At 41.1% G+C, this 127,298-nt stretch overlaps 3 protein-coding genes across 15 annotated transcripts in view; 1 reads left to right on the forward strand and 2 right to left on the reverse strand.

The window, feature by feature from the left end:
• The window catches only part of IL31RA (interleukin 31 receptor A), a 55,143-nt gene extending 50,864 nt beyond the window's left edge, over nucleotides 1-4,279 (reverse strand). For 7 of the 10 annotated variants that reach the window (XM_042453767.1, XM_042453764.1, XM_042453766.1 and 4 more), the window contains exon 1: nucleotides 4,133-4,279. In XM_042453767.1, coding sequence (XP_042309701.1) covers nucleotides 4,133-4,266 — 134 coding nt within the window. In that variant the 5' untranslated portion in view covers nucleotides 4,267-4,279. Of the gene's footprint in view, nucleotides 1-161; nucleotides 168-1,229; nucleotides 1,586-4,132 lie in introns of those variants that run through there. The other 3 variants (XM_042453769.1, XM_042453768.1, XM_042453770.1) reach the window with 2 other exon arrangements.
• Nucleotides 4,280-26,928: 22,649 nt separating this feature from the next.
• Nucleotides 26,929-90,685, reverse strand: DDX4 (DEAD-box helicase 4). 4 transcript variants are annotated; one of them, XM_042454857.1, is made up of 21 exons: nucleotides 90,587-90,685; nucleotides 82,952-83,092; nucleotides 79,039-79,093; nucleotides 74,178-74,252; nucleotides 73,125-73,175; nucleotides 69,034-69,087; nucleotides 63,662-63,736; nucleotides 63,298-63,378; nucleotides 62,969-63,001; nucleotides 62,580-62,627; nucleotides 62,423-62,467; nucleotides 62,115-62,257; nucleotides 55,426-55,578; nucleotides 54,608-54,762; nucleotides 43,491-43,620; nucleotides 42,393-42,559; nucleotides 39,821-39,966; nucleotides 39,060-39,159; nucleotides 29,562-29,832; nucleotides 29,364-29,471; nucleotides 26,929-27,338 (listed from the first exon to the last, which is right to left on the reverse strand). In XM_042454857.1, the coding sequence occupies exons 2-21, from the start codon at nucleotides 83,075-83,077 to the stop codon at nucleotides 27,276-27,278; spliced, it is 2,079 nt and encodes a 692-aa protein (XP_042310791.1). In that variant the 5' UTR covers nucleotides 83,078-83,092; nucleotides 90,587-90,685; the 3' UTR covers nucleotides 26,929-27,275. The 4 variants fall into 4 exon arrangements, with proteins under 4 accessions (XP_042310791.1, XP_042310790.1, XP_042310793.1 ...); XM_042454856.1 differs by lacking the exon at nucleotides 90,587-90,685 and adding an exon at nucleotides 83,252-83,431; XM_042454859.1 differs by lacking the exon at nucleotides 82,952-83,092 and having other exon boundaries at nucleotides 90,587-90,675.
• A 5,397-nt stretch (nucleotides 90,686-96,082) lies between these two features.
• The window catches only part of SLC38A9 (solute carrier family 38 member 9), a 57,248-nt gene continuing 26,032 nt past the window's right edge, over nucleotides 96,083-127,298 (forward strand). The window contains 10 exon segments of the mRNA XM_042451994.1: nucleotides 96,083-96,232; nucleotides 100,802-100,936; nucleotides 106,581-106,713; nucleotides 108,126-108,247; nucleotides 108,402-108,465; nucleotides 108,577-108,670; nucleotides 110,223-110,393; nucleotides 115,854-115,913; nucleotides 122,802-122,996; nucleotides 126,858-126,965. Of these exon segments, the coding sequence (XP_042307928.1) occupies nucleotides 100,833-100,936; nucleotides 106,581-106,713; nucleotides 108,126-108,247; nucleotides 108,402-108,465; nucleotides 108,577-108,670; nucleotides 110,223-110,393; nucleotides 115,854-115,913; nucleotides 122,802-122,996; nucleotides 126,858-126,965 (1,051 nt within the window). The 5' untranslated portion in view covers nucleotides 96,083-96,232; nucleotides 100,802-100,832.

The following is a 127,298-nucleotide window of genomic DNA, read 5'->3' on the forward strand; positions in this document are numbered from 1 at the left end:
CAAAGTATCATAAACTTTCAGCTATAACTTAAAAACCTACAAGTACATAATCTTATAGTTGTTGTTGTTGTGCCTTTAAGTCGTTTCCAATTTATGGTGACCCTAAGGTGAACCTATTGTGGGGTTTCCTTGGCAAGACTTGTTCAGAGGTTTGCCATTACCTTCCCCTGAGGATGAGAGCATGTGACTTGCCCAAGGTCCCCCAGTGGGTTTTCATGGCCAAGCCAGGACTCAAACTCTGGTCTTTCGAATCGTAGTCCAACACTCAAACCACCATGGTATATTGACTGCTCATAGGTCCAAAGCACACTGCTGACATAATCCAGTTTGAGACCGCTTTAACTGCCCTGGCTCAGTGCTAGGGAATCCTGGGAATTGTAGTTTATAGTGACACTAGAGCTCTCTGACAGAACAGGCTAAATGTCTCACTATCACTGAGCCAGAGCAGTTAAAGTAGTCTCAAACTGGATTATTTCTGCAGTGTGTTTTGGACCATAATCTTATATACAAGATTCACATTCATTCTGTAGAATAATTTAACTACTTTCTGCATTTAGTTCACTACTAAATTTAACACTGATTCTCTGAACCTGTAATTCAGTGCTCACTCACCTAAAAAAACCCTAATACCATCCAGAATCAAAGTCAATTCCAGCACAGAAATCAACAGCCACAGTAGTGTGTAACTACTAAAGGACAATTCTCATGAGCAGGCAGACATGGGAATAGGCTGCTATGAGATCCCTAGGGAAAACTGGGGAAATCACAAATTGCCACTTCTAACTCTTTTGCTGTCCTGATATTGTCACTCCTATTTCCAGGGGAGAGAGTTTGCAGATTTATTGGAGACTTCAGGTGATAGACACAGTGGTTTGATCATTTTGCACTCATCATGACAGTCTCCACAGCTAAATTTCTAAGCAGAGTCCAAAAATACAAGCAGTTGTCTTGAACAATTTCATTTTCACTTCCATTAGGAGCAGCTCTTTTGCAAAGCTAACAGTTCTTGTTTGCTCAGTCAAGACCAAACTACCCCACAAAATAGTGAATTACAGTAAGGAGAGCTTGTGACAATCCAAGTTATTTCCTTGTCAGGAAAAGGGCAACTACTCTGAGGACTAAAGATGAATTTAGCTGTGAAGATTGACAGAGAATGGCAGATTAAATTGTAATACACCACTGGATAAAAGTGCACACGTCAATCAGATGAAAACCAATTTAAGCCTCACCTGTCAAAAATGTCCTTAAATGCTTCTTAAATCCTTAATTTCCAGACACAGATATGCAGATGGCACCATTTATGCCAGACACAATAAAGAAATATTGAAAGCTTCTTGAACTGCAGCATTTTCAGAAGAAATCCCAGGAAACTGAGGTCCAATAAAGGATTGGGAGGGGGAATCTGAAATGAATATTCATCTTCTTCTATAAGGCTTCCCCAACCCTCAGAAAATGTCCAAATTTGAGAAGCTTCTCCCAAGGTGACTTGGACATCCGTTAACACCATTTAAAGGGATCTTGTAGCACCTTTGAGGCTGGCTGTGTGGAAAACGTTGTACAGTGGACCCTTGTTATACGTTGGGGTTTGGTTCCAAAATCCCCCGTGTATAACAAAATCCGTGTATGCTCAAGTCCCATTAAATATAATGACAGAGCAAAATGGTGTCCCTTAGAAAAAATGGAAAATCAAGGTTTGACATTTGAAATTTATACTTTTTGGACCATTTTCAAACTGTGTATGCTTGAATCCGTGTATAAAAAATCCGTGTACAAGAAGGGCCGACTGTAGCATACACTTTTGCAGCCTTGGTCTACTACATCCTTAGAGGCTTGTTCATCTGAGGATGTAGCAGACTGAGTCTGCATCCACATTGCAGAAATAAATCCAGTTTGACACCACTTTAACTATGGAATTCAATGCTGTGCAATTCTGGAAACTGTAGTTTGTTGTGGCACCAGACCTCTCTGACAGAGAAGGCTAGATGTTTCACAAAACGATAAATCCCATAATTCCATAGCATTGAGCCATGGCAGTTAAAGCAGTGTCAGCCTGGATTAATTCTGCAGTGTGGATGCAGCCCAGGTCTACAAAAGCTTATGCTCCAACTTCTTTGCTCGGTTAAATCCAAAACACACTGCAGAAATAATCCAGCTTGAGACCACTTTAACTGCCTTGGCTCAATGCTAGGGAATCCTGGGAAATGTAGTTTTGAGGTCAGGTGCCACAATAAACTACAGCTCCTAGGATTTCCTAGGACTGAGCCAGGGCAGTTAAAGCAGTCTCAAACTGGATTATTTCTGCAGTGTGTTTTGTACCTTAGTCTCAAAGGTGCTACAAGAGTCCTTTGCATACTGACTTTCCAGACTGCCATGGGTCCAAAACACACTGAGAAATAATCTAGTTTGAGATGCCCCTTTAACTGCCCTGGCTCAGTGCTAGGGAATCCTGGGAATTGTAGTTGATTGTGGCACCAGAGCTCTCTGAGGGAAAAGGGTACAGTACATGTCTCATAAAACTACAGTTCCCAGAATTCCCTAGCACTGAGCTATAGCACTTAAAGCAGTCTCAGACTGGATTATTTCTGCAGTGGGTTTAGACCTAAAATGGTACTATTAAAAACAGAGAAAAGTGTTACGTTGAAAGAGAATTAAAATATTAGGAATTAAATTAGGAATTCCACACAAATCAAAGAATGGGAGAGGAGTAAAATGGCTGTTATCAAAACCAGGGCTGGGAGGAGTGGTGATTTTGGGGGTTACTCCTTGTCCTACTCTGGAGTAAGGTATTTTTTCTTAATGTTACTCCTACTCCTGTCAACCTTTTACTCCTTACTCCTACTCCCCAGCCTTGATTAATACAGGGCTGAGGAATAGTGATGATTTTGGGGCTACTCCTTGTCCTACTCCAGAATAAGATTTTTTCCCTTAATGTTACTCCTGCTCCTGTAAAAACCTCTTACTCCTTTACTCTTTACTCCTACTCCCCAGCCCTGATCAAAACAAAAAACAGGTATTGTTATTATATTATTATTATTATTACATTGACAGCTATAAAAGGTATAATTTAACACGAGCAGTTAGCAAGGCTCTATATTGGAGAGCATCTATTAGAGAACCCCAGGAACCCATATATATAGTCCCACGGACTTAAACTGTTTGGTTATATATATATATATATATATATATATATATATATATATATATATAAAACCAAACAGTTTAAGTTATAATAATATATAATAAGTTTAATACAAACAGTTTAAGTCCGTGGGAGTGGCTGAGTTGAACAGGAAACAAGGCAGAAGGGAAATAGTCCAAACCCTCAATTAATCACTTTCCATGGAAATTGAGCAAGAAGTTGCAAGGAGGGGAGGAGAAGGGGAAGAAAGCGAGGCCGAGGGTTTTCGGCTGAAGCAACAGGCAGGAGATCAGCCAGAACGGTTCTGTGCAGCTTCTGAGCCAGAAAAGCATCTGGTTCCTCTGAGGATGGAAGGAAGGAAGGAAGGAAGGAAGGGCGGAGGGCTGTCTGTGGGGGAAGCCGAGAGGGAGAGGGGAATAGGCAGCCAGCCACCAGACCCACAAGCCCCTCTCTCTCTTTCTCGGCCTCCTCTGAACAAGCCTGGCCAAGAAGAGCCCAGGGCAGGGCCGCCGCCCTTCAGAGTCCTCCTTCCATCCTTTCCCCGCCAGCAGCAGGAGCCCCAAAGCGCCCTCCATCCCGACCGAGCCTGGCATTCCCAGCCCTGCCTCCAGCCTTCACCGGGCCATGCCTAGCCCCTGGGAGGGAGGGAGGGAGAGAGGACTGGCCTTGGACGCTCCTGTCCTGAGGCTGAGAGAGCGCGGCTCCCGCTGGCCTGGGCTGACAGGGGCGGCCTCCCTAGGGCTTGGAACAAGGCACCCGACAAGGAGGAGGAGGAGGAGGAGGAGGCGCCCGAAAGGCCCTGCCTGCCGCCAGGGAGCCCTTGGGACGGAAGCGTCCTCCATCCTCCCTCCTGGCGCTGCCGCCAGAGCTCTCTCTGACACAGGCTCAATGCCTCACAAAAACTAGTTCCCAGGATTCCAGGGCAGTTTAAAGCGGTCTCAGAGCGCATTATTCCCGCAGTGTGTTTGGCACCAAGCTCCCCGCCGCTCTTACCTCGGAAGGCGAGGAGGCTCCCACCGCTGAGGGAGGCGGGCCTGGCCCTTTCTAGCCCCGGAGGCCTCCTCCTCCTCCTCCTCGGCCCTTCTTCTTCCCGTCCCCAGAGGCCAAGGCAGCCTCTTCCCGCTCATTCCGCCTCCCTCTCCTCCGTCACACTCTCCAGAGAAGCCAAGAACAGGGACATGGCCACGGAGGGCCTTCTTGGGCCACCCTCTGAGGAGACTTAATCCCAAGGGAAGCCTCATCGTAGCTTCGCCTGAGGCTGGCTGCCATAAGCCCTTCTTTCCCACCCAAGGAGACTCCAGAGGAGCCATAAGTGTCAAGCCCAGGGTCTCCTTGCCCCAGGGCCCCCTCTGGGGTAAATGCAAAGAAACCACCCCCATGATAGTAGGCCTGAAGCCCTCCTCCTCCTCCTCCTTTCCCCCACACTTGGAGTTTATGAGACTGGGGCCAATTTCGGCATCAGAGAGAGATTAAAGCATCCCACAAATGAAGTGGAAATGGCAAGTAATTGTGCAAATGATTATCACATTCAGTTGCACAAAGAAAGTGATATTGGAAATGCAGTCACTGGGTCAAAAGCAGGGCCTTGTTCTTGCCTTCACCTCCTTCCACAGTCATTAGGGTGGTCCTCCTAGGAGGTAACTTGCTAAGAAAATCCTCATGGTAGGTTTGCCTGAGGGTTGCCCACCAATCCATTCATACCAATAACTAAAAAACTTATAATTTATTAATTAGTATATCAATACAATTAAAAGCGTTTGTTCACCCTGCTTTGTGAGAAGTGTTCCAGCTTAGTTTGATGGCAGAGTAACGCAGACCACACCTACCAATCTATACTCTACAGCCAAGCCCTCAGCCAATTCAATCTGCTCAGACTCACTGAGTAATTCAAGCCTCTTGCAGTTAAACCGCCCAGAAACAGATGCCCAAACTTACAAAGCACACACTAGCATGGATGCTAATACAACCAGCCCTCCATATTCATTGGATTATGCATCCACAGATTCAAGCTAACATGTTTGAACATATTCACATACCACATGAAATCCAAAAGCACACCTTTAATTTTGCCATTTTTACATAAGGGATTTTTATTAAGGCTGGTGAACAAGAGAACATGAACAGCACTGGTGACTACAGACTACTGAGGTTTATCATCTTTGAATCATGGGAGTTCCTGAGCATGTCCAGAGTTGCTTCTTGCATTCCTTTGAAAATCAGAACCAAGAAGCTTTGACCAGCCCAGGAGAAAAGCCAGGGCATAAATGCAAGAAATAATGGGAAGTACCCATAGGCTCTCCTTTGACCATGGGGCTGGAGACCATGATGGCCGCTGAGCACAACAATGGCTGATTTCCATAGCCCTGAGGTCATAATAGTGGGCTGCATGAGCTGTAGCTTCTGGAGCCTTGGGCATTGGCCTTTGGCGCTGTACAGTTGAGCCATGGCTGACTTTGGTTGTTTGGTTTGGTTTTTGGCGTTTCTTTGGCTGATCTTCACTGGAGGAGCTCCTGGAGTCTATCTGTTTTTCCGTTCCTGGGGTGTGCACCTGGGACCTTTTTTATTGGGCACCCTGGCTGTGTTGTCCATCCTTTTATTTGGTTTCTTTGTGGTGTACGTGAGAGTCGCGTGAAGAAGTATGCCCGCCAGCGCCGCTACAGGTATCTGGTACACTGCCAAGTGAGGCAGGTGAGTAATGGCTGGCTTTGGAGACTGGAAGAGCCCCCTTGGGAAATGTGCACTAAAAGTAGTCGTTTTCTTTCCCCGTCCTTTGCAGCAGGATTTCATTGTATTCTTCGTGCTGTTTCCCATTTGGTTTGGAATCTGTATTGTGCCCCAATTCCTCCCCCTGCTTATTGTGACTCCAGGGCTTGATTAATAAAATCAAGGGACATCTAAATTGAATAAATAAATATGAGACATATGTGGTCTGGTTGACTTTGGGCGTTATTGCCTCTGCTGTTTGAGGTATATAAATGTTTCAAAATATTTCGGTTGTTTAGGGATTTTAAAGGCTGGTGCAACAAGAGAACAGAACAGCACTGGTGATATTTTGGTGGGGGAGAGAATGGAAGGAAATGGGGAAGAAATGGGGGAGAGACAGAACCTCCCCATCCTTTCAGAGCTTCTTTGCTGTTTGCTTTGCTTTGTGACATATAATGAAATCAGAAATTTAATTCTTTGGATTCAGATTATTAATTTGTGAGTGCCTTAATGGGAAATCCCAACCCCCTGATTTTCCTTTAACTGGAGGATTGGTGAATCTTTTTAAAGAAGCCCAAAGCTTGCCAAACTTCTGTTTGCCCCTCCACCCATCAAACTTTTACACTATTATTGATTGTCTTCAGTTGTATACATCCCAAATTGTGATATACCATCTGTAAAATATCTGGCCAATTGTTGATGCAGTACAGAGTGATCATAAATGCTCAGGTATATAACGATATTCACATGTTGGGAGTGGGACAGAATATAATACGATGCACAACGTGCAAATCATGATGCTTGTCCTAACTTTTCAAAGGGCAGCATAAGGTATATGGTCTTTTCAGATCTTTACCATGGTCATTATACTACAGTGTGAAAGTAATAAATTTGCTTACTAAACTCAGTTTCCTTAAGTTCACACCTTCTCTGAGAAGATTCTTTTTGTCAGAGTAGTGAGAAACTCTTGTAATTAATATTTTGCATGCCATGAAGCCATTGCCTTTGCTCATACCTCTGTAATGTCTGGAATTTGTGAATGCCATTCAATCTCAGCTGTTTCAATTTCTAGTCTTTCTTTGTAATTCATTGTCCCATGTATGTTCAGGAAAGTTGAAATGTTCTGCAACTGTTTTTTGATAAACCACTTTATAATGTCAGATTAGTGACACCTTTGTCTTCTTGTGTAAGACTGTCCGTTTGTCTAGTGTAGTGTAGAAGGGCCTTGCTGGCATATGCCACTGGAGGAAGAACAATGTACCTCCAATGTTTAGGTGATACTATTAGTCCCTGTTGTATATTCGATCCAGAGTAGATGTGAGGTCAGAGTTGGCATTTGGGTTTGTACCGCATCTTGTCCCTGTACAGCGAGCCTTGGTATCGCTGGATTTGGTTCCAGGACATCCCATGGATGCCAAATCTGTTAAGTTGCTCAAGTGCCATTATATTACAATAATGTAGCACAAATGCCATCTCTTATGTAAATGGCAAAAAAAGTGTTGCTTTTTGGATTTCATGTGTGTTGTGAATATTTTCAAAACATGTTAGCTTGATCTGTGGATGCATAATCCATGAATATGGAGGGCTGGTTGTATTAGCATGCTATGCGTTTGCTGTGTAAGGTTTGGCATCTGTTTCTGGGCTGTTTAACTGGCAAGAGGCTTGAATTACTCAGTGATTCTTTCCCTTGTGAGTCTGAGCAGATTGAATTGCGCTGAGGGTTGGCTGTAGACAGTAGATTTGGTAGTGCGTTCTGCGTTACTCTGCCATCAAACTAGCCTGGAACACTTCTCACAAAAGCAGGGTGAACACTGCTTTTAATTGTTTGATGTCTATTATTTTTAAGTTTTGTATGATGGAATTTTTTAACTGCTATCTTGTAAGTCACTTTGCTTACTAGGGAAAATAAAGGTTGTGTGTTGTGTGTATCCAATCAGAAGTGTTTGCCAACAAGCCTCGACAATATTCCCCCCATGTTTTACCAGAATCCCCCCACTATCACCCAGATGATTCGTCAAACTCCTGGAAAGCCCCATAATTGTGGATCTTTTGCAAATAAACATAATTGATAAAAAAATAATTGTAACTTATTTCAACTCTCAAAAATTAGCATTGACACAACCAAAGTATTTCATCCTTCTGATACTTTTAAGATATATTCTTTTTGGCCATGAAGTGGTCCAGAAGCTTTGTGCCAATATAAACATGTCCACACTGCCAGAATTAACATCCAATTGACACTCCTTTAAACTGCCCTGGCTCAGTGCTATGAATCCCGGGATTCAGTTTTGTGAGACATTTAACCTCTCTGTCAGCAACTCTGGTGCCACACCAAACTACAGTTCCCAGGATTTCATAGCACTGGGCCCATGGCAGTTAAGCAGTGTCCAACCGGCTTCATTTTGGCATTGCAGATACTGACAAAGTGCACCAAACTGCATGATTTCTTACAATGCGATGCACTCTTAGGCTGCATCCACACTGCAGAATAATCCGTTGACACCACTTTAACAGCCATGGCTCCATTGCTATGGAATCCTGGGATTTCTAGTTTCTTGGGTACCCGAGCTCCCTGACCAGAAGGCTAAATGCCTCACAAAAACAATTCCCAGAACACTTTAATCTGTGGCCACACAAACTAACAAAATAATTTGGCCCCTTCAACTTTCAACTTATTTCTTTTTGCACACAATTTTGCAGGCACTCTTCAAAGTGCCTTACAGCTACATATCCCATTGATCCCATACCATGGAGCCATGACAGTTTAAAAAACGGTATGAAACTGGTTGTCTCTGGAGTGAAGATGCAGCCTGAATTGGGTCGAAGACACTTGCAGAAAATAATCCAAGACCGCTTTAGCTGCCCTGGCTCAGTGCCAGGAACCCTGGGAATTGTAGCTTTGTGAGACATTGAACCTTTCTCTATCAGAAAGCGCTCTGGTGCCAAAACAAACTACAATTCTCAAACTGGATTATTTCTGCGTGTGTTTTGACTTTATTTATTAAAATGGTCAAGGTCCAATCCATATTGCAGACATAATCCATTTTGAGATTGCTTTAACCGCCTGGTGTAGTGCTAGGATTCTGGAATAGTAGTTTTTGTGGGCCAGAGCTTTGGTGCCACAATAAGCTACAATTCCCATGCTTCTTTGGAAGTATTGCTTAAGCCTAGGAAAGCTCTGCTTCCAACTTCTTTCTTGCAGTGGTCTCCAAGGGTCTACAAGAGTCTCTTATTGTTGTGTTGTTGTTATTCCCCGTGTTATGTGTTATCCCCATGGTTTTATTTCTGAAAACACTTTAGCATGTAGTAATATTACTCTGAAATTAATGAAAAAAGTGTCCACAATACCAAAGTGGTTGTACGACAAACATTTACATTTATACAAAATCTTTATCCACCAATATGTTAAGTTTATAATCAGCTGTCTATAAAGAACCAGAACTAAAGTGGTTAAAAGAAATATAATATCATTTTTTTCTAACCATGTAACTTGTTTTTATATGTAAAATTTTGCACAAACCTAAAACTTTTATCTTTAAAGAAAATGGCACTTAGCAGCTTCCTTCCCACATTTTTTGCTTTTAAAACATTGTTCTATGAAAACTATTTCAATCTTCTCAATTAAAAACCAATCAGGCTGCAGTGGCTTTCCTAGAGCCTGCTACCAAGCCGTTATATCATAACAGGCATCGTCTACTCAGCTCATCCGTTTTTAAGAGGATATTGTTTTTAACAACAATGATTCAGAAATGCTTCAAATATAAAATAAATCAACTGAGTTCTTCCATTTCTTCTATATATAATTCATTCTATTTTAACTAATATATCATATCATATATATTTAAATATATATAGTAAATCTACCTGAAATACTGGTTTGGATCCAAGAACTGTGGTGCAAACAACTATTAGTACTGTTTTTCAACTCCTTCTGCAATCACTTAATACCTTTTACCACAAAATGCCACCTTCTGACCCACCCTCAAAATGGAGTTGGAATTAACTGATAATTTTCTCACGTAGCTTTTCATTATTCCTAGACTGTGGTTACTGGACAGTATTGTAGAATAAAATCACATCTGCTTGAAACCACCCTCCTGCTGAATCATATTCTTCACAGCCGCTTTGTATGTCAATATTGTTCCAAAAAGTTGGTCTGGCTGGGGAAACCATATCTTCAGCCTTGGTTCATAACAACAAGCTATCCCTAATTAAGGAAAGAAAGAAGCACCAGACCAAGATTAATACTAATTTATGGAGAAATATATTCATTAGATTTAAGAAAGAGACTGGGAAGAATGCTTCAACACAATTATTTCACAATACATTGAGAAATATAAAAAGCATGTCAATTGGCATTGACAATTTATTATAGTTGGTTCAATGATTAAACCTAGAAACATTTCATATAAATCCTAATAATTTCATTTTGAAGTTGTATACCCAAAAATACACGATCATTGTTCCTTCATTCACTGTAATATACAGTTACTGTCATTGCAGTAAATTTTAAAAGTCCCTCAAGGCTTACACAGATCACTGTATGCTATTGTTAATAAGGCCCATTCCGCATGGGCATATAGTACGTCCCCAGGACGTACTAGGGTTAGGAAGGGGCATCACTTCCTGACTGCCCCAACCCTAGTATAGACTGGGTCCCATACAAAATGGCGGCGCCCTTCCACATGGGCACCCGCCATTGACGTAGCGACGCATAGCACCCGCACATTGCACGGTGCATGACGTCGCGAGTGCACCATTGGCGTCTCTCTGCATCATAAAGCCCTGTGAAAAGAAGCGCCATTTGGGGGCTTCTTTTGCTCTGCGGGGGCCGCGCAGTTTGCCACTGCCAGCTTCCCTCGTGGAGCAACTGCAGACTGCCATTTTTAGCGGTCTGTAACGGACCTATGCCATTAAAATACTGCAGAGGCAGAATAAAGATTTTCCAAAAACCCCATTCAGCCTCAGATCAAATAAAACAGATTGAAACACATTAACGCAAGATCAAGGCTATGTCCACAAGGTCCAAATAATACATCCCTTACCTGTCCTCATGGTGAAAAGTCCAGATGACGCAGGACCCAATCTCCAATTCTGGTGCAAAATGCTCGTCCAACAGACTGTTCATACTATTTACTTCCATACATACTGGCCATCTATGGATGATGCCATTTCATCACTAAATCCACCTTCTGCCACGCTTCACGCAGATTTTAAAACTCACCTTTTTTTCTGGATCGTCCAAACAATCCAGAGCCCTCTAGGGCAATTTCAGTGCTGGTGCTGTGCAAGATGGAAAACGTGGTGCCTAGCCATGCAAACTGATGCCATGTTTTCAGCCTCAAGGTGGCACAATGGGACACACAGGTTGCTGCCCTCTGAGTGCCGGCTTCTCCAGCCCCCCCCCGCCTCTTTCAGACCGATAGCTGTCTCCGGAGAGACTGCTATGGGTCTGAAATGGCATGGGGGTGGAGGAGTGGTGGACAAACCTCTGAAGGGTGACCCCCCCCCCGGCTCTGTCTGTCACTCCCATGTTCTGTCTTTCAGTTTCAAATTTCTGGTCAATGACTCTGTCCTTTCCATCTTCTTTTTTCTCTTGGGTAGTTGATTCGTAGACTACGCACATATGCCCAGGGGCCCCGCCCCATTGTGATCCAAGGCCCCATCTATATCGAAGTCCAGCTGGTCAATGCACAGAGAATGCCGCAACAACCCAATCGTATGCCCCAACAACAGCACCAGCAGTGTCCCCAGAGGAACATCAACGTAACAGAGTCACGTCGACGACGCAATAACCGTGAAGGGGAAAACTGCATTGCTGATAAGGGCATGGGGACTCTCCCACTACGGCGGAGTGCACGCATTATGGCCCAGAATGAAGCTAAGGAAAGAGCAGCACGTCTTCAGGCACCGCGCAGAAGTGCTAGAATTCAAGCCAAGAAAGTGGCTGAACAGCAGAAAGCCCAGCAGCTACAACGAAACACAAGAAACCGAGCCTATTGAAATCAATATGTTGCTGTAGTGTCAACCAGACAATGAGAAAATAGACTGATTGAATGATATAGTTAGGATTAATTTCTTTGACGTTTTTATGGAATTTGTAGCACAGTTAGGATAGGTTGCGTGTTTTTTGCAATCTTCCCCTTTGAATTCGTGGGAAATCCATTCTGGGAACCTCCCTCCATCCTCACACTCCTTTCTATTTCTGCTCCCCTCCCATCATTCCTCTTTCTTTTGCACACGCACACCGCCCTTTGCCCTGGGAGCTAGAAGGGGTCTTCCCCACAGTCCAGGGGCACTGGGCTAGAGGGCAGAGACTGCCAGGGGATTCAATCCTCTCCCTGCTGGCAAGCCATCATGGCAACCCCCCTTTCCACCAGATGCAACCTGCATCCCTCCCCCTTGGCCAGTGGCTGCCTCCCTGCTTCCCCGCTCTCTCCTTTGCAATGGGGCTGGAGCAGGCGAGGTTTTTCCAAGGCAATCTGCTTTTGGCAGGCCAGGGAGGAAGAGTAGGAGAAGGGAGGGGACTAGAAGCACTTTAAAAAGGAAAGGGAAACAAAAGCGGGTTACAGATCGCCCGTTTGGGGCGGCCTGCACCCGCCCCTTTCCCCGCCGGATTGGGGCCTCTGTGGCCAGAGCGACAGCCGCTGAGGCCCTGATCTGCCGCTTTCCAGGCCGCTTCCCTGCAGCCTGGAAAGGGGTGTCCTTGGGGCCACTTGGCTCCTTTTTCCTCTGCGCCGCTGGCGCAGCCGTCTGAAAGCTATGCCAGTGACGCAAACTCCAGAAGGAGCTCCGTTTCGGAGCTCCTTCTTACGCCGCGTAAAGGGCGCTCTAAGTGCCCTCATGCGGCACAAGGACGCCTCATTTGGAGGCGGCGCGTTCGTGACGTCGTAATGGCGGTGCCATGTACATAGGGCGCCGCCATTTTGTACAGACTCGGTCCGTATTAGGGTGAGGGGCATCCGGAAGGGACGCCCCTTCCTGACCCTAATATGCACCGAGGCAACCCTACCACGCACTATTGGCGTGTCTGTAATGCACCAAATTCAGGCAAAGTGGAGAGGAAAGGGTATTGTTTTTTAATTGTTAGGAGAGGGAGGTAGAAGGATGGGGTGGGAGGAGTGATGGTGGCTGTTCTCTCTCTCAGCCCCACTGCCTTGAAAGAGTCTGTGGCCATGGGGCCGAGAGACAGAGTGGGGGGGGGGGTTGCCTTGGAAAAAAATCACATGATCCAGCCCCCCCGTGGAAGCGGGAGAGGAGGAAGAAGAGGGCGGCCACTGGCCAAGGGGGGGGGGGGGTGCAGGTTGCATCTGGTGGAAAAGAGGGTTGCCATGATGGCTTGCCAGCAGGGAGAGGATTGTATCCCTTGGCAGTCTCTGCCCCCCTAGCTCATTGCCCCTGGACAGTGGGGAAGGCCCCTTCTAGCCCCCTGGGCAAAGCTATGCAGTGTGTCTTGTGTACGCACAAAAGAAGGAGGGAAGGAGGGAAGGGAGGAGGAATGGAAATAGCAGGGGGGTTGGCGTGAGAGCTGCTAAACCCGCAAATAATCAAAACTTCGAGTTCCAAAACCGCGAATTCAGAGGGGACTACTGTAAAGCATCTATAAATAAAACATTGATGTTGAAATGGAATCCTGCTTCCAGTTTGTAAGTCTCTTTGTTTGGGTTTCATGGAGGATCTGGTTATCACTGAACGATAGTCTTTATTAATGGCTTGGATGATAGTATTTGGGGCATAGTTATCAAATTTGCAGATGACATCAAATTAGGAAGAATAGCTAATACCCCAGAAGACAGGAAGACAAGATGCTATATGTGGCAATTACCCCTCCCATTCAAAATACAAAATCAATGTTGGCAGACATGAGCTCATTCATCCTTGCCAACCATATGTTACACCCAGTAATACATACAGATCAAGACAGGTGTTGCTTAGCATAAGCACAGTAAAATGGAATCTGACTAGAAACATTTGTTGACAAATACACAGAACTTGTCATTCACACCTCTTCAATATGTATTTGCATTTTTAAAAGCATGGTAAAATACCAGCCATGCAGTTCTGTTCTGCACCATGAAGTCAGAAATGTGTTCCACATGTCAGAGCAAAACATGTTTAGTAGAATAGTGGTTCTTGAAAGCAGGCTACTGAAATATAGAGTATTTTTTAAATCACATGTGGATATAATATTTCTTAATTCAATTAGGGGGTCTTACTAACAAGAGTATTTGGGATTCATTGGGTTTAGAAACCAGCTTTCCCACGCTGAGCTTCATGGTACACATGCTGTTGAGCTGTGCCAAACTGGCTAGTCCCTTGCTTAACAGCAGAAAACAAATATCTGATGAATTATTTTGTAAGCATTTGTTTAGTTTCCACAAGAATTGTTTCCAGGAAAATGAGATGGTTATTGAAGTTGTATTTTAGAACTGTTTTAGCACTGCTTTCCTCCTAGACCCCTTGGAACTTTACTACATTGTCAATGCACTTCTGAGTATCTCAAGTGTCTGAAGCTGCTATGACAGAGAGAACTAACCTGGCCTGTTATCCATACATGACCCTGAAATTTAGAATTGACTCCTATAATACCTTGTAAATTCATGTTTCAAAACATAAGTGAGCAAACTGTTGATCACAGCTGGTTAATAGAAGCCTACTATGTCAGTACTGAAGAAACCTAACTGGCTTTACTCTAATCTAAAACACAATTTGCTGGTGCTTATCTTTTAGCATCCTATATAGCTTAGGAACCAGATACTGAAAGAAATGCCTGATTCAATGCAAGCATCCCCCTACATTGAGGTACTCTCCAGGGGCTCTGGCCCAGCTGGTCTTCCTCTCTAAAATTGAATGCATGGGAATCACAGAGAGGCTGCTCACTGGTAATATCCTGTTTGAAGATCTTGGCAAAATTAACTTTTTAGTCAAGTAGGCTGTGGGGCTCTGAGAGATGCAGTCCAAAAAGTAACTTTCTCAGGCTCTGCATATTTATTCAGTTTGCTTGGCAAAGGAAATCTGTCTAGCTTGTTCTTTCCAAGCAAGGCAAAGTAATATTTATTCTCCAAGGCTTTTAAATACAGGTCTGTCTTTCTTTTTAACGTGTTATATTTTGAAGATTTTTAACTTGTTTTTCTAAACTGATCTGGAAGCTCCAATGAACAGTATGTAAACCTTTTCTTTAAAAAATCCAAATGTAACATGAAGACCAGCATGACAATGCACATACAGAAAGTAATTTTTAGAGCTTGGAAAGGTACTTTCCAAGTGTCCATGCTGACTGGAGGATTTTGTGAGTTGTAGTCTAGCCAGTGACATTTCTGAGTTGTGAAATTACAGTACTTCCAATACAGAAACATCTTCTATTTAGGTATTCTGTAACTTGTGCAGTGGCTACAAACAAGTGTAGTTGACCAAGCAGTACAGAAAACTATTTGTAGCATTGCTACAAAAGGTACTTTTTCAAAAAAAAAAACTTGTCATTTCCAATTTACAGATGAGGAACTAGAATTGAGAGGTGGTTATCCAAAGCTAACAATATGATTCATAGAACAATAACTTCAACATATACAGAGGTATGAATGTTATATTAGTGATGGCAATGTATGAAACAATTAAAAAAATCATTTACAAATACAGTGGTACCCCGGGTTACGAAATTAATTCGTTCCGCGGCGCCCTTCGTAACCCGAAATCTTTCGCAAGCCGAAAAAGCCATAGGCGCTAGCGCTGGAAGCCGCGATTTCGTGCGAAAAAGCGCCGAAAAGCACCAAAAATTTTTTCGTAAGCTGAAAAAAAAAACGTAACCCGGAACAGTTTTTTCCTATGGAATTTTTTCGTATCCCGGAAATTTCGTAACGCGGTGCTTTCGTATCCCGGGGTACCACTGTACTTAAAGGCTTCCAGATATGGAGATTCCAGAGACTGAACGACAGACATGCATTCAAAAGATTAAGATTGCAGTAACTTATTTTAACTTTATTTTTCTCAGAAACAGGTGACCTATACCTAGTATATTCTATCTTTTTTAGACATCTGAATTTAAGAAGTCTTATGAACAAGACCAAGATTAATACTATCTGTGCAAGTAAATGACAAATAATGGAAGGACAACAAGAAGCAGCTGTGTTGATGCTTTTCCAAATTCTGTCAGCAAGACAGAACTGTTATCAAAGGATGGTGATAAAAATCCACATAATTGTTTGCAGTACATTTTCTCGTTAACAAACCATTTTACTGTTGCACTTTTTGTTCTAGGTCAGGAGTGTTCTAGGTCACTAGTGTCCTGACAGAAGATTTATCCTATTTAAAGCTCTGCACAGGGCTAAACTTAAAATGAAACAGCTAGCCAGCAGAATAAAAAATGGTCTTGAGGTTGCAAATGTTACATAGTCTTATCAAAAAGAGTCTTATGACAAATGGCTCCTACCCTTCTTTACTACCTAAAGGGAGAGATTCAAAGCTGAAGAAAGTCAAGGAAGAAAGTGCAAAGGCAGGTTTACAGTTGAACATAAAGTAGTCAACCACAGATCTGGATATTTCAGAGACTGGATGACACAGAACCACAGATGATTTACATGACTTTAAAGCAGACAATGAAGACATTGAAATAGTTCAAGGTTTTACATACCTTGGCTCAATAATCAGAATGGATACTGCAATCAAGAAATCAGAAGAAAACTAGGACTTATGTGGTGCTAGAGAAGATACTGTTGACTGCTGAAAAGAAAAATAGGTCTTAAAGCAAATGAAGCCTGAACTCTTCCTAGAAGCCAAGATGGGTAAACTGAGACTGTCATGCTTTGGATGTATCATGAAAAGGCAGGACTCATTAGAAAAGATACTGTTTGGTAAGGCAGAAGGCAGTAGCAAAATATTCCAGACAAACTCAATCAAGGAAGACACAGCCCCGAGTCTGCAAGACCTGAGCAGGGCAGTTAATGATAGGGTGACTTGGAGGTCTCTCATTCATGGGGTTGCCATAAATCTGAGATGATTTGATGGCATTTAACAACAGCAATCTAAGATGCCCGAGGGCAAAGAAATGCCCAATTTAAAATAATGTAAGTCGCTCTGATAGCCTTTTGGCTGAAGAGCGGGGTATAAATACTATAAATAAATAAATATCTGAAATATCTGTCCCCAATCTTTTGAAGACTCTGTCTCCTAAAAGTAAAAAAGCTAGGGAGATAATCAGAGAATGTCTGGAGAAGAAGACAAACTTCTGAACAGAAGATACATAGGATTGGCATATGAGAGCTTTCTGATTAGCAAACAAGTTGCATCCGTCATTCCCTTAAGTCCTCTGTTGCCTGCAAGGTGCAATTCTCACAGCCACTGGCACACAGGAAACATTTTGTTTATCCACAGTATAACTATCTCTGTTTAAACACAAAGAATGTGGGATGATTTGATCCTAAATGGGCAAATTAAGACCTATATTTTTTTCAAAAGGCCCTGTTCCTAGTGATTAAAAATGCTAAAAACTTGATTTTGAGAAAGTTCTTTTTTAAAAAAACTCTTTAAAAATTTAAATTAGTGGACTAGAGATGTGTTGTGTCTCATTTTTCATGCAATGCCATGTCTCTCGAGCCAGAGTTCACTATGCTAACCATTAAACTGCTCTTTGCTATGTAATGTATGGCTAAATGTTGATTCTAATAAACTGTGTACTGTACAATGTATTGCTGTTCTTTGTGTGGATGAGGGCATTCATAAACAAAGATGCAGAACAACACAGCTGACTGTATTTTGAGGGAGAAAGAGATGGAGATACTGTCATAATAAACATTTCTTCAAAATGTTTAACTCTTGAGGAGTTACAAACATAGTCACAGAGCTTTCAGCAAAAAAGGGTAATGGTGAACAGAATCCCTTAATTCTTTACTTATGAAAGTATTGATAGTTTAGTTAATAGTACTATATTTCCTTGCCTTGAAGATTATATTCCCATACCTTGCCTTCTGTGTGAAGCAAAGTTTATCAATATTGCTGTGGAAGCTATGTATACATTCTGAACTACAATGATGCACATATGTAAAATAATGGGGCTAGAGTGCATGACTTCTCCAAGTGTGTGCTAAAGCCGTGTGCCCTTTCCATCTTGACCTCAAACTGTAATTAGAAGACACACACACACACTTCCTCTCTCAACATTTCCCTACAGCATCTTGAAGTGCTTCCAACTAAGCTTGGGTGGTGCTTATTACACAAAGCACTTACCAACATTTCCAAGAAAAGCATGTTAATCAGAATGTACATTTTATTTCCAAGTAGTGATACATGTTTGTTTTTTTTTTTAAAAAGGTCTCTTCAGGTTTATGTAGTTCTAAAAAATATGTTGTTATTTTACCGTAAATGAAACCCAAGGAATTTTAATCCAGTCAAAGTTTAACCCTAAAACATACCAAGACATTTTTGAATGCAATTACTAAATGCAATTAAAACCTGTTTTCTCCTTGTGAATTCCTAACATACAATTATTAGGATTGAACCAGGGGCACAATCATATTCATATTGAAAAGAGCAAGACTTTAAACACAAAGATTCAAGAGTGAGTTCAAGTGCTGGAAATCTATGAAGTTCTCTGTGACAGATGCTCCTTAACAATTTCATTTCTGGCAATAGGCAGTTTAGATTTCCAAAATCAATCAAACACATTCACTCTAATCTTGAGGGACTGTCAAACCCAGAGATCAAATGTTATTTTTATGCTTTCCAACTGGCTCAATTTATCCAGATTATTAGACATACAGCCTCATACAGATGAGTCTGCTTCCTCACTCAAATACAACCTCATCTTCTCCACAATCTCAAGAAAATCGCTCATGGACTTACAAACCCCATTTCTGGCATTCATTCACTGTATGGAAAAACTTGAGACATGTTTTAGGTCCTGATTCCCCCCTCCCCCTCCCCCTTTGAGGCCTTTCTTACTTCATCCAAGTTTTCATAAGCCAGATAAATTTGATCAGTTAAAAGAATGAGAGGTTGTACTTACTGTGAAGGGTCATTCTAGGATGGCAGGAGGGAAAATCCACTATCCTTGGGTTTATCCCTGCGTGCCATCCGTGAGGCAGGAGTCATAGTTCTAATCAGTTAATCTATGGAAAGAACTAGCCTATCATTCTCAAATTTGCAGAGGTTTGGCTGTATCAATAATGCTGATTCCAATATTCTTCTGGTTGGTCATTGCTATTAAATAGCATACTTTGAATTACAAACGTTTTAAAGAAGACGTGTATAGTGGCTCAAAAGGAGCTTTCGATAACCTATTTAATACCATATTCAAATCCCATGAAGGGAATCTATGCATTGTTGGAAAAGTTGATATAGTTGCTCCCCTTATGAATCTATGAACATGTTCATTGTCTGACAGTATCTCATCTCCAAATTTTAAAACTACTGATAGTGCTGAAATCTCTTTACAGCGTTTGGCCGTAATCCTTTGTTCACTCCATCCTGCAAAAACTGTAAAATATGTTTGATCTCAAAATGTTGACAGTCAATCTTTTCTTTTTTGCCCCAATTCATAAATGTTCTCCAAGTTTTATTGTGCATTTCCTGTGTTGTTAATTTCCTTGCAGCCATGATAGTGCCTATTACTTGTGAAGTGTATCCACATCTTTCTAGTTTTAGCCTCTCAAGTCCCATGCAGTTAGTTGTAACCATTGCGGGTTTAAGTGCCTTACTGGGCCTTGTGTTAACAAATCCAGCCTTTCTGTTAGTCGTACTGGATATCTAATAATTGTTGTATCAATGGATACGATGGTCTCCTTGGCCAATTTGGTGCTACTAGAACAGTGGTTCCCAACCTGCGGGTCGGGACCCCTTTGGGGGTCGAATGATCCTTTCACGGGGGTCGCCTAAGAGCTTTGGAAAACACCTATTTAATTACAGTTAATGAAGTAGCAATGAAAATAATTTCATGGGTTTGGGTCACCACAACATGAGGAACTGTATTAAAGGGTCGCAGCATTAGGAAGGTTGGGAACCACTGTACTAAAAGGACACGTGCCTTTTCCTTTTGAATCTTGTTTAGGACTTTCTGAGTGATTTTCACAGGAGGAAAAGCATACAATATTCCTCTTGGCCATTGGCTGCTCAATACAACCACTCCCTCTGCCATGAAATCCTTCTCTACTGAAAAGTATCTCTGTATTTTGTGATTCATGTTATTTGTGAACAAATCTACTTTGAATGATCCAAACCTATTGTTCAAGCTGTTGAATTCATCCACATTCAACGACCATTCCCCTGGATTGAACTCATGGCAGCTCAAGTAATCTGCTGTTTTGTTCAATGCTCCTTTCAGGTATATAGCTGTTATTGATTTTAGGTTTCGTTCTGACCAGTACAATATTTTTGTCGACTCCATCCTTAGATTCCAGAAATGTAATCCCCCTTGCTTATGTAGAATCAAAATGTGATGTTGTCTGTGACTATGACAACATTTTCCTGTTGAATTTCTGTCTTAAACTTCAATAATGACAGCCTTACTGCTTTTATTCCCAAGTAATTTATATCTTTTTTTTTGGGGGGGGGGAGTCTATTCTCTTCCAAGTTTATTGTGCGGTGAGATGAGCACAATGTGCTCCCCATCCTATTAGACTGACATCCGTTGTAATCTTTCCTTGATGTTTTCTTATAAATGGAACACTGTTTTTCAAGTTGCTGGTCAGTAACCACCATTTTAAGGCTTCCCTCACTGATTTTGGAATTGGAATCATGTGATGCATTTTTCTCCCAATATCCTGTTGATAAGGATGTAACAGTATTTGTAAAGATCTTGAGTGGTGTTTTGCCAAAGGTACTAGATGTACTGTTGATATTAAAAGCTCCATTGCTTTCATTTTTATTTATTTATTTACAGTATTTATACCCAGTCTTTCAGCCTTAAAAGGCCCTCAGAGTGGCTACAATTATTATTATTTTTAACAAGACGGTTCCTGAGTTTCAAAATGGTGTCATCATCGAAGCCAGAGAAGCTGTTGTGTTGCTTGTTTTTTTCTTTAAACTAAGGTAAGTTCATCATATTTGGGTATATTTATTGGTTTCATTTTTTTGGTTTTGTTTGTTTGATTTTTGCCATTTTCAGGGTTAGAGCCTGGCGGCTGCCCAGTCTTTATCCTTTTTGTCATTGTTTGTTTGTTTGTCTTCATTTTTAGGGTTGAGTCTGGCGTCCACTTCAGTCCTTACCTTTTTAACATTTTTTGAAGTGGATTCCTCCTTTGGGATTTGAGTCTGCATCCACCTGGTCTCTCTGCCCCTTTTTGTATTTTTTGGAGTAATTTCCTCAGTCCCTTGGTTTGAGCCTGGCAGTTTCCCAGTCCTCCTTACCCCTTGTTTGTCCTTCACTATTCTGTCCTCATCCTCACTATCACCAGAGGACAAAAAAAATGATTCGTGATTTCTCTGCTTTTTCAATACTAGAATTAAGTTTAGAGGAGAACAATTGATCCTCCTGCCTTTTCTAAACTCCAATGCATGGTAAACCAAAGTGTAATAATAAAATACGGAAACGTTGCCTCTGACCAGGACAGGGCAGGTAAATAAAACTGATGGAGAGGACATTAGGAGTTTTAACAGGGGGAAAATTTAATTGATTAGAATTGTGACTCCTATCTCCGGTTAGCATATGGGGATAAACACATGGCTCCTGCCATCCCAAGAATGGAGAGATCAAAGATTCATCAGACCTATTTATGGGTGGAAAACAAAAACTAGAGTTTCAAATTCAAGTCTACTTCTTTTGTGGAAGGAGAAATCCACTCCAGTAACTCCCTACAAGTCACAAATTAAACAAGAGGTTGCTATCATATACAGAATATTAGTGGAAATCATATATGACAAAAGCGTCTTTGCCAGACTAATTTGGCAATCAGACCTTGGAGTGAATTCAGTGACTCAAATTGTTTCCATATTTGGTCCTCTCCCCTCTCGCGCCGCGTCAGGAGGACTCTGCCGCCCGCGGCGCTGAGGGAGGGAGGAGTTGAGCCGGTGGGAGCGGCTCTGTCTTTAAAAGCCGCCCGCCGGCCCCCAACTGAGGACACCGCCACAGACCAGCTGGCGCGCCCCCGCGCCGCTCAGGAGGATCTGCCGCCCGCTGCGTGAAGGGAGGGGAGAGTTGAGCCGGTGGGAGCGGCTCTTCTTTTAAAAGTCGGCCGCCGGCCCCAAACTGAGGACGCCGGCACAGACCGCTGGGGCGCCCCCGCACCACTTCAGGAGGACTCTTTGCCGCCCGCGGCGCTGAAGGGAGGGAGAGTTGAGCCGGTGGAGCGGCTCTCTCTTTAAAAGCGGCCCGCCGGTCCCCAACCTGAGGACGCCGCCACAGACCAGCTGGGCGCGCCCCGGCCGCGTCAGGAGGACTCTTTGCCGCCGCGCGCTGAAGGGAGGGAGGAGTTGGCCGGTGGAGCGCTCTCTCTTTAAAAGCCGGCCGCCGGCCCCAAACTGAGGCGCCGCCACAGACCAGCTGGCGCACCCCCGCGCCGCGTCAGACTCTCCCGCGGCGCTAAGGGAGGGAAGAGTTGAGGGTTTTTTTTTTCTGGCGCAATATTGCGTTCTTCCTCAGGAGGAACAGGAACCTATCTGCTCCTCCATATTGTTTATGGTTTGAGCTGGGTCTTTGCATTTGGGGTAATTTTGGATAAGTTTTTGTCTTTAGGAATGACACCTTCTGCGTCTTCCTTTGTTTTTGCGGGGTTTTTTGTTGTTACTGGTTTGGGGGTGGGAATGGGATGTGGGAGGCCAGCTGTGGTGGCGGATGCATTTGCAATGGGAGCCCCGATTTATATGTTGCGAGGCAAGGGGAGGTATGGCGGTAGGACTGTGGATAGGTGTTAAATGGAAGGGGAGATTGATGTGTGATACCATCTCTCCTTCCTTCCACTTTCCTAACCAAAGAGCCTGAGGGTCGCCCAGTCGTACCACAAACCTGTTTACTGCTTCCTATGCAACGCCAGGTCTATAAAAAATAAGACCCCACTCGTGTATGACCTTTTGCAGGTAAAAACTGTGACTGGCATGCATCACTGAGACTGGCTGGGGTGAGAGCGAGGCAGTGTGGGCCCAGGCCCTTCCAGCCGGGTTCTCAGTTAAGGACCAGATCAGGTTAGGTGGGCGGGGGGGCGGTGTTGCCTTGGTCCATAAGAACACCCTTTCTTTAACCAGGATCCCAGTCTGGAAAACAGATCACATCGAATGTATTTACCTGTCCTGAAGGCCGAGACAGTCTAGGATTCTGTTGGTCTACCGGCCACCCCGTGCGCTAACAGATTCCCTGGCCGAGCTGACACAGTTGGTCTCGGAACTGGTGCTGGAGTCCCCCTAGGCTTCTTGTCTGGGGGACCTCAACATCCCTTTCGAGGCCAATGATATTCCAACTGGTGCAGCTCGGGAGTTCATGCTACCATGACAGCCATGGGCCTGTCTCAATTAGTCTCAGGGCACACACATTGTGCGGTAATACTCTTGATGTGTCTTCAGTACGGACATGGAGGCTCCGTGGGTAGGATCTCTAATGTCTCTCCCTTGTCATGGACGGATCATTCCTGGTTGAGGCTAGAATCAAGGCTCCTACCATTAACCCCCCGGGGTGGCGGACCCATTAGGATGGTCCACCCTCGAAGGCTGATGGAACCCATAATTCCCAGAAAGCCCTAGAGGGGTATACGACTGGCTCTGACGGCGATTCTGTTGATGCCCTAACCGACATCTTGGATACTAATCTCTCGGGGGCTATACACACGTATCGCTCCCAAGCGTCCTTTCCGGCCTGCTTCCAATAAACCTCCCTGGTATACGGAAGATCTCAGGGCAAGGAAGCGGGTCGTGCAACGACTAAGCACAAATGGCGAAGACATCAGCACTTGTCCGACAGGACACTCCTTCGCTCTCATTTGGAGCTTATGGAGTGGCAATACATGCAGCAAAGAATTCTTCTATTGCTGCACGTATTGCGTCCGCAAGTCGCGTCCGGCCAGAGCTGTTCAGGGTTGTGAGGGAGCTAACTCGGCTCCCTCCCACCTGAGCCCTATTCTGGAGCCATCTAAAGCCTGCTGCGACGATTTTAACAACTTCTTTGCGGATAAAATCTTCGGGTAAGGGCTGATCTCGACGCAGTTCTTGTGCAGATCCTACATAGGGTGTTCTGAAGCGTCCGTGGTCCCTGTTATACTGGATCACTTTGAGTTTTTAGTACCGATGAAGTGGACAAGATCCTCCGAAGTGTTAGGAGGACGACTTGCTCTCTTGATCCCTGTCCCTATGGTTGACAGCTCAGGGGGGAGATGTGGTGCGACTAATGTGACATCAATTAATACATCTCTAAGTGAGGGTCAGTTTCCATCTAAATAAAACTAGCAGTGGTTAAACCCCTGCTAAAGAGCCCTCCTTAGACCCCCTGCTCACTAATAATATAGACCCATCTCGCTGCTACCTTTTTTGGGGAGGTGTCGAGGAGCAGTCGCCTTCCAGTTCAGTCGATCTTGGATGACACTGTTTTCTGGACCCATTTCAAACCGGCTTCCGGGGGGCTATGGGTTGAGAGCCCATGGTCGCCTTAGTTTGTGATCTCCGTCTGGGCATGGACAGGGGGAGCGTGTCCCTGTTAGTGCTTTTGGATCTCAGCGCCTTCGATACATTGACCAGGTATCCTTCTGGGACGCCTGAGGGAGTTGGGAATTGGGGGCACTGCCTTGCAGTGGTTCCGTTCCTACCTCTCGGGCGGACCCAGATGGTGGAGTGGGGGACTGTCGCTCCGATAGGAGGGCCCTGACAATCTGGTGTCCCTCAGGGAGCGATTTTGTCCCCTATGCTATTCAACTTTACATGAAGCCGCTGGGGAGATCATCCGGAGACATGGGGCGCGGGTGTTATCAGTACGCTGATGACACCCAGATAATTTTCTTATGTCTCCGACTGATACAGTAATTAAGGTGGCATCTCTCCTTAGATGCCTGCTTGGCGTCGGTAATGGGCTGGATGAGGGAGAACAAACTCATGTGAATCCAGGGAAAACGGAATACTGGTGATAGGTTCCCCGGTTTCTGGTGGTGAGATCTGTCACCCCGCGCTGAACGGGGTCACGCTCCCCTGAAGGACTCGGTGCACAGCTTGGGAGTGCTCTTGATTCGTCGCTCCAGTTGACTTCTCAGAGTGGAGGCAGAGAGTGCTTGTTATCAGCTTCTGGCTGATACGCCAGCTGCGTCCCTACCATGGACCGAAAGGACCTAGAAACTGTTGTACATGCTTTGGTAACCTCGCGATTGGATTTCTGCAATGCGCCTCTACATGGGCAACCCTTGTACCAAACCCGAAGCTGCAATTGGTGCAGAATATGGCAGCCAGATTGGTCGCTGGTAGTTCCAGGTCGGACCTGTAACACCTATTCTAAAAGATCTTCACTGGCTGCCTATTCGCTTCCAGCTCAATAAAAGGTGTTGGTTTTGACTGTAAAGCCCTAAATGGCTTGGGCCCGGGTACTTGGAGGACCGCCTCTCCCACTATAATCCGCCTCGCACACTCAGAACTTCCGGGACTAAACTGTTGGAGGTCCCTAGGTCCAATCATGTGCGGACTCTCCAGGGGCTTTTACTACTGCTGCCCTCCCTTTGGAATAAGCTCCCTGCAGAGCTTCGCTCCGCCGCCTCATTCTGTTTTTAAAAAACAGTTGTGAAACCATACCTATTCCGGCTGGTTCCCACCTTAATTTGTCCATTATTTTCCTGCCCCTTTCCCTCTTTTCTCTTTTGACCCTGGTTGATGTTTAATTTTCATTTTTTTTCTGCCCCTGCCATGTTTATTTTTCTATTTTATTGTTTTCCTGTTCCTTGTCTTGTAGTAATGTTTTTAACTGTTTATTCGATTTTAACTTTGTATTGTAACGTTTTTAAATTTTGTAAGCCGCCTGATCATATCCATGGAAGGGCGGGGTATAAATAAAATTTTATATTATATTATTAAGTCCAATCAGCTACACGAGTGAAGGAATACTTAACACAATTCACAGATAGTATATAAGTCCTATCTAATTATCAAGAATAGTTAAAGATGTTCCATCTCATGCTGGAGGAGTTGCAAGCAGACTGGCGCCTATCTCCTTTGTGGATGAATGTTCTTAAAGTTTTGGACAATGGTCATAAACCAGATCTTATCACCAAACCAAACCATCCATTTTTGTCCTGCACTTTTGTTACTCCATTTGTATACCAACGAAAATGGTGCTTTGAAACATTGGCCTGTTACAGACTGCCAAAATAAAGCTGCTTTTGGTCTCTTTGGAGGTATGCTGTTTAATGATGCATGCATCCTAAGATCCGGAAGCTGCACTCCATGTGCTCAGGAATGGAGTGTGGCTTTGGGGCGACAACCAGACTCTTAGGACCCATGCATCATTAAATAGCATACCTCCAAAGAGACCCGAAGCAGCTTTATTTTGGCAGCCTGTAACAGGCCATAGAAACTTTATCATCTTCCTTCTGACTGCTGCAAGAACTGAAATAGTTGCCTGATGGAAGATAGGAAATTTAACTTTGGAAAAATGATGGACTAGAGGTTGGAATACATGGTTATTTGAAAAACTTTCCTATACCAACAATTTTTGTAATGGATAAAAGAAAGCACACTCCTTTTATGAGGACTAGTCAACTCCTATTAATTATGTTATACTACCTTGTATTTGCTCAGACCACCATCAGGAACTGCTGACTTATGGAGAGAGATTTTTTACTTGAACCCAAACCCATCATGAAAGGTTCCCTCAGTGAAGTTTTGTGTCCATCCTAATTGTTCAATACCATCCAGACAACTACCCTAATCGCACTGTCTGTTAAGCATTCCTTATATGTAAGGTTTTTTTTGTTAACTCATATTTTAAGCCTATTTAAACATTTTGTTGTTGATGATTTAGTATTCTTTGTGAAGCAGAAATAAATAAAAGGTTTTTTTAATCAGTAAGAAGGAAAGCACTTGTTTTGAGTATATATACTTCAGCAATCCCATGCAAGTTAATTAATTCTCAACACTATAGACTATTTCTGAATATTCTTCTTTGGGATTAAAATAAATTCTATACAATCCACAGCACAGGGCATGATCCTAAATTTTTATTTAGAATTTTTACAATAATCTACAACAGCTCTTTATAACAAAGTGTTACTCCACACAACCACTGAACTTAAACTAAATTAATTCTAACTCTAGTATGTTTAGTCAATCTGTATTTTCTGAACACAAAGGATTGGCTGCATAAAGCATTTCTTCAAACATTTTAAGGTCATAATCTTAAACGCATTTACTTGGAAGCATCACTGAAATCGCAGGGACTCAAACCAGGAATTGTGTTTTAAGTTCCAGTCAATTCCCTCCATCCTATTCCAACCATGTTATTTGAAAGATCCTGTAAACTGAAAGCTTTTTCCCATGTCAGAAGGTAGCCCTAATCCCATGATTCATCAGCTGCATGTCCTCCACTGTGTTCGTTCTCTTTGCCATGGAAAACCTACACAAACCAAATTGAGCAGATTTTCAGTTAGTATAGATAAAACTATGTACTGGCATTAAAATTTATTTCATATGATTACTTCTCTTGTTTGATGTATTAGAAAGTACCTGCTTCATAGTGGCTGCCTAGAGGTTGGCAGAAATCTCAGTATTAAACATTTCTATTTTTATATTAGCTCATTTAATCAGTCTTCTACATGATAGTATTAACAAACCAACACAACTCTATACTAGAACTCAGGACCAAGAATTCTTGAGTAAAGTCTCCAATTGCTTGTCAGATACAAAACTGCTTATTACAATCTGAAAAACATGCTACTTTTTTGGCTATTGCAAATGTAGCAAGTAATCTCTATGCTGATCGTGGGATTACTTCCATCAGAGTACCCATATGACTACTGGGACACATTTGGTAGCATTTAAACTATCTGCAGCAACTGTTACACAGCAAACTTAGTAAGCAGGTTATTCCTTAACAATAGTTACCAGCACAAGGGAGTTTCAATTCCCTTTTGCCATTCTTGAAAAAGTATGTGTTTCTATTGTACAAGAGAAACAAAAGCATGGCATTTGACATAACAAGTCCACAAAATGGCTTGCCCTTTGCTGCTCTTGCAAATGTAATGAGCTTCCATAAAAGCTTGGCACTAACCAAGTCAAGATCAAAGGTGAATGGTCTCAAGCTACACTTCAGAATTCAAGTGCCTGAAGTAAAGGTAATTTCAAGAATGATCATTCAGCTCATGAAATTGGAGTGAGGTAATATTTATATACATGAAAGTAGTTGTAAGTACATAGACTACAGTAAATAACTTTATTGAAAATTAACAACTGGTAATATCAGGAAAAGAACTCCCACTTTGGTGGTTCCAAGTATCTGAATTATTGGTTTACAGAAATAAGTAAAATGATGTCTGAGGAGAAGTCAGTAAGTTGATGCATATAATGTTCACGTTTACAGTGCAAAGATATGAAATTTCTTCTCATCTAGGATTGCCATAATTCTCTACTAAAAACTGGGACAAAATGTAGAACAAAATTTTAGACCAAAATGCAGGACATTTATGGTCCTCCATTTTTCTTAAATGTCCTACATTTTGGGCTAAATTTTGTCTCAATTTTTAGTAGAGAATTATGGCAACCCTATTCTCATCATACTAGACCAGTGATTCCCAACCTTTGGTCTTGCATTGTTTTTGGACTTCAGCTCCCAGAAGCCTCAGTCAACATGAGAAGTCAAAGGATTTCACAGCAGCATCCATAGTTTTTTATGGATTTTTCAGGCTATGAGGCCGTGTTCTAGAAGAGTTTTTTCCTGACACTTCAGCAGCATCTGTGGCTGGCATCTTCAGAGAATGCTGGAATGGAAGAGAGTGGGGTATATATACTGTTGGTTAATGGGAAGTGATGTGCATGTTGATCTGGGTATTGTTCTATTGTTGAATTGCCTCTGAAGTTCTGGACCATGCCAACCACTACCATGTCAGGATGCACAGGGAAGCCACTGATATCCACAAACACCTGGACAATTTCAACCGGAAAGAAGAAACCCTTAAAGTGAACAAAATTTGGCTACCAGTCCTGAGGAATAGTAAAATGAAGACTCAGCAAATGCAAATGGGAAACCACTCAGAGTCAGGGGCTTTCCCAGCAGATAATGATCACCAATTAGCAGACACTAATCTTCTTTTGCATTAGCCTGCCAGCCTGAGGCCGGCCATCAGCACAGAACAATACACATACAAATCACTCCTGCATTCCCAGGCTCACACAGTATATATACACCCAACTTTTTCCAGGCAAGCATTCTCTGAAGATGCCAGCCACAGATGCTGGCGAAGTGTCAGGAAGAAACTTTTCTGGAACATGACCACATAGCCCGAAAAATCCACAAAAAACTATGGATGCCGGCCATGGAAGCCTTCGACTTTACACCAAAGGTTCTTTCAGAATTACAGTACATTCTAGTTTCCAAACAGTTTACTTATCATTCACAGTGTATGTAGTTATTTTTAAGATTCACCTTTCGAGAATCAACAGATGCAAACATATTTCCCCTTGGAGTGCTAAAGCCAATTCCACAAGCAGTACAAGCAATTTCTTCTAGCCAGGCTGGTACTTCTTGTTGAGCCTCAAGAGAAAAAAACACATTATAAATTATTTAATTTGCTATTTGCAATTTAATAAAAAATAGAAATTCAAAGAACAAAAAGCAACTTACATCTGCTAGCACTTTGACCAGAGGCTGAGCAATAGAACTGTCTGTATGAGAGTCAAAGAAAGAAATTGCCTTGCCTATATTACCACAGCGCCCAGTTCGTCCAATTCTATGAACATATTCATCAATCGTAGAAGGGAGATCAAAATTTATAACATGTTGAACATTTTCAATATCCAGGCCCCTTGCTGCCACTGATGTGGCAACAAGCACAGGGCATTTTCCAGAACGAAAACAACGAAGAGCTTCTTCTCGTTCTCTCTGCTCTCGATCACTGGAAACAAACAAACAAACAAAAAAAAAGGAGGTACAGTGGTACCCCCGGATACGAAAGCACCGCGTTACGAAATTTCCGGGATACGAAAAAATTCTATAGGAAAAAACTGTTCCGGGTTACGTTTTTTTTTTTTCGGCTTACGAAAAAATTTTTTGGTGCTTTTCGGCGCTTTTTCGCACGAAATCGCGGCTTCCAGCGCTAGCGCCTATGGCTTTTTCGGGTTGCGAAAGATTTCGGGTTACGAAGGGCGCCGCGGAACGGATTATTTTCATAACCCGGGGTACCACTGTACCTCTTTTTCAAAAATGTATTCTGACAGCAATTCTAATACACAGGTAGACAAACCATGCTTATAAAGTTGACAGTAAGATTACTTTCAAAGACCTACATGGAGCTGAGGCAGGAACTAGACTGAGGGTTTGGGGGGGGATGTTGTTCCTTCTACTGGCCACTTCCTCAAGGTCTACGTCCTGCCTACTGGAATGATGAAGGGGAACCAACCCAATGTAGGATCTCTCCCCTCCATTGTTGAAAAACTAATTTGTGAAGTGAAAATAGCAATCAAAAATATGTAAGAATATGTTTATGGGAATGTACAATGAAGCACAACCCTACAAATATTTAACTCAACCTGTGCCCCTCAACCCATATTAACATGTATTTATTTTCTGACCACCAATGACATCTTAATAAAAAGGAGATTGTCACAAAAAAAGTTTAAACAGTTTTGTTGTTACAAACTTTATACAGTTAGCCCTCTGTATCCAAAGATTCTGTATCCATGGATCCAACCACTCACAGATTGAAAATATTTAAAAATCCAAAAAGCAAACCTTGATTTTGTCATTTTATACAAGGGTCACCATTTTACTATGCCATTGTATATATAGTGGGCCTTTGATATCTGCTGGGGTTTAGTTTAAGGAGCCCTTGTGGATAACAAAATATGTGAATGTTCAAATTAAAATAGTATAGTAAAATGGTATCCCTAATATGTAATGGCAAAATCAAGGTTTGCTTTTGGGAATATATATATATATATATATATATATATATATATATTCAAGCTGTGAACAGTTGAATCCATGGATCAAGAATCTATGGATATGGAGGGCCAACTGTAACGGGACCTGAGCATCCATGGATTGCGATATCCATGGGGGGGAGCTCTTAGATACTGATACCAAGGGCCCACAGTAGCTTAAATAGCAAGACTAGAACTTGCATTTTACAAAAGATATTCTTTATTATTGTACTTTTATCATGTGCTCTACTATATAAACCTGCCTCAAATAGCTGTACATTTCTATAAAGCACTATGAAATACACTAAATAATTAAATACCACACAACCTCAAACAGTTTACAACAGTCTAAAAGAGCTTAATTAAGCTCCTCTTTTGTGCAAGTGCAAGCCCCACAGCACTTCACCACCTGCTATGCTAGTCAGAGCTCATTTAGCCCCTCAAAATATGGAGGGCCATGTTTTTCATGCTGGCTTAACCCACAGCAATAACAATAAGCAAACTGTTTTACTTCTCTGATATCAACATATTTGCCTATTCCTAGAATGAAGAGTTTTGAACAGGCAACTCTCTCTCCCTCTCGGATTTTCAGCATATCTACTGATATCTGAGCAAAAGCAAAGGAAAAGAAGGGTAGCACAAGCCTACCAACGTCTGAGTGCCAGACTCAAAATAACACAAATTTCCATGGCCTGTCTATTTGGGGCACCTATGCAATAAGTTTGCCAGCCATATCTTACAATAAAGACACCTACAAGCTATTTGCCAACTACTTTATAGCCAAGCTTTATTCATGTCAAGTAGCCACACACATCTAAAAGAGGGTAGACAACTCCGCAGGAGGTAATTTTAACTCTGTGATCCCACAGACTACAATGGAAGTGTTGTGACAGCACTTCTGGTTGCCATTTTGAGTTGATTTTAGCTGGAGGTTTTTTAAACACAGGGGACTAAGAAAGGGGTTAAACTGATGCTTTGGGTGCCAAAAGGTTGCCCAATAATTGCCCACAAAAAACATAAAATGAGGGGTTGTAGTTACTGTGAAGGATCATTCTGGGATGGCAGGATGATCAATCCACTCTCCTAGGGTTTATCCCCATGCACCATCCATGAGGAAGGAGGCAAAATTCTAAACAGTTAAATTTGTTCCATTGACTCCTAACAACCTTCTTTCTCAGTTTATCCACCAAGCTGAACCAATCAATCTAAAACTCTAACAATCTATCTGAAATCTCAACTTATTACCTTACCTTACCTTAACTTTTTTTTTAAATAATCCAGGAAGGGTGTGGATTGATCATCCTGCCATCCCAGAATGATCCTTCATGATAAATACAATCCCTCATTCTCGCGATGGCAGGAGGATCAATCCACTCCCCTTGGGATATGCCCAAGCCCTCTAATTCTGGGTAAGTACTTCCAAACTATCTCCTAGCACTGCAACACTTTATGGCCAAAAACTGCTTGTGCTGATTTAAACTTGTCTATTTTGTAATGTTTTATAAACATGCTTGGCTCAGCCCAACCCACTGCATCACATATCTCCTTCAAAGATGATATAAAATAAGCTGTTGAAGTCACCACTGACCCAGTTGAATGGGGATAAACATTCTGAGGTGTCATAACACAATAAAATGCATGCTTTAATCCATCTTCCTAAAGCCACTTTAGATGATTTATGACCAATTATTCTAGGATTATAAGACACGAATAAAGCTTCTGTCTGTCTTATATCCTCTGTTCATTTCTTATAAATCTTCACTGCCCTTTTCAAGTCTAATTTATGTCATTGTTTTTCTTTTTCATGTTTTGGGTTTGGACAAAAAGTTGACAAATATTTTCTTCATGTCCTGATCTGAGAATGTACTCTGGCAAAAATGTAGGGTCTATCGATAGAACCAGTCTGTCCTCAAATTTACATAAATGAGGTTTAATGGATAAAGCTGCTAACTCAGATACCCATCTAGCCGACGTAACTGCTACCAAAAAACAATCCTTAAAAGATAAATGCTTCAAAGAGGAAGTATATAAAGGCTCAAAAGGTGCCTTTGTCAACCTGTTCAATACAATATTCAAATCCCAAGATTGAAATCTACATCTTGTTGGAAAAGTTGACAACACTGTTCCCCTTATAAATCTCTGGATACGTTCATTATTTGGTAATTTCTCTCCTCTAAATTGTAAGATTACTGACAAAGCTGAAACTTGACATCTGATTGTATTAGGACGTAGATCTTTATTCAATCCTTCCTGTAGAAAATGTAAAACATGCTTTATTTCAATATGATAATTAATTTTCATTTTCTTGCACCAAGACATAAATACCTTCCAAGTTCAATTATATATTTCCTGTGTAGTTGATCTCCTAGAAGCCATTATAGTATCAATAACTTCAGATGTATAACCATATCTTTCTAACTTCATCTTCTCAATTCTCATGCAGTTTAACCATTCTGGGTTCGATGGACAAATCAGGCCTTCAGTTAAAAACTCCACACTCTCCGGTAACTGAACTGGATGACTGATTAGGAATTGTTGAATTAGAGGATACCATGGTCTTTTGGTCAATTTGGAGCTAACAATATTACATGAACTTTCTCCATCTGTATTTTCCTTAAGACTTTTTGTATGATTTTTATCGGTGGAAATGCATATAATGTTCCTTTCGGCCATTCGTTGTTCAAGGCATCTATCTTGTCCACTAAAAAATCTTTCCATATTGAATAATAACGGCAAACTTTCCAATTCCTGCAATTTGCGAACAAATCTCCCACAAATGTGCCAAATTTCCTCTTCAGAGCCCCTAATTCCTCCAAATTCAGTTCCCATTCGGCTGGATTTATTTGATTGCGGCTCAAATAATCTACTGCTATATTTAAAGACCCCTTCTGATATATTGCCATTATTGATTTGAGACTGCTTTCTGCGCAGCTCATTATTTTAAAGGCTTCTGACATCAGGTTCAAAGAATGTAGACCTCCTTTGTTGATACAGGTATATGAACAAACCGTTATATTGTCTGTGACAATGAGTACATTCTTACTGTAGACTATTGGACTGAACTGCAACAATGACAGTCTGACAGCCTTTATTTCCAAAAAATTTATACTCTGACTTTTGTGTGAGTACAACCAAACTCATTGAGCAGTATGGTGGCCACAATAAGCACCCCATCCTAACAGACTAGCGTCTGTCATTACTTTTATTTGGTTCGTTACCACAAAAGGATCACCCCAGTTCAAGTTGTCATTCCTTAACCACCATTTCAAGTTATTTTTGACTGACTGAGGTACCACAATCATGCGATGTAACTTTGTCCCTATAGCCAGTTGATAAGGACATAAAAGAGTTTGCAATGACCTGGAGTGATGTCTTCCTCACTGCACAGATGTACTATCAGTATTAATATGCCCACTGCTTTTGCTAACCACATGAGATCTGATTTCTTTGATTTTACTAATATTGTCAATGTTTTTTTTTCCAAATTCTTTTGTCTTTCAAATGACAGTGTCATGAATTCCTTCTCAGTATCTATTTCTGCCCCTAAGTGTGGTAATTTCATGGTTGGAGTTAAATTATTCTTTTCGTAATTGGGAAGAAATCCAAAAGATTCCAGAATTTGAATTGTTCGATATGCATCCTCTTGTATCTTTGTCCTCGAACTCACTTTCAGTAGTAAATCCAATGTTGCCAACTTCCAGCGAATTTAATTAATTTCGTTCTGGGGATTTTGACTGAATAATAAATATTGGGGAACAATCAATATTGGGGAATTCCGGGGATTTTGGCAAAACATTCCAGGGAATATCTTCGAGGCTTGTTTGCAACACTGAGTAAATCATCCAAGTATGGAAAAATTTGAATTCCCTTCTCTCCTCAATTAAGCTATTAGAAGTATGAAAACTTTTGTGAAGACTCGAGGTGCTAATGCCAGTCTGAAAGGTAATGTCGTGAACTGGTAATTTGTATGCAAACCTCAGATACTTCTTCCTCTGTTCGTTCATTGGAATATGTAAGTACGCTTCTTTTAGATTGATTGACACCATCAAGTCTCGTGCTCTTACACTGTCATTGATTGTCGTTAATGTCTCCATCTTGAATTTGCAATATCTTACAAAATGTTTTAGATATTTCAAATTCAATATGGGGCAATGATCTCCTTTGCTTCTTGGTACTGTGAAAAAAATGGAGTAGACTCCTGAAAATTTTTGATTTATTGGAACTTCTTCTACTGCTTGAATTTGAAAAGATGTTGAATCTTTGTTTGTACAATTTGTTGTTTCAACTTGTCTCTTGGTTCAAGTGAAGGGAGGTATCTTGATTTGGGTATTTCGTCGAATATAATGTGATAACCAGATTTTACTATCTAATACCCATTGATCCAATGTAATTTTTGCCATATGTAGCCAAGTACCTTTCATGTCAATATTGTTTTGCTCTTTTATCGCATTTAATAACAAAGTTAATAATTCAGTTTGTTTGTATATTTCATCTTACATGCTACTAGATGAATCTGGTATTTCAGAATGAGGCATCAGGATTGTCTCATCCTGATCGGTCTTTTGTTGCCTTGAGGATTCTCCGCCTACTGCAGGCATTAGAAAATGGCAGCCCAAGCTTCTCTTGCCCTGGCCAATCAGCTGGTCTTTTGAACATTCTCTGCCCACTGAAGGAACTACAAAATGGTGGATCAGACTACTCACCATTTGTTCTCCACAACTGTCATTTTTTGAACTAGGAGAAACTGCCAATACTGCAGCGGTTTTTCCTCTAATCTCCTGGTAAATACTAGTTTGTTGATCAGCCTTGCACTTTTAGCTAACATTTTGAACTGCCACTATTTTCTCAGTTAATTTTCCTTTTTTAACATATTAATATTAATAATTAATATAATATAATAATATAATAATTAATCATAATATTTTTTTCCCTCAAGGTGCAAGCCCTGCGTCTGCCCAGACTTCTTCCCCTACTTCAATTCTTTTTTAGATACTTTTATCTCCCCAGAGGAAGATCCAGGCTACTGCCTGGTCACTTCCACTTTTTTTGTAATTTTAAATTCTTTGACCTGTAGACTGGGATGATCATCTGGCATCCGCTTGGTGTCTTTGTCCCTTTTTTTCTATTTTATTGTTATTGGGGGTTTTCAAAATCAGGGTGAGACTCAGGCAACTGCCTGGTTTTTCTTTACCCTTGGTATCTTGGTACATCATCTGAGTCATCAATAACAAGGTGAGACCTAGGCAACTGCCTGGTTTCTTTGCCCCTTGACGCCTTAATTTTGTTCAATTCAGTCATCCCGAATTGAGATCCATCAACTGTCTGGAATCTCTCATTTTCTTTATCAGATTTTTTTTTCTTTTTTACACTGCAGCCCTTCAGGCACGACCTTCTTTCTCTTAATCATCCTTTCCTCCATTTCACAATCACTCGACTCAACTATCTTTCTTAGATCCTCCATTCCTATTTCCTAATTTTCTCTATCACTAGATTTAACTTCATATTTTATAAGGCAAAGGGTTGCCTCTGTCTGGATAGTATGACAGGTAAATAAAAAATGAGGGAGAAGGCTGTTAGGAATGAACAGAACAAATGTAACTGTTTATAGAGTTCTGACTCCTACCTCATGAATGGTGTGTGGGGATAAACCCAAGGAGAGTGGATTGATCCTCCTGCCATATATGGCTTGGGACCCGAATTACTTGAAGGAACGCCTCTCCCTACACATTCCGCCCCGCACTCTCAGAACCACAGGGAAGAACCTATTGGACTGCCCGAAGACTAGGTTAAGATCTACTTCCCATAGGGCATTCACTGTGATGGCTCCCAAATTGTGGAATGGCTTGCCGGAGGAGATCCGTCTCATTACCACCAGGGGTAGGCAACCTTTTTGAGCCAGGGGCCGGGTTGGTGTCCCCCAGACAAGGGGGGGGGGGGGGTGAAGCCCCACCCAAAAAATAATTAAATAATATAGGACAACATTTTCAAATGTAGGACACGTTTTTTAAAAATGGAGGATATGCAAAAAAAATCGATGATTTTTTAAAAATGTTAATATAAATGCATGTTTCTTAGGCATGATCAAAATGGAGGACATTTGGACATTATTCCTAGACAGATGGCAGAAATGGACTTCCCTTTCTGGCCAACCCCCCCTCCCCCCATTCCAAATAGCACATTTGGGCATTGAACATGGCTTTACTTAACATGGCAATCTCTTGCATATTTCAGAGGCTTATTGCATAACCAAACCCTTTGGGTTTCACACTGAACATGGGTTCGCATGGCTATGCATATTGAACATGTCAAGGTGGTTTCACAGTTCTTGCACCAAGTGTACTTCTCAGAAGTGTGTACTTGGTCAAGGGACTTTGGTTTTTCTTCACTGCGCATGAGTTTGTAAAAATCACAGCAATTTACATTGGCCTTGCCTCAGAGGCTTTCTGATATCAATATCACCATTAAAGAACCAAAAACACACACAAAAGGCACTTTGGAAAGTCACACTCTCTTGGCTTCAGAAACAGTGCCTGCATGCCTCTCAAGCTGACTCGTATCATCATCATCATCATCATCATCAACATCACACTATCACTGTCAAAACAAGGGAGACTTGTTAGCATTAAAAGCACCCAAAACACACTTTGGAAGGTGATTCTCTCTTGGCTTAAGAAACAATGCATGCATGCCTCTCAAGCTGACTCATATCATCATCATCACACTATCACTGTCAAAACAAGGGAGACTTGTTAGCATTAAAAGAACCCAAAACACACTTTGGAAGGTGACACTCTCTCGGCTCAAGAAACAGTGCCTGCATGCCTCTCAAGCTGACTCATATCATCATCATCATCATCATCATCATCATCATCATCATCATCATCATCATCACACTATCATTGTCAAACCAAGGGAGACTTGTTAGCATTAAAAGCACCCAAAATAAAAACCTTGAGGCCTCTGGCCACTCACCATCTCTTCCTTCCTCCTCCTCCTCCTTCTGCTCCCCCCTCCTCCTCTTTTTCTTCTCCTCCTCCCGCTCCCCCCCTCCTCCTCCTCCTTCTGCTCCCCCTCCTTTTCTTTCTTTCTTCTCCTCCTCCCCCCTCCTCCATGTGCTGCGCGGCCTGGGGGCAGAGGAGAAGGAGGTGGGTGCCGCGGACCCGCACGGGGAGGCGGGCGCGGGGCCTCCCCCTTTGCTTTCTCTGCCCCAGGCTGCACGGCCCTCCTCTTCCTCCTCTGCGCGGTTGCCGACCCCTGCATTACCACCTTAGATGCCTTTAAGAAGGCAATCAAGACGGATTTCTTCCGGCGAGCCACCCCCCAGACCTGCTTTAACAGCTTAAGATGATACTCCACTCGGAACTTGATGAGGAATCAGATTTTGATATTGCACATGTACAGGTATTTTAATGTGTTTTTAAATTTTGCTTTGTACAATGAGAATGTATTTTAACTATGTGTAATTTTATATATGTGCTGTTCCCCAGCCTCGATCCGTAGGGAGAGGCGGGATATATAAATAAAAATTATTATTATTGTTGTTGTTGTTGTTGTTATTATTATTATTCCAAGAATGGGAAGGGTGTTGCAGGGGCATTGTGTATTGCTGTGGGCAAGGTCACATAATTAGGGTTCAGGGAGTCACAGACAACCTGCAAGATGCATATGTTCCACCCCAATATAAAAGAACACAAGAAATAAAAGAGAGCCCAGCCACAAATGTAAGCACAGTATGGATCATCACAACAGTCCCAGAGGTAAAAGACAAAATCTGATTATAACTGAAAAGGGTAATTATTAGACTAAAACACTGGAAAAGCAAGAAAAAAATGTAAAGAACAAGTTTTTTTTTTTGTTTATGTGAGTTATTTGTGCCATCTGCTCTGGCTAATGCACTTTTAAAAAATTTTTTTCCGGACCCCCCCCCCCGGCGTAAGGCTAATTCCACGTATACTTGAGCCCCATTCATTTGAATGAGGCTTGTGTGCGCAGCCCCTGCAGCTTGAGCGTGTACACTCAAGTCCGCATATAGTGTGCCCGCATATAACGTGGGCACACTGTATTAAGGGCTACTATCTCTGGTCCCACATTGTGACATTATCCTTAGCCACTGCTGTAATTCAGCCTTCAAGACTCTTTTCAAAGTGGAGTTCAGCTCCAGGCTGAAAAAGATGCACCACCCCTAATGACAGATGCTTACCCATGTATACTTGTTGTTGGTATATGTTCCTGACAAAGTAAAGTTGCAATGAAGTCTGCTTTTTTCTTAGTTTCCACAAACACCATTGTTCGCTCGTTAGCTATAATAAGGCAAATATTAACAGGTAGCTTAGAATAGGAGCACAGTTAACTCACTGTTTAAAGTAAAACTGTGTTTAAACCATGCTTAATACATTGCTCCTGAATCTACAGTGTATATACATATATAAGAAGAAAATCTTCTAACAAAAACTGACCCCCCCCCCAAAAAAAAACAACCTGGGTCGGCTTATACATGGGTCAATGGTGGAATAGGGACCCAGCGCAAAGACATTAACAAGAGGAAGAAGTGAGAAGCCTTTGTAGTCATGCCAGGGCATGTAAGTAGCACTCCCATTACCCCTTCCTCGCCCAACCCAGGGACAGAAAGGCAGCTATCCCCCTTTCCTCACCTACTTTATGGCCTGAGCAATGGTGCAGCAACAGTGAAGACCATGGCAGCCATTTTTAATAGAGGCATTACTATATAAGCTTGGCAGTCTCTGAGGAGCTTAGACATTATGCCCTTATTAATAATAGCTATTGCAGTCTCAGTTTAGGTTCCACCATAATGCTGTTAAATGCAGCTTGGGGTGAAAAAGAGGAGAGCACCCTTTATTGTTCCAATGGGGAAATCTGTAGGTGTAGAATTCGTAGCTATGGAGGGCTGACTGTAGTTATCTAAGAGAAGAGCCTGCTGACAAGTATAAGGAGTTATTTTACCTATGCCACCAAGAATCTCAACAAGCTTCTCTCTCTTGTCATACTGATTTACTTGAAGTATAGTCTGCTGAACATCGCTGCAGGCGCCACCCACTTGTCCAACAACAACAAATAAGTAGTCCGTCTTCAAAAATTCTCCAGCCAGTCTTTAGAATGAACAGAAAAAAGTTACTTTGAGATAGCAGTTAAAGGCTGCGTGGTGGGGGCTGCAATCAGAAAAATAACCTACAAAATTCTGTTTCTACTTATATACTGTTTACTGTTGGAACACACAAATATATGAGATTACATGTTAGTCAAAAAAAAATGTACTACTAGACTAGTTCTACACGTAATATATTAATATAAATGTTATACCAAACTATGGCCTTATCCCAAAATTCCATTTTCCAAACTAAACTATTTCAGCACACATAAATATGTTTAATTCTGAACTTCGAACAAGTTGGTGCATGCAGAGAGCCAGGAATGAAGATCTTACAGTGAATTTTGAATTTGAGCAAAACTGTAGTAAACATATATTTCACTTTGCTAATGGAAGTACTGGCCATACACTTTTACCTATCTTCTTGAAGAAAACTCCCACACCTCCCATAATGATCAGAAGTATCTTGAAGTGAAAATACACCATAATATCAATATATTATTATTATTATTATTATTATTATTATTATTGCACTGTAGATTTGCAAAATACTAATGGTGAGACTACCTAAAACTGCTGCTTCACAGAACCTTTGTCAGGACAATATCAAAAAGTTCTTCACCTGGATTCAAAACCAGGAAATCCCCCCCCCCCAATTTTCCTCTTTCTTCCTATCGGACTATGGAGATGTGGACAGAGAGCAAACAGAGCCCCTAAGAAAGTGGGAGAGAGATGTGTGTATGTCCCTTCAAGTTGTCAGTCAATTTATGGCAACCCCATGAATTTCAGTTTTCTTAGGCAAGCAATAATCAGAGAAAATTATGCCAGTTCCTTCCTGTACCTGATCTTCATTGGCAATCTGCCATCCAGGTTTTAAGCAGAACTAACCCTGCTTAGCCTCAAAGACAGGATGGGACCTAGCCCCTTTATTCAGGTAGACAACTCAAAATCAGTACAAAAGGCAGTTTTTCCCCGTGTCTAAAACCAAGTATTTTAGGTCACACAACAGCAGAGGCTGCAGTTTTTTCTTCTCAGCATGTGTATCTTTACCAACAAGTAACTATTCCCTTGCCTGGAAAAATTAAACGCCTCTTTATTCAGTTGGACCACAACATTTAAAATGCCCCATGTATCTTCCCTCAACATAAAAAAAACCCTGCAGAATGGAATACTTGTAAACTGGTCCACCCCAAAAAGTACAACCTGAACCTCTCTATGCTTCTTTGAAATGAGAGGGGAATCATATGCATGCCTGTGACAATTTTTTAAATCACTTTAAAGTCCTTAGGTGTCGAAAAGAAGTGCTTTCACTGCGAATTAAAAGGAATATCATGTATTTCCAACAGGATCAACATTGACATAAGTACAATCATTTTAAAGGTGTGTGTTCCACCTTAGGTGCAAAAATGAGAATTTATGGCCAAAATATACTAAGATAACCCCATGAAGTCTTCAAGACTCTGTCAATCTCCATTCTAACAATGCATCTCTGTAGTCAAGCTCATGGGCCACTGTAACAACACTGCCTTTTGGACAGCACAATGGACTGAAAATGGTTTTTTCTAGACCACCAGGGCCTGTAAATTCTCTAAGAGGTCAGCAATGGCCTCTCCCTTATGACTGACGATTCAAAATGCTTGGCACACTATGATCTTGTTTTAAAATAGCTTTCAGGGTTTGACAGGTTTAACCACCTGAAAATGGGATAATTTTTAGTCTTCTATTCCTAGGGCTTATTGTCTCTGAACAATTGTCTTCATTTCTTAACTTGCTGCCATTGAAGTTCTTTGTCAAAACAGGTCATATGAAGAAAGAAAGGAGGGGATATTTTAAAAGCAAAGTTGTGATTAAAGGGGGTGACAAATAAAAGGAATGAAGTTTAAGAGGAGAGTGATTGACAGAACACAAGAGTTGGGAAAAAAAACCTACCTAAGAACAAGAAAAGCATAAAAAGGAGGAGAAAAAAAATCTGCTCTAAACTAAGGCAGGTAAGTAATACAGAGCTAGAGGACCAGATTTTAAATATAAACATCCTTGTCATATGATTCTTGCCTTACATGTCAAGATGATGCCTATAATTTTGGATACCCTCCCACACCAGAGAATGTGAGTGTGTGTGCCTTCAAATCACCTGTACTTATGGCAACCTCATTAATTTCATAGGGTTTTCTTAGGAAATGAATAGTCAGAGGTTATATGCCATTGCCTTTCTTCAACACATGGTATTCCTTGGTAGTCTCCCATCCAAGTACTAATCAGGACCAATCCTGCTTAGCTTCCAAATCAAACAAGATATGGTGTCTTCAGGGTATTTAGGCCTTACCAGTTTGAAAAACTGACTTCTTTAGGAATATTCTTTCTCTGGTTAGATAATACAAAAGTCTAGATTAATGATTTGTATTTTTAAAATCAATTGTGAATACATACCTCTGGATTTCTTCAGGAAAGGTAGCACTAAACATAAGTGTTTGACGTTGATCCTTTGAAGGCATGCCTGGGCTTGAAATCAATTTCTTCATTTCAGGACCAAATCCCATGTCCAGCATACGGTCTGCTTCATCTAACACCAAATATTTTAACTTGCTCAGCCCAATCTAAAGAAATTTTAGTGAACAAAATTTAGTCCACAAATAAAGGCACACATGGATTGTTATGTAACAGCTGTACAAACACAAAGCAGTATAGCACTTAATAAAGATAATCTATGACATTTCTGTGTTTCCATCTACTGGATATTAAGTTTCACATTAACTCCAGACCAAAACATAAATCACTAACAGTTAATAAATACACTTCTATGACTTGATTATGACCTAACTACAACAGTAGGTTTTCAAAGTACCAACCTGTCACCATTGAAAAGGAACTGAGCCTCTTTACACTTAGTGAAAGTATATTTTCTGCAGCTAAACTGGTGCTACTAGTTAGAAGAGAAATATAACTTTGGCCATAAGTTTTTTTTCTGCATTTAACATAGTCTCAAAGTGTTCAGGGTGTACTTACCCCAAGTTTCTTCTCTCCACAACAATTCAGATGCCTTTTTCCCCCCCTTCCTGCCTCAAATGTATCATACTAGAGTAGTGCAGTTTAATTTCTGATAGTTTAATGACAAATCACATACATGGGAATGCCCAAGACATGAAATTCAATGGCGAGCTTGGGAGCACCACTGCCATAATAGACAACACTTGGTTAACTGGATTACTGGTGTAAACTCATCAAGGGCAACTCATATCTTCCTTAGCTAAAGAAAATGGAGTAGCCTGCTATGCTGGCCATGAATTCACTCTCCCATTCTTCTGGGCCCAATGACAGAAGAAAGAAAAGTCCTAATTTCTCCCTTGCCTAATAATACAGAACATCATTTTTGGTAAAGCTGGATGAACTCATCCTACTGATCATTAGTTTTCATGAAAGATCTTATTTTGCATCTATATATCTAACCCCCTTTATTGAAACAGTGCTAAGTATTTAAGAATTAGAAGAGCCTTAAAAAGTAAGAAAATATTCACACATGGATCCTACCTTTCCTCTGTTTATGATATCCAACAGCCTTCCTGGGGTAGCACACAATATATTACACCCTTGCATTATCTGATGAATTGTATGACCCATTTGTATACCTCCATAAATGACAACTGGCCTTATACATGTTCTATTCAACAAAAAAATCCATGTTACATTTCTCATTTAATTATAAACAGTAAATGCATCAATATTAACACATATAAACCTAACTGCATGGATGCAACTGCACTCATATCGCAAAATAGTACTAGGACTAAATCTGTGTTACTTTTAACAAAATGTTTAAGTGAAATGGCACTACTTATTTGCAACATGTCATACTCTATTTAGTTGCCCAAAATCAAACCCAAAGAAGAGTAATAACAGTATCCCCACATTGTACATTGTACATTTTATTGGAGCTTGAACTAAATTCAAGTACTAAGCACACCTACTTAAAACATGAGGTTGAAAAGCAGTGATGTTTGATGGACTACATTCAAAATTATGTGGTCACATATTATTCCTCCTGGAGTTAGAAAAAGTACTTTAATATGACATTCATCAGCACCCTAAGAGGTGCTTTTGTCAAGGGAAATAAGAAGGACATTCCCTCCTCCCCAGAACATATAAACAATACTGCACCAATTGTCAGACAGCACAGAATGCTGCAAGGGAGAGAAGAGAGAAAGGAAATTCCATCATAGTGGCACATATGTGCTATTATGTGGAGCTCAGGACAACAGGTCAGACCACTCTAGTCCATCACAATAAGCTAATAGTATTTTAATTCTGAGGTTATCATAACAGCTAAACAGTTACAAAAACTGACTGAAATATCATATTACCACTTCACAAGAATGGTATAGTCCCCAACATTAATTGCTGTTTCTTGCGCTAATCTGCCCGAAATTTTAATGTATTCCTATTGGATAGTTTTAATTTTTTTATGTTTAATCTTTTTTTATAGGTTGATCACTGATTTTATCACTGGAGGGAGGGCTGGGATTTTGGGGTTTAAAATTGTAATTTTTAATTGTTTGATGTTTTATTTATACTGTTGCAATCCACTTTGATTCCTTTTGTGAAAAAGCGGAATGCAAATAATAATAATAATAATAATAATAATAATAATCCAGATCCTATTTCTCTCCAAAATCACTCCCCTGTTAATACCAATTTGTAAAAGTCTATGGATAGCTACCATTAAGCATCAACATCAAGTTTCCATTGTGGTTATACTTCACAAGTTTTTTTTCTTCTCCATGGTATGTTTTTGGGATCTAATATAGCCTGATTCTGTGGTGCGCAAACCCACAAATAAGAGCAACTCATTTCTCACAACAATGATGGCAATCAATCCTTTGTTGTAGAATACATTAAGTATGAAATGACAGATCAGAATGACAATTTTTATTTTTTCTGTACCTTCAGTTAGTTATAGCTCCCTAACAGTAAAAATGACTCTAAAACCATCAGTTCATATGAGCCTCTTAGTGGGAATATTAACATTTCCACCAATTTTGGTATCAATGGGGGTCAATTTTCATCTGAAAATGTGGTTTAGAAGTTTATTTCCAGTTTTTGCTTTGGTGAGTTTTGGTCAATTTTCACTTCCTTGTCAGGTTTGAAACAATTATATGGAAAAGTACCACTCCAGGAATGGCGATTTTGGGTTTGGAGGCATTCCCCCCCTCCCTATTTTTAAAAATAATTTTCCAGGGTTTCAGGGCCAGAGCATCAGGGACACGGATGCTGAAAAAATGGGGTGGGGGGCTACATTTTCCCACACCTGGATTTACATCTCTATAGATATTAGGTCATTCTGTCTTTCTAACATAAGATATTATACATTCCTTCTTGGTCTCTGTGCTTCACCCAAATGGGTTTCATTTTAGCCCCCATTCAGAATGTTCAAGAGCTGAATAACTTGACAGGAATCCTACCCTCTCGAACTACTGTGCATTTCCTAAGCCCCCTCAAGCTACCATGCCCTCAGTTTCTCTATGGCCACTGGCAGACTGACTTCCATTCGGTTGCTCTGCTCTTTGGCTAAGTAGTTATCCCTTATTTTTTTATCCTTCCTCCTTTAATTCATTAAATTCTTATTCTGATTTCTTATTCTTTCTTTTACTGCTATATAGCTGATCAGCCCCAACTACAGGCTTGTCATCCACAGATAGGAACATCCAGGGATGCCCCCACCCCATCCTCCCAAATGGCAGCATGTGGCTGTACATGTTGCCCATCACCATTAAAATCAATGGGACTTGAGGTCATGCCGATTTTTCGCATTTGCAGGATGGTGGTCCAGAATGGAAACCCTTGCAGATACGAAGAGCCGAGTGAGAGTGTGTGTGTGTGATTCTTATCTTTATTTCAGACATCTCCTTATTCCCTTCCCCTCTCTCATTCCTGTGGGTTTACCTCCCTCTCTAAAATTTGTATCCCTTGAGACCAGAACATTTCACTTTATGACAGACACTGTTCCAGCCTCTTCAGCGTTGCTTTCTCAAACATTTCGACCCTCTTTGAGATCCTTAGTGCATGAAATTAACTGTGCTTCCAGATATACCGTATATTCCGGCATATAAGACGACTGGGCGTATAAGACGACCCCCAAATTTACAACTTAAAATAGAGTATTTGGGATATATTCACCGTATAAGACCACCCCTCTCTTCCTTGATAAGTCAGAAAGGAGCTGAAGGCACACAACAACAACAGCAGCAGCAGCAGCAGCAACAGAGAAGAAAGAGGGGGGAGGAGAAAAAAGGAGAAGGAGAAAGAAGAAAAGGAAGGGAAGAGGAGGCAGACTCCATTGCACTCTGAGGAAGGAGTGTGTTCCATGTTTGAAATAACAGCATACACAACATTATTTCACCCGCCCCGACAACTCCTCCCGCCCTTCCTCTTGGTGCATCTACACTTTAGAATTAATGCAGTTTGACACCACTTTAAGAACTGCTGCTCCATCCTATTGGAATCCTAGGATTTGTAGTTTTATAAGGTCTTTTGCCTTCTCTGCCCAAAGAATGCGGGACGCTGCTCCAAACTACAAATCCCAGGGATTCTGTATGGATGGAGCCGTGGCAGTTCAAGTGGCTCCTATTGGAATCAAAGCCCAGGAAGCTTTGTGCCAAATAGAAATGTGTTAGGCTGCAACTGCACTGCAGAAATAATCCAGTTTGACACCCCTTTAACTGCCCTGGCTCAGTGCTAGGGAATCCTGGGAATTCTAGTTTTCTGAGACATCTCAGCAAACTTAGGTGTGACAACAAACTACAATTCTCAGGATTTCATAGCACTGGGCCATGGCAGTTAAAATGGTATGAAACTGGATTGTCTCTGGAATGAAGATGCAGCCTAAATTGGATCCAAGACACACTGCAGAAATAATCCAGTTCAAGACCACTTTAGCTGCCCTGGCTCAGTGCTAGGGAACCCTGGGAAGTGTAGTTTTTTGAGACATTGAGCCTTCTCTGTCAGAAAGACCTCTGGTGCCACAACAAACTACAATTCCCAGGATTCCCTAGCACTAAGCCAGGAGAGTTGAAGTGGTCACAAACTGGATTATTTCTGCAGTGTGTTTTGGACCTTGGTTATTAAAAATGCTGAAGGTCCAATCCATACTGCAGAAATACTCCAGTTTGAGGCCGCTTTAGCTGGCCTGGCTCAATGCTAGGGAACCCTGGGAATTGTAGTTTTGTGAGAAAGAGCTCTGGTGCCACAATGAACTACAATTCCCATGCATCTGAGGAAGTACGCTTAAGTCTAGGAAAGCTGCCAACTTTTCTTTCAGTGAGTCTCAAATGTGCTACAAGACCTATCTCTCTATCCTCATCATCACCATTACTGTTATCATTAAATCCAAATGCATCTGCAGAAGTGGACTTAAACTGGCAACACTGATATAAATAAATAAATGATAATAATAATAATAATAATAATAATAATAATAATAATAATAATAATATACTGTAGACTCTATCTCTGGGGCTGTGATATGGATGCATGGAGGCAATTCCCTTGAAAAACCAGGGAATCCTGGGTATTGTAGTTTGTGAGGGCGGGGGGGCAACCACTGTCCTCCCTCTGATTGGCTGTTAGTATGACTCCATCCAAACAGGATTGGTTGCTCTGTAGCCTGGCTCTCAGAGGGACTCAGGGGCTGAGAGAGAGAGAGAGAGAGAGAGAGAGACCCTTTTCTGAGGGTGGGATGGCGACCACTCTCCAGCCCTCTCTCTGATTGGCTGAAAACTGTGAGTGTGTGACTCCAAAGGATTGGTTGCTCTGTAGCCAGCCTTGCTCTCAGGCTGGAGGGAAGGTAGAGAGACCTTCTGCCTTCCGAGGACAGGAAGGGAAAGGAGAGAGCAAGGAAGGAAGGAAGAGAAGAAAAGGAAGAAAAAGGGAAGGAAGGAAGGAGGGAGGGAGAGAGGGAAGGAAGGAAGGAAGGGGAAAAAGAAAGGGAGGGAGGGAGGGAGGGAAGGCAGGGGAAAAGCAAAAGAGGAGAGAACGGAGGAGGATGCTCCTTTGCCTTTGAGAGAAGCCTTCCCTGCCGAGGGCTCTCTTTAGGACCCAGGGGCTTTCCGGAGTACAAGACGACCCCCGACTTTGGGGAAGATTTTCCAGGGCTAAAAAGTAGTCTTGTACGACGGAAAATACGGTATTTTGTTTGGAAAAAGGGGACATCATGGAGAAGCCCTCCATTTGTAGGTTTTACAGCACAAGCCATGAAAAATTGGGCTTGTTGCTTAAAGCTCCACTGTTGGGAGAAATCCCTTCAAGTTGCCCACCAGGCTGCTTCCCACCAGATTCTCTTCTCAAGCTTCTGCCAAAATTACCACATGCAAGTCAAAATCAACATCAGTACTGATGGCTGCTTCAATACTGACTGTTATCAGCCATTTCTACGATACTGCCAACTCAACATCATTGCCTTTACTCACCCCAGAATCTACATGGTAACCAGGGATTTAACCTCAATTCTGGGAGTGAAGCCTGGAATATCTGCTCAATCTAAATGTGGCCATAAGAGACCAGTTTCTCCAGGGAGACAGGGGATCCTGGACGGAAGAAATGAAAATACTCCACTGATTGGTAACAGCTTCAGTTTCATTGCTGGTTACACCTCAGACATATACGGCATCAACTACTGCTACTCCATCTATGGCACCTTCTGTACCTACAGAAGTACTGGTGTCTCCCTCAGTCTATCAAGTAGAATCCTTGTTAGGGCAAAATAATTACTGGTAATTCATCTGACTCTCTCTCTACTTTCAGGATTTAAGCCACAATGCCAACCCCAAAAAGTCTGTTTTAGAGCCAATGAGGATGATTTACTTCACATGGGTGACACGAGGCTCCTGCACATGATGGACTTATCTTCTGCTCAACAGGGCAGAGGCAATCAAAGACAATGTCTGAGCAGTACTCTCTCACCATCACTGTGCACCCTGCTCATACAAGAGAGACTGTTGAGCCTTGTAAGTAATCACATGGCATGCCTGCAGTTCCAATCTCTTCAGCATGTCAGCAAGCAGACATTAAACCTCCTTTGCATATCTTCCAACCCTGAGGCCCGTAATTAGCAACAAAACAATATACATGCAAATCACTCCTCCTTTCCCAGGGTGACACAGAGAGAGTGTGTGTGTGTGTGTATCCAACTCTTTTCCAGGCAAGTATTCTCTGAAGGTGCCAACCACAGATGCTGGTGAAACATCAGGAAGAAAACTCTTCTAGAACATGGCCACATAGCCCAAAAAACCCCAAAAAACTCTTCAAAAAACTCTTCAGCATTGATTTCTTCAAACATTTTGACCCTCTTTGAGATCCTTAGTGCATGAAGTTAACAATGCCTCCCAACCATCCAAGCTCCTTTGCAGCATGTTCTTTCATCTCCCAGATCTGTTGTGCTTGCTGACTACAGATGCTTTGCTGATCACACTGTGGCGATGTCACTGTACAAATACATTGGGTACATCATAAAGTAGGGCTACATATCAACACTTTAATGCTACTGGCAGTTGTCAAGGCCTTCTGTGCACTCACACAAAAGCTAAGAGAGTGGTGCAAGTTACATCAAACATTATAACTACAGTGGTACCCCGGGTTACGAAATTAATTCGTTCCGCCGCCGCTTTCGTAACCCGAAAATCTTCGCAAGCCGAAAAACCCATAGGCGCTAATGGGGAAAAGCCGCGATTTCGTGTGAAATAGCGCCGAAAAGCACCAAATTTTTTTTCGTAACCCGGAAATTTCATAAGGCGGCGCATTCGTATCCCGGGGTACCACTGTATCTGCTTGAGGGAAGTACATATGTGAAGCTATTACTCAATCTAACCATGCATCAGGAGACAATTTCATCCTGTCACTGTACATCTAGAGGGTACTGAGAAATGTGCTGGCACTCTCTCTCTCAGTCATACTCATGCTCTCTAGCACAAATGATCCCCTACCGAGAAAGTTAATTGCTTTATCACCACCTGATGGGGGACATCGCAGATCTATTTGCTAATGTTGTCATCAAGGAGTGTGTTAATTTATACTCCAGAACAGGAAGGGGGAGAAGTTTTTGGGAGAGGTATTTTGCCATGTATGGTCAGGCACCTTACCATACCTGTTTTTGCCCTTTCCTCTACTGGTGAAGGTCATAGTGAAAAATAGACAGAGACAGACCAAATGCAATTCTGGTTACACTATATTAGCCAAAACAATTATGAGTTGCTTCACTTTTATGCCTATCATATGTCTCTTCTACAGATACTAGACCACCCAAACTGGCAAGTTCTCCACTCAAATGTCAAAATGTTGCAATTCACAGCCTGGAGAATACTTACATAACTTCCTCCTCACATTGATTCTGTCTGTTTTAAGGAAGGATTTGCCCAGAAGGTCAACACAAATGGAAATTGTTCTGCTTTCACGTTTAGGTTTGAATCTGCAACTCCAGAGGCAGTGTCCATGGTCCTGCACTGCTTGTTGCACCTTAGTCAGCAAGGACTAGTTTTTTCCTCCTTGAAAGTGTATTTGGCTATGATTGTGGCTTATCAACCACCATCACCATTTTATGCTATGCTTTTTCAAACCAGAGTAGTTAAGTAGCTTCTTAGAGATCTAGTTAGAATCATAGAATCATAGAATTGGAAGAGACCACAAGGGCCATCCAGTCCAACCCCCTGCCATGCAGGAAATCACAATCAAAGCATCCCCGACAGATGGCCATCCAGCCTCCATTTGAAGATCTCCAAGGAGGGAGACTCCACTACACTCTGAGGAAGTGTGTTCCACTGTCGAACAGCCCTTACTGTCAGGAAGTTCCTCCTAATGTTGAGATGGAATCTCTCTTCCTGCAGCTTGCATCCATTGCTCCGGGTCCTAGTCTCTGGAGCAGCAGAAAACAAGCTGGCTCCCTCAATATGACATCCCTTCAAATATTTAAACAGAGCTATCGCATCACCTCTTAACCTTCTTTTCTCCAGGCTAAGCATCCCCAGCTCCTTCAGTCATTCCTCATAGGCCATGGTTTCCAGACCTTTCACCATTTTAGTCGCTCTCCTTTGGACACATGGCTCCAGTTTCTTAATGTCCTTTTTTAATTGTGGTGCCCAGAACTGGACACAGTATTCAAGGTGGGGCCTGACCAAAGCAGAATAGAGTGGCACTATTACTTCCCTGGATCTAGACACTATACTTCTATTGATGCAGCCTAAAATCACATTGGCCTTGTTAGCTGCCACATCACACTGTTGACTCATGTTCAACTTGTGGTCTACTTGGACTCCTAGATCCCTTTCACACGTAGTTTCATTCAGCCAGGTGTCCCCCATCCTATATCTGTGCTTTTCATTTTTCCGCCCTAAGTGCAGTACCTTACATTTCTCCATGTTGAATTTCATTTTGTTAGCTTTGGCCCAGTTTTCTAGTCTGTTCAGGTCATTTTGAATCTTGATCCTGTCCTCTGGAGTATTAGCTACTCCTCCTATTTTGGTGTCATCTGCAAATTTGATAAGTATTCCCCCAATTTTGTCCTCCAAGTCATTGATAAAGATGTTGAATAGAACTGGCCCGAGGACAGAGCCTTGTGGGACCCCACTGGTCACTTCTCTCCAGGATGAAAAGGAGCCATTGAGCACCCTTTGCGTTTGGTTGGTCAACCAATTACAAATCCATGTAACAGTTGCCTTGTCTAGCCCACAAGTTCATCTGTACCCTCCAGTGGCTCCTCCAACTCTACCATGGTTACTACCTTTGGTCCTCTTGAAACTCATGCACAGGCCTTTTGAGTCTTTTGCATCTGTAGATGAGTGCATCCAGACTAAGAAAGTGGTTTTCCTGCTGGCCATCACTTCCTTAAGATGGACAAGTGAACGCACATTTTTTTTGGTCTGATGAGCCCTTTCTCTTCACCAGGATGAGATCATGCTTTGTCCAGGAATTGTCTTCATCTGTAATGTAGTTTCACACTTCGATATAAATCAGGACATTGTCTTTCCTACCTCCTACCCTCAGACATCATCTCCCTTGGAACAGACACTTCAGTGACCAGCTGTCCATCAAGTGCTGGTTTTCTACATACAGCAGACAGCTACTTTCTGACTCTCAAAAGGATTGTCCATCTGCTATGGTGGACTGAAGAAAGAAGCAAGTGTTGTGTCAAGGAGTATCCAAATATGTAAAGCAGAAACTACATGCCTTAGTTACAAGCTGGCCAAACAACCCATACCAGTAGGTCTTAAGGCCCATTGTACAAGGGTAATGGCTTCCTCTACAGTTTTACTTTATGGTGTTCCTCTACCTGACCTAGGTAAAGCTACAACATGGTCACAGCCGCCCACTTTCATTCAACATTACAAATTAGACTGCAAAGCCAGAATGGATGCCTGATTTAGACGCACTGTCCTCTCTTCTATTCTCTCAAGTGATCTGATCCATCATCCTATGGTAAGCTTCACAGTCACACATTTGTGTGAGGCATGGAGACCATGAAGAAGAACAAGTTACTTACATGTAACTGGGGTTCTCTGAGTGGTCATCTATCCCCTCACATAACTCACTGTACTTTCCTCTGTTTCAAGTCCCTATATATTTCATAGTGAACTACAAAACTAACGGTGTGCTAGGGTGGCAGGCTAGGACATCATGCTAGATAGGGAGGGAGAGAGCAGCACTCTCACAAAGCTACTCAGCTCTAGAACAATCCAAATGAGGTTTCTATGCAAGCACAAAATCCATCTGTGTGATTACCATATTTTCCGGCGTATAAGGCAACTGGGGGTATAAGACAAACCCCAAGTCACACACTGGCAGTGTCCCTGGCCTCCTATAAGGGGGTCTCGCGCTGGCTTGAGGGGGCCTCTCTGGAGGCCTGAGGCTCCAGAGCTGGTTGGCTGAGATAAAGAGCCAGCCCCTTATTCCTCGCCACCACTGCTGCCACTCAGGATACTCCATTCCTCCAGCGGCTTCAGAAGGCTGCCGCTGCTGCTACCTGGGATACTCCGCTCCTCCAGCGACTTCCGTGGCGGACATCTGAAGCTTCTGGAGGAGCAGTGTATCCTGAGTGGAGGTGGAGGTAGCGAGGAATAAGGTGCTGGCTCTTTACCTCGGCCCGATAGGCTCTGGAGCCGCTTCTCCACGCCTTTTGCAGCAACAATGGCGGAGAGAGAGAGCCCAGCCGCAGTACCCACCTCAGGCCTACAGAGAGGCCACCTCAAGTCGGCGCGAGTGCCTGCTGGGAGAGGAACCAGCAAGGACCCCAGAGACAGAGAGGTGGCTACACCATTCGCCTGTCTCTGCGGTCAGAATCTGGCACATAAGACAGGAGTAAAAGTCGTCTTATGTGCCGGAAAATACGGTACACATAATTACAGATTTATTACAGATAAGCAATCTGTTCTTAAGTGGTCTCTTACATGATTATGCTAGTGTTGGCCTCCCCTTCAGAGGTCAGCCTCACATATGTGTTCTGAAATATCAGTTTTTAATATTTACTACTGCATAACTATTTTGAATTTCCCAGAGTTCATGGCTTTATCAGATTTTGTTCTCCGAACCAGCAAGGAACTGTAAAGTTAAGCCTCTAATATTATTTTCCATATTTTCCAGGAATCATAAAGGAATTCCTGTTGTCATCATGATATATTTGTTGAGCAAATGTTTAGTTCCAACCTTTTTTTAATGTTTTTTTAAAAAAACAATCGCTTGACTTACCCAAGGAATTCAATTTCAAATTAATGTAGTAGCTTGCTACCAGTCTAGCCAATATCCATTCAAACTAAGACTCTTAATTTTAAAAAAAAGCATACCACTGTAACTAAATTCAGCTATTTAATGGATTCATATTAACAGCACTGTTTTATAACGTAAAAAACAACAAAATACAAAATTCACAAGCAATGATACCTATATTGGGCCAACTTCAAAACATAAAATACATTATGCAAGCATTCAATGCTTCATTGGATTCTTCATCAAGCAAATGAAGTCATGCAGGAGAAAAAAGGTGACCATGTTAAGACTCACACACCTACATTATATCTGAGATGTTGTCAGTTAAAATAATACTGAGCAGTTTCAATGCAGGCAGAGGCTACTCCCCTTACTCGCCCTGGGATGAATAGGGACAAAGAGCAATAAAAGACAGGTAATAAAATTTCAACTCGATTAGCCACAGAAAAGTAACTTCTCTTGAGATCCAGCTGTCTGTCCTGTGGGAAGCTATTTACTGATCTTTGTCCCTGCTCCTCACATGGCCAATAGGGGGAATGTCCCCTGCTTGCACTGAAATACCTCAATACTGACTTCTCATACAGAATGCAGGCCTGGGAGTATAACTTCATCACCATTTTTCTCCTGTATGATTTTTAACATCTCTGCAAAGAAGCTTTGAAAGCTTGTATAATATATTTTATGCTTTGGAGTTTATTTTATTTATTTATTTGTGGTATTTATATCCCCCGCCCTTCAGAGCTAAAGGCTCTCAGAGCGGCTAACAATTATTCAGTTGGCCCAACAACGGTATCGCTGCTCATGGATTTAGATTTCATTGTATTTTGCTGCATGATCAACACAGTTACTGCTCAATGTTTTTTTTTTAGGAGTAACATTGTACTGAATATTAGCTTAACCCTTACCCATAGGAAAATTTTCTTGATTCCAGAAAGATCTGGTTTATCAGTTCTCTAGTTGGAGCTACAATTATACATTCTGGTTCTTGTTGCTCTTTGAATTGACTAGCAGTAACGCCATCACGCATCATATGAGCCAAAATTGGTAGAAGAAAAGCTGCCTAAAGGACAAATTAAAATTAGAACTGAATTAAGGAATTTCTCGGCTCTAAAATATAAACATTTCTACTTTTTAAAAAACAGGATGTATTCAGCAATCTTGTCTTACAAAAATTTTTAGAAAATTATGAAGCACACGTAAAAATAAAAAGTATCTTTGGTTTGACATCCAGTTTATAGGAAGCAAACATGGATAACTTTAGCCTGAATCTTCAAGGTGAAGCAAATTAAGGTAGCAATGAAGACCTTTATCAATAGAGAGGGACAATACCCTGCAAAAAAAAACTGTCAGAGAAATGGTCAAGTGTGTGTGCTCATTCATCTCAAGATAGTACAGATACAAATCTATCAAGAGATCTATCTTAAACCACTTAGCTATATCATACCTGAATTCACCAACTAACTGTCCTGAATCATTTTTCCATAGTGTATATACTGTATTTGCTAGTACGTTATAGGTTACTGATAAATATAAAGTAGAAAAAAAATCTGTCCAAACAATTAAATTAAATGAATTGCTTCCTTGAGAAATACTGGAAGTTGCACCTATTTCAGTAGGGTTGGCAGACTCACCGTCACCCTTGCAGACTCACTGGTGGTCTAAGAGCTCAAAATTCTAAATATCAACTTAAATTCTATAGAGGAATTTTGTATTTTATACTTACTGTCTTCCCAGATCCTGTCTGAGCACATGCCATTAAATCACGTCCTGCCAGCACAATAGGGATACTGTATTTCTGCACTGGAGTAAGTTTAAAATATCCAGCTCTAGCAATGTTCTTGACTAATGTTTGGCACAGATTAGCTTCTTCAAATGTCTAAAGAAAACAATTTGCATGTTACATATGAAATACAATCAGTAAGACAATAATAATAATAATAATTTGTTTTATTTATATACCGCTATTCCAAAGATCATAGCGGTGGACAGCAAGTAAGCTAATTAGCAAGTAAGCTAATTTGCCCCCAACAGTCTGGGTACTCATTTTAGCGACCTCGGAAGGATGCAAGCCTGAGTCGAGCTTGGGCCCTTTTGCTGGTCTTGAACTCGCAACCTTGTGGTTTCGAGTGAATGGCTGCAGTACAGGCATTTAACCACTGCGCCACCAGTAGTTTGCTAAACTACAAGGATGTAGTTTAGCAAACCTGCTAACTTCTGGTAATTTTAGAACAGACTACATGCTTGTAACTGGTCCATCAAGTGGTCACCTGTGAGCTCACACAAATGTTATCCTGCACCTATGCAGTGCATTTTTTGGAACTTTACCGAACATTACTTAAGTATTTTAACCATAGCCCCATCCACCTCCCACACCCCTACACAGGGGCCTTACCGCCAAAACGACCAATTCCTTGGAAGCTGATTCAGCAATCCATAGGACAAGAAGGGCACAAAGAGGGGAGGGTGGGTGGGGTTGTGTGAGTTCACAGATGACCATTCGAAGAGCCACAGTTACAGGCATGCAACCTGTCCTTTGTGGTCTCTGTGACTCACACAAATGGGAGATTAACAAGCCACACAACTAAGAGGAGGAGTGCCATTGCAAACAAATCTGAAGTTTACTAAACATCAAATCAATGCAACTCATCAAACATGAGCATCACCCATCCAAGGCAGTATCAATTCATAGCAAGTTTCAGAAGACAAAATTATCTTGAAACATTAATATAGTCAAGACAGGGAAGAATAAAGTACAGCTCTCCTGAAGACAGGATCAGCTCGAGATGTCAAGTCCATTCTGTAATGAGTTATAAAAGTCACTGGCTCTGACCAAAGTAGCAGCCAAATAAATGTCCCTGAGTCCCTGAGCCAAGAAAGTCTAAGATGCAGCAGGCAGCAGCAGTCCACATGCAATGGGCCTGGATTCAAGCTGGAGGGTCCTTCCAAGCCAGTTCGTAGGCAAGACACACAGATGATACTTCAAGAAGCAGCTAAACAGGCAGTCCTTTATTTGCTGAAGAGTAGCACACAAAAAGTCTTTGTGAAGTCTGATTGGTTGACGTCCTATCAGTGTAGAAGGCTGAAGCCATCCACAAGTCTAGATGATGCAACTTCTCCTTCACCCTTAACCCCAATGAATATGGAGAGACACTGTACTTCTTTTCTGTCTTTTAAGATAAACTACTTGAAGAGTTTCTTTTGTCATCCATTGAGGTTTATCTTCTCTTTAGTTATGAATAGTGTCTTTCTACATTTCTCCCTGACAATGTTGCTAGCTTCAAACCAGAGTTCATCTGTTTCCTGGTCTATTAGGTTTAGTAAAGCAAATCTGTTTTTCACATTGTCTTTAAATTCTTCAGAGATATTCTCCAAGTTGTATTTTGAAGTTATGGTTTGGTTTAGTGTTTTTCCTAGTTTTGCTCTAACTTTTGCTACTTGGAGTTTGTGACAGAAGGAAGCCTCTAATTCCCTTGTGACTCAAGATCAGGCACAATGGTAGTTGACTGGGAAACTGATCTGACAATATTCACGTCTCTCGCTTGCTGAGCAGCACAAGGAAGCTTGAAGGAGCTACATTTGAGCTATCTGTCTGTTCTGCTGATGCTTCTTTTTCTCTTTTTTAGAGGAGTCATAGGAAAGCAGTTGAGAACAGACAAAAGGGCAATTTTCATACTAAAATTAATTTAATCAAATTGTTAAATTCATTAATCAAATGAATGATAAGGAAGTCAGATCTCTCAAAGACTGACTGCAGGAAATGGGGACTCTCCAGCCCTTGGGCCAAATGCAAACTTCCAGGACTTTTCGGTTGGACATCAGAAGTCTCCAGACTCAACTTTCTGCTTAGAAAGTCCTGTTGTCCAAACTTCAAGGGGTGGAAATAAATGCATTTTCTCTGTGATATAATGAATTAAAGCTTTGCTATAATTAGTGATGTGCAGGTTGATTTTCTTCTGGAATTCTTTTGGTTTCCTTATTTTTTGACAAATGTTAGAATTTGCATGGTTTCTGTACTACCGCTTGGAAGGGCTCTACTGGTATGATATCTGTTCTTGGTCATTTGTTTCTTCTAAGCTCTCTGACAGCTTTTTCCATTTCATATTCTAAAATTGTGGGCTCATCTTCAAATGACTTGTCCTTGAAATTTCATTACACACACACACACACACACACACTGTATTTTCTGGCATATAATACTACTTTTTAACCCAGGAAAATCTTCTGAAAAATCGGGGGTCGTCTTATACGCTGGGTGTCATCTTATAGGGCAGGTGCTGAAACTTCTGAGCCGGAATGGAGAATCTATGGTCGCCGCATATGGTGGGGGAAACTCAAAAACGGCCGCAGCCGCATCCCCGCCATATATGGCAACCATATGAAATCAGCTACCGTTTTGATAGTCTTGGAGACAGGGAGGGCTGGGCAGGCAGGGAGATCTGACCAATCCAAGCAGGCTTTGTATACAACAAGGTTTCCTGCTAAGTACCTGCATGTCATTTGAATTAAAATTACCATATTGAAATCAAATCTGATTTTTAAAATTTTTTTATTTGGTGTGCGTTGGAAGAGGGGTAGTCTTATACAGTGAGTATATCCCAAACTCTATATTTTAACTGGAAAAGTTGGAGGTCGTCTTATATGCCCAGTCGTCTTATACGCCGGAAAATATGGATATATATATATATACACACACACACACACACACACACACACACACACACATCCTCATTTCAATTCCCTGAGGTGCTCTGAGAATGCTTAAATTTAACTTTGAAGGTATCTGTCATTCTTATTTATTTCTTATTATTTATTTATTGAATTTACAGCCCACCTTCCTCTAGAGATGGAATTAAAGGTGTATTACAATAATTTTATGCTGGTCATCAACCATAATAAATTTCATTTCATTTACAATAATTTAAAAAAAGATTAAGCTAAAAAAAATAAGCAATGTTATTTAAAAACAAGATAAAAAACAATTAAAACACTAAAACATATTTGAAACTAAATTTCCATAATTTTAAAACATAATTTTAAATTATTAAAAATACACCCCACGTCTTAACACTACTACTACTCCATAATTAAAATTCAAAATTAAAATTCAAGGGCATGCCTGAATAAAAATGTCTTCACCTGCAGAAAGAGCAGGGAGGTGGTCAACTGGACGTCCTGCGAAAGGCCGTTCCACAGCCTGGGAACAGGCACAGAGAAGGCTCTCTCCCACGTCCTCATCAAATGTGTCTGTGGATGTGGTGGGACTGAGAGAAAGCCCTCCCCAGCAGATCTTAACGCTCACACTTGCTTGTTTTATCTTTTTTGTATAGTTCTTTGGTGTTTTGCTTCCACTAAACTTTATTTTGACATAATTATATATGTTTCCTTGTGGATTATTTGGTGTCTCTATACTCTGGGCTTAAAATTCCTTTTTAATTTCTTGGATCTTATGGAAGGTCTATGATTCTGCATTTTTGTTATGTTCTTCCATTTATTTGCACTCATTATTATAACAGTTCTTTGTTCCCACACACTAGTTGCTGAATATCCAAACAATGATACTGTTATTGGGCCAACCAAAATGCACAAGTACATGTTGCCAGCTTTCGAACTTTAGGTGGTCTAGAGGTAAAGCATGCCAATCAGTGCCAATGTTTGGATATTATAAGATTTGCTATATGGCTAACAGGGCTATCCCCTAGATGTTTTGCGGATTTCAAGATATTACATTTTAGCCATCACAGGGAAATTTTAAAGAGAGAGCCAGTGCACTGGGACTTTGCCATCTGAGGCTTCTGCCTCCAACAAAGGTAAAGCATTTTTTCTAATACTGGCACTGATTAGCATGCTTTACCTCTAGCCCACCTAAAGTTTTCCTGATGCAAAACATGAAAAATTCTTGAGAAATTCAATGTTCTCTACCTACAAAGGAGCTTGTGGCTTCACAAAGGAAGAGACATGTTGGAATCCAAGGAAACATCTTTCTTGAATTGCAAATGGACACTAAATTTCCTTGACTTTGAAAATCTACCAGTGATTGCATGCCCAAAGAAGGAGGTGCCAGCCTGCAGATAGCCCTTCCTACCATCTGAACTAAGACCAGAAACAAAAAATGCAGGCCTATGACTAACATCTTCAATTTTTTTCCTCCTGTTTGCTTGATGAAGAAGCCAGTGTGACTTCGAAAGCTTGCAACATGTACTTGTGCATTTTGGTTGGCCCAATAAAGGTATCATTGTTTGAATGTTATAGGATTTGCTATATGGCCAACACGGCTACCCCTAGATGTTAGTTGCTGAATAGTTACATTCAGGATTCTCACCTTGTCACCTTTCACTTCTCACCTGCCCTTAACTGTTTGAGGAGTTTCATTATTCAGCCAATGAGACTTTTTTTTCCTTTTGGCTACAGATAGAATCTTTGCATTCTTCTCTGTTATTGTCCCTGCATTTGGTCCACAGTCCTCCTGGTTTCATCAATTAGGCTTAGCAGTACAAATTTGCATTGGTCTTTAGATTCTACAAGAACATTCTTCATATTGCGTTTTGACACTATATAATAATTATTATTTAGTTTTAATTTTGGTATTAAGGCTATTTATTGTCTGTTCAACAATTTGCTCTTGATCTTTCCCAGATCCACACTTTCTCATGGGCCTACTCGTCATCCAGACCCAACTTGGCTTCCTTTAGCTGCCTGGAAACCAAGTGCAAAGCATATCTACATTTGGGTTATTCTCACAGGATTATTAACCTTCATGCCATTCCTCCACAGTAAGGATGTATGAAACCTTCCTTCCTTGGGTTAATTCCAAAGTGTCCAATATCTAAGGGTTTTTGACATCAGGACTTGATATGAGCCTAAAAGCTACAATACTCAAAGCACCAAACCATTGCTCTGTCCTTAGTTCATTCCTCTTCATCAAGACTTTATTTCCACTCACCCTCACATTAAGAACATTAGGGGAGACATTTCCCCTCCAGTTGTCCATTTTCCCACATGGAACCTCCATTCAGTTCTTATACTTACTAAAGCTCTTTATGAATCCTTTCACACCATACCCTTTAGTCTACTATCCATCAAGGTCCTCTTTCTGTAGCTACCATCGTGTCTATGAAAGCCAATCTCTGTTCATACGCTCAGGTGCTCCTTCAAAAAGGACTCAGCTACTGTAATGCTAATCCCCAAGTTCCTCAGTGTTCTCTGTCCAAAGTCCTTCCTTCCTTCCTTCTGTCCTTCTGCCATTTCACAGAAAAGGTCTGGCACAAGCTGGATGTGTGTAGAGCCGTATAAACTTACATCCAATGTATGCAGGCTTTTGGACATGCTGAGGGTCTGTTTGTCTCTTTTCTCCCCATCTCTTTGCAGGGGAGGGGAGGTTAAACCTTCCACTTTGGCATGTTGGCTAATGGTGTGTCTCGCAATCTGTCAAAACCTTCCCATGTCACTTCGCACTCTACCAGTTGACCTGCCACTACAACTGCCTTCTCCACCAATGCCTCGCTGGGATGGATTTGCAAGGTAGCAACATGGTCGAATTGTTCTAGATCCACTAGGAATTATAAAGTAGACATGTTTCTCTCTGCAGAATGATTCTTCAGCAGATCCTTCCACCTTAAGAGTCACCCACCCTACAGAAATGTGTAAGACTGGACATACCCCAATACAGGATGTCTCCTTCACTGCATACAGAGAATGGCATGTCAATACTTACCATTAAAGTCCATTCATGTATGAGGAAGGAGATATCCAGCCCACTCTAGTAGTGGCATGATCTGTTTTTCTCTTCTCTTGGTTCTGCCTTGTACTATCATCTTCCTTTTTCCACTCCCTCTCAGTTACAACCTGGAACTGGGGGTGGAGTTAGGAGCATGGCATTATCTAACTTCCTCTCATGTGACCCTTGCCTAGCCTGGGTGGTGACAGGAGATAACCCAATATAGGATGTCTCCTTCACCATATATAGGGAATTATTTCTACTGCTGGAAATGGTTGAAAGAAAATATTGGCCTAATTTTTCCGACAAGGAGAAAATCCAGACTTAAAACTTACATTATGATGAATTTCAGAAAACTTAAATTATGTATGACGGTACAGTTTCTGCATGTTTTACTTTACAAGATTCATATCAAATCCTCAAAAAGGTTTAGATCCATATTCAAGTGACTTTAATCAGACATTTTGTTTCCTCTTTATTGGGCCATCTTTTAAAAATTGCATTACATATAGAACATACAACATTACACATGTTGTATTGTGGAAAAATTGTAAAGGAGGAGTTTAAAAAGCAACCTGTGCCATTTTAGATTCAAAACTAATATAAACTGTCCTTAAGAAAAACTGCCACTGGTTTTCATCTATTAGTTTTCTAGTAGGTGTTTAAAATAGATGTATTTAAAGACAAAGTTCACTAACCAGTATTGCTGGTGGGGGATCAAGTCCTGAAACTTCTACAAGTATGTTATCATATTTGTCAAAATTTATTCCAGTCTGGTAACGTGCAAAGATGGCATCTTCACCATCTGGTGGTGGTGGTGGTACATATGTCACCTTTGGACCTGCAAATATAAAAGTAAAAACTTATTAATCACCACTAGGAAAACCAAAAATATTAAGCATATTCTTCTCTCAGAGTATAATTTGTATCATGAAAGCTTTCAATGATCATACAATCATTTGAACATGGTCACTCTCTGAATCTCATTTCTTTTAACTAAACGTACCTCCACAGTCACCCTTTTCTGTGTCTCCATCTGATTTCCACATACCTTAAATGAAATAAGTATTTTATTAGGAAAAGAAAAAAACAACTCATTAAAAGAAGGATGAAATAAATACTGTAATAAAAAATTCTTGAAGTTGCTTTTTTTAAATACTTACTTTTTCCAGGACCTCCTGTTATTTCTTCATTGTTTCCTTTGTATCCCCCTGTTAAATGTTATAGTGGATATGTGTGTGATGGTAAATAATGCAATGATTTGGAATATAACACAACAATACAATGAAATGGGACAGGCAAGAATGTGGCATTAGCTATATGGAAGAACCTTAGTCTTACAGCTCAAACTACAGATGGTCTTAACTGAGATGAAACAGATTATTGGGCTGCAAAATAAACAATGACCAAAATTAAACAGGACTGTTTTGAGGAATATCTGATGGAATTCTTATGGTCTTAAAAAAACCATGAAACAAGAACTTGCAATGTATCTCTGTGGGCTGTTCATCTTTCTTATACAATAAGAGCAACTATACAAACAGAAGTTTACCTCTGCTTCCTCTACCTCTATTTTCAAAGTCACCTGAAAAATAAATGATAATTCTTAGAAAAATGTAATGGTTACCCATCAGAATAAATGAACTACCACATCTTATTTATCAGAAAGGATTCAAGGTGGCTCGCAAGATTTTTTTCAAAAGGGTGGAGTGCATATCTTCCACATGATTGTGCATACGTATGGTTGGCCACCCTTGTGCCACCACTTATCCACATCCACTGCCAACATCCCCATGCACAATTTCCAAATTCAGACTAACACCAATATATATGAAAATACTAATCCAACCATAAGCAAGTATATTTCACTCTAATTCTTACCTGCTGAAGCACCAAAACCTCCTCTTTTAAAGCCAAAGTTACCAGAATTTGGTCTTACATCCTGCTTCTCATATTCATCATCTATTATAAGAAAATCCACACAAAGACTTCTTCAGTTTTATGAATCAGAAATGTTTCATAGAAAAATAAAGAGTATTTTAAATTCTAATAATGAATTGTTTATTTCTAAGACAGAATGAGTACCATATGAATTGTAAGTCTGAAGTACACACAAAATGGTTTTCAAACAAATGGATTTATGGATAATACCAAATTGCATCTCAATCAAAATCCTACCTTTTTTAAAGATAGGATTGGAATAATTCAATCATAATGTAAATCAACAGTAAGCTGCAGTACATACTTGTAGATAGCCCAAATCCTCCTCTGCCACCTCGAAATGATCCTCTTCCACCCCTACGAACACCATCACTCATTCCTTGAACACCCAAAAGGAAAAATAATACTTAATCAATAACATCAAAGGATATTAGTAGGCACATCAACCCAATTCAGACATTATGTTAAAGCATAATTGAAGCACTTCAATTATAGTGCTTTAAAAACATTATCTCAACTGACAAACCACATCTCTACACATCTCTTCAGAAGTCACAGTACAGTGCGCCTGAGTCGTATGTGGGTGCCTTTTATGCGGCTTTCAGCTTATGCACACCACGCGTCATGCACGAGCCCCATTATTTTCAATAGGGTTCAAGCATATGCACTATTTGCCTTAGGCAAAGGGGTCCAGAGCGGATTGCCCACATAAGTCAAAGGCACACTGTATCCTTCTCTCTGTCCCAACATCATCACAAACACGGTTGGTGGGGACATGAGGGAGGGCCTTCTCAGTGGCTGCCCCTAGACTCTGGAACCCCTTACCCAGGGAGATCAGAATGGCTCCCTCCTTGATGGTCTTCCACCAGCAGGTGAAGACCTACCTGTTCACACAGGTGTTTAAGGAATTACTATATGAACAGGCTGGAATATTGGACCATTTTAAAAATTTGCTACCATTTTTTCCTCTATATATAGTTTTATCTTTTTAAAATATGTTGTATTCTTTTAATAACTATCTGTTTTAATACCATAATAATTTAATTCCTTTTTAATGTACTTTTTAAAAAATGTTTTAATTGTACTGTTTTTAATGCTGTGAAGCCGCTCTGAGTTCCAGTCCTGGGAAAAGAGCAGGATACAAATAAATATAATAAATAATAAATAAATACTAATAACAAGGGAAGGACCATACAAAATTAAATGATAGATGGCAATCATCTTGGTAGATGATTCATGACAGGACTTGGCTGGTGGATCTCCTCCATTGGTTCTGGATTTCTCAACAGCTTTTGATAGCAAAAACTACAACATCCTTCTAGACTGCCTTACTACAATGGGACTTATTTTACAGTGGCTCTTTTCATTCATGGAAACTCAAGCAAACTCAGAAGCAAATTAGACACACCTAGATGAAAGATGACTATGCTCACAAAAAAGCACAGACAACCAAAAAGTAGTAGTGTCTCTGGCACAAACATCAAATCGGTAAATAATAGTGTTTTATAAAGGTAAGTGGCTGAGCCTAAGTAGCTGTTTGTCAGATACTCTGAATGGACATGCGGCCAAAAAAGCAGATGAACACAGCTCTCATGAAATGAGAACAGAGGAAGGTTGGCTTACCGGAGGTCTGGTACGCTCAGATGGTGGATGCCACCCATTTAGAAACGCACTGTGGAAATTTTACAACCTCACTTATGAGTTCCATAACTACCTTGGGCAAGATTGTGGAGCAGAGACATGGTAACATGGAGACTGCAATAACATCTGGTGCAGAAGCTGTGTACCATCTTTATGGTGCTCTTGTGGGAAAGGGTGTTGATCTTTTTGGACAAAGTTTGAGATTAGTGCATGATAAACACTGTGAGCTGGGACAGTACAGAACCTGTTAGTACAGTCATGGGCAACAGCGTTGATTCTCCATGAATCCAAGGTTATCAAATCCCAAGTTAGAAGGGACTGAGACAGATGTGCAATCATAGGGGGGACTGCGGCCAATGGAAAAACAAGGACAGTCAAACACAACACTCCAAATCAGATTGCTTCTTTCTGTAAGAATGACACTTGTCCAAGTGTTGGACATGTCTAGAAGATCCTTGACATAGCTGCTTCAGAGGTGAAGAGAAGTGTTGGGTAGAAGATGAACAGGAATGACAAGTCCACAAAGAGTTCTATTTGTTTCTGAATCCCATTTTGGGAGAAAAGTGGGATAAAAATCCAATAAATGAATAAATAAATAAAATTGTAATGGGGAAAAGATAGTTGTAGAGTATACTTCTTAGTCTTATTCCACATCCAACTTCTCATTCATGGTGGCATGAAAAGGCCCACTACATCAAATGAAATATCTTCAAGAATGGCTCTAGCTTCAGCGGAGAGACTACACAAACAAAGCCAAGCCTGACATCTCAAAGCATTAGCTCCAGCAATCTATTTCACCACACAATCAGCAGCATGCCTAGAAGTAGAGATTTGCTAAACATGTACGGCATGAATGTCAAGAAGGAAAGTGGAGGCAGTCTTCCTATCCTCCTCAGGAACCTTGACAAAGTGGGCAAATTTCCTCTCAGAGACACTATTGATACCCTCCCATATAGACCTGTTTGTTGAAAATTCAAAGAGAAAACATGACAAGGGCCTTTCAAAGAATGGAGTCAAGCTTGTAGCCAGCACTATCGCCAGGGATATAATGCAGCTTCCCTTATAGTGTAGCAACAACCATTTTCATGATGACTGAGGCCCGTTACAAACGGGCCTAAAAGAGCGCGCTCTGCGCGTGCTAGGGTTAGAAAGGGGCGTCCTTTCCGGACACCCCCAATCCTAGCACACACGGAGCGCACACAAAATGGCCACCGTCATTACGATGTCACGACTGCGCCGCCTCTATACGGGGCGGACATGATGTCGTCATGGGGCGGGGTGGACGTGACGTCGTCACGCCGTGCCAGGACGCATAGTGCGCCCCTTCCCTGGCTGCAAAAGGAGCTCCGAAACGGAGCTCCTTTTGCCGTTTGCGTCGCTGGGTGCAGCCTTCAGACGGCTGCACCCAGCGACACAGAGGAGAAAGGGGCCAAGCGGCCCCTTTCTCCTCCTCCCTGCCGCCATGGGGTGTCCTTGGGGCTTCAAGCCCCAAGGACACCCCTTTCCGGGCTGTGGGGAAGGGGCCTTTTGCCGCTTCCCCACAGCCTGGAAAGCGGCGGATTGGGGCCTCAGCGGCTGCCGCTCTAGCCACTAAGCCCCAATCCGGCTGGGAAAGGGGCGGGTGCAGGCTGCCGCTTTTCGGCAGTCTGTAACCCGCCTGAGTTAGGCAATGGATGTTTAAAAAGCATGGTACAACTGGAGTCGACACAACACAGGTTATTGATACAGTAAAAAAGATGTTTAATCTACTAAGGTGACCTCCAGGAACATTTACCATGTACTAAACCAGGTAAAAATGGAATAGCCACTGGAGGATGAGCTTTAGAGTCAGTACAACAAAAGACTGGGTCAGGAACTATGGTACACGGCTGGTGGATCTTCAGTTCCAATGCCTTGGCTATCCTCAGTCAGCATATGAATGTACATCATCTGGTGAAAATGGCAGGTCCTCATTGGCCATGTCAGGTTCAAAGACTGATTAGGTGGTAGAACACAAATCACAATCAGAATTGTCAGAAACAGGGAACCAAGACTGAGTGGAGGAGGAATGTCAAGAAATAAAGATATCAGATGGAGGAAGAGTCACAATAATAATAATAATTAATAATAATTTGTTTTATTTATATACCACTATTCCAAAGATCATAGCGGTGAACAGCAAGTAAGCTAATTAGCAAGTAAGCTAATTTGCCCCCAACAGTCTGGGTACTCGTTTTAGCGACCTCGGAAGGATGCAAGCCTGAGTCGAGCTTGGGCCCTTTTGCTGGTCTTGAACTCGCAACCTTGTGGTTTTGAGTGAATGGCTGCAGTACAGGCATTTAACCACTGCGCCACCAGGGAAGGACTGCTGAGAAGTGCACTGCACTGAACCAGTTGCCAATGCAGCAGTATATAGTTGTGAGGGACAAGGAGCCGGAGGCATTGCACTCTCAGACCTAGCTGATCCTAGTCAACCTGGAGAAGGAAACTGATCAGATGGAAGAGATGGAAATGGGCACAAGAAGGATGCCTATGATGGTGTCCTTGGGATCAGGGGACCTCCAAATTCAGCAGATGTACAATCACAGGAAAATCTTGGTAATAAAGGATATGGACAGTAGGGTCTCTACCCACCTGTCATTGAATGGGCTGTACCTTTCCCAGCCTGGTGGCAGATGGAAATGATGGTACCAAAGCATGCAAGACTAGGCCTGTAGAGGCCATAAAGAGAGGCCTGTTTTGGATGGTAAGATGAGCAGTATTGATAGTTGACTGCCACAGAAGATGCAAAGATGCTTTGAGATGCAAAGCATACAACTCCCTTGAGGCAACAGCTCCAGTGGTTATTGGTATTTTCTGAATTGCTAATTATGATCTATAAAGTCCTATACCAGTGATGGTGAGCCTTTTAGGGACTGAGTGCCCAAACTCTAAGGTATTCCAGCACTGGGTGTTACTTTCAGGAGCAGGTAGCCTTCCAAGAGCAGGACTTCTGATGGCGGGCCTTCCCGAAAGACAGTTAAAGGCTGGGGGGGGGGGAGAAGAAGGTGCATCTGTTCCTCCTCTTCTCCCCACCTTCCTTGGCCTTTTTGCTGTCTCCAGAGAGGTAGCTGAAGGCACAGGACGGTGGGGGAACAGGAGGAACAGGCACGCAACTGTTCCTCCTCTTCCCCCACCTTCCGGACTCTCTGTGTGCCCTCCAAAATGGCTTTGCGTGCCAGGGAGGGTTTGCCATCACTGTCCTATACAGTTCAAGTTCAGGTTATTTGAAGGACAGTATTTTCTCATATGAGCATGCCCATTTTTGAGATCTTCTGAGGAGGTCCTTTTCTCTGTACATCAGGTGGAACATGGGAAAGGGCCTTCTTGGCAGTTGCTCTCACGCTGTAGAACATCTGCCACCCTTACCAGAGAAGTCAAGAGTGGCACCCTCCTTGCTATTTTTCCACATGCAGGTGAAGACATTTGTTTCAACAGGCCTTTGAGGACTGACTGGTTAGAAGGAACAAGTATTGTGTTGTGCTATACTGTCTATTTTTTATGTTTAACTGACTTCAATCTGATTTTTATTACAATTTTAACTTTGTATACTGTGAATTTTTGGCTATGTTGTAAGATGCCTCAAGCCCCAAACGGAGAAAAGGGCAGGATTTAAATATAATAATAAAATAATAATAACAAACAGAAGCAAACAAGAAGCTCTAAGCCACTGTAAGCACAAACCATGGTTTGAGGCACAAATCTACTGTACTATGAAGATTGCTAGGCTGTCTTTGGTTGAATTACTGCCATTCATCCTAACATACTTTATAGAGCGCCTGCAAAACACAAATACTTTTATTTTTGTGAAGGAATGATCAGATGTAGTAAATACTACATGGCCTGTCAGTATTTTGAAAGACCATGATTCTAGTTAATTCTGCTAAATAGAATTCATTACACAAACAGTATACTGTATAAACAGATTTTCTGTATTCTCTATATATCCCATTTCTGTTGTCTTGAAACAAACAAGAATTAAGAAGTAAGACTCTTTGTTTTAATTTATGCACTTACCTCCTCTCCCTAGACCTGCTCTGTCTGATTGGCTGTCCTCACTATCAACAACTCCTTCCATGATGAAAAAAATACATTATAAACAATTAATTAAATTTATGAATAGATTCCCACAACCAAAAGGGGCCCTGAAGTGACTTAAAAAAGGATGAAAACACAAATTACTGTACATCTTTTAAAAGTCACCCACAGGACTCAAGCCATCCCCCATACAGAAAGAGAGTAAACAGCAAAAATAATCACAGCCTCCAGCCTGCTAAATTAATAAAAGTTTTTGAGAAGGGAAATGTCTTTGCATAGTCCATCAAAAATGAAAAAAATTGGGAGCAGTCAAGTATAAATGAAGGGGAAATCCAATATACAAAGGGCAGTGGGAGGCTTCCGTCTCATCACTACACTCAGAGTAGCCCTGTGGATTGCAGAAAGAAAGGTCTTAAATGTTAATAGAAGCTAAAAACTTTTGGTAAGGTTCCTTTAGAGCCATGGGTGGGCAAAGTGCAGGCCACAGGCCACATGTGACTACAGGGCTGTTTTTATATCCCCTGACCCCCTGAAACGTCCCAAAAATACCTTTTGAGGCTGTGGAGATGTAGCATTTTCACCACACCTGGACCCCCTTTAGACTCTCCTGGGGCAAAAACAAAACTTTGAACATTTGCATGTCCTCAAAATACCCTATAGGGCCTAGGATGGGGCATTTTGTCTGGAGACATCTGGGAACGGTCTTCAAGGTCTCCTGGAGGGCTAATGCAGCCCCTTAGACCTCCACACTTGCCCACCTCTGCTTTAGAGAAAGCTCATCCAGAAAGCACTAGCGGCTTAAAGCCGTGCAAAGCTTTTTGTGTCAAAACCAGCCCTTTGGACTGAGCAGAGAAACAAATCAACAGGGAGTGCGTCTTCAAAATGGCACATTGGATTACAAGCTGTTGGAAGTCCATTCTAGGGTAGTGCAGAAAAAGAAACAATGCAGAAAGATTACATCCATCACTGCCCAGAAACAGACAGGAAGGTCATGTAACCAAAGTTATTAGCCAATAGTGCTGCTATAGATTCTTTCAGTTTTCTTTCCAAAGGTAAACTAAAAAACAAAGGCAGAACTATCTACAGAAAAGACACCACCAAACCACCCTTTACCCAGCAAGAGCACCTAGGACTTTATGCTAAACAGTATCTAAAAATAAGCCTAACCCATATTATCAAAAAATAAAATAAAAATAAAAATAATCAATATTTTAAAATGACTTCTGGTCTGAATTTAAGGTGCTGGTGTTGATATTTAAAGCCCTGAATGACCTAGAATTCCCATTCCTGATATAGTATGTGTCACTGTCTAAACAATTAAGTCCTGCTAGATGCCCTCACCACTCTGTTTTCCAGTACTGGAAGCAACATACTAAGTGGAGAAACTAAAGAGGGCTTCCCTCGACTGTGGTACCCTAATTGAATGCACTCCCTCTGGTGGCCTGATTGGCATTAATAGTGACTTCATTTTAGCTGCAAGCTAAAAACTCTTTGGGGTCTATAGATGCTGTCTAACTATACACTTTTAAATTGTTTTAAGTTGTGTTATACATGTTGGACTAAGTTAAATTGTTTTAAATGGTTCTTTGCACATTGCCTTGAAGTCTTGTGGCTTAGGGTATGATTTAAATAAATGAAAAAGAATACCTAAATAACTGTCCTTTCATAAACACAGTTCTATGTGTATGAAATGATTTCTAAACCAACCTAACTTTTTATTGCTGAGTGTAGCAATGTTGTGACAGAACTGAACTCTACAACTAGTCAGAAGAAGTAATGGCTCACTATGAAATATAGCTAGCCGCAATTTCTGACGCTTGTCAAAATATGAACATCTTCAAATCAACTGAAACTAATTCTAGTTTCTTTGAATGCATAAATTAGCCAATCATCTCTTCCATAACAAAACAATTCTATCACATACAGATAGGTTTTATTCTATTTCAGTGTTAACAATAACTACCCAATAAACATTTACCAAACCTCCCTTTCAATTGCTTTCAATCACTTAGACTGCTTTGTTCAGTATAAAGCAGTATAGAAATGCAGCTGCTGGTGGTTTCCACCACTTTCCAGTGAACAGCAACCCAGAAAGTTACACTGATACATTATGCACTTTTCTACTATTTCTACTAAAAATATTGTTCAAAATATTTTTGTATATAAAAACAATACCAAATAATTTTATTTAAACACAGCACAGCACAAAGCAATTTGAAAAATTACATTAAAATGCATCAGAAAAAATAAAGACTATTTGTCAAAAAAAAATTTACTCCAGCAAACACATCAATTTAAAAGCCAACACTTTCTGATTTTCAAAACAAAAAAGTAATTTTGAAAAATGAATTGCAGCCCAGCAATTAACATGTTGTACAGACAAGCCATGAGTGGGTTTGTAACATTTACATAATTCTGTGCCCAAAATTACTGAAGGCTCCAATCCTCAGTGTACTTGGGGAAATTAATGAGACATGAGGAATCATGTTAACAAAGGGAAAAATGATTTCCTGGACAGTGATATGGAATCTCAAGACAATGTCTACAGCAGGGGTCGGCAACTCCTGGGCCGCGGGCCGGATGCGGCCTGCCGCCGCCGCCACCACCTCTTCCTCCTGGGCCGCGCAACCACGCTGCCCTCATCCTCCTCCTCCACCACGCGGAGGAGGAAGAGGAGGGCCGCGCGGCCTGGGACAGAGGAGGCAAAGGAGGAAGCCCCGCGCCGCCCACCTCCTTCTCCTCTGCCTCCTCCGCCCCGCCCCCAGGCTGCACGGCGTATGGAGGAGGGAGAGGAGGAAGAGGAGGAGGGGGAGGAGAAGAAAGAAGAGGAGGAAGAGGAGGGGGGAGCAGAAGGAGCAGAAGGAGGGGGGAGCAGGAGGAGAAGGAGGAGGGGGTGGGGGAGAAGATAGAAGAGGATGAAGAGGAGGAGGGGGAGCAGAAGGAGGAGGAGGAAGGAAGAGGTGGTGAGTGGTCAGAGGCCTCAATGTTTTTTAAATTTTTATTTTGGGTGCTTTGAATGCTAACAAGTCTCCCTTGTTTTGACAGTGATAGTGTGGTGGTGGTGGTGGTGGTGATGATGATGATGAGTCAGCTTGAGAGGCACGCAGGCACTGTTTCTTAAGCCGAGAGAGTGTGACTTTCCAAAGTGCCTTTTGTGTGTGTTTTTGGTTCTTTAATGGTGATATTGATATCAGAAAGCCTCTGAGGCAAGGCCAATATAAATTGCTGTGATTTTTACAAACTCATGCGCAGTGAAGAAAAACCAAAGTCCCTTGACCAAGTACACACTTCTGAGAAGTACACTTGGTGCAAGAACTGTGAAACCACCTTGACATGTTCAATATGCATAGCCATGCGAACCCATGTTCAGTGTGAAACCCAAAGGGTTTGGTTATGCAATAAGCCTCTGAAATATGCAAGAGATTGCCATGTTAAGTAAAGCCATGTTCAATGCCCAAATGTGCTATTTGGAATGGGGGGAGGGGGGGTTGGCCAGAAAGGGAAGTCCATTTCTGCCATCTGTCTAGGAATAATGCCCAAATGTCCTCCATTTTGATCATGCCTAAGAAACATGCATTTATATTAACATTTTTTAAAAATCATCGATTTTTTGCATGTCCTCCATTTTTTAAAAACGTGTCCTACATTTGAAAATGTTGTCCTGTATTATTTAATTATTTTAAAAAAAAAATTTTGGGCTGCCCCCCGATTGTTTGGGAGACACCAACCCAGCCCCCGTCTCAAAAAGGTTGCCTACCCCTGGTCTACAGGAACAAAAGTACCCAGAATATTTATCTTGAATACTCTGAGTATAGGTCCCGCAATATGAATACCTCTACATTGTATTTCCTCAAGCAGCTAACCCAACTACCTTCAACAGCAATTTATTTGTATATCATATGAACGTCCTGGTCATGAGTGACAGAAGATACCTGTTACTATAATTCATAAATCTAAAGATGAGATATAGCAGCATGTGCTAATATAAGAGACACAGCTGTGCAATTATGTTCAAAACTCTTAGGATTTATCCATATCACAGCTTGTTAAAAGTTTCCTGGGAAGCTTACCTTTCTCAAAAGGTGAACACTTTCTATCTTCAAACCTATTTCCTGGTACACCTATAGAAAGCAAGAGTAATCTATAACAAGTATTCTACAATTCTGACCATAGTTTGCATAATTTACATGAATGTCCAAAGTACCACTGAGAAACAGTCATATTTCCAGAATTTCTATGTCTTGTTATGACTATCCACACCTCTAGTGTCACCAGAGACTAGAACCCGGAGCAATGGATGCATGCTACAAGAAAAGAGATTCCATCTCAGCATTAGTAAGAACTTCCTGACAGTAAGGGCTGTTCAACAGTGGAACACGCTCCCTCGGAATGTAGCGGAGTCTCCTTCCTTGGAGGTCTTTAAGCAGAGGCTGGATGGCCATCTGTTGGGGATGCTTTGATTGAGAGTTCCTGCATGGCAGAATGGGGTTGGACTGGATGGCCCTTGTAGTCTCTTCCAACTCTATGATTCTATGAACTCTATTAGTCTAGTATTAAGACATGTTCAATAGGGAAAAGAAGCAAAACAGTGTCACGTCACATACATATTTTTACGAACAAGGTTGCACCTACAATCACCAACTAATTCTTTCTATATTAAAATAAATAGTTCTATTTAGATTTACACTGGATTCAATTATCATGATTTACATTCAGCATCAATGTGTTTTTTTATCAAGTACTGCAGAACAGTGGGCTAGTTTTACCAGGTTCACTGTATTCTCAATCTTGATTAACCAAAAAAAGTACAGTGGTACCTCGGGTTACGAAATTAATTCGTTCCGCGGCTAATTTCGTAACCCGAAAAAACCTTCGTAACCCGAAACAATAAATCCCTATGGGATTTATTCGTATCCCGAAAAATTCGTAACCTGGGTAATTCGTATCCCGAGGTACCACTGTATTTGTATAAAATTTTTGTATGATCTGTAAGTTACTAATATAATGTAAGCTATTTGGCTAAGTTCGTTCATCAAAACACTTGTATGCAATTAAAATAAAATTTCAGGAATCATGAATAGCCCTTTCTTGACATCCCTAACTGAAAAAAAGAGTAAAATTACCTCTACTTCCGAACACCTTTCCACTTCCAAATTTGCGTGTTAGCTTCTCCTCTCCATTTGGTTTTTCACCAACACCTGAGATGTTATAAGAAAGGTGTTTATTGGTTGAAACTTGTTTCTAATCAGTTGTCTTGCATATAACTAAGAGGCTAAACAGACCAGCCAAAAGGGCTGGCTTCGGGGTGGAGTGGGGCATGGCGACAGCACACCACACATGTAGTTGGGCCTGATTCCACCCCCAAGCTCCCGGCATCACAGTACAGTATTCCTTTGGTGCAGCATTCAAATGTCGCACGGCAAAAGGAGCACAAAAAGTGTCAACAGGGTGGCAAAGGGGCCCTTTTTCTGCTTCTTTTGGGGCCAGAAAAATGCCAGATCAGGGCCACAGTGTGCGATTGCTACAGCCCCGACCCAACACTCAAAGATGCTTACCCACCATCTGTTTTGCCCCTAAATTGTTTACAGTTGCTAGCCATTGTTTACAGTTGTTAGCCATCTGTCATCATCCGGCCTAGGAGGGTGTGAAAAGGCAGGCCCAGCTCCATCAGAGCTAACCAGAGCAAGACGAAGGGCCCGCTCTCCCAGTCCATCTTCCATGGTCCAAGAGCAGAGGGAGAGAAGAACCACTGGACTCGATCCCCTTCCCCACCATCAATCCCTTCTCCTTTTGTGTCATGTCTTTTTAGATTGTAGGCCTGAGGGCAGAGAACCATCTAAATAAGTATCTGTAAGCCCTAAATAAGTATCTGTAAGCCACTCTTAGAGCCTTTAGGCCTGAAGAGCAGAGTATAAATACCATAAATAAATAAAATAGTGAACAGTACCTCACTGCATATGTCTCAAAAGGGTGTGTTTTTTCCCAATTTAAAGGATACATGTGTGTCTATGTATTTAACTGATAGAAACATCTCTAAACATCTACAGCAGGGATGGGCAATCATATACGTGGCAGGAACCATTTCCTATGCTGGGCCTCCTTTTGCTGCACAGGTTCATTTCCATGCACCTGAGGTGATGTGACATCACTTCTCATCACCAATTTCAGTGATTTCTGCGCTGGTAGCACAGTGGTTAAATACCGGTACTGCAGCCACAACATTGTGAGTTCAATTCCAGGGCTCCAGGGTTGACTCAATAATAATATTTTATTTATATGCCGCCTTTCCCATATGATCAAACCTTCCATCCTTTTATAGGTCAGTAAAATGAGTACCCAGCTTGTTGGAGGCAATTACCTTACAGATTGTAAACAGTTTAGAGAGTTCTGAGTTCACTATTTAGCCCCTTCAGCCAGACGTGGCTGAGCTGTCTTCTTCTTCTTTAATGCTGGAGTTGGGCCTAGTTGGCTTACAACACAGCAGCTTTTGAACTGTCTCTCCCTGCCTGGCTTTGTTTCAGCCATTTGAGGGACAGAGCAAGACTAAAGAAAACATTGCTGTTTTTGCAGGTAGTTGTCAAGGCAGGAGAGAACAGATCATGAATAGAAGAAATATTAGAAGAAATATTAAAGTATTTAAGACAAAGTCAAAGAAGGAGGAGAAAAGGAAAAACACAGCCTATTCGCAACGAGGCAAGAAAAAGACTAAGGGATAGTTGGGGTTGCTCCCTAGTGGCATCGACTCCTTCAAGTCTGTTTTTCCTGCCTATTTCGGAGCAAGCGATGGAATCAACCCATGTTATAGGACGTTTCCACCTCCATCGCTGGAAAAATGTAAATGCTATTGCTAAATGCTATTTCTGATATTTTGAAGGTCTTAAGAGGATCACATCTAAAGTGTTTTTTGGGCAAAAAAGGCTCCTAATTTTTAAAAACAATAATATTTTTTAGGCTGAGGGCTCTGTGGGAGGCTTCTGGGACTGCACTTTGAGGTCCCAAGGCCACACTTTGCTCACTTATGAACTGCAGTATGAAAATTTCCTTAAGGTTGGTCAGTCTCACCATTAAACTTAAGACACAACATTACACTGTCTTAGTAACAGGCATGAGTTTTGAATGTGTGCTTCTTTTTCCCTCACAGTAATAAAAAAACCTTCCTATTTCTTAGTTTTTTGTGGGGTTTTCAGGCTATGTGGCCATGTTCTAGAAGAGTTTCTTCCTGATGTTTCGCCAGCATCTGTGGTTGGCATCTTCAGAGAATGCTTGCCTGGAAAAAGGTGGTTCTATATATACTGTGTGAGCCTGGGAATGCAGGAGTGATTTGCATGCGTATTGTTCTGTACTGATGGCAGGCCTCAGGCTGGGAGGCTAATGCAAACGAGGATTAGTGTCTGCTAATTGGTGATCATTATCTGCTGGGAAAGCCCTGACTCTGAGTGGTTTCCCATTTGCATTTGCTGAGTCCTTATTTTTCTATTCCTCAGGACTGGTAGCCAAATTTTGTTCACTTTAAGGGTTTCTTCTTTCTGGTTGAAATTATCCAGATGTTTGTGGATTTCAATGGCTTCCCTGTGCATCCTGACATGGTAGTGGTTGGCATGGTCCAGAATTTCATACCATGCAGCTGCGGACAAGTCTACATAGGGACCACCAAACGCAGTGTGCAAACAAGAATCAAGGAACATGAAAGACACTGCAGACTGGGCCAGCCAGAAAAATCAGCAGTAGCAGAACATGCCACAAACCATCCTGGGCATAAAATAATGTTTGATAACACTGAAATTCTGGACCATGCCAAGAATGTCTTGCATATTATGTGCTGAAATGAAATAAATTCATTTCTCTGTCCACTTGAGGAGTTGAACTGCCTTCCCATGCAGTGTACAGGCACCATGACATCAATTATGCGTGTTTCTACTGGTATTATTTATTCTGATTTAGGTATGTTGATTATGTATGAGCTGAGAAAAATAAAGCAAAACAAAGACAAGCTGCCCAGTCCTAGCAAACAACTAAACTCCTAGGCAGAATCAGGCATGTAAAACAAGCTGGAGTACTGAAAATAGAAATCCCAGTAGTTGAAATAAATCCATTACCATATGTACTCGTGTACAAGTCAACCTTATTTATAAGCTGAGGGAAGGTTTCAGGGTCAAAATCCTGGATTTTGATATGACCTGTGGATAAGTCGAGGGTAAAACCTAGGGGGCTAAAAGGAAGGATGGAAAAGGGGAAATACCACTTCTGTCCCTCCTTCTCCTTCTCCTTCTCTGGACCTCTCCCAACTGATTCCCAGGTACTGGAGGAGAGGTTTTAACATCAGATTGAGAAAGGAAGCAAGTAGATTTAAATGGAGAGTTGTTTGCATAGGAAGCAAGGTCTTGCAAAATGGACTGGAGACAGAAGCAAGTATTTTAAATGGAGACGTTTTCCCCCCATAGAAACCAAGGTCTTGCAAAAGGGACCAGAGAGAGAAGCAAGTGGATTTAAATGGAGTTTTTTTCCATAGGAAGCCAGGTCTTGCAAAATGGACTAGAGAAAGAAGCAAGTGGGTTTAAATGGAGAGGTTTTTCCACAGGACGCAAGGGCTTGCAAAATGGAACAAAGACAGAAGCAAGTGGATTTAAATTGGGAGTTTTTCCGATAAGAAGCAAAGGCTTGCAAAATGGAACTGGAGGGGGGAGGAAATGGAGATTGGGGCATCAGGCCTTGTTTGCTTTAGGACCTAAGCACTACTGACGCATTGACCCTTATATAAATCTACCCAAAATTTTAGAGTCAATTTTGGGGCATAAATTTCTCTACTTATATTATAGTCGAGTATATACGGTAAGTCTCTCCAGTTCTAGGAGCATGCCTGGGCTCTTCCAAGAGAACCATAAGGCAATGTTGAGTTCTACTCCCAAATGCATGAAAAGTATCATGTGTGAAAATATGACTTTTTAAAAGGTTATTAAGAACTCATAAAATTTTAAACAGTCTGTGGTGATTAGAAGACTCTCTCTGGTCTGGTTCTACGAGGACACTCTGAGAAAACTATCTCATAATATGTGGTCATCAAGACTACTAGCCTTAGATATCCCTTAGCTACAATGAGGATGAGGGACTGCTACAATGCAAGAACACACTTAACGTAGAAAATATAGAGTAACAACTCAAGCCTCAGGCTTTTAACCTGTAACTTATTAATAAATACAGTTCTCCCTCTGTTCTCACGGACTTGGTATTCGTGACCCTTGAATATCCATGGGAGGCGAACAGAGGGGGTTAAAAAGGGGAGAAGTGCCCATTGCGCATGCTCGCACACCCCTGTGGGAGCACATCTCCATTCAAGCCAACAGGGCCTGAATATGCGTGGTTTTCCGTTTTCAGGGGGGTCCAGAACGGATCCCTCATGAAAATGGAGGGAGGACTGCAATATCTTCAGAACTCAAGTTCCATTTGTCCAGGTGGTGGTATTCACTGCAGGACTGCTAAATTCACTTATCTGTCTAAATCAAGCAGCTAAAAGTGTTTCAAGCTATTAAGGGATCTTCTGATTAATCTGGTTTTTCCTTACACCAACCACTGGTAACTGGCAATTGGCATAGTATTTAGTAGTGCCATTCTTCTCTCACAGAAGAAAATGCCTCGAAGACAGCACATGCTGTAACACATGCAATAATCTAATAACTAAGAAACACACTATTTTTGCTTCATAACTATTGGTTCATTCATTTACAATCCATATTCCAATTGTTTTCTTCACTCTGATTGTTCAAAAATAGGTACAGCACTTTCCACTGCATCAAATTAATTTTACTACATTCTACCAATGCCGCAATTCAGTCCAAACAGAGATCCCACATTAAAATTTCACAATAATATTCAAGAACTAATTTTAACAAGCTTTCCATACAGTAAGGAAAGAATCATTTCACTCTTATCATGAAGTGTTCGTACTCAAATCTTTTCTAAATTCTTAGAGAATTATTTAACACATACCTGGTATCTGGCTGAAATCGCATGTTGTTTCATTTATTCTGCCAGATAAATTCCCCTAGAACAAGAAAAAAGGAGTCAGTCCACAATGCAATTATTATAGGGCCGCATGAGTTTAAAAAACAACTGCTAGCTATAATGTATTATGAAAATAAAACCATTTATAATTCTATACCAACAATGCTTCTTTTTTAAAAGAATTAGTCAAGTGAATCATAGCATTTCAGAACAACTAATCCCTGAAATATCATTTCTCCATTTTTTTAAATTATGAAGCAAGCCTTCATCCCGAAGACATAACAGCGTCCATAAAAATAAATATTTATGATATCAAGTTGAACAAAGCAATAACAAATGCCAAAACAGAATAAAACAACCCAATCCTGCACATATGGGCCTGTAACTAAGGGACTCAACACACAGCCCCTAAAGTGCTTAAACGCTGTGCCAACGGAGCATCTTGATGCCCCCGCCATGCAGCTGGACATGCGGCATGATGTCGGCATGAAGGTAGCCGGCATGCGTACGCCAACCCCCCATGCTGGCATATGACGCCCGTCTGTAAGGCTCTAAGACCCACTAAGATAAAAGTGGTTCCTTCCCAAATATCATTCACACGATTACAGTCTAGTCATTAGTGCAAGAATCACCAAGTAGAGAAGGTACCTCTAAGAGGTAGGAAATTAGATTTTGTTTACCCAAGCCATAGAAAGAAGCAGGAATGCACTGTACTACTTTAGTTTATAATTTTACTTTTAATATTTTAACGTTCTCTAGTCATAAAAAGAAACCTTTCTGTAAATAGTTCACCAAGATCACAGGGAAAGGGGCTGTGCCAGAATGCTCTTGCCTTTGTGCTATATTTTACTTACAGCTGGGGGAAACTGTTGTACTGCAACTCCCAGCAGCCTAGCTGGCTTAGCCAGTGGTGAGGAATGTTGATAGTTTTAATCTCACATTTGGAAGGCTGCACAATTCCCAATCCTGATTTATAGGGATACTGCAGTCTGCTTTAAAAACATGGCTGGGCATTTAGCAGTAACCCAACATCCATATTCAGTTTATTATATCACTCTTACCTCTACTAGTGTAGGATTCTACCATTTGTTTTGTCACAAAATTTAAAATGCTATGCTATACTTGTTTATTTGGACAAGTCCTATTGTATTCAATGGACTGTACTCTCAGATAAGTATACACCAGACTGCAGAGTTCTCATAGCATTTTAACACTGCTGCCCCCAATATGGACTGCTACACTAACATCATACTGTAGCCCATTCAAATTGCCAGCAATTAATACAATAATCAGCTCAATCCCATTTCATTTTAAGTCAATGCATGCAAGCATTCAGGATAAATAAAGCGGTCATTTGGCATACATTAAAAAAAAACCAAAAAAATTATCAGTAGCCTGTGATCTGGGAGGAGGGATGTGTACATTACTGCATGTCTTCAATAATGACACACGTCATCCTCCTTTTTTTTTTTTTTACCATAAATCACCAATAAAATACTGTTTAAATATCTAAGGGATTTTCGTGGTTTTTTGCACTGGCTTTCAAGTCCCTGCTTCTTCTCTGAGGAATGAAAGAAAGCCACCTCTACATTTGGCGAAGCCCTTTAACATAATATTTTAGGAGTATATTAGTGTATTGTAGAAAAATGAAAGGATACTCAGATTGGGAGTGCAGACTCCAACTCCAAAAATTTCTAATAGTCCCTGAAGAGGACCAACTGGTGATAAGATTGAAATAAGTTGAACTTTTATAAAAAATAAAAGTTTCTGGACCATCACAGGAGACTTTTCCCCCTTTCATGGATAGAGAAGCCATTGAAATCCACAAACATCTGGATAATTTCATCCAGAAAGAAGAAACCCTTACTTAAAGTGAACAAAATTTGGCTACCAGTCCTGAGGAACAGCAAAATAAGGACTCAGGCCTGTTACAGACTGCCAAAATAAAGCTGCTTCGGGTCTCTTTGGAGGTATGCTATTTAAATGATGCATGGGTCCTAAGAGTCCGGAGGTCGCCCCAAAGCCACACACCATTCCTGAGCACTGGAGTGCAGCTTCCGGATTCTTAGGATGCATTCATCATTTAAACAGCATACCTCCAAAGAGACCCGAAGCAGCTTTATTTTGGCAGTCTGTAACAGGCCTCAGCAAATGCAAATGGGAAACCACTCAGAATCAGGGCTTTCCCAGCAGATAATTGATCACCAATTAGCAGACACTAATCCTCGTTTGCATTAGCCTCCCAGGACACAGAACAATACGCATGCAAATCACTCCTGCATTCCCAGGCTCACACAGTATATATAGAACCACCTTTTTCCAGGCAAGCATTGTCCGAAGATGCCAACCACAGATGCTGGCAAAACGTCAGGAAGAAACCCTTCCAGAACATGGCCACATAGCCCGAAAAACCCACCAAAAACATATGGATGCTGGCTATGAAAGCCTTCAACTTCAAATTCCAGTTTTGTTTTGTTTTTTGTTGTTGTTGTTCTGTTAGTGTGTTGTAGCAGAAACAAAACCATTTGTGACACCCTACAAAGTATCATCTGGCATAATAATAAGCCTACGGGCTGTTGTCCACCAAAGGTTTTATTAAATAAAACTTTTGAGCTGTTGATGAGCTTCCAAACTTTTTCTCCAATTCAGACAAACACATTTATAAAGGATTTGCGGTGGGAGCACAGTAACACCCTTTTAAGATAAATATTAAACAAGAGAGCGAGGGGAAGGCAAGCCCCTGGGCCACCTCATCCCCACCCCTCACGGCCATCCACCCAGCGTGACCAAATGCCCTAACCTCAGAGGAGGACAAGGCACTGCAAAATGTTGGACATTCAAGAAAAATGTACCACCAAATCAAAGCTGAAAACACTAATATAAATGTAATTCGTGTTCCTTTGTATTGGTGGCATGCCTTCAAGTATTCTGATTTATAGCAAGCCTAAGGCAACCCTGTCACGGGGTTTTCTTGGCAAGATTTGTTCAGAGGTGGTTTGCCACTGACTTCCCCAGAGGCTGAGAGTGTGCAACTTGCCCCTGGTCATCCAGTGGGTTTCATGGTCTCCAAAGGGATGGTCCAACACTCAAAGCACTTCGTCACACGAGTCATGCTCAAAATGGAAGGATGTTTTGCAATTCCTCCTGGAGAGAAGGCTGACATGTAAGAAACACCCTGGAAGAGAAGGGCATCTGGTCTCCCAGCCCAGCAAGGGCCCAGGTGGTTCATCTCAATCTGAATTACAATACATTTTGTTAGGGTAATTCAGGGTAGAAGGGGACCAGGTGCCCTGATTGCAAAGGAGGCCCAGGCACCCCAAAATGTAGGGCATTCAAGAAAAACTGAAGGCATGACCAAATAAAAACTGAGAACACTGATCTAAATGTAAGCCATGCTCCAGAGTCATGCTCAGAAAGGAAGGCATTTTGGAATTCCTCCTGGAGAGAAGGCTGGGATGTAGGGCATGTCCTGGAAAAGGAGGACCTCTGGTCACCCTTAGCTAAAAACAGTCATAGAATTATATTACTCTCTATTGCTTTTTTAAACTAAGGGTGACCAGGCGTCCTCCTTTTCCAGGACATGCCCTACATTTCCAGTCTCCAACATTATGTATCTTAAGCCTTTCGTTATCTTTTAAAAGTATTTGATATTTTGGCATTGACTTTGTTTTAACTGCTGTAGTAATTTAAGCCCATTTTAACACATTGTTTCTGTCTGTTTTCAACGGAGTGGTGTTTTTTAATGTTGTAAAGCCCCAGTCTTGGGAGAAGAGTGGGATAATGACAACTGCATTCATGCTTCTTCTTCATCCCAATCGTGGAGGACATTTTGGGACTCCTCCTGGAGCAGAAGTCCTGGAAAAGGAGGGCGGGTACTCGGTGCCTAGTCTGGGCTCACCCTTTTCTGGAAGCCGGGCTGGAAGACCGGGAAGGAGGCGGCGGCGGCGGCGGCGGCGTCCTCTGCTGCTTTGCTGGCGGCCCCAGCCTGGCCCTTGATCTCGTTCTCCCAGTCCTCGTCTGCCATGGCGCCCAGCGGAGCCTGCGGGGGAGAGAGAGAGGGAGAGTCAGTGGGGCGCCCTCCTTTCCCCACAGGAGCCACGCTCAGTTAACCGTCGTGCAGCAGCAGCAGCAGCCGCCGCCGCCTTCGCGCCTCCTCTCTCTCTCCCTCCCGGGCAGGCGGCTCGCTTCCCGCCCAAACCTCTTCTCCTTCTTCTCTCTCTTTCGACGCCGCCTCACTCGCCCGCAAACAAAATGGTGCCCACGGAGAGACTCTGCTGCTGGGAGGCCCAGGAGGCGGAGGCGTCGAGCCCTAGAGCGCCAACCGAAACAACCGCCGCCGCCGCCGCACGTGCTGCTACTGCTGCTGCTATTGCAGCCGCGCCCGGCCGCTAGTCTCCAGGTTCCATGCCTGCCCCGAGGGTCACGTGCTCTTCCCCTCCCTCCTCCACCAATGGGAGGCGGCCTAGAGGAGGAGGAGGAGGCAGCAGGGAGCCAGGGAGAAAGGAAGGGGCCAGGGCGGGGCTCAGGAGGGACCCTCTGCCTTTCTGAGGGGACTGGAGCGCCTGCCTCCTCTGAGGCTCACTCCAAAGGAGAAGTTGGCATTTGGAAATAATAATAACAATAATAACATTAATAATAGAGCCCTTGTAGCCCCTTTGAGACTCACTGAAAGGAAGAAGTTGGCATTTGGAAATAATAATAATAATAATAATAATAATAATAAGAAGAGCCCTTGTATCCCCCTTTGAGACTCTGAAAGAAGTTGGCAGCATGAGCTTCCCTAGACATTGGCCTGTTACAGACAGCCAAAATAAAGCTGCTTCAAGTCACAGTGGAGGTATGGTGTTTCAATGATGCATGCGTCCTAAGAGTCCAGAAGTCACACCAAAGCCATGCTCCAGACTGAAGCGTGGCTTTGGTGTGGCTTCTGGACTCTTAGGACGCAAGCATCATTGAAACATCATGCCTCCAAAGTGACTCAAAGCAGCTTTATTTTGGCTGTCTGTAACAGGCCTAAAGTCTCTACTTCCTCAGATAGGTTTAGTGGAGAGGAAGCCAGGCATGTATGCCAATGGCATATATATGTCTGTCCCTGGCTTCCACTCCACTAAATGCATCTGAGGAAATAGACTTAAGTCTTATGAAAGTTCATGCTGCAGTGCCAACTTCTTTATTTCAGTTAGTCTCAAAAGTGCTACAAGATCTCTCTATTATTATTATTATTATATCCAAATGCATCTGAGGAAGTTGACTGAAGTCTACAAAAGCTCATGCTGCCTGCTTTTTTATTTCAGTTAGTTTCAAAGGTGCTACAAGATCTCTCTATATTATTATTATTATTATTATTACATCCAAATGCATCTGAGGAAGTAGACTTGAGTCTAGGAAAGCTCATGGTGCCTATTTCTTTCTTTCAGTTAGTTCCAAAGATGCTACAAGATCTCTATACATTATCGTCATCATTATTATATATTATACATATTTTATATCTGCATCTTTTACGTCTATTATATATGCATTTAAATGCATCTGAGGAAGTAAACTTAAGTCTAGAAAAACCCCTACTGCCAACTTCTTTCCTTCAGATACTCTCAAGATCTCTCTACATTATTATTATTATTATTATATCCAAATGCATCTGAGGAAGTAGACTTGAGTCTAGGAAAGCTCATGCTGCCAACTTCTTTCAGTTAGTCCCAAAGGTGCCGTCTGCTTCTGGAGACTAGCAGTCCCAATGGGGAGAAAAAGGATTCCAGCAAGCCCTTGGGAATTTAATTTGTCTAAAATTCACTCTGGTGGATTCTATAATCAACCATAATCACACCTGATCCAATCTAAGGCTATGCCACCTCCCACATTAAAACATTTACACTAACTTTAGGTGCTCCACCTTGTAGCAATGAGTATTTACCATTATGGAAAAGGAGAATTAAAGTCTGACATCAGATAGAATGGTGTGCAGCTCTTTACTAGATCATCTGTACGCCTGTACTATTGCCATGCTTAGGTAACGGAGGACTGGGTTAACCTATACTCCCAGCAGATGATGGTGAGTCCATATAGATGCACCCTGTGTTAACATGTCAATTCTTGAATTTATATTTGATTTAATCTGAGGAAGACCTTGCTCAGCCACTTGAAACCTTCTAACTCCATGCCAACAGATTATAATCGTGTTACTGGAAAACTGAATTCCACATTGAAATTATCTGTTGACTAAGGAATTCAAAGATATAGTCTGGAAAATCAGTATACTGTACAAAAGGATCTTGTAGCACCTTGGATACTAACTGAAAGAAATAAATTGATAGAATGAGCTACCAATTAGGCCCCAGCTTGTTGGGGGCAATTAATTTACAGATAATAAACCGCTTAGAGAGTGCTGAGTTCACTGATAAGCGGTATAGAAGTATATGATCCCCTCCAAAAGGGGGGGCTTTCATAGACTTGAGCCTACTTCCTCAGATGCATGTTGATTGGGGTCATGAAAAACTAACAAAGGACTCTGTGGGATTAACCTTCTGCTACAGAATAGCAGAGGGAGGAATTCCCCCAAGGAATATCTGTCAAAAAAGATAAACCTACAAACCTCAGTGTTAAACACTACCTCCCTATCTGAAAACTGTACAATACATTTCAAAGTGTCAGTCTGTAGGATCAGTATGTAGAGAGATCTTGTAGCACCTTTGAGACTAACTGAAAGAAAGAAGTTGGTGGCATGAGCTTTCACAGATCAAATGCATCTGAGAAAGCAGACTTTAGTCTACAAAAGCTTAGTCTCAAAAGTGCTACAAGATTTCTCTACATGCTGTACAGTACACTAAAACTGTGCATGTGTACTTGAAGAGAGCACAGGTGGCCCCAGCAAGACTCACTCTTCCAGCCCCAGAGGGAGGCAGTGAGGAAGGAGGGTATCTTTGAAAGGTCTTGGCAAGAAGCCTTGTTAGAAATGACCTAAAGCCTTGCACACACTCCCCCACACTAACTAATCTTATAACAATGGAAGCAAGAATTTAGCTATTGTGCTAAAAGGCAAGGACCAGTCTCAGAGGGACTAAGCAATCAAGCCCTCTTAATAGCAAGCCTATCTGAGGAATTCTTATTAAAAAATGTAACTATTTAGACTAGTTAACAGGTACATCTGCCCTTCTCTTTGACCAACCCCTTCAAGGCTTCTCAGAATGTGTATGAGGATGGAGATCACTCCATAGCAGAATAAACTGGTCTTGTTGTTTTCATGTGTTCAGGAAGGAGAAAAGGGGTTTAGGATTCTCCTGGAACTGTGAAGTCGAAGGTTTTAATGGCTTGCATCCATATTTTCTTGTGCATTTTTTGGGCCATGTTGTGGAAGAGTTTATTCCTGACATTTCGCTGCATCTGTGGCTGGCATCTTCAGAGATGCCATCTAAAGATGCCAGCAAAACATCAGGAATAAACTCTTTCAGAATATGGCCACATAGCCCGAAAAACTCACAAAAACTGTCCTGGTATTGTTGTTTTTAGCTACCCTCAAGTCGACCTCGACTCATGGCAACCCTGTGGATGAGACATCTCAGAGAAACCCTATGCTCCAGTTCCTTGCCCAGGTCTTGCAAGCCCTTGCCCATCTATCCATCTGGTCTGTGGTCTTCCTCTCTTTCTTGTACTCCCTACCTTTCCTAGCATTATTTTTTTTTCCTAGTGATCTGTGCCTTTTCATTATGTGGCCAAAGTACGATAGTCTCAACTTGATCATTTTTGCTTCCAAGGAGAGCCCTGGTCTGATCCCATTTGTCTGCATTTTTGGCTGTCCACATTATGCTAAGTACTCTTCCCAACACCACATTTCAAATGAGTTGATTTTCTTTCTGTCTCCTCCCTTCACTGTCTAATTCTCACATCTGCATGTAACTGGGAATACAATGACTTGAACATTCTGACTTAATAGCACTCAGTTGTATGTCTTTGTTTTTTCTCCTGGAATGGTGGTGGTGGTGGTGGTTCTGTTGTTAATGATTAGAAATTTCATATCCACATCTGTTTCAGATGAGAGGCTTCCCATCACAGACTCTGTAGTCTTACTCTCCTCCCATAGCAGAGCAGCTCTCCTCTGAAGCAATTTTATCTAGTGAAATTATGACTTATGAGAATGGAAGCAGGGGGAAAAAAATAAGAGTAGATGGCATAAAATAAACTATCCCTGCCAGCAGAGAGAGTCAATTAATACCATGTCAAATGCTCTTGCAGCAATATGCACAAAGTAGCTGCTTTAAAAAATACCCCCCTTCCTCTACTGATATTATGAAAAGTGATTTTTGTATATGTGCCAGGTCCAAGGTTAGTGTCAAACCTTTAACACCATCAAGGCTTTAATACTTTTCCATGTGGCATCCATTACCATTTTTGCCATTCCACTGGTATATCGCCAGATGGAGCAGCTCCATCAAATGATTCTGCTAATGTGTCTATCATGGCAATATATCTGTTATTCCAACAGCATTGCATAGCTTCTGTTGATTTCTCAGGTGGTGCATTTGTACCAACTCCTTGGATTCTATTGGACCAAGAATAAATGAATACTACAAACTCAATCAAAATAGTTAAATCAGTTTGCCAATTTATATTGAATTTGATACTAAACAAGAAGAATACAACATTCTATATACTAAAGCCAACACAAATTCAATCTCAAAACTCCCTGCATCAAATGAGATACTGCTGCAAGTCTTGTTTGTCAATCTCTTCTGCATATGCTGCTCAACAGTATACAACTGTCGCGGCAGCCTCAACACCCTAATTCAACATGCAACAGAGGCGCGTTACAGACCGCCCCTTTGGGGCGGCCTGTAGGCGCACCTTTTCCCGCCGGATCGAGGCCTCAGCGGCCAGAGCAGCAGCCGCTGAAGCCCCAATCCGCCGCTTTCCGGGCTGCGGGGAAGCGGCAAAAGGCCCCTTCCCCGCAGCCTGGAAAGGGGTGTCCTTGGGGCTTCAAGCCCCAAGGACACCCCGCGGCAGCGGGGAGAAGGAGAAAGGGGCCGTTTGGCCCCTTTCTCCTTTGATCCGCTGGGCGCAGCTGTCTGAAGGCTGCGCCCAGCGGACCAAACCAGGAAGGAGCTCCGAAACGGAGCTCCTTCCAGGGTTGCGGAAAGGGTGGCCTAGGTGCCCTGCTGCCGGATCGAGGCCTCAGCGAGGCCTCGTTTGGAGGCGGCGCGGTCGTCATGTATCGCTGACGGCGGCCGTGTGGAACGGCCGCTGCCATTTTGTGCGCGCACAGCACGCACTAGGGTTAGGATGGTGTGGAAGCACCGCCCCATCTTAACCCTAGTACGCGCTCCGCGTATTTTTAAGCCCGTCTGTAACGGGCCTTAGATACAAAAACATAATACATAGTCCAGTATAAAAAAATTACCCTTCTGTTGCTTTCTAAATCTAGACATTGAAAACATATTACTTAATTCAAGATGACAATTTTTAATCCCTGCTAACTACAGCTCCTCTCCAACTGTCTCTTTCCTTCTGAACTGAACTAAGTTTCCTCACCAACAGGGTCAAACCAATAATTAATGGGGGTTACACATTTTCAGGAGAGAACTGAGCCTAACACCCCCACAGTTTAAAAAAATAATATAAACAACCTGCAGACTCCATTATTCATTGCCCAACAACCCTCTTTTGCCATCTAACAGCACATTTTCTTATGCACCTACTCAGGCATGAGGCTACCATAATTTAAGGAGATTTACTCCCAGGTTAGCAGTCCAAGAATTGTAGCTTCAATTAGGTTTTCACCATCAAGTTTATCTAGAAAACGGTTCAATTTTCTTTACGAAAACAATAACATTTCTTGCACTAAACGCAGCAGCTATATTTATACCATGGCCTGGAGCACTGCAATTTGCACAATACTGTCTCCCTTATACCACTTCCTTGCCCAAGTGTGAAATTTAGTGCAAGGCATTCCACAACCAATTAGGTTGTAACTGTGCTAGTGGTAATAGTTGCATAGTTGTAGTAGCTGAACATGCATAACTGCTAAGGGAGCAATACCATCTCTTGTACTGTTGTTATGCTCGCATAATTGTTACAACCTTCAAACAGATCAAAGATGTAATTCAGATGTTTTGCAGTACAGCTCTTATCAGCTCCATTCTAGATTTCCGAAATAACCTGAAGGGCAGCAGATTGCTTACTCTGATCTAACTAGTCCAGTCATCTTTATGTTGTTGTTGTCATTGTTGTGTGCCCTCAAGTAATTTACGAATTTAAGATGAACCTATCATGGAAGTTTTTTAGGCAAGTTTCTTCAGAGGGGGGTTGCCATCCTCTAAGGCTGAGAGAGTGTGGGTTTTCATGTCCAAGCCCGGATTTGAACCCTGGTCTTCCAGTGTTCTAGCTCAATGCTCAAACCACCACGCTGGCTCATAATCTTTATATAACAATGGCCAACGATATGACAGTAAAACTGGAGTGGGCAGATGCTGGCTTTGCAGATAGTGCTGAACTGCAGCTCCCATTGCTCCTAGGCAGCATAGCCAATGTTATAGGGTGATAGGAATAGCAGCAAGTGTAGGGCCACAAGTTGCCCACTTCTGCCCTGGACAGTTTGTAGATAGGGCATGATGATGCTAACCATGCCCCTTTACTCAACAGTAGCATCTGGTACTGGTAGCATCAAAGTACATAGTACCACATAACAGCTGAAGATTAAGTTCTTCAGGCGAGATCCTTCTATCAGTCCTGTAACCTCACAGACCATCTGATGGGAAAGTGGGAGAAGGTCTTTCATACTTTCCAACTGTCCTGATTTGGGAGGAACAGTCCCAGTTAAATTACTCTGTTGTCCCACCTTTTAAAATGTCCCAGTTTCTTTCTCCTCCCATTTTCCTCCTCTGTCCTCAGTTTGCTTCACTTGCTGCAAACAGAGTTCAAAGTGCAAAAGTAGTTTGCACTCAGTTACTGTAACTCAGGGGAGAAGAGAGCAGAATCTTGCCCTTCCGTGTGAGTTCAGACAAAAGCAGAGTGCTGCAGCCTTTCCTGGCTTGTGTGCTCTTCCTTATTAATACAGTAACTCTTGCTGTCTTGACCACACTCTGATGTTGCTTGGCTACACATGTCCTAGTTTTATCTCTGAAATGTTGTAAAATAAAGCCTTTTTCGTGGCTGTTCCCAGACTTTCCTTGGGTCCTTCTGTTGGCAGGTGCAAACTGTTTTTTTAAAAAGTCCGATATGGAAACAGAGGGTTTGAGAGGACATTGCTTTTAATAATATGCCATACCAGTCTTATTTCTTGCTTTTTAATTGATATGTTTTCAATTATTTTAAATTCTATTAACATCTCTTACCTTTTTGCATCTTTTTACTGACACATGCTTTTATCTGTATCTGCTAATGTAGTATCAAAGTGTTATATTGGTATAGTGTTGTGGGAAAACAACCTTGATTTTTGCAAGCTGCCTGAATTCCCAAGGCTGGGAAAAAGTAATAAATAAGTTGTGTTGCAATGCTCCCTCATAGAGAAAGATGTATAAGCTGTATGAGGATTTAAAGTACAAACCTTTTGCTTTGCACACAGGTTGGAACAGTTGATTTGTTTGACGATGGCTCTGAGATTCTCGAAGCCACCATGGCCACTGGCGATGCTGAGGAATTCTGGGAGCTATGGTCTAAAAAGTAATTTTCCCAAGCTCTGCTTCCTGTTCCTCTTGGAGTTCACATCCAGTATTTGCTTTGTTATTGACGAACAGACTTATTATCTGTAAATTTGTCCAGTTTGTGTATTGTGAAAGATTTCTTTCTTTCATTGTTAAAAAAGATTTTATATGTAATTATTCTGCTTTTACTGAACTCACCTCCCCCCCCCCCCCCCCCCCCCCGATGAATCTGAGCTCCAGTGATTGAAGAGAGAAAGATATTTAAATATTTACATTCTCCATACTGTTTGTTTTGTAACCTCTGTCATGTGCTGTTCTGCGTTATCTGTTACTTAAACTCCCTTATTTCTCAAGCTTTTCTCTGTAAGGAAGATAACCTGGACCCATGGATATGTTGTCTTCCTTTGCATCTCCTTAGCTCTGTTTACTGCGTTCTTCTCTGGGAAAGATTGCACAAACTATTGTGTGGCACATCCAGAGGTAGCTGTGTTGGCCATATCGCAAAGAACAATATAATCCAAAATCCTGCAAAACTATACCTTTATTGGTATGAGAATGAGAATACTCTCTCTCTCTCTCTCTCTCTCTCTCTCTCTATATATATATATATATGCACACACATGCACACGCGCACGCGCGCACACACACACACACACACACACAGTGGGCCCTTGGTATCCACTGGGATTTGGTTCTAGGATTCCCTGTGGATCCCAACATCTGAGGATGCTCGAGTCCCATTAAATACAACAGCATAATAAAATGGTGTCTCTTAAATAAAATGACAAAATCAAGGTTTGCTTTAGGAATTTATGTATTTTTTAATGTTTTCAAACAGTGGATGGTTGAATCCGTGGTTAAAAATTCTGTGGATACGGAAGGCCAACTGTATATAAGAAAGTATTATAATTTTTCACACACACACACATATATGCACACACGCACTCATATCCATATATATATATATATATATATACTGCGTGTATATATATATATATATATACACACACACATATACATATATGAATACTATATTATATATATATATATATAGAGAGAGAGAGAATAGTAATGTTTGTGTGTGTGTATTATATATATATATATATATAGGTATTCTCATTCTTCACACACACACATATATATATTCAAATATATATACATAAATACTCATATATAGAGTATTAATATATATATGAGAACATTCTCATTCTTCACAAATTTATATATATACTCTTTGACCTGTTTGAGAGTCTGTGTATTTATATGACTAGACTAGTTAGAGTTGAAGTTGAAATATATATATGTGTGTGTGTGTGTATCAGTATTCTCATTCTTCACAAATACACGCACACAGACACATTTTGACCTAAATCCCTTTGAGAGAGTGTGGGAGTCTCTCTCTCTCTCTCTATATATATATATATATATATGACTAGACTAGCTAGATTTCAAGTTGATATATGGGTATTCAGATACTGTATATGTGTGTGTATGCACATGTGCATGTGTGTACATGCATGGGAGCCCTGCGCTTATATGAGCATTCTCATTCCTCACAAATGTGTGTGTGTATTTACATACACACACAAACACACATACCCATGCACATCCACATACATTTTGACCTAAGTCTCTTTGAGTCTATGTGTTTTCTGTGTGTTGTGTGCCTTCAGGTTGTTTTAGATTTATGGCAACCCTGTCATGTGTGAAAATTTCAACTCAAAATCTAACTAGACCAGTCATATATGTATGTCTCTCTCTGTGTGTGTGTGTATATATATATATATATATATATATACACACTAAAATATATACAATATATATATATACACACACACACACACACAGAGTATATGCATGTACATTTATGACTGGACTAGTTAGACCTCAAGTTGAAATCTTCCCCCTAGTTCTGAAGAGTGATTCCTCCCATCTAACAATCCCTTCAAAATCAGCAGCTGACAGACATCAAATGACTCAAGCTCCATTAATTGAGGAGACGCACAGTATTTTCAGAGTAAAACACAGGTTCAAAACACAATGCAGAAATAATCCGGTTGACACCACTTTAACCGCCCTGGCTCAGTGCTAGGAATCCTGGGAATTGGAGTTTATTGTGGCACCGTGACCGGAGCTCTCTGACAGGGAAGGCTAAATGTCTCACAAAACTACAGTTCCCAGAATTCCCTAGCACTGAGCCAGGGCAGTTAAAGCAGTCTCAAACTAGATTATTTTTGCAATAGGTTTGGGACTGCAGAGTTCAAATCAAAAGGAAGGTTGGGTATGAATGATGCAGTGGAAGGGATAGCTGTGTTGACCATACAGCAAATCCAATGACAACAAAAATCTATCAAACAATCATACCTTTATTGGACCAACCAAAATGCACAGTTACATGTCGTAAGCTTTCGAAGCTCCACTGGCTTCTTCTTCATTGGGCAAGGTGTTAAAAACTATACAGAAGGGGAAAAAATTGAAGATGTTAGTCATAGGCCTGCATTTCCCTGTTTCTGTTCTCAGTTCAGATGGTTTGGAGGGGTACCTCTTCCAGACTGGCGCCTCCTCCTTCTGGCCATGTGGCAACTGGGAGATTTTCAAAGTCCAGGAAATTTAACATCCGTTTGCAACACAAAGAAGATACTGTATCTCCTTTGCAATCCAGTATGGTCCAAAACACACTGCAGAAATAATCTAAGGAAATCGCTTTAAGTGCCCTGGCTCAGTGCTAGGGAATTTGGGGAAGTGCTAGGGAATTTGGGGAACTATGCATCTGAGGAAGTAGACTTTAGGCCCAAAACACACTGCAGAAATAATCCACTTTAAGTGCCCTGATTTAATGCTAGGGAATTCTGGGAAGGTAGTTTTGTGAAACATTTAGCCTTCTCTATCAGAGAGCTCTGGTGCCACAATAAGCTACAATTCCCAGTACAGTATATCCTAGCACTGAACCCGGAGAGTTAAAGAGGTATCAAAGTGGATAATTTATTTTCTTTATTTTATTTTTCTTTATTCACAGTTTATTACATGAAAATAACAATACAAGACAGTAAAAAATACCATACATAAATTTGTTAATAATCAAATCCACTCTTACCATTCTTCCATCTTCCTGACTTAAATCATACATCAGACAAATCTAAAAGTACTTTTCAGTATTTAAGATTTCCTTGTTATCTTCTAGTTACACTAAACTTTATTGTGCTTCAGATATTTAGTTGTTTGGTCTCCCAGTCTTAGTACCTTAAATTTTTCTGTTACTTTGCTATCTTTATCCTCATTTATATCTGACACTACTTGATAGATGGGGAATCTATTTATCCACTCCTATTTATACTTAACAACCACCCATCTATTCGACCATGTAAGAGCAGATTATGTTTCAAAGTGGATTATTTCTGAAGTTTGTTTGGGACCACAAAGATCTCTTGTCTCTATATAGTTTTGTGAGACATTGAGTCTTCTCTGTCAGAGAGAGCTCTGGTGCCACGACAAACTACAAATCCCAGGATTACCCTAGCACTGAGTAAGGGCAACTAAAGCAGTCTTGAACTGGATAGTTTCTGCAATGTGTTTTGGACCTATAGCAATAGCAAGTCCATTACTATACTGCTTACCAGTGTACTAAGCAGTTTACAAAGTGTAAACTTATCTAATTGCCCCCAGCAAGCTAGGTACTAATTTTAGTGACCTACGTATGGAAGGATGTCAGGCTGAGACAACCCTGAGCCCCTGGCTGGGATTGAACTCTCTCTCTCTCTCTCTCTCTCTCTCTCACACACACACACACACATATACTGTATATATAGAGAGAAATAAATATTAGAGAGAGTGTGTGTGTGTGTATTTCAGTATTTTCTTTCTTCACACACAAATATATATATATATATATATATATATATATATATATTATATAGAGAGAATATTCATATAGTGGCACCTCCATTTTTGCAGACTTCACATCCGTGACCCTTACTTCCTCGCAGGGAGCAAACAGAGGGGGTTAATATTTCATAGATAGATAGATAGATAGATAGACATGAGAGTATTCTCATTCTTCACTAATATATACAGTACACACTCTTTGACCTAACTCCCTTTGAGAGAGAGTGTGTGCATTTGTATGACTAGACTAGTTAGATTTCAAGTTGAATGTGTGTGTGTATATGAGTATTCTCATTCTTCACAGATATATACACTCATCCCTCCACATTCGCTGGGGTTTAAGGGTACAGGGCCCCCGTGAATGTGGAAAAACTGCAATAACAAAAACACATATTTTTACCTGAGAGGACACCTCTCTAGGAATCTCTAGGTCCTCCAATGCAACTCTGTGGTCAACATTCAATAGACATTGACCATAGTTCGACTTCACATTGACCCTAAAGTTGTGCTGGAGGAGCTTCAAATGCCTAGAGGAGTGTTCTCTTTAGGAATCTCTAGGTCCTTCAGTGCGACTTTTGGTTAAAGTTGACCATAGATTTCTGCTGGAGGACCTAGAGATTCCCAGAGAGAACATATTAATAAAATCCATGAACAATCAGATTTGCAAATATCAAAGCTGCAAATATGGAGGGATGAGTGTATATGTGTGTGTGTGTGTATATATATAAATATATGAGTATATGTGTACAGTATATATGTGTATATGTATGAGTGTGTGTGTATGCCTATATATATATATGTGTGTGTGTGTGTGTGTGTGTGTGTGTGTGTGTGTATCTATATATATGGGGATGTGTGTGTGTGTATAAATATATGAGTATATGTGTATATATGTGTATATGTATGAGTGTGTGTGTATGCCTATATATGTGTGTGTGTGTGTGTATCTATATATATGGGGATGTGTGTGTGTGTATAAATATATGAGTATATGTGTATATATGTGTATATGTATGAGTGTGTGTGTATGCGTATATGTGTGTGTGTATCTATATATGGGGATGTGTGTGTATATATATATATATGTGTGTGTGTGTGTGTATATATATATATATATATATATATGAGTATACATGTGAATGTGTGCATATGTGTATATATTATAAATGACATAAATACATATATTTATATATATGAGCATTCTCATTGTTCACAAATATATGCACACACACGTGCAGAGCAGGCATTTGACCACTGCGCCACAGGGCTCCTCTGTGCCTGCCTCCTTTGAGAAAGAGGCATGGGGTGCTCTGCTACAGTTTCTAGCTCTATAGTGGCCTGCTCCAGTCTATGGACCATGAAGTGAGTTCCGTCTAGGCTGAGGCCTCTCTATGGTGAGCGGGTGCTTTGCATAGAGAGAGAGAGAGACCCACACCGACCGGAAGCTCCCGGGCAGCGCGTGGGATCCAGGCTGGGAGCAGCAGCAGCAGCAGCAGCAGCAGCAGCAGCAGCAGCAGAAGAAGAAGAAGAAGAAGCAGCAGCAGCAGCAGCAGCAGCAGCAGCAGCAGCAGCAGCAGCAGCTCTTCCTGTTGATGTTTGGCTGGATGGCGGAGGCAGACCTGGCCTCCATGCTGGCAGCAGGCGGACTTAGGCTGAAACAGCTACAGGTAGAGAGCGGCTTTCACCCATTCCCATTCCATTGGCTTGGTTATTTTGGAGCACTGAGCCTTACAGTCTGTATTTTTGGCTGTTCACCTCTACCATGCTGAGTTTAATGGCACTCTGTTGTTGTTGTTGTTGTGTGTCTTTGAGTCAGAGGAGGTTTGCCATTGCCTCCTCCTGAGGCTGAGAGAGTGTGACTTCTCACTCCAATTATGGCTTCCCTATCATAGGGTTTCCTTGGAAAGATTTACTCAGATGTGGTCTTCTTCTCTTTCTACACCCATCTACCTTTCCCAGCATTATGGTCTTTTCTTGTTGATGAAGAAGGAAAGAGCTGTAAGGGGTCTGGGGCATATCAAGCCATGCCCTAGAGTATTTTGTAGAAAGTCAGAGTTTTGGAGTAAAGACAATGGTCAGATGTTTGGGAAGGGGACACTCATCTCAAGGTGGGCCTTAATGAGCTGGATGGTCTATGACTTATTTTGGGCTGCCAGCACCTAGTTCGTATGTAACTGGGGTGTCATGTGTGAAAGTACCCCCAGAATGCTGAAGCATTGGTGGGGATAGTCTTCTAGCAGTAGAAATAAGTGATTTAGACTCTGGAGAGCAAAAGTGTGAGAACTTCCCATTATTCAGGCTTCTTGTACTCCACCCATTCACAATAGTGTTGAGTCAAGCAGCAACTTTGGCCCCTTGAAACAGCTGAGTGTCAGATTTGTTCAAACGGAAATGTTGACATCAGCTTTTTAAACTATTGTGACTAAACGTTTAAATTCTATAGTGGTAAATGGATACTGAGGCCCTGTCTGCACAGGCAAATAAAACATTCTCCCCCTGTTCCCATGGCAATGAGTCCAGATGATACAAGGCCCAAACCCTGGATCTGGTATGAAATGTCCAGACAATGTCCAGTCAGTTCAGCACCAAACCTGCAGTATACTCCCATTAGAATATTAGATCTGGAGCCTGCCATTGTGATGCTAGGAGGCTGTTTACAACACATCCCACTGTGCTGTCTGCTGCCACCTCAGTTACTTTTGCTCTGTGGTCAGAGTGAGGCGTGAAGCCATGTGATAGATTCTGGGTGCCTCATTCTGACCTCAGAGTGAGTGATGCGCTGCCACGTTGGTGGGCAGCAAAGCAGGACATGCATGCACACAGCCACCTGGCATCGCAACTGAGAGTCTTAGGTAATGTTGGGATGTCAGGGCAGGTCCAGGGCCAGAATACTCTGGGCTGCTTCTGGAGCATTGGACTATGAATCTGGATTATGACCTGGGTTCAAATCCTCACTCAAGCATGAAAAACCACTGTGTGACCTTTGTCTCAGCCTTAGAGGATGGCAGTGGTAAACCTCCTCAGAAGAAACCTGCCAAGAAAACCCTGTGATAGAATCACTTGTGTTTTCCTATAAGTCAAAAATGACTTGGAGGCCCACAACAACGGTCAACAGGAGACTAGAACCCTTTTTGAAATTAATGTTATTTTTTAAAACAACAACACAGCCCATAGTGTGATCAACAACAACCCAACCAGATATCAGTACCTGGATTTGAGCTTGTCACTTATATGTAAAATTATAGCAAACCTGAGACTACATAGCTTCCCTTTGGCTACACACCTTTACACAATAGCCTGGAAGTAAGACATGCATTAATACTTGAAGTAGTGCATCCATTTATACCTTAATTTTGTTGCTGTTCAGTGCGTTCAGACTGGCTCAAATTTATGGTGACCCTATCAATGGTCTCTTGGCAAGATTTATTTAGAGGAGATTTGTCATTGCCTTCCTCTTAGGGTAAAAGAGTGTGACTTGCCCAACGTCACCCAGTGGGTTCCAGTGAGAAAACAGTGTTTTTAATCCTGATCTAGAGTCCGAGTCCAAATCACTACACCATACTGGCTCTTCATGTCTGAATAACCTTGGGTTAACTTGTGACTAGACATGTACTAGAGTGCCCTCTGGTAGTTTCTTATTGTCTAAATCCTCAGTAGATAATTGGGATTGTACTGAAAAACAGAACTCCATTCATTTAAACAAAAACTGATAACTTTTGCAACTGAGTCAACACCATTATTTATACTGTTATCTTGTAACTTCCTGCGACTTCCTGAGTTCTTCCTACTGATTTAATCAGCTCGTTTATTGTGTTTTTCTTCTCACTGAAAACATGCTGTGCCCTTTTCTACTCTGGGACATGGATTTATGTGTCTAGTCATCCAGCAGTGTTTTAAAAACAGGCATTTACATCCTAACCTCTTCATATAGTGAGTATGATTCCCCCCCCCACACACACACTGATGAGCAACATTAAATTTAACATGTTTCCCTCTCTCCAGGTCATTGTGACTTATATCTTTGAACATTTTAAGGCAAAGGAAAGGAGCTAAGAATGAAGTGGAATCCTGCAAAAAAGAACAGTGAAGTTCAGTTGAAAATAGAATGAAGGTGATCACTGTGCTCTGTAAAAACCTGCTATAGGGGGCTGGGAAATATGAAAGCTTCAGTGCTATGCTGGGCTTAGGCATAAGGTTGTAGACCTCTGTTGACTAAGGCCCATTAAGTTCAAATGGACTTAATAAACATGCATAGGATTTGTGCCATAAGTGCACAAATGTGCCATAGGTGCATAAATTCCTCGTTCTTATTTTTGAATGAAAAAAGATTCCTTTTTTTACAACCTATCCATTGGCAAGGGATTTTTAATTTTGTATTTATTGAGAGAATATAGATTTACCCTTTTTTAACAAACAAACACAAGCAAGAAGGCCCCAGAGTGTTTTGCATGAGTTACAGAATTATAGAGTTGGAAGTGATATAAACTTTCATTTGGTCCAACTCTGTGCCAATGCAGGAAATCCATAGCTGAAGCATACCTGACAGATGGCCATCAATCTCTGCATAAAAACCTCTAATGAAGAAGTCCATCATGAGGTAGTTTGCTTTAAAGTTAAATAACTCTTACAGTCAAGAAGTTCTTCCTAATGATTAGCCAAGATCTTCTTTCTTTTAATTTGAATCAATTTGTTTGGGTCTGGAGTAGCAATAAGCTTGTTCCACATGCCAGCCCTTCAGATGTTTGGAGGCAGTAGTCATAGTACCTCTTAGGCTTCATCTGCACTGCAGAAAGAATCCATAGCTCAGTGCTATGGAATTCTGGGATCTGTAGTTGTCACGCGAGAATCTTTTAACAGAGAATGCTAAATCGCTCACAGAACTACAACACTGAGCCATGACAAAGTAATGTTACATTAGGTTATTTCTGCAGTGTGGATGCAGCCTTTGTATTTTCTTCTCCATGCTTAGTGTATCCATTTCTCTGACATTCTACACAGGGCTTGGTTTCCAGACCCTTTATGATGTTTGTCAGAGACTATCTTCATAATATAAAGCTCAGCTATTATATATTGGAAAGACCAGGAGTAGTAAAGAGGGCAGGCTGTGTAAACAGCAGCAGGTAATTTGAAAGTACACTGTTTCTTAAACACAGGTAAGTTGTCATATGACCTACCCTAGTTTGTTAGGACATAGGGAAATTGAAGGGAGGAAGTAACAAAAATGCACTCCTAACTTCACAGTGCAATAGCCATATAACAATACACTAGGTCTCTTGGTTTAATAAACCCCAATATGAATGTCCTGGCTGTTGCAGGAAATTTGCATCCATTTTTGTTTAAGTGGGTAAACAAAGAGAAGGGGAAAAGTATGTATGACACCTGAACTCAAAATTGTGGTTTACTGTATCCAAACAAGCCAATATTATTAACCAAATTTAAATCAGTTAGTTGATTTACAAATCCTGGTTTAGTCACATTCAACTGTGGACTTCATGCAAAAGTTTCCCCTTGCTGGTTGCTTGGTTTTGCTAGGGAAGCAAATTTAGAACGAATATGCTGCATGTACAAGCACATAGTTAGTTCAAATCATGTCTTATTAAGCCAGTATTCCTTGTTTATTATTACCTCCAAAAGTTTACAAAGGGCCCTATTTTTGAATAAAAGTGCTTAAGGGGAGATCTCAGGTGAGATGTTGGGCACAGTTTCTATTCCTAGTCACAGAGCGGTTGTGTGACTATATCTAGAATTGTTTTAAAGTGCTAGTGATAGTTTTTTAAAATTCAGCCTCACATGCGAATAGATTCTAGATATTGGTTGGAATTATAAGAAAAGAGCTAATACCACTAGCCCATTACCACTTATTATTGTTATTATTAAGCTTTATTTATAAAGCGCTGTAAATTTACACAGCACTGTACATACAATCTTTTTAATTGGACAGATCCCTGCCCTCAGGCTTGCTCAAGATATGCTATGAGACATTCAAAAAAGATAAAATTATTTAAAGTATTAGTTAATTTCTCTCCTGGTTGGTATTTATCTTTCTTGTACCTCTATCTTTTGAAAAAAACTTATTTTAAAAATCCAACCATTTCAGAGAATAAAACTGAGGAAATAGCATTCGTTGTCAAAAACCCCATTTCCTGTTATTAGCAAATGTTTGGCTTTGCCAGGAAATACCCTTTAAAGGAAATTTAATGATGGTAGCTCAATGATTTGTCTGTTTCATTTTAAAGGTTAAAATAACACCAAATTAGATAGAAAATCATGGAGGAAGATATTAAACCTCTTCTCATCCCTGTTGGAGGTGATGAAAATGATGTCGGAGTCCTGAACATTCAGTTCAATCCAGAAGATCTTAAGTGCAAAAGGTGAGGACAACTATTTACCTATATACTGTATATACTTGTGTATAAGTCTAGAAATTTTAGCCAAAAAATGACCCCAAAAACCTGGGTCGACTTATCCACGAGTCAATATAAGTACTGTACTTTAATTCTTATACATATAAAAAAGGAAACACCCCCTTTCTCTGAATAGAGAGATAAAAGGTGAGAGCGTACTTCATCCTGGGAGCACCAAAAAAAAGCATGGATCTTCTTTACTCTATCACCCATCCAGCCTTTAGTATGAACACAAACAGTTATGCCTGCCAGAAGTTTCTTTGGCATCATTTTCCTTTGCATCATTCTGTACATCCTTTGTTACATGCTCCTAAGTTTTACCCTTGACTTATCCATGGGTCATATCAAAATTCATAATTTTGGCCCCACAACCTGTCCTCAACTTATACATGAGGTCAACTTATAGTCAAGTATATACGGTACCTGATAACAGTATGGACAGGTTTCTACTATAGGTTTTTGTCAGATTTTTGCACTGGTTTTGTATTATCTTAATTATAATGCTCTTTCTTTCCATTCATCTTTTCAAGTCACAGGAACTCACCTCTAATGCTGTTTATACAATGGCAATAACAGTTGTATAGCAGCAGGATTTTTTTCCGTATTTGTGTAAAACAAGAATGAAAAATCACAGCAGATTTTACAATTCCCAGAGGCTTCAAAAGTGGGAGGGATATCCTCTATTGGAGAGGGGGAAATGTTTGTGTTGTTGTTTAAAAGATTGTGCTTTTAGAGAGAACAATTCTCTCCACTTTATTTTAGCCCAAATTATTTTGCTTTTTTAAAAAATGCAGAGCCCCCCACCCCCTCAGGAAGTGACATTCTGGTCCCTTCCAATTTCATTTTGTAGTCCAGAGTACGTGGAAGCCAAAAACTTCCTAATCCTGCCTTAAACATCTCCTCTTAAAAATTACTAAAGAGCATAGAATAATAGAGTTGGAAGAGACCACAAGGGCCATCCAGTTTTGACAAAATTAACCTAATTTCCCCATATGCCCTAGTGTGAAAAATGCAGTATATTAAACAAAAAACATTCTTGATGCTAGATATAGTGGTGGAAATGTTATTGTCCTGAAATCCTAATTAGGAATACGCATGCAGACCTAGCACAAATTTACATGTGCATGTTTGTAACTGACTGCAGCATCTACGAGTGACTTACATGATTGCATAAAATAGTTGTCTCAGGGGAAGAGCCACAAAATAGGCTTTGATTTCACTTCAAGAACTAGGAAAGGTTGCTTTGGGGTCTACAGCTTCCAGAATTCCCTGGCTAGTATGCCCATTTGGGAATTGTAGTCCCCCAAAAGTACATTTCTCAAGCTCAAAACAGTTGTGATGTATTAGTTTATGCACATGCATGTGTGACTCAGCTCTAGAATGCAGCAGAGCAAAACAGTGGGTTAGGCAAATAAGACTATTAATGAGCAGTACTTAATGAGGTACATGGCTGTGCAAAATCTTTACGAAGTCTAACCTAACTGGTCTCATTTGGAAATGCTTGTTGGAGTGTTGTATATGCTTAAGAAAGAACTTGCTGGATATTAAAGAATGTGAAGTCAGCAAACTACTGGAAGTCCTTTGGACAGTTGTTCCTTGTTTTGGAAGGCCTTCAAGATAATGTTTGTGCAACTGTATATGTTACACTGACCTCTTAGTTTCCTTAAACATGTGATTCTGCAGGACAGCTTTACTGGAATTTGATTAGCCAGAAAAATGTTTGAGTATTAATTCTGTACTCCCCAGTCCAAACAAAGGCACGGGGAATGTTTTTCAGAGCTTTTCTGCTGGTTCCACACAATCAGTAACACAACCCCGCAGAAAAGTTATCTTTTCAATAAAACAAACAAACTAAAGCAGGTGGGCACTTGTGACCTCCAGATCTTTTTGGACTGCATCTCCCATAATCTGTTACCACTGGCTGTGCTACCTAAGACTAATGGGAATTGCAGGCCAGAAACAACACCTGGATGACCACATGTTCCCCACTCCTACTCTGGAGACTCAGGAAGTCAACTTCAGTGTTCTTTGTGGTCTTCTCTTGCTGTGGTGAAATGCTTTTAAATGCTTTGCTTTAATTGTTTAAACATTTTAACATTTGTTTTGGTTTAAACAGTTAAACATTTGTTTAATTGAAACTCTATGTTCTAATTGTTTTGTTGTTTTTATTGACCTTCAAATATAGGGCAGCTTAGAAATATTTTAATATTAAAGCTAATTTTAAACATTTTACTTGCTACAATTGTTGAGGTTTTCAGCTAGGTCCACAGTCTGTTGCGGTTTTAGTCTAATAGGAAAAGGATCTGGAAATGTTAAACAGGACCAAGTGTACAACAGAGACAGTCTCAAGATGTACAAAATGATTTTTGGGTTTGTTTGTTTTTAAAAACCCAATGCATTTTGGAAATACCTGGTCAGGAAATATTTATAAGTTCTTTTTCAGGGCAGGGGGAACAATTGGAAAAATCTTCCTGTAGTGATTTAAAGAAAATGTATCTCCAAATTTGATAAAATAAGTATTAGACTAGTTTTGGCAATGTGTGGCCTTCCATATGAGATGGTATTGCTATTCACAGCTTTCTACACCATTGTTTATACTGGCTAAAGCTGATGAAAGTTGCAGTTCAGCAACATTTGGAGGATCATAGTTTGCCTGCCTATGCTAAACAAAATCATGAAGAAGTAGTTTTTAGATAAGTACATGGAACGTCCAGGTTCAAGGGCAGTATGCTATTGAAAACTAATTCCTGGGGAAAAACAGCAGGAAAGGTCTCTTGTGTGAAAGCCTTGCTTGTACACTTCCGAAAGTTCAATAATATCTTGGCCATTGTGGGAATCAGAATGCTGAATGATAAGCCTTTTGGTTAGGCCCAGCAGGCTTCTTCCTCTATTGTTGGTTTTCGGATATACTGTATATGTTTCCCATAATTTGACCTCATTTTTTGCACGGAATGACTCATCTACCATGTGATCAAAATAGATGAGGTAAACATGTGAACTTTGCCAAAACACCTTTCTCAACTCCTTTTGGTCTTGTAGGAGGTTGCTTGCAGGTGAATGCTGGTCAAGGTGCACTGAAGAGGTCAACAAATATGAGGCTGCAAGCTTTGCTGAAGGAAAAGGCAAAATGTTTAATTTACTCAAACTGAGCAGGGGGAGTCTTCTATAGATGGTTTCTATCTAATAAATCTTATATACCTATTGTATGCCTTTATAGTATTCCATATACAGGAAGCTCCTGCTTACCTGACAGGTTAGGGACTAGAACACTGTCAGAAAGTGGAATTGGCTAAAAAATGGAACCTAGTTTTTTTAGCTTACAAATTTTGGCTACCAAAAAAACTAAATAACACACTGTATATCACATTTAAATGTGTGTAAAAGCATGGTGTAGTGTTTTGACTGTTGAGACTATGACCCTGGAGATGAGATTTTGATTTCCTGCTTGAGCATAAAAACACAATGGGTGATCCTGAGCAAGACACACTCTCTCAGCCTCAGAGGAAGGCTGTGGCAAACCCCTTCTGAAGAAACTTGCCAAGAAAATCCTGTAATAGGTTTGCCTTAGGTTCAGCATAAGTGAGAAACAACTTGGCATATACCAACAACAAAAAGCTTAATAACACACTAAAGAGAGAGAGAGAGAGAGAGAGAACAAAATGAATAAAAACTTATCTTTGATGGCTTGTTTGAGTATATTATTGTGTGTGTGTGTGTGTGTATGTGTGATATTACATATCATGTTGTATACCATATTATAAATACAAATTTTTGTAGGAGAAGCACTGCCCACATTCTCAGAAGAACCATGAATGATTGAATCTAGACTGAAGGAGCACTCCCCGTCAGCTCACTTTGAAAACAGTCAAAAGTAGGAAGAACTGATGCAAGTCTACTCTTTCCACGCTTGTAAATTAGAATCATAGAGTTGGAAGAGACAGCAAGGGCCATCCAATCCAGCCCCCTGCCATGCAGGAAATCTAAATCAAAGCATTCTAGTCTCTGAAGCAGCAGAAAACAAGCTTGCTCCCTCCTCAATATGACATCCCTTCAAATATTTAAACAGGGCTATCATATCACCTCTTAACCTTCTCTTCTCCAGGCTAAACATGCCCAGCTCCCTAAGTCGTTCCTCATAGGACATGGTTTCCAGGCCCTTCACCATTTTAGTTGCCCTCCTTTGGACATGCTCCAGTTTCTCAAAAACCTTTTTAAATTGTGGTGCCCAGAACTGGACACAATATTCCAGGTGGGGCCTGACCAGAGCAGAATACATTGGCATTATTACTTCCCTTGATCTAGACACTATACTTCTATTATTTTTGTTGTTTTTTCAGGCTATGTGGCCATGTTCTAGAAGAGTTTCTTCCTGATGTTTCGCCAGCATCTGTGGCTGGCATCTTTCTCTGAACGTGCCAGCCACAGGTGCTGGTGAAATGTCAGGAAGACTCTTCTAGAACATGGCCATAGACCGAAAAAACCACAAAACACTATGGATGCCGGCCATGAAAGCCTTCGACTATACTTCTATTGATGCAGCCTAAAATCGCATTGACCTTTTTAGCTGCCGTATCACACTGCTGACTCATGTTCAATTTGTGGTCTGCTTGGACTCCTAGATCCCTTTCACATGTAGTTTCATTCAGCCAGGTATCTCCCGTCCTATTTCTGTGCATTACATTTTTCCGCCCTAAGTGTAGTACCTTACATTTCTCCGTGTTGAATTTCATTTTGTTAGCTTTGGCCCAGCTTTCCAGTCTATTCAGGTCATTTTGAATTTTGATCCTGTCCTCTGGAGTATTAGCTACTCCCCCTAATTTGGTGTCAGACAAGTTTCATTAATTCAAGAAAGGGTCCAGTCTTTCCACAGGCAAGACTTGGGACTGTGTGCACGTGAACAGTCCCAAGCAAGCCTCACAGGCAAGAAGAACTGACAAAAACTTGCCTGTAATTTGCAAGCATTGAAAGAACAACTCATCAAAAAGCAAGACTTTGAAAAGAGGGTTTTTTCCAGTATGACCAGGAATATATGTGTACAGCTTAAGATTGCTTCCTGGGTAACTAGTAGCTTCTTACCATATTTGTCATTATAAAATGTAAATAGATGACAGTTTTGTTGTTGTTAACTACCCCCAAGTGGACCCTGATTTATGGCAACCCCTTGGATGAGACATCTCCAAGACCCCTTATCCTCCACTGCTTTGCTTAGGTCCTGCAAATTCAGATCCTCCCTATTTGAGTCTCTCCATCTAGCATGCAGTCTTTTCTTTATGCTACCCTCCACCTTTCCTAGTGCCTTTTTGTGATATGGCCGAAGTACGACAGCCTTGGTTTGATCATCTTGGCTTCCAGGGAGACGTCAGGCGTGATCTGTTCTAGGACCAAATGGTTTGTCATTTTGGCCATCCACAGTATTTTCAGCACTCTTCTCCAGCACCACATCTCAAATGAATTGATTTTCTTCCTATCTGCTTTCTTTACTGACCACTTCCCACATCTGTACATGGTGATTGATATCCCTTTAAAAAAACCAACCTGCTATTTATTGCATAATCAACGTCTGTTGTTTGTCTTCTGTTAATGAAGAGCTGTTGACTTTTTGTTTTTTTAGGCCATTTCATGTAGAACCTACAAATATTGTTAGTGTGAATGATGACATACAGAGAGTTACAGCTGAAGCTTCAGCAATGAATAAGCGGATTCACTACTACAGTAGACTGTCTTCACCTTCAGACAGAGCATTGGTGAGAAAAGGTTGCATTGTAGTGAAATGGATTAACAGAGGGTTGCCATTGTCTCATTGTTCTAGATCAGGGGTAGGCAGCCCTTTTGAGCTGGGGGCCGGGTTGCTGTCCCTCAGACAACTGGGGGGCCGAAGCCAAAAAATAAAAAATTAAATAATTTTAAAAATTAAATAATTAAATAAACCAGGACAAATGTAGGACAAAATTTTCAGATGGAGGGCACTTTTTAAATAAAAAATGGAGGACACACGAAAAAATTTGCTGATTTTTTAAAAAAAGTTAAGATAAATGCATGTTTCTGAGGCTTCTATAGACAATTGCCCCACCATACCCCTCGCGTGAGACGCCAAAGGCCCCGGCGGCAATCGGCGGCAGGACCAGGCTGGGGCCAGTCCCAAGGCCTCGCTGGGCCGCATCCGGCCCGCGGGCCGCAGGTTGCCTACCCCTGTTCTAGATTCTGAAGTGGCTGTTGCAGGGAACAAAATGACTATAAATCTATAAAGGGTTTCTTTCTTGCTTTAAAATTAGATGACAAGTGCTTGTAATTTAAAATTCTGGAAAATTGAAGTTCCTGAGATTAAAGATAGATACATTTTTTAGCCAGACCTGAATGAAAAGAGTGTCTTGTCTCAATACCAAAAGGGAATTCCACATCAGGACACCACAACCCAAGCTTCTGTTTGAGTAGTCCCACAAATCTTGTTATTCCAGGGTACCAAATTCTATCCTAGAACCTGGATAGATAGGTACTGGAAAAGATAGTACCTGAAGTAGAATTTAATCAGAGCCAGGACTGAGAAATCCCCATACCTATTTTCAGTGTTTGACATTAGCCTTGGAATGTGAGAAGTAGTAATAAAAAAGTGGTTCATTCTAAGGGGCCATTCATACTACAGAAATAAATTGGTTTTGAACCGGTTTATTTCCATGATGTTCACACTTGTCCTGACTGCAGTCAATGCTGTTTGTGGGGAGGCAGCCAAAAAGCCCACTTAAATCAATGCTTTTGGCACTGGACCCCATAGCGATTCTTTTTTTAAGAGCTACAACAATCTGCATCTTTGGTAGTGTGAGTATGCTACTGAATTGATTGGGATCACACTACATTGTTCCAGAAAATGGAGACACCTCCATTTTAAATTGATATGGTGGCAAATGTGAATGGCAGCAGGGTTAAAATGGCGCAAAGATATTTGATCGCGGTAAGCATAGTGGGATGACTGAATCAGTTCTGAATCGGCATAGGGATGTGAATTTCTTTGTTCAAAAAAGTACGTGTGAATGACCCCTAAGCATCGTCAGAATATATTTCTGTCACTCTTGAATAACTGACAAAACTTCCAATGTCTTGGCTTATGAATAAATATTGCACTGGAATATGGCTAACACTTTCTGTTTTCATCTTTTGTTAGGTAGCTCCTGATCATGTACTTCCTGCTCCAGAAGAAATCTATGTGTATAGTCCTTTGGGAACAGCTTTCAAAATAGATGGTTGTCCTGATGGCTGTGGCAAAAACTCAAGCCTGGTAACAATGTATGTGAAGGAATTTTCTTGCATGGCTAACATTGTTTTAGAATTTGTCTTTTATAAATTCATGATACAAAATAATATTTTTTTTAAAAAAAGAGTATCTTCAAATAATGGTAAGATTTTTAATGATATTTTTATGTGCTGTTTCCCTTCTCAGATTTATGATCTGGAATACCATGATGGGCACATCTATATTAAGTATTCCCTGGGGAATAAAGCAGGTATGGCAGTTGTATGTGTGTGCATGTAAGGAAAAATATTTGCATAAGTCTTCCATCAACATCAGAGCTTATTAATGCATTTGATTTTAAAAACTTGTTTTTTAAAAACAGGCAGGATTTACTACTGGAATAATTATTATTCTGCTAATGGGCATCTTGACACTATACTGCTGCTATAGAGTTGTGAAGTCAAGGACAATGATACGTGAGTATGTGTTTCAGTAGCATATGTGGTTCTGCTATTTGGAACTGTGGTGATTTTGCATTAAAATGAGGCACAGGTTTTGCCTCCCATCCTTCAGAACTGGAAGTGGGCACCCAGCTGTGTCCTGTTCTGATTTTTCCTGTTGGGAGAACTGTGGTAAATGGAAATGATTGCTCTAACCTTTCTGTCACTAATTGTGGCGCTCTTGTTCAAACTCACTAAATTAAGAGGGAATTTGTTTGTTCTAAAGGGCACTTGGATGAGAATACCCTCACATCTGGAACTTGACCTGGCAATGAGTAAAGTCAGAGCATATGACTAAAACAAGTGGGGCACTGAGGAATATGTACATTTAATGTAGAGGCAAGCAGTTTTGGTGTGCTCATGGGCCAATTTTCCTCCCAAGAACACATCACTCTATTGTTGATCTGCTGCCACAATTTGTAGCAAACTGCTCTACCAAATTTCAGCATATTCAAATAATTCCTTAGAACATGTGGAATATGCTTGTATTTAAATATTTTTGTGGGGCTTGCCCCCAGATTTTGGAGGTTAATTGCAAGAAGACATTTAAAACAGCTGCTCTCTCTTTTTAAAAATTTAAATAGAATGGGCTTTTTTTACACCAAATCTCTGTACCATGGTTTGGTACAAAACATTCAAAACAAAAAATTGCATGTGTGGTCTATGGGCTATGTACATCACAGGTGGCTGAAACTGGAGAAATTAATTTTAATCTTGCTGAAGAAAATAGGACTAAATTATATAGAATTCAATCAGTTTAAGCTGCACATAGACATCTCTATTCTGTTCATGAAAACTCCATTCAAATATTTATTTTAATTTATGGACATTACTTAATTACCATATATACTCAACTATAAGTCTACTTCATGTATAAGCCGAGGCCAGGTTTTGTGGGCAAAATTATGAATTTTGCCATGACCCATGGATAGGTTGAGGGTAAAACTTCCTAGGAAAAGAGCAGGATACAAATAAATATAATAAATAAATAAACAATAAAAATTGATGGCTCCTTTAGTGTATGTATGTGTGCTTATGGTAAGAGAGATTCTCACTGAGGCTTTTTGCTTCATCATTTCAGCTTTTGTTTCAGCCAGACGCGCAGGCGGGAGATGAACTCTTAAACAAACAGCAATATCAGTCAATCACCCCGGACTCTTTCTGCTTGGCTCCAGAGAGAAATAAACTCCTCTCTGCATTGCATGGGGAAATCTGAAAGAGCTGCTATCACATTGCCATAGTGACCCGTAAATAAGTCAACCTGGGATTTTGAGGTCAATTTTTGGGCATACATTTTTAGACTTATAGATGAGTACATATATGCAAAGCTCCCTTTAAGGTTCTATGGTTTTTACTCTATTATTAGTATAGAGGTAATCAGTTTGTCATAATCTCTTCATTTAGTTACCTTAATATTTTATGCTTATCAGTCTTGTGAAGACCTGAAACTCACTGCAATTAGCATAGAATTAAATCAGTGAGCCCTGGTATTAACCTTTCTTCTTACTGATGTCTCTTGTGTTTACAGCTTTAGTAGATACCTCAACTTGGGAATTCCCAGATGTTTGCAAGTATTATTTTGGATCTTTTGGACAACGGTCTAGTCTTTTATTTTCAATGGTGTCTCTTATTGGAGCCATGGTGGTTTACTGGGTCCTCATGTCTAATTTCCTTTTCAACACAGGAAAGTTTATTTATAGTAAGTACATTTTTCCTACCTGACAAATAGATTTAATAGATCTCATTATTGCATCTGCTAGAAATTGTTTCACTTTACCCTTTCATGAATCTGAGTTAGTAGACTCAAGTCTACAAAAGCTCATGCTAACAACTTCTCTCTTTCAGTTAACCCCTATACTTAGAAGTAACCCTCAGCTGGATTTCAACAAGTCTAAATAGGCGTGATGGGCTTTAAATACCTTCTTAAGTGGACCACATTGCTGCTTTATTACAATCATAAGAGAGTTAATTTGTTTCAGGTATTTATCCAGCAGATGGCAATGCAGTGCACAGCAGGGAGAAAGCACAGGCTAGTTCTTCGATTCAAAGGAGCATTTGAGCTTCCCTTTGTAGCTGTTAGCTACTTTAAATAAAAGCTGGAGAAGTTGTTTTTCTGTAATATTACTACGCTATCTCCCTTGCTGGTTGTGGGGATTTTGGAAGTTGTACCTCCACTCCCCACCCCACATTTGTAAGCTCTGTCCTTGAACTGTCAGAGGTTTCACTATATCTACCTTAGCTTGAGCATGCTTGTTTTTTAGTGGGTGCAGGAGTATTATTGGAGATTATAAAATACAAAAGGATTTTGAAGTAAGCGTTTACCAAGTGAACAGAGGTTGAGATACAGCCAGAACCAGGGAGATCAGACAGCTGTTTGTGGCCTGTAGGTCCACTCAGGTTTTGATAAACGCTCCTCTTTTGTCCCATGAAGCTGGTGAACCAGTATAAGAGAGGTGGATTAAGGATCATAAGCCAGAAGCAAATTGTGAGGGCTTTCCCTACCCCCAATTAATGGTGTGTTAAGACAAAGACAAGATATAAATATGAGAGAGAGAGAGAGAGAGAGAGAGCTTGAGGAGAAGCTTACCAGTTGGACATAGGTATTTATCCAGCAGATGGCAGTGCAGTAGCTTGAAGAGAGATTTACTAATTGGATATGAATACACTTTGATCCAAATGCTTGCATTCTGCATAGTGTTTATTTTGTAGAAACATGTGTAAACAGAGATGCTGCTCTCTGTATTGGGTATTCTGGTAATTTGCTATAGCATTATGTCCACATCTCTTTGAGTCAGATAATACAGCAATATTTATTGCTCAAAACAATAGAACATTTGCCATTGTGATTGAGAGAGCGGTTGCTCTTCAACACCAAGCTGTCTTGGATGAAACCGATTATCTAGATCCATTTCAAACTGGCTTTAGGACAGGATTTGGAGTTGAGACTGCCATGGTTGCTCTGGCTGATGACCTACGTCTGGGCATCGACAGGGGTAGTGTGACCCTGTTGGTGCTTCTGGACCTCTCAGCGGCGTTTGGCACTATAGATCATGACATCCTCTTGAATCACCTGAGAAGGTTAGGAATAGGAGGCACTGCACTTCAATGGTTCTGTTCCTTCCTCTCGGGCAGATTCCAGAGAGTGGTGCTCGGGGACAGTTGCTCGGCAAGGAAGGAGCTTAATTGTGGCATCCCACAAGGCACCATTCTGTCCCTGATGCTTTTCAACATTTACATGAAGCTGCTGGGAGAGATTATCTGGAGGCATGGGGCGGGGTGTTATCAGTACGCTGATGAAACCCAGATATATTTCTCCATGTCCCAGTTTTCAGCTTTGACTTCAGATGGCGTCTCGCCTCTCAATGACTGTCTTAAGGCAGTAATGGATTGGATGAGGGAAAACAAATTGAAACTGAATCCAGACAAAACGGAGGTACTTATAGTATCAGCTCCGAACTCAGGCATCGGGATACAATCTCCAGTCCTAGAAGGGGTCACATTCTCCTCAAAGGACTGTGTTCGCAGTCTGGGGGTGCTCCAAGATTCATTACTTCACATGACAAATCAGGTGAATATGATGGTCAGGAGTGCCTGTTATCAGCTCCTGCAGATATGCCAGCTGTGTCCTTTCCTGGAAGTCAGGGACCTTGAGACTGTAGTACATGCACCGGTAACCTCACGCCTTGGTCCGGAAACTTCAGTTAGATCAAAATATGGCAGCCAGACTGGTCTCTGGTACATCCAGAAGAGACCATATAACACCGATCTTAAGATCACTTCACTGGCTGCCCATCAGTTTCCGGGCCCAGTACAAGGTGTTGGTTATCACCTTTAAAGCCCTAAATGGCTTGGGTCCAACCTATCTTTGGGACCGCCTCTTTCCATATAATCCTCCCCACACACTTAGATCCTCAGGGAAAAATTTGTCAACAACCTCCCAGAGGAACTTCTCAGCTGTTGCTCCCAGATTGTGGAATGGCCTGCCGGACAAGATCCGTCATACTACCACTCTAAACAGCTTTAAAAGAGCTATAAAGATGGATCTCTTCCGGCAGGCCTTTTCTGAATAGTCTCCAGCTATCAGAAGGAAAATCTAACTGCTGACCTCTGACTTCACCACAGTTACTGTATTGTTTTTAACTATGTTTTATGTTTTAAATTTTACATTGTTTAATTGTATTTTAAGGGTGGGTGGGTTGAGGGTTCGAACTGTATATTTTAATCTTGTAAGCCGCCTTGAGTGCATTTTGTAGAGAGGCGGGATATAAATAATTTTTTTATTATTATTACTTATCTTTCAAGACAAACTAGCCTGAAATGTTAGACTTATATGTGTCTGACAGTAATAGATCCAGTATGGAATAGCTCTAATCAGCTTACATCATCCTAACACCCAGCTGCTTTCCCCTCACTTCACCCTTGCAACTATCTGTTATTCTTGTTATGTACCTTCAGGTTGTTTCCAACTTACATCAACCCTAAGGTGAACCTACCATGGGTTTTTCTGAGGCTGAGAGTGGATGATTTGCCCAGGTTTCCATGGCCAAGCAGAGATTCAAACCTTGATCTCCAGAATCATAGTCCATTGCTCAGAGTACTACGCTATGCTGGCTCTGTCTGTAGCACTCAAAAAGAGCCCTGGAGGATTTTCCAGAGCAGCTTTTGGGAGTATGAGAGTGAGAAGAGATCATCCCCACTAATTCCACTAAGAGAAGTACAGTCAGCCCTCCTCATAGGCAGGCTTGCCTTCCGCGGCTTTGAGCTTATGCGGAAGGCACGCCCCATGGAAATGATGAGGCGCTTACCATACGTGGGGGGCTCCGGAACAGATCCCCCTGCGTATAGTGAGAGCGGACTGTAATTTCATCAGTGGAACCACCCTTTTGGATAGTTGTCTCTGACAGATGCCTGTACATACAAAAAGGTGCTGATTGTTATTGATCTTTTACCTTCTCGGATAGCTTCCCATGGCTCATTGTTAAATTACACTTTATTTAGGAAAGTTGTTAACCAGTTGTATTGATTCATGATTCCTATACTTTTAAAATCAAAAGGTTTCTTCCCAGGTCTTAAGGAATGTGAATAGACACACCCTATGTGAAGTGGAAGGCTTTCATGGCCGGTATCCATAGTTTTCTGGGCTATGTTTTCTGGGCCACGTTCTGGAAGAGTTTATTCCTGATGTTTCTCCTGCATCTGTGGCTGGCATCTTCAGAGGGTGGTAGCATGGAAGCATGTGGGGTATATATATTTGTGTGACCCTTGGTTGGAAGTGATTTATATGTTAACTGTGTATTGATCTGTTGTTGAATGGCAAGGCCTCAGGGTGGGAAGATATGCAGGAGAATATGTGTGTCTATTTAATTAGCAATCCATTGTCTGTCAGGAAACCCCCTGATCTGGGATGATGATCATTTGCATGAATTGAATCTTGATTTTGGTGTTCTTCAAGACTGGTAGCCAAACTTTGTTTACTTTCAGTGTTTCTTCTTTCCTGTTGAAGTTGTCCCCATGTTTATGGATTTCAATAGCCTCCCTATGCATTCTGACCTGGTAGTTGCTGGCATGGTCCAGAATTTCAGTGTTTTCAAATAGCATTCTATGTCCAGATTGTTTTATGATGTGTTTTCCTACTGCCGATTTTTCTGGCTGTAGTGTCTGCAGTGTTTCCCATGTTCTTTGATTCGTGTTTGAACATTGTATTTAGCGGTCCCCTATGTAGACCTGCCCACAGCTGCATAGTTTGGCTACCAGTCCCAAAGAACACCAAAATCAAGACTCAGTTCATCACCCATGGTCAGAGGGTTTAAATAGACACACATCCACCTCACATGTCTTCCCACCCTGAGGCCTTGCCATTCAGCAACAGACCAACAGAGGTTAACATGTAGATCATTTACTCTCAACCAAGTTATATATACCGCACACACCTCCATGCCACCATTCTCTGAAGATGCTAGCCACAGATGCAGGTGAAACGCCAGGAATAAACTCTTCCAGAACTCAGTGACATAGCCTGGAAAACCCACAGACATTCTCTATATTCACATGTATATCTGGGAACTGCCTGTATGCTTTCCCATAATGGAAGGGACCAGATTCCACTGGTGGGTATGGCCAAAGAAAAAATGAGTAGGCCCCAAGTATCAGGATATTTTAGCATGAATTTGTTTAGCCTAAAGTTCTTACTGACTTTAACTTAACTATTGGAAAGACAGTTCAGCCTTTTTGGAATAAGGAAAAAGCCCTTACCAAAGCTGAGAAATCACCATATCACAGGAATCCCTGCAGAGCAGGTTTAAATGATTTATTTGAGTGTCCTGCTCTTTGACCAAAACGTTATTTTTTTCTTATTTCTCATGTTAGACAGATGGGACTGCATTGATTGTGTTTGCTTGAAGGCAAGTGGAAATTGCTATATATGTACCCATCTAACTTGATCTTTTCTCATACCAAGTTCATTCTAAACAATTCTAGTGGGCAATACCTTGCCTGCCTTTGAACATTCTTGAGAAAATGCAGTTACTCCAGAATATGGCTTCAAGGCTACTAACTACATGTAACCATATATATATATATAGTGGTTTGAGTGTTGGACAGTGACAGGGTTTGATTCCCCACTCAGCCATGAAACCCACTGGGTGATCTTGGGCAAGTCTTGGCCTCATAGGAAGGCAATGGCAAACCTTTAAACAAATCTTGCAAAGAAAACTCAATAATAGGGTCATCATACATTGGAAACAGCAACAAAGACATACACCTATACACACATGAGGAAATATTCTGTATGGTAGGATCAATAATAAAATCTGACATCAATACAATGAGATGGAAATACTGTAACAAAAAACTATTTTAACCAGTTGTTTGAAATTTAACATACCTAAGCAAATAAAAAGGGTTTAATCCTAACCATAAACCCCATAGTCAGCACAGCAAGTTGAAGAAAGCTCGTATAATAATGGAGTGGTAGGCTGGCTTCTGCATGACTCCTTCAGCATATATTGTTATAGCCTTTGGTCAAATATTGGGAGAAAAGTTGGCTATAAGTAAAATAAAATAAAATAAAATAAATGATTGTTTCAAATGTACCTTTGAAAAAGCTAGCTGCAGAGATCTGGTGTTCTTAATACATTTTTGTTGTTATTTTTCTTTTTAGATTATGCTAACAATATTAATGTAACAGATATTGTTCCTGGTACTAACGGGAGCGAGAGAGGTAAGAAAAATCTAAAACATTATTTATTTCTTACCACCCAGATGTTCTCAAAAGCATAAAGTTTTCTAGTGCTTCACGGCTGAAATTATTAACTGAATATATCCATTGACAAAGGAGGAATCTTCTAAAACAGTTGTCTGCAATCTGTGTCCTGCTGCATCAAATGGAAGTCACTAGACATGTATGACAGCTTTTTGCAAGCTCAGTAGGTTATCTCATTATCTTTCTGGTTGGGGATTTGTTAAACTATTGCTTAATATAGAGGTGCAGCATCTTTTGCACTTCAACTCCAAGGAGCTTCACAGAATGGCTAATGGGAAGTGATTGTGAGAACAGATAGTCCCAGAGATTCACCACTCTAGCTGAACACATGACAGTTCCACCCCCCCCCCCCCCCAAAAAAAAAATCTCTGACAACAAAGACACCTTTGGCTTAGTAGGAGATCACAGGTTATACAGATATGAGTTCTACTCATTACTTTAGCTTAAAATCAAATGGACTGCAGAAATGTGTGGCTTTCCATATATTGCTGGAATGCAACTCACTTCTGCCCTGAACAGCATGGCCAGTGACATGGGATGAAGATTGCAGTCCAACCGCATCGGCAGGGTCACACATCCCTCCACCATATTCCCCACTCAGCTGTTTTCCTAATTGTAAGCAATCCTTCCAGAAACTATCCCCACATATAGAGAAATGTCTGGAGAGAGGAAAGGATTTGGTAAATAATTTTGTGTTGCCTTTAGATGGGTAACAATTGGATAGGAAGAACCATGTGATTGAGCCTGCCCAACTAGTTCCTTTATTTGCCTCATCTTCTCCAGCAGTACACACTAATGTCACAGTGAGGTTCCATGTTGTGGTAGATGCCCCCTCAGACTTGCTCCTTTCATGGGTAGAGTGTGTATGTGAAGAAGGGAGTGAGATTTGTGCCCACTACATCTAGAGCTTGGAGTATGAAAATGGACAGTAGCTATACATATAGTCATCTCTCTCTCTCTCTCTCTCTCTCCCCCCCCCATATATATATATATATAAATACACACAGAGAGAGAGAGAGAGAGAGAGAGAGAGAGAGAGCTGTGCAAATATAGGCATCTCTTCTCAGGTTTGTACTCTCTAAACATGGGAACAGAAATCAAAACACTGGCAGCAGAAATCAGATAACAATATTTTTTGTAGTTTGAAGCTTCCTAAACTTGGTGGTGGTTGTTTTTTGTATCTGACTGTGGGCTGAGGGGGGGGGGCGAACCAGGGAAAAGTCTCTGTCCCTTAAGCTTGCTGTCTGTCTCAGGATCTTCCCCCATTTGAACTAGGAGGGGGACTCAGCTTGGGTACTGAAGAAGTTCCCCATTGGAAATCATTCTATCCTCTCAAGGATTAAATCTCTTCAGTATTTTTTCTGTTGGTGAAATCATGCTTTAGACATATTTTAGTAACAGTAAAAATCCAATTGAACAGAGAGGAAAAGCAAAAGAGCAAAGGCAGACAATGAGAGGAGAGAAGGTATACACCCTCTTTGTAAAATTCACTGCTGAAAAAATAACATTGGCCACTGTAGTCAGTGGGAGTCTGTTCACCTGTTGATCAGGAAGCACCTAACTGACATTTCCACTCGCTCCCATGAGTGATCTCTGGTGCAACAGACAGAATTACTGTTGCACTTTCCCCTTGTGCTGGGGATTTCTGGCACAATAGGGAGTGGGATTGTCAGTCAGCTGCTTCCCTAATGACACGGGAACAGACTCCTGTTGATCATTGTGGCTGATGCTCAGTAAATGGGGATTGAAGGACTTTTGCAGTCCCTATGTATCCCCTAAACTAGCATCTAAAGAAGGATCATAAATATGAAACAGTCACAAGTGTGTAACTCTAGGCCTTGCATTTGTAACTGCCCAACAGGATTCTGGACAATTATTTTTATTTTATTTTATTGTCCCGGAATTGGTACTTTTAAAAAATCATTTTTTTTAGTTTGCAAAATCATAATTTAGTAGAAAGGGTATGGTATTCCAGTATCCAATAAAAGAAATTGCCTGCAGAAAAATCATAGTTTTTGTATAGAAAGATGTGGTCAACTGAAAAGATTATCACAGAAGAGGTGGCACAGTGTTTAAGAATTATATTAAAAGCCATTCTGATTTTGAATAATGACTTACTGTAATGTAAGATACATATAAACTTAGTTAATTTCAATTTATAGCAAACACTTGGGGGGGGGAATCAACCATTTGTCTTCCATCTTCCATTCTCTGCACAGATGAATCCCATGTAAATTTTGAAAGTAATGATTATTTTGTCTCTGACTGCTAGTATACAGACAATGGAGAACAAACAGACTGGCAAAAATAATGCTGATGACTCAGCCGCATCTATTAGCTTTTCAGAAACATGACCAAATGCTCCATGGAGCCCTGTGTTTAAGAGCATTGTAGCTGGCCAGGCACACTGCCAGTATGGAATGAAAAGATTTACAGGGAGAAACTTCCACAGAATACATAGTTAGATCATGGGCTGTGCATAAATCATGCTTGTTTATGGCAGTTACTTCCATCTGTCCTCCAAAGTGGTAATCTTGTATCATGGATGGCATTCTGTGGGCTAACAATGGTTGTTGTTTTTTTAAAAAAAGTTATTCATTTACAATACTTCTGTTCTACCCTGTATCATAGTATCTCTGGATAGCTTACAGTAAAATTATTTAGAGCCATTTAAAATACAAGACAAAAACAATAAACATAATTAAATATCCCAAAAGCACATTAAACAATTGCATAACATAAAAATTAAAATTAAATAAGTATAAAACTATAGATACAAACACATTGAATGAGGTCATTAGGCCCCAGAGGTTTTCTACAGAAATACTAGTTTTAACTTGGTGCCAGAATGAAGCTAATATCGGTGTCCTTCAGGCCTCCAAGGGGAAGGCTTTATACAACTGAGGTACCACAGTGGACAAGGCCCTGACCTACATCCTAAATTGTATGCTTTGCATACCAGTGAAACAGAGTAGGAGACTTTTTTGACAGAACTTGGTTATCAGGCAGGAATATATATATAGAGAGGTGCTGCTTCAAATATTGAGATTCCAGGCCATTTAGGGCTTTGAATGTCATGACCTGTACTTTGAATTCATATTTGAAATATAGTGGCAGTCAATTCTTGTAACTGCTGTTATATGGTTTCTATAAGTTGTTCCTGTCAACAGCCTAGTTGCTGCATTTTGTAGTTGTCGTCAAGGGCAGTCCCACATAGAGTAATCTAATTGGGAGGTTACCAGTTCATGACCTACTGTGGTTAGATTGTTCTTACATATCACTGGATTGGCCAGATCTTACCTCATTACATATAAAGAAGATGGGAGCAAATGTAATGGAGTAAAATGTGCAGATAAGCATTACCAAACACTTTCCCCTACCCTCACTGTTTAACCTATCACAAACCTATTAGCCAATTTACATTAAAATGCATACATTCAGAGCACTTTCCTGTACAGGGTTTCCTTTGGCCCAGCGTTTTGCATAAAAGATCCTCAGTCTCAGTGCTGAATTACTTGCATGGAGTGTTTCCATACTAGCAATCTATATCCTAAGAAAAAAACTTTACTAGCACGTGGATACTGTGTACAAAGAGCCGTAGAACCTTTTAAAGGAGATATGGGTTCATATAGAACTTAACATGAGTAAGTGTCCTTTATCTTGAATAAAGGTTGAAACCTACCATGTTAAAAGTACACATTCTCTGTTCAGAATAATGGTATAAAAATGTACTCAGCAGAATGTATATCTTACCATGTAGAGTGGTCACAGTTTGGACCAGAACCGGCAAACAAGAAAATCAAATGGGGGGGCGCTGTCTAATTATACGCTGAAAACCACTCTGATATGCCACTCTGCAGAGGCACATAGAATTAGGAAGGACACAAAAGACAGAGTTGGGACGCCCTATGCACCTATGGCTTGTGGTAGCTGTTGCCATTCCTGTCTCAGACTGCATGAGCCTGACCATTGATATTCACACATGTATATGCTCAGTGGTATGCAGCACCTTTATTTAGTGGATTGTCAAAATGAATCAGATGTTTTATCTAAAGTAATTCTTCAGAGCATCAGTTTTGAATGAATCTTTTGGGTACTTGACAAGAGGGAGAATTGGAAAAAGACAGGGAAGGAGGAAAAGTTTCTGTAAGAGGGTGTGTGCAACCTTTTGTGGGGAGTAGCCCATAAAATGGTGTTAATTCACAAGAGTTATGCAGCAGGATATTCAGCTGTGTCAGACTTCAGCAATTAATCAAATTGCAGCAGACCTTAAGGACAATTGGCTGGGCTAAGTCAGTCAAGTGCAGTCATGTCTGTTGTGCCTGCTTAGTTTCAGTGAGACTTAAGTTCATTTAAGTGAAAGTGCATTTACGCTACACATAGTAGTTTGATACCAGTGGAATTTTGGCATTTGGAGTTTGTTGACCCACTTTGAATATATATATATATGTGGATTTATTTATAGCCTGCCCAATCACAAGGAATCAGGGCAGGTTACAACAATAAAGTAAGTACAAAGCAAATAAACAATAACAATAAAAAAATAACGAAGCAATTCACAATAGCAATAAATAGCAAAAAATACATAGCAATTCACAGCAGCAATAAAATTAACAAAGCAAATTACATAGCAATAAACAAACAAAACAAGTAAAATAGAAAATAATTCCCATTCTCAATTCCCCATCCTAAAAACAATATAAATGATAACAATCTTAAAACATTACAGTCTAGGACCATTGGGGGGGGGGGAACAGCTAGACTCCTGTGCCTCCAGAGTCTCTCTGCTCGTCCTTGGTGTTTCTGGGAGAGGCATGTGATGGTTCTTGGGGTGGCAAGGCAGCTTTTTAAAGTGCTGCTTGTCTGCCACACCCTCAGCAACTGGGCTCATGTGCCTCCAGAATCTTTCTGCTGGTCCCTGGTGTTTTCTGGGAGAAGCAGGTGATACAGAGTTATCTGATACAGAGTTCTAGCTCTGTAGTTCAGATGTGCCTTCAAGTCACCTGTTGACTTACAATGGCCCCATCAATTTCATAGGGTTTTCTTAGGCAAGGAAGACTTAGAGGTGGTTTTGCCAGTTCCTTCCCTTGAAATATAGCCTACAGCTACAGCTACAGCATGTGGTCTTCATTGGTGATCTTCTCCCATCCAAGTACTAACCGGGACTGACCCTGTTTAGCTTCCAAGATCAGACAGGATCTGGTACTTTTAGGGTATTTAGGCTCCAGAGAATAGATTCCTCACTAAAATATAAATCCTATTTTTTCCTTTATGTTTATGTATAAGATGGATTGACAGCAATTGATCATAATATCAGACTATATGTAGTGTCTAACAGTGGATTTCACTGTCTCAATCCAACTCCATTAGTAAATATGTGCTAATACAGCCTTCTCATAATCAGTGGCGTTGGAGTCCTGGTGGCGCAGTGGTTAAATGCCTGTACTGCAGCCACTCACTCAAACCCATAAGGTTGCAAGTTCAAGACCAGAAAAAGGGCTCAAGCTCGACTCAGGCTTGCATCCTTCCGAGGTCGCTAAAATGAGTACCCAGATTGTTGGGGGCAAATTAGCTTACAGTTGTAAACCGCTTAGACACTGCTTAGGCGGTATGAGCAGTATATAAATGAAGCTTGTTTTTGTTTGTTGTTAGGGTTGTCATCACCCGGTGCGGTAATTCATGGTATCACCCCCTATACTATACCATGCAGAATCATTAGTACTCTTTTTTGTGCTACTATTACTTGGAAATTGTAATTCCTGTAGATCACTAAATGTAATGGCAGTAGTTGTGAAATAAACAACTAGCGAAATGACAATTATACCTTTAAGTTACAGTATCATATTTACAGCCTACATATATTTATATGTACATAGTTTAATGTGGTTAAAGTGAAAATTTGGTAAGATGTGATTTTTTTTAAAAAATTTTTTAAACAATAACATTTTTATTTCTTTTAAAAAAATAAAATTTTAATTTAAAAAAATCTGAGGCTTCATCTTTCTTTCCCCACTGTGTCTTGCCCTACTCACACCATCTTTCCGTTGAGATCCAGCATATTAGAAGCACACAGGTGAACACCACAGCCCATTTCTTCCCAAATGCAGGTGCTTGGGGAGTAGTGGTGTCATTCCCCCTTAGGGAGTCAGCTGCTATGGTCTTCACCCCCCACACCCCAAAGCAATGCCCCTGTTTCTAATTAAGAACTGCTTACTCATGACAGACAAGTGGGCAGCCGCTTGTCTCCAGGCAATGAGATACAATGCCACCAAACAAGACACTGCACACATCCATGGGGAGGGAGAGAATGTGTGACTAGATGCAGCCATAATAGCAATACACAGAAGAAAAACACCCCTTTGACTGCTGTCTTGTTTCTCTGTTGGTTTCTGTAAGCAGGAAGGGCAGGGATAGAGCAAGAATTTCAACAAACAAAACATTCAGCGATGTTTCCCAAACTGGAGAATTGTTCAGAGGTGTCCTGGCAGAGGCGTGGAGAACTTTCACACAGTGGTGACAGGGAGGGTGTGATGGAGGCAAGGGTGGAGAGAAGTAGGAGAGTCGTTGTTGCCTCATAATACTTTCGTGTGCATGTGTGTGACCTTCTTTATAAATTGAGACTGTTCAGAAAATTCCGAGGCATGTGGGTGAGTAGGGCAGAGTTTGGGCCATCATGGGGGAAGATTTATTATGAGATGGATTTAGAACCCACACTAAGTACTCTGTTGCTTCACACACAGTAGAGCTCTTATTACATTCACTCTTTAGGTTCTGATTTTGAATACACCTGCCTTATTCTTTCCTGAACCTAAATCCCATTTTTGTCTCCTATTTTGATTTTTACAGTAATATGTCCAGATGGTGCTGGCCAGGATGTGCCAGGAAACAAAACTTCTCTCTTTGTTTCTACCAGTGGTGCTGGATTTCAGGAATTTGAAGAGTGGTGGAACAAATCGAAAACAGTCCCATTTTACCTGAGCATCATTCTTCTGCTCTTGAATTTTAAGTCTCCATCTTTCTTTGCCAAATTTAACATCTTAGGTAGGCAATAGCATTCCTGGAGAATATATATGTAATGTGTTTGGAAAAGTGTATGTTACACTCACCACAAGGCCATAGAAATCTTGGTTTAACTTTTTCATTTTTTTTTTACTATTTCTTTTTAATCTCTTCATTAAACTGGGAGTGAGATGGGGGACTATGCATTGATGAGAGGTCTGTACTAGATGACCAAATAGCTTCCATGGTGCTGAAAAGCTTATTTGGATGGGAGTGGAGATTCAATTCAAAATTGAACAAAGTTGGGAAAGCAGCACTGAAAAAGAGGTCGCAATCTCTGTGACTCTTCCCAGTTCAAAAGACTGAAGTGCTAATATTTTCACCACATGGAAGAAGATATACATTATTAGCTATTGTGGAAGAGCAGGATTTACGAAAGACATTGCCTTGTCAGTTCCCAGCTTCCTGGCCTCAGTTAAAGCATCTGCAGGGTAAGGAGCCAAGAAGCTCTGAAAGGGAAGGACCTGAAGGGCAGAAACTACAAGGCATTAGAAGTGATTCAGATATGGCACACTTCTGATTTGAACTTGGGAATGAAGGACATTCACCAGTGAAAGTAGCAGCTTGTCTGAGCCCTTTTCTGGGCACCAGAGCGGTAAGGATATTTCAAAGAGAGATGTAAGCAGAAAGCAACGTAGAGGGAACTAGAAAATGAGCCACTCTGCAAAAAGGCCATGCAAGTTGACAAGGCAAAGAAACGCCTGGGGTGGCTCATGTGCAGCACCCTTTCTCATTTTCTCAGGCACCTTCTCTTCATTGTTTGTGTTTTGTTTGATCCTTGGGACTCGACATATCTCAGTCTAATCCTGGGTTCCTCATCGTCTGTACCTACTTGCCAGTGTCGTACCAAGGTCCTTATGCTGTGACCACTTGCCTATCTACTACAGAAGTTCAGCCTGCTGCTACTTTCACTGGTGCATTGTCCCAACTGCCTATATGAAGACTCTCTAAAGTTAAAATAATGTTTTTTTTTCCTCCCTACGTGAGTGACACTAGGCTTGATTGAAAAGGCATGCAAGCTGGGAGGCTTGATGTGCTCTTCCCTTGGAGGCTATGACCTCCATGACAGGTATTTTCTGCGTTTTACCTTAGTTTTCTGCTCCTACAATATTACCAAAATTTTCAGGGTTGGTAAAGCAGGTGGTTCCACCCATGAATTGTTACTGAGAGAAAAGGCTTAACATCTCCTCCCCAGTTCTGCTCTCTGGAGGTCAGTTGCCAACTCCTACAGAGCTGTTTTTTAAAAGGAAGATGGGATTACAGAAATATTGCTTGGTCCTGTGAGAGAAAGAGCCAAACATTTATGGCAGTGCTTGCTGTGAATTTGACTACCCATTTAACATTTCTGGAAAGTGGCCTTCCCAACATTCTTGAACTGTAATTCCCATCATCCTTCACCAAGTTTGCTGAGTTGGCCATAAGTTCCTGCCAAAAATATCTCTGAATTCTGAAAAACTTAAAAAGAAAGGGAAAAAAGGAAAACAAAAGTTTCTAGTTCTTACATGTTTTCTGAGGTAATAGTAAAATGTTAAAGGACAGTTTGACATATAGACTCATTTTCCTCATAGTGCCTTTCAAAAATTCCAAAGTGGTTTACAATATGAAGAGGAAACCTTTAAAACAAGGATATTGTATTGTAAATTTAACTTGATATTCTGTTCTCTCGTGTTTATGAAAATGTTGAGCTGAGGTTTCTACATATGTGAATTGGCTACAGTTCTTCTGCTTAAAACCCCCAATGTTTCTGATAGTACCCTCCACAATTATTTAACAAAAGTTATTAGGAGCATTTCTCAGATACAGAGCTTAGATATGTTATGTTGTCAGGCTATAGTTCCCCAAATCCCCCAACTAGCATGGTAACTGAGCATTCTGGCTGGGGATTCTTGGAAATGAAGATCTTTACAAAGGGCGTCAATTTTTTCCCTATCAAGTACAAATGATCATTGTACAAAAAAGCTGTAAAGGAATCAACATAGCATTAACATAATTTTTGCAGCTACCCTGTCCAACATCCTGTGTGCCTTTTCCCTTGTCTGTTCCTAATTAATTTTGATGCAAAGCAGGAATGGAGAATGTTTGTATCCCTCCAGATGTTGTTGAAATCTAGCCACTATCATCAATATGGTTTTAAACGGACTTATGTAGGAGAGAGAAACAGTGTTCTGGAGGCCAGGAGTTATCCAGTACTGGATATGATAGCCTGAATGACAGGTACAAGAACTTATATGTGGAAGACTTAAATAAGCAGCTAGGGGGAATGACCTGTGATATTAGATATCCCTACACTCATGCAGAGAACACAGGAAATAAACAAGATGATTTTTAACTCTAAACACAGCAAAGTAAATGTGATGTACATTAGAACCTCACATTACACGATTTCATATTATGCAGTTTAACTTTCACACAAGGAAATGTGGTCACTCTTTAGTTGCATTTGCACACTCTCCTGGTCAACTTGTTGCAGAAGCATACCATAGAGTCACATTTCTCTAGAAAAATCCTAGAGAAAACACATTGCCATTCATTTTTGCTAATAAAATTATTTCAAATCACATGAAGGGTTCCTTCATGTAATACAGGGTCCAGCTGCAATAGGCATCACTATAACCTGAGTCTCATCATTGGAATGTAGTAATAGAGGGTTATAACCTGTTTTAGAGAAATGGATCAAACAGGAGGGGAGGGGGAGGAGCATTACATGTCAGGATGTTTGCACCTGTGAAGAGTTCCATTCCTTAAATCCTGGAAGCCAGGTTGGGTAAAAATCTGGATAAAAATTAAGGGGTAGAGAATCAACTGTGGTGTTGCTGTGGAGATCTACTACAGACCCCCAAGCCAGACTAAGAACCTAGATGATGCCTTCCTGGAGCAGATGACAAAACATTCAGTAAGGAGAGATGCAGTAATAATGGGAGATTTTAGGTATCCTGACATCCTGATATTTGTTGGAAATCAAACTCTGACAAGAATACAGTGGTCCCTTCCCTTACGTGGAGGATCCGTTCCGGACACCCCTGAGTAAGGGAAATTCCACGTATCCTCGAGCCCCATTAAAGCCAATGGAGCTCATGCCTGCGGCGGCACGTGATGGCGTGCACCACAGGCACGTGTGCCATTACTCTTTCTGGTGCATGGTGTATGCTGGAAGCCGCATAAGGCGCACCTGCATATAACGTGGGCACACTGTATAATGTCCATGTTTAAATATTTGAAAAAAATGTCATATTGAAGATGGAGCAAGCTTGTTTTGTGCTGCTCCAGAGACTAAGACACGGAGCAATGGATTCAAACTACAGGAAAAGAGTCCATTTAAACAGGAAGAACTTCCTGATGGTGAGAGTTATTTGATAGTGGAACATGTTGCCTTGGAGTGTGGTAGAGTTACCTTTGGAGGGTTTTAAACAGAGGCTAGATTACCATCTGCCAGGAGTGCTTTGACTGTATTCCAGCATGGCCAGGGGGTGGAGGGTGGGTGAACTGGATGGCCTGTGGTCTGTTTCTACTCTATGGTTCTGTTATTCTGACCTTTCAGAGCTGACTAAGGTGGATGGGAGTTGCTATCCAATAATTTCTGAAGAACCCAATATTCTACTTATTGGCTGGCTGTAAAGTAAAGTAAAACCATAGCAAGAGCAGTTATCTTCAGATTTGATATATATGTGGAAGAGGAAACCATGGAAAGAAGGGAATGTGTGGTGGGTCTGGAGGCTGTGATAAGTACTTACCTATTTTCTGTAGGTCTTGTAATCAGAGAACAAGCTTTTTTGTTGCTTATCACTCTAGATGTGTCAGAGTGTCATTGCCTTCTCTCGCTCTTTTTTTCTTTCTACTTTATAGGTACTGTTTCAGTTATTTACCTAGTCATCCTTGTTACTGTGAAAGCAGCACGTTTAGGATTTCATTTAGAATTCGACTGGTCTAACACAAGTACATATTTTTTGCCAGGTGAGCTTTATTTTATTAAGTGATCAATCTTTTTTTTTAAGTTCCCTGTTTGTTGATTTAATCCAGGGGTAGGCAACCTGCGGCCCGGTGAGGCCTTGGGACCGGCCCCAGCCTGGTCCTGCCGCCAATTGCCGCCGGGGCCTTTAGCGTCTTACGCGAGGGGTATGGTGGGGCAATTGTCTATAGAAGCCTCAGAAACATGCATTTATCTTAACTTTTTTTAAAAATCAGCAAATTTTTTCGTGTGTCCTCCATTTTTTATTTAAAAAAGTGCCCTCCATCTGAAAATTTTGTCCTACATTTGTCCTGGTTTATTTAATTATTTAATTTTTT

The sequence above is a fragment of the Sceloporus undulatus genome, chromosome 2, assembly GCF_019175285.1.
Source record: "Sceloporus undulatus isolate JIND9_A2432 ecotype Alabama chromosome 2, SceUnd_v1.1, whole genome shotgun sequence".
Lineage (NCBI taxonomy): Eukaryota > Metazoa > Chordata > Lepidosauria > Squamata > Phrynosomatidae > Sceloporus > Sceloporus undulatus.

Coding starts and splice junctions, on each gene's coding strand:
- DDX4 (XM_042454857.1), bottom strand. CDS start 83,077: ATGGCAGACGAGGACTGGGAGAACGAGATCAAGGGCCAGGCTGGGGCC. Junction 74,253..79,038: donor CGATTTCAGCCAGATACCAG/GTATGTGTTAAA, acceptor ATAACATCTCAG/GTGTTGGTGAAAAACCAAAT. Junction 29,472..29,561: donor TGGTCAAAGTGCTAGCAGAT/GTAAGTTGCTTT, acceptor TTTTCTCTTGAG/GCTCAACAAGAAGTACCAGC.